We start from the raw sequence: 144,179 nt of genomic DNA on the forward strand, positions 1-144,179 counted from the left end.
TTGTCTGGCCTTGCAGCATGTATGAAGCTGAGGCATATAGACAACTCCATGATATAAGTTGTTATAAAAAACTGACCTATAACCCTCTTTTAGCTTTTAAATGTGAATTACGAAAAATATTGATGAAGACTTTGTCGGATAATACTATCACTAAGGAATTATACGAGGCACTTCTACCCATTGAACCCACTATTCCAACACTTTACCTACTGCCTAAGGTCCATAAAGATCCTAAAACTCCACCGGGCAGACCAATTATATCAGGTAGGGGTAATTTGATGGAAAAAACATGCAAATTCATTGACCACAATTTAAAAGGGTTTGTAGAATGCCTACCATCATATATACGCGACACGGCTGACCTTCTGCAGAGGGTGGATGGACTAAGCATGGAGGATGATATGCTATTGGTGACCTGTGACGTTGAGTCATTATATACCAGCATTCGCCACACCGATGGACTTAAAGCTACTGCTTTTTTCTTAAACACAGGGAACATGGAAATCCCTTTTTCGAACTTTATACTTACCTTACTGGAATTTACCCTTACGCATAATTTCTTTCTTTTCAATGGATCCTTCTACCTGCAGCTCCAGGGAACAGCGATGGGGGCTGCTTGTGCACCCTCATACGCTAATTTGTTCCTGGGGCTGTGGGAGAGGGATCTATTTCAGGGCGGACGGGATGTCTCAGTGGACCAGGTCATATTTTGGGCCAGGTACATTGATGACATCCTGCTCATCTGGAAGGGTTCATCGGCATCACTTGTGACCTTCATGAGTGATCTTAACAAAAACAATCTTAACATCAAACTCACATATCATTTTGATAAATTTCAAGCTGAGTTTCTTGATGTCAAATTGTCCAGGGACCAGGATGGTCTTCTGCAAACCGATGTATTCCGGAAGGTCACCTCGGTGAATTCATTTCTCCATGCCTCCTCCTCCCACCCTATGCAGACAATACGTGCAGTACCAACAGGTCAGTTTCTGAGAATGAGAAGGATTTGTTCCTCGGTTGAGGTCTTTGAAAAGCAGGCCTATGATCTTACAAACCGGTTTCTGGCCCGGGGTTATAGTAGAAGATCCATTAGGAAAGCCTACCATCGTGCTAAATATACTCCAAGAGAGCAGCTTCTTTTTCCTAAACTAAAAGTTAAATCCGAATCACAGGTAAGGTTTACGACCGACTATCATTCACGTTGGTCTCATATGAGGGTAATACTAAAACAATTCTGGCCAATTCTACTAACAGACCCTATAATTGGTAAATACATAACCAAATACCCCAGCATTTCCGCCCGTAGATCACGAAACCTTAAAGACTTCTTGGTCAAAAGCCACTACCAACAAAAAAGTTTAAAATTTTCGTTTGGTACCAAGGGTCCTAAGTGGGGCTGCAAGGCATGCGGACATTGTGTCGCATGCCCTAATATTGAAAGAGCAACCTCTTTCGTGGACTCATCAGGGTTGAAAACCTTTACGATTACACATTCTATCTCATGCTCTACAAAAGCTGTAATTTATTATGCCACCTGCCCTTGTTCCAAAATATACATTGGCCTAACAGCGAGGGAGTTGAAAGTTCGGGTTAGAGAACACATGAGGGATATTTTGGGAGCAGTAGAGGTAGATACATTGGAGAATCTAAAACCCATAGCCAGACATTTTAAAATTCATCATGCATGCGATCCGACTAAGCTAAAGGTGAGAGGCATTGACTGTATCGAACCCAATATTAGAAAGGGGGATATCTCCAAAAAATTGGCGCAACACGAATCTAAATGGATCTGGACTCTGGGGACTATGCGTCCTCTTGGGCTGAACGAAAATTTGAGCTTCGCTCCATTCCTCTGACTATTGACCTCCAGTGGGCCATGTTTTAATAGTACGTGACTAAGTTCATGGATTTTGTTAAATTTGTTTTTTTAACTATTTTTATTTTGGTTGCAGTTACATAGAGATGGTAGTTTTTGCACTACATGGAGACTTTTTTTGGACGATGGAGGAGAGATGACTCTGGACAAATATATGGAACTCTATCTTAGAACAATAACATACAGATTGTTTGGAGTCTATTTAATCAACCCTCAATTTGTATTGTATTTTTTATTGTATTTTATCAATTATCATTTATTATGTATTATTCATTATGTATTATCCTTTACTTTATTATTTCTTTCTCCTTTTTTATTATTCGTTAGATCTATGTTTATGTGTATTTATGCACGCGTGATATATATATATATTTATTATGTGTTGTTGTATATGTGTAGACACATGTTTATGATATGCTTCTTGTGTTTTTATATAGACATGTATTAATTTGTGTATTCTCTACATATTTTATGCACATATATTGAGAGACTTGTTATGTACTATATGTGTTTGTTATTTTTATAGATATCCTCAGATTATATGTATTCTTGTTGCGCACATATATTTTGTCATATGTATATATACAAGTTTTTTATTATTCCTTTCATTATTTATTGTCATTATTTATTTATTGATATCTTGGTGGGTTGCGCCTACATGACTATTTACGCAGTTTGATTTATTTGATTTAATTAATACAGGTCAATTTATCACATTATATATATTGTCAATTGCAAATTTTTTTATTTTCCACACAAGAGCTGGTCTTACAGCATCATACACACACAAATTAATTTATTCTTTATTATTTATGTTTCACTTTTACACATAAACCATGCACACTCTTTATTATCATTATTTTCATTATTTTTTATTTTTTACATATAATTTTTTCATTTGTCTACATTGTTATGAAAGTCACGTCATTCATTTCAGAATACATATGTATTTGCTTCACATTTTCACACACATTCTTTTCATTTATTATATACACTATGAATTGGTTTCATAGCTCATCACACACACATTCATCACTTTAATTTTTTTATTCATTTATGCACTTCATTGTTCACTAATGCATACACATATTTTTCAACATTGGCTTGTTTACTTTCTACTTTGTCTCTAACAAATATATTATATTCATCACACAGAGAATAAATTTACCATTGCATTTTCTATGTTATATCTTGCCATGTTATTATCACTTTCACCTTCACATGTATTTTTATGTCTATTTTCATTTTCATGGTTTTTTATTATTTTTCATTATTATATTTATATATTTTTTTATTATTTTTCATTTATTATTTTATATATTATTTATTTTTTATTTTTATTTATTTTTTATTCCTTATTTATTTTTTATTTATTTATTACTTTTTACTTTATCTTTTCATTTTTTATTTCTTATTTATTATTTTTTATTATTATTTTTTCTTTATTATGTCATCTGCTTATAATTGCAAAGAATGCTTTGGCATTTGTTGTATAAAATTTACACATAGTGGAACATCACTTAGTCCAAAAAGTTCTCCATACTATCTAGTTTGTCGGACATATCTCTATCTTGACGTACCTTATATTCAGGCATGGTGACTGTGCGCTCACGCCGGGGGGAGTGGCTGGATTGTGTTGCGGTTCGGGCGTCTGCATCTCGGTGGGCGTGTGTTGACGATGTCAGACGTCGTTGACTCCCGCCCCCCTCGATGACGCTCGGCCGCAGACACGCCTCCGGCCATATCCACACCTGTCGTGTGACGCTTCCATCAGCACACACATGACCATGGATGGTAACGCCCTCCTAATGTCCGATTGGCTGCTTGTCTCTTTTAATCTTGATTCCCATTGGAGAGACGCCACCCCCGGACGAAGGCATTTCCGCCGAAACGCGCGTCGGGTCTGGCGTCTCTCTCCAGCAGGTTTTCATCACATGGGTATGTAATAACAGGCTTTTTTCCCAGACATAATGTTTCCAGGCACGGCCATTTCATCATTTTTTGTGTTACTAGCTATCGCTGCGGTCTGGGTTTAACTGCAGATACTGCATAGTATATATCATCCACTTTTATCTATCTATATATACCCATGTATCACACAATTTGTGAACACATTGTTCCTGCAATGAGCGACGCCTTGTCTATGCTCTGCATGACTCATCTTTTTAATCTATATTGTTACATTATATCTTGTTGTGAATAAAGTTTATATTTTTCTCTATACTACATTTGTCATGTGTTAATTGAACCCTCAACCCTGTAGGTTTTCCATCTACCCTGGATGACCTCATCCTTCTGGCCAACCGGATTGATATAAGGATCCAAGAACTGCTTGGAGAAGCTCATCGGGAGGGAGGCCTCCCTATTCCGGTCTCTACCTTGCAGCGACCCCTGCTGTCCTGTGATGCCGACCCTCCTAAGGAGTCTGTGAGAATGGATCAGTGTAAGCTTTCCACCCAGGAGAGACAACGCAGACGCACTTCGGGACTCTGTCTATATTCCGGCCTCGGAGGCCATCTTGTGCGTCTGTGTCCCCAAAAGCCCCAAAGCCTAGGGTTGGTAGGAGAGACAACCTTGGGTAAAGAAGGACTTCCGTCTAAATTATCCATCCCCGTGACCATAGTGTCTGGCGAGAAAACGCATCGGGTCTCTACGTATCTGGACTCTGGATCCGCTGCTAATTTCATTCATAGAGACCTGGTGGATTGTCTCCAATTGCCCACTACCCCTCTGGAGAGGCCATTGGTGGTTGCATCTGTGAATTGACTACCTCTGCCAAACCCAGTTATTGCTGAGACCAAGCCACTGAGGCTCCAAGTTGGAGCTCTCCACTCCAAGCTCCTCTCGTTCTTTGTCTTGTCTAAAGCCGTTAACCCCGTGCTGCTGGGCCTGCCTTGGCTCCGACTACATGCCCCAGTCCTGGACTGGAACTTTCTGGAGAGGTTCTCCAGTGGGGCCCCGAGTGTCACAACCATTGCCTGGTACAGATTAGTTCGGCTAGGCCTCCTCTGTCTCAGTCATAGGGTATAACCTCTCTCTTTGCTAGACACTCTGTCCATGTCCGCCTATGTTAAAGAGAACTTGAAGAGGGGCTTCATACGGAAGTCTTCCTCCCCGGCAGGAGCCGGGTTCTTCTCAGTCAAGAAAAAGGATGGTTCGACTTGTATCGACTACCGGGGTCTCAACCAGATCACGGTGAAAAATAAGTATCCGCTGCCATTAATCTCAGAACTGTTTGATCGTATACGTGATGCCAAGATTTCTTCCAAACTAGACCTGCGTGGGTTCTTACAACCTAATCCGGATTCGCGGGGTGACGAATGGAAGACTGCATTTAACACCTATGACGGACACTATGAATATCTAGTAATGCCCTTCGGCCTGTGTAATGCTCCCGCGGTCTTCCAGGAGTTTGTTATTGACATCTTCCGTGACCTCCTCTATGTTTGTGTAGTAGTCTACCTTGATGACATCTTGATTATTTCTCCAGATCCTATGACTCATCGGTTAAGGGAGAATCGTCTGTACGCCGAGTTGGAGAAGTGCGTGCTTGAGAAAGATGCTCTACCCTCCTGAAAAGGTAAAGTCCGTCCTGGAATGGCCACGCCCTCAAGGCTTGAGGGCCATACAGTGCTTTCTGGGATTCGCCAATTTTTACAGATAGATCATTGCAAACTTCTCCTATCTCTAACCTCACCAAGAAGGGCATGAACGCCAAGGCGTGGACTCCTGAGGCAAAGTCCACATTCAGTAGCCTGAAGAGTGCCTTCACGTCAGCCTCTATCCTCCATCATCCAGATGTTTCTCTACAGTTTTCGTTGGAAGTGGATGCCTCCTGTCGGTGCTGGTGCACTCCTCTTCCAGAGAGGTTCCAAAGGCAAGTCAATGGTATGTGGATATTTCTCTAAGCTCTTCTCTTCCGCAGAACGCAACTACTCGATTGGGGATCGGGAGTTACTGGCCATCAAATTGGCTCTGGAGGAGTGCAGACATCTACTAGAGGGCGCAGCTCATCCCATCCTAGTTTTTACGGACCACAAGAATCTCACCTATCTCCAGACGGCCCAACGGCTGAAACCTCGTCAGGCCAGGTGGTCGCTGTTCTTTACCAGGTTTCAGTTTGAGCTCCATTATCGCCCGGCTGACAAGAATGTGAGGGTCAATGCCTTGTCCAAATCTTTCGAAACAGAGGACACCATGGAAATTCTACAGAATATTATTGATCTGTCTTGCATTGTCTCTGTTAACCCCCTGCAAGTTGTGGACATTCCTCCAGGGAGGACCTTTGTGCGCCTGGCTGACAGAAGGAGAATCCTCCACTGGGGACACTGCTCTAGACTGGCAGGTCACGCGGGGACCCGTAAAACCCAAGACCTGATTGCCCATCATTTCTGGTGGCTCACGCTGCCCAAAGACATTATGGACTTTGTTTCTTCCTGCTCAGAGTGTGCAGCTAACAAGGATGCTCACTCCAGACCTGCTGGTCTGCTCCAGCCATTGCCTGTGCCCGATGCTCCCTGGCAGCATATAGCTATGGACTTTGTTACGCACCTGCCTTCCTCTGCGGGATGCAGTACTGTCTGGGTGGTGGTAGACCGATTTTCATTCCGCTGACCGGTCTTCCGTCTGCTCCCCAACTGGCCAAACTTTTCATCTAACACATCTTCCGCCTGCACGGCTTGCCGCCGAATATTGTGTTTGATCGGGGGGTTCAGTTCACCTCGAAGTTCTGGAGAGCCCTCTTTGGACTCTTTGGTGTGAGGTTGGACTTCTCCTCAGCCTACCATCCTCAGTCCAATGGTCAGGTCTAGAGGATCAATCAGATCTTGGAGAACTACCTATGCAACTTCATCTCCAAGCAGCATGATGACTGGGTACAGCTGCTTCCGTGGGCTGAGTTCACATATAATAATCAATGGGAAGAAGGAAAGAGGCTGGCACTACCAAAACCGCACAGTCGGAATAGGAGTTGAAATATGGCTTGCTTACTGTTGGATGATTACAGGTAAATTGCCACGGAGTTGCTCTTCGAAAGAATAGCACAAAAAGCTGAATATATATGTAGAGGAATGATCGAGGCACTCACCGAAGCTGGCAAAAAATTAGTTCTTTATTACAAAAAAGGATCTAGGTCAGGATGTGGAATTGCCTACGGCCGTTTCACGTGCTGGTACACGCTTTCTCAAGGCCCTAGCGTCACTTCCTTCACCTGCCTTTTTATTCACAAATTAGTACACATTGTTACATAACAAAAAATTAAAAAAGACAGGGAAATGCACAGTATACTTTGATGGTTCATACAGCTGGTACATTCTAATCTTAGAATATCAATATTACAATACCAAATTCTCTAAAAACAAATAAGGTTCATGTTAAAAACGAACTCAGATCATTCCGATCATTGAGACCGAGCGGTCCTAGTGCACCTGTCAGAGAAATAATCTCTGCCTCTCTCTGCAGCAGAGATTTGTGTCTGTCTCCTCCTAACACCAATGGCTGAATGTGAACAATACCCACAAATCGCATGCATCGAGCGTTGTTTTCATGTTTCTCCTGCATATGTTGTATCAGCCTAGGGCATCCCTCACATGTATTTAGTGATCTTATATGTTCACGAAATCTTACATACATAGGTCGTATAGTTTTTCCTATATAAAATCTACCACAATCGCAAATTACTGCATATACAACATACTGGGTCCTACAGGTTATTAATCCATTAATTTCAAACGTAATGCCCCCTAAATTCAGGTTCCTTGTACGTATTATGGAATTGCAGTAATTGCATTGACCACATCTGTGGTTACCCTTTGGACTATTAGCTGTCAACCAGTTCTCTTTGCACTTCTCTTTTTGGGAAAAACGTCCCCTGACTAAAATGTCTTTTAAATTTTTACATCTACGAAAGGATACGATTGGTTTCCTAATTGCAACTTCCATAAGTAATGGATCATTCTCAATTAGGTGCCAATTGTTTCGAATACTTGTTCGGATAACATCACTCATTGGGCTATAACCGAAGGATAGAACAAATCTCTGATCTTTTTTGATAGGAGTTTTTCGACTATGTTTTTTATGATGGAATAACGATGTTTGTTTAGTTTCACTAGCTCTATTTAAAGCATCTTTTACCAATTGTACCGGATAACCTCTTGCTTCCAACTTTTGACTCATCTCATCTGCCTGTTCATAAAATGTCAAATCACTACTATTAATTCGTCTTAGACGTAAAAATTGAGCATAAGGTAAAGATTTAGTTATATGTCTAGGGTGATAACTATCATACCGCAACAATGTATTGGTGGCTGTAGGTTTTCGATAACCTTTAGTCTGAATTGCTCCCTCCTCTATTGTTACATATACATCCAAAAACTCAATTTCTTGATTACCAAATTTATGTGTAAAACTCATATTTGATGAATTTGCATTCAGGTATTTTACAAAATCTAGAAACTCCTGCTGGGTACCAGACCACACTACAAAAATGTCGTCTATATAACGTAGGTATAGCTGTAGGTATTTGGCATAGGGATTAGAAAGATTGTATATCATTTGTTCTTCAAAGTCCGCTAAAAATAAATTCGCAAAAGTCGGAGCTACGGGAGTACCCATCGCCGTTCCCGACTTTTGTCGATACCAGATGTCATCAAATTGAAAGGAATTGTGACTCAACACATACTGTAATGCCTCGCATATGAAGTCAATAAACGCATGATCACTTTTAGTATACTGCAATTGACGTCTAACGGCCTGTACACCGGCATCCTGAGGGATACGGGTGTATAGGCTTTCGACGTCAATACTAGCCAATTTGAATCCTTTTTGCCAACCAAAGTCCATAATTATTGACAAGAAATCTTGTGTATCCTGTAAATAGGAAGGAATATTCTTTAATAATGGGCGCATAACCCAGTCCAAATAGCGTGAAAGTGGCTCAGTAACTGATCCAATTCCCGCTATAATGGGGCGGCCCGGGGGGAATTCCATTGATTTATGTACCTTTGGGATGAAATACCAGTATGGTCTGTTGGGAAATGGTATAATTAATTTCTCTCCGAATTTTTCAGAAAAGAAACCACCCTCAACCCCTTTTCTCAATAGTGATCTCAATAACCTTAGGTATAATGAAGTTGGTTCCTGTTTAAGGATTTCATAGACCGAATTGTCATCTAACTGGCGATGGGCCTCCTGAATATAATATTCTTTGGACAGTAACACTATATTCCCTCCTTTATCTGCCGGTTTTAAAATAAAATTATTATTAGAACTTAACCATTTCAATGCCTTTCTTTCCTCTACTGATAGATTGGGAATGGCTGAAGGATAAATGAGGCATTTTACATCACGTAAAACCTCTTTTTGAAATAAATCTAATTGTGAACCGGCAGGTAAAGGAGGGTTAAAGGTGGATGGTCTCCCACCCTGAAACTTCTCAATATTGTACGATTGTGGTTCACAATCCACTTCTTCAATAGGGACATCCATTAAAATATGTAACATTTTTCTATCTTCAGCAGAAAAATTATCATTTAAACTAAAGCCAAGAATACCCACAGTAACTTTCCTTTCTCCAATAGGAGGCACCTTTTCAGAAACATGACCAGAAAAAACCCGATGCAAATTCATCTTACGTATTGATTTATAAAGATCTATTTCAAATTTAGTATAATCAAATTCAGAATTAATACAGTAGTTAAAGCCCTTTGAAAGCAGAGACAGACAATCTGGAGTCAAAATAAGATCGGACAGATTAATCACAGTTGTTACATTGGTAGAAACAGGTACATCTAAATCAGATATAGACACTGCATTATTAGAAGAACAGTCTCTTACTGTCTCCAAGAAACCTGCTTTCGCTTGACTCCTGCATAATTGCCTCTTCTGCCTTTGACGACCCCTTCTGATGCTCCTCCTAAAGGGTTATTATTCCCCTCAATTACAGAACTGGTGGAAATGTCCATCAACGGACCATGCCTGGTCACTTCTTCTCCATAGCTAGAATCTGATCCTGAATCGGTAGTCCAGTAATCAGTTGATTTATGCTGGATCCTTTGACGTCTAAATTTTCGTATCCTCCGATTACCCCAACTGAAGATATGACCGGTATCAAAATCACCTTTATCTCGGATAAATTTATCTTTTTTTCTTTCTTTTATTTCCGACTGGATAGGAATAACCTTCTTATCGACTCTCTTAATAAACATTTGGAATTGTGTTTCGGTTAATCTCGTTTTTAATTCCATTCTGGCTTTACCAAGTTGTTCCTTTATAGATGTATATTCTTTTTCAGTGCGGGTCAGTATTAACTCAGTTAAGTTGAGTGAATGTTGTACATGCAGCTGTTTCCACTGTGCAGCAAATTCCATATCATCATGATATTGCGAAATTTCTTTATATATACGCAAGCCTCTAGGCGATATATTACAGTCCTTGTAAGATTGTAAGGAGTTAACAGTCCAAAACAACTTGACTTCTTTTTCGGACAGAAACATAACCTTATTTTCAAGAGCTTTTGTGCCCATCACCTGCAACTCATCTTGGAGATTGCATTGTGCAAAAAACGCATCCACATCCATACGACCTGCGATCAGCGCTGCTGAATCCAAAGTAGCCAGAGACTCCACATGATCCACTGGATTATTTTCCATGGCTGGTTCTATCGGCGTGCTCTAGCCCAAATACACTGTATACAATCAATGGGAAGAAGGAAAGAGGCTGGCACTACCAAAACCGCACAGTCGGAATAGGAGTTGAAATATGGCTTGCTTACTGTTGGATGATTACAGGTAAATTGCCACGGAGTTGCTCTTCGAAAGAATAGCACAAAAAGCTGAATATATATGTAGAGGAATGATCGAGGCACTCACCGAAGCTGGCAAAAAATTAGTTCTTTATTACAAAAAAGGATCTAGGTCAGGATGTGGAATTGCCTACGGCCGTTTCACGTGCTGGTACACGCTTTCTCAAGGCCCTAGCGTCACTTCCTTCACCTGCCTTTTTATTCACAAATTAGTACACATTGTTACATAACAAAAAATTAAAAAAGACAGGGAAATGCACAGTATACTTTGATGGTTCATACAGCTGGTACATTCTAATCTTAGAATATCAATATTACAATACCAAATTCTCTAAAAACAAATAAGGTTCATGTTAAAAATGAACTCAGATCATTCCGATCATTGAGACTGTGCGGTTTTGGTAGTGCCAGCCTCTTTCCTTCTTCCCATTGATTGTATACAGTGTATTTGGGCTAGAGCACGCCGATAGAACCAGCCATGGAAAATAATCCAGTGGATCATGTGGAGTCTCTGGCTACTTTGGATTCAGCAGGGCTGATCGCAGGTCGTATGGATGTGGATGCGTTTTTTGCACAATGCAATCTCCAAGATGAGTTGCAGGTGATGGGCACAAAAGCTCTTGAAAATAAGGTTATGTTTCTGTCCGAAAAAGAAGTCAAGTTGTTTTGGACTGTTAACTCCTTACAATCTTACAAGGACTGTAATAGATCGCCTAGAGGCTTGCGTATATATAAAGAAATTTCGCAATATCATGATGATATGGAATTTGCTGCACAGTGGAAACAGCTGCATGTACAACATTCACTCAACTTAACTGAGTTAATACTGACCCGCACTGAAAAAGAATATACATCTATAAAGGAACAACTTGGTAAAGCCAGAATGGAATTAAAAACGAGATTAACCGAAACACAATTCCAAATGTTTATTAAGAGAGTCGATAAGAAGGTTATTCCTATCCAGTCGGAAATAAAAGAAAGAAAAAAAGATAAATTTATCCGAGATAAAGGTGATTTTGATACCGGTCATATCTTCAGTTGGGGTAATCGGAGGATACGAAAATTTAGACGTCAAAGGATCCAGCATAAATCAACTGATTACTGGACTACCGATTCAGGATCAGATTCTAGCTATGGAGAAGAAGTGACCAGGCATGGTCCGTTGATGGACATTTCCACCAGTTCTGTAATTGAGGGGAATAATAACCCTTTAGGAGGAGCATCAGAAGGGGTCGTCAAAGGCAGAAGAGGCAATTATGCAGGAGTCAAGCGAAAGCAGGTTTCTTGGAGACAGTAAGAGACTGTTCTTCTAATAATGCAGTGTCTATATCTGATTTAGATGTACCTGTTTCTACCAATGTAACAACTGTGATTAATCTGTCCGATCTTATTTTGACTCCAGATTGTCTGTCTCTGCTTTCAAAGGGCTTTAACTACTGTATTAATTCTGAATTTGATTATACTAAATTTGAAATAGATCTTTATAAATCAATACGTAAGATGAATTTGCATCGGGTTTTTTCTGGTCATGTTTCTGAAAAGGTGCCTCCTATTGGAGAAAGGAAAGTTACTGTGGGTATTCTTGGCTTTAGTTTAAATGATAATTTTTCTGCTGAAGATAGAAAAATGTTACATATTTTAATGGATGTCCCTATTGAAGAAGTGGATTGTGAACCACAATCGTACAATATTGAGAAGTTTCAGGGTGGGAGACCATCCACCTTTAACCCTCCTTTACCTGCCGGTTCACAATTAGATTTATTTCAAAAAGAGGTTTTACGTGATGTAAAATGCCTCATTTATCCTTCAGCCATTCCCAATCTATCAGTAGAGGAAAGAAAGGCATTGAAATGGTTAAGTTCTAATAATAATATTATTTTAAAACCGGCAGATAAAGGAGGGAATATAGTGTTACTGTCCAAAGAATATTATATTCAGGAGGCCCATCGCCAGTTAGATGACAATTCGGTCTATGAAATCCTTAAACAGGAACCAACTTCATTATACCTAAGGTTATTGAGATCACTATTGAGAAAAGGGGTTGAGGGTGGTTTCTTTTCTGAAAAATTCGGAGAGAAATTAATTATACCATTTCCCAACAGACCATACTGGTATTTCATCCCAAAGGTACATAAATCAATGGAATTCCCCCCGGGCCGCCCCATTATAGCGGGAATTGGATCAGTTACTGAGCCACTTTCACGCTATTTGGACTGGGTTATGCGCCCATTATTAAAGAATATTCCTTCCTATTTACAGGATACACAAGATTTCTTGTCAATAATTATGGACTTTGGTTGGCAAAAAGGATTCAAATTGGCTAGTATTGACGTCGAAAGCCTATACACCCGTATCCCTCAGGATGCCGGTGTACAGGCCGTTAGACGTCAATTGCAGTATACTAAAAGTGATCATGCGTTTATTGACTTCATATGCGAGGCATTACAGTATGTGTTGAGTCACAATTCCTTTCAATTTGATGACATCTGGTATCGACAAAAGTCGGGAACGGCGATGGGTACTCCCGTAGCTCCGACTTTTGCGAATTTATTTTTAGCGGACTTTGAAGAACAAATGATATACAATCTTTCTAATCCCTATGCCAAATACCTACAGCTATACCTACGTTATATAGACGACATTTTTGTAGTGTGGTCTGGTACCCAGCAGGAGTTTCTAGATTTTGTAAAATACCTGAATGCAAATTCATCAAATATGAGTTTTACACATAAATTTGGTAATCAAGAAATTGAGTTTTTGGATGTATATGTAACAATAGAGGAGGGAGCAATTCAGACTAAAGGTTATCGAAAACCTACAGCCACCAATACATTGTTGCGGTATGATAGTTATCACCCTAGACATATAACTAAATCTTTACCTTATGCTCAATTTTTACGTCTAAGACGAATTAATAGTAGTGATTTGACATTTTATGAACAGGCAGATGAGATGAGTCAAAAGTTGGAAGCAAGAGGTTATCCGGTACAATTGGTAAAAGATGCTTTAAATAGAGCTAGTGAAACTAAACAAACATCGTTATTCCATCATAAAAAACATAGTCGAAAAACTCCTATCAAAAAAGATCAGAGATTTGTTCTATCCTTCGGTTATAGCCCAATGAGTGATGTTATCCGAACAAGTATTCGAAACAATTGGCACCTAATTGAGAATGATCCATTACTTATGGAAGTCGCAATTAGGAAACCAATCGTATCCTTTCGTAGATGTAAAAATTTAAAAGACATTTTAGTCAGGGGACGTTTTTCCCAAAAAGAGAAGTGCAAAGAGAACTGGTTGACAGCTAATAGTCCAAAGGGTAACCACAGATGTGGTCAATGCAATTACTGCAATTCCATAATACGTACAAGGAACCTGAATTTAGGGGGCATTACGTTTGAAATTAATGGATTAATAACCTGTAGGACCCAATATGTTGTATATGCAGTAATTTGCGATTGTGGTAGATTTTATATAGGAAAAACTATACGACCTATGTATGTAAGATTTCGTGAACATATAAGATCACTAAATACATGTGAGGGATGCCCTAGGCTGATACAACATATGCAGGAGAAACATGAAAACAACGCTCGATGCATGCGATTTGTGGGTATTGTTCACATTCAGCCATTGGTGTTAGGAGGAGACAGACACAAATCTCTGCTGCAGAGAGAGGCAGAGATTATTTCTCTGACAGGTGCACTAGGACCGCTCGGTCTCAATGATCGGAATGATCTGAGTTCGTTTTTAACATGAACCTTATTTGTTTTTAGAGAATTTGGTATTGTAATATTAATATTCTAAGATTAGAATGTACCAGCTGTATGAACCATCAAAGTATACTGTGCATTTCCCTGTCTTTTTTAATTTTTTGTTATGTAACAATGTGTACTAATTTGTGAATAAAAAGGCAGGTGAAGGAAGTGACGCTAGGGCCTTGAGAAAGCGTGTACCAGCACGTGAAACGGCCGTAGGCAATTCCACATCCTGACCTAGATCCTTTTTTGTAATAAAGAACTAATTTTTTGCCAGCTTCGGTGAGTGCCTCGATCATTCCTCTACATATATATTCACATATAATAATCCCACCAGCAAGTCCACAAGGAATACACCGTTCTTCATTGTCTATGGCCAACACCCACGAATTCCTCTCCCGGTGCCCGATACGTCCGAGGTACCAGCGGCTGACTTCCTGCAGATCTGGCAGCAGACTCGATCCTCCATCCTACTGGCAGTCGACCGCATGAAACGGAAGGCTGACACAAGGAGAAGAGAACCTCCTCAATTTCTCCCTGGCACGAAGGTCTGGCTGTCCTCTAGGAATATCCGACTAAGGGTGCCATCATACAAATTTGCTCTCAGGTTCCTCGGACCCTTCGAGATCCTACAGCAGATCAACCCTGTCACCTACAAGCTTCGGCTGCCTCCTACCCTCAAGATCCCCAACTCCTTCCATGTCTCCCTCCTGAAGCCGGTATGTAATGTCGGGGTAGGGAGACAGACAGGTGGCAGACCTACCCTCAAAAGAGACCTGAAAGGGAAGCAAGATTTTATTAGGTTTCATATTTACGGGAAATACCTGTGCGCCCAAGTGACCTCCCCGATGGTCACTTAGGTGCGGAAGTTTTCCGGCTGCTTATTCTTACGCCTAGGACAGTTGTTCACTTGATGCTTGCCATCCCAACAGTAGAAGCAGAGACCATTCTTCCTGCAGAGCTCTCTACGTTGTTGGGGAGACACGGAGGCCCCAAGTTGCATTGGTTCATCCGAGTTTTCCGTGGAAGAACGAAGCAACGGAACCTCGGGAGCCATCATGGGGGAGCCAGAGGAGAAGGCACAAAAACATTCAAGTCGTCGTTCCCTGAGACGTCGGTCAAGACGTACCGCTAAAGCCATAACCTAATCTAGAGAGTCAGAAGAGGGATAGCTAACTAATAGGTCTTTCAGGGCGTTTGACAGACCCAATCTAAACTGACTCCTCAAGGCTGGGTCATTCCACCGAGAAGCTACACACCTCTTCCTAAAGTCAGAACAGTACTCTTCAACGGGTCTCTTACCCTGACGTAAGGTCACCAGCTGACTCTCGGCAAAGGCAGTCTTGTCAGTCTCGTCATAGATGAGCCCGAGAGCAGAAAATAAGGTCAACAGAGGAAAGTTGAGGGGCGTCAGGAGCCAAGGAGAAGGCCCATTCTTGGGGGCCGTCCTGGAGCCGGGACATAATTATACCCACTCGCTGGCTCTCAGAACCTGAGGAGTGAGGCTTTAGACGGAAATAGAGCCTAAAACTCTCCCGAAAGGAGAAAAAAGTCTTCCGGTCCCCTGAGAACCGGTCAGGCAACTTGAGGTGGAGTTCAAGAGGTGAGGTGGAGGGCACTACCTGGTTAGCATCACGCTGGTCGCACCTCTGAGCGAGGGCTTGGACCTGTAGGGAGAGACCCGGCATTTGCTAAACCAGGGTCTCAAAGGGGTCCATAGTGGTGTAGGAACCAGGGTAGAAAAGGTAAATGGGCCTGTGATAATGTAATGTCGGGGTAGGGAGACAGACAGGTGAGCCCTAATCTACCCTGCCTACTTGCACGGCCACGTCCTAGGCGACGGCGTACAACTGGGCGACGGTCCCTACGCTCAATATGTGCACAACAGACAAACAGACAAGGGTACACAGAAGCTAAGGGAAATGGGGCAGTTGCCCACGGCAACACCATGAGCAACAAGAGTAGTGAACGAGCCGAGTCAAACTTGGAGTGTACGAGGTACCAAACGCAGAGCAGGAGAGTAGTCAGTAAAGCCAGGGTCAATAAGAAGCAGAGGTCAATAGTAATCGCAGGAAAAGCAGAGCCAGGAAACAAGATAGAATCACAGGCAAGCAGCAAATGAAGGTATAAATAGACCGAGGGCGGGAGCTAGAACCGTCTGGCTAGGGTGTGATAGGTTCTCCCACTCCTCAGCCTACCAGCCTGAGTGGTAGCAGATCGAGTCACTCTATCAGACCTAAGAGCAGATGTAGACTGATTTTCCACGGGCGTCGACACAGAAGCTGTGTCTGGCAGATCCTTTACACGGTGGTTCTGAACCGCTATACCAAGACCCCTAGCCCTGCGGTTGCCTCCAGCGGTCCTTCAGACACCTTTGAGGTTAAGGAGATCCTGGACACTAAAAAAGTAAGAGGAAGAACCTTTTATTTAGTAGATTGGAAGGGGTTTGGTCCAGAAGAGAGGTCCTGGGAGCCAGAAGAGAATCTCAATGCTCCTACCCTCAATAAGAGGTTTCTCTCTCGTTCTGGTCCCAAGAGGAGGGGCGTAAGAGGGGGGATACTGTAACGTCCATGGTCGCTGACCACAAACTCCTTCCATCCAGTCGACGCCCTTCTCTCCAGAGATGTCTGCACATATGGCCATCCTGTTCCACAGTGACCACCAGGGTGCGCTCACGAGCTTAGTCCAGACTTAAGAAGCCAAAGCGCACGCAGGTTGGAGATTGAGCTGATTGCTCCCAGGGCATCCTGGCCTATAAGAAGGGCTGTGCAATGCCTGAGCGTTGTTTGTCGTATCCAAAATTTGTCTATGCAAATGGTCTCCTAGTGTTTCCCGTACCTGTATCCTGTGCTATCCTGGTCAAGTGCCGTGCTGAGCTGTAGTCGTGCTGTGCTGTATTCCATGCCTGTCCTGCTACTCCATGCCTGACGTCTAGCTGCTGCTTAGTCCCAGCCGAGCCTTCCTTGCTACTGTCCGAGCTGCCACAGGTACACTATATGAACTGTGACCTGCGCCCTGTTGGCCAGCTGCCATACCGTCAAGGTGGTACGGCGCAGTGGGTCCACGAACCCAATGTGACACATCATTTATCATTTATACACATAAGGTAGTACACAAAAAGCTGCATGAGCTGGTCACCAGCCAGTATCTGACAGACATGAAGTGCATTAGGGTGTAAGGATTGTGGGGGATACTGCTGAATGAGGGGGTCAAGTCCTCATGACTAATGTAAAAGGGGGGCCAGGGAAAGCAGTCTGATTAGGGAATGTTATAGGCCTGTCTAAAAAGATGTGTTTTTAGGGCACGTTTAAAACCGTGGATGTTGGAAATTAATCTGATTTTCTGGGGTAACGCATTCCAAAGGACTGGTGCAGCATGAGAAAAATCTTGGAGACGGGAGTGGGAGGCTCGGATTATGGTGGATTTTAATCTAAGGTCATTGCAGAACGTAGAGCGCAGGTAGGGTGGTAGACAGAGATGAGGGAGGGCAACCAGTGCAGTGACTGGCACAGGGTAGAGGCATTGGTATAGCGGTTGGTCAGAAAGATGAGCCCGGCTGCTGCATTAAGAATAGATTGGAAAGGGGAGAGCTTTAAAAATGAAAGACCGATTAGTAATGAGTTACAGTAGTCAAGACGAGAGTGAATCAGAGCGACAATGAGAGTTTTGGCTGTTTCCATAGTAATGCCCCATAAACACGGCCGTGCCTGTAATCACGGCCCGCGACTGCGTGCACTGCCGGCCGCCCGCCCACATTATCGGGCCATGCTCCTATACATAGTATGGGAGCACGGCCTGTATAAAATGCAAAAGAACGGACATGTTCCATAATTTTCGGAACATTTCTACGGCACGGACACCCATCCGTAGCGTTACGGAAAGGTGTCCGCCATCAATAGAACTGAATAGGTCCGTAATTGCGTTATGGTAGTGCCCCACACTGAGATGGAGACATCAGGTTTAGGTGGGTTAGTGTAGCGTCCATGGCCGCGGGCCGTCGGGTTTACTCACCTCCCGACGCCCGCAGCCATGGATCCGTGAGCGCTGATTCCGATCTCCTTCCTAGGGGACGCCAGCGCTCACTTCCGCTCCATTCTGCTGTGTCCCGTAAGGTGGGCGCGCGCACTCGTGCGCGGCCTTAAAGGGCCAGCGCGCGCACAAAGGAAGTCGCCATCATCATCAACGGCCATGATTTCCTGGTCTATAAGAAGGCCCCAGGCCTTCGGATCCTTGCCTGAGCGTTTTTAGTCTATCCCAGTCTGTCTTGCAAATGGTCCCTTAGTGTTTCCCCGTTCCAGTTGTTACCCGTGCCCTGTTAACAGTTTGCCACGTCCAGTGTCGTTTGCCATGTCCAGTGTCTTCTGCCATGTCCAGTGTCTTCTGCCACGTCTAGTGTCTTCTGCCACATCGGATACTGCCCGCCACGTCTGGCGCTACCTGCCTCACCGGCCTCCATCCGTGCTGAAGCCACAGCCACCGTCTGGACTAGTTCAGGTACCCAAGCGTTGCTATCTGCTATTGACTTTCGTGTAGACTGTGACCTGGTCAGCTGCCTCCCCGCTACGGCGGAGCGGCCTAGTGGGTCCACATAACCTGTGACCGTGACAGTTAGAAGATGGTGGGAACACAGGGAGCTCAGTTTTAGAAAGACTCAGTTTCAGATAGAGAGAGAACATGATGTTTAGAGACAGCGGATAGACAATCACTGGTGTTTTGTATAAGGGGGGTGATGTCATGGGAAGAGGCATGTCATGGGAAGAGGCATATAATTGGGTGTCATCAGCCTAGAGATGGTACTGGAAGCCAAATCTGCTGATGGTTTGTCCAATAGGGGCTGTGTAATAAGAAAAGAGTAGCAGACTTAGAACTGATCCCTGAGGAACCCTGATAGCAAGGGGAAGATGAGAAAAGGTAGAACAAGCAAATGACACACTGAACGAGCGGTCAGAGGGATAGGATAAAAACCAAGAGAGAGCAGTGTCCTTAAAGAGGCTCTGTCACCACATTATAAGTGGAATATCTTGTACATAATGTGATCGGCACTGTAATCTAGATTACAGCAGTGTTTTTAATTTAGAAAAACTATCATTTTTGACGGAGTTATGACCTATTTTAGCTTTATGCTAATGACTTTCTTAATGGACAATTGGGCGTGTTTTACTTTTTGACCAAGTGGGCGTTGTGGAGAGAAGTGTATGATGCTAACCAATCAGCGTCATACACTTCTCCCCATTCATTTACAAAGCACATAGTAATCTTACTAGATCACTATGTGCAGCCACATACACCAACATTGACGTTACTGAAGTGTCCTGACAGTGAATAGAGATCACTACCTTAACCTAAAAAAAACTCTATTTGTCTCAGACAAGAAGTAAAGATACAGAGATAGAAAATCTTTTGCAGACCTTTGTATGTCAGTGAGAAGTCCTTTTTCACAGAGGGTCAGCTCTTCAAGTCCCATGTCCAGACCAGAGACTTTTATAAGGATCAATTGAAAAGATCATGCCTAAAGTCAGCTTCAACAAGTACCGATCATAGAAGGAACTCAAGCAGATGTAATGCCCCAAGATGTCAGACTCCTTCAGGCAAGACCTTCAATTTCAAGTAGATGTCATATCAAAGTGATTTATAAACACTTCAGAATTGATAACGTCAGACTGTTGGGTCTTGCGAATCATCAGAAACCTTTATAAAAAATAATTCCTTTGCATGACACAGCCCCTTATTTCTATGCAAACAAATAGACTAATGGCTCTAAGACCTAACTGATTGGTCAGCGTCATACACTTCATCCACTTCTCTCCACAACGCCCACTTGGTCATATAGTAAAACACGCCCAGTTGTCCATTAAGAACATCATTAGCATAAAGCTAAAATAGGTCGTAACTCCGTCAAAAATGATAGTCTTTCTAAATAAAAAACACTGCTGTAATCTACATTACAGCGCCGATCACATCATGTACAATATAGGCCACTTATAATGTGGTGACAGAGCCTCTTTAAAGTGTACCTCCATTTGTGATCTCCCATCTGATATTGGGTGCTGAGAGACGCTGCTGCATGCTGGGCAGTACAAGCTGTCGTGGCAACCATACAACGTCTAGAGACTAGTCTGCAGGACCCTATTAATAAGAATTGGACTCGTGCACCATACTAATTGGACGTCATACAGTTCCCACGACAACTGTACCGCCCAGCTTGCAGGAGCGTCTCTCCATGCCAAATGTCAGGTCAATAGAACACAAGTGGAGGTGCACTTTAAGGCTGGATTCACACGAGCGTTGCGTTTTTGCGCGCGCAAACAACGCGGCGTTTTGCGCGCGCAAAAACCATTTGACAGCTGCGTGTGTCATCCGTGTCTGATGCGCGGCTGCGTGATTTTCGCGCAGCCGGCATCATAGAGATGAGGCTTGTCGACGCCTGTCACTGTCCAAGGTGCTGAAAGAGCTAAATCTTTCAGCACCCTCGACAGTGAATGCCGAACACAACAGCGAAAAACCTGTAAAAAAAAAGATAAAGTTCCTACTTACCGAGAACTTCCCGGCCGTTGCCTTGGTGACGCGCCTCTCTTGACATCGGGCCCCACCTCCCTGGATGACGCGGCAGTCCAAGTGACCGCTGCAGCCTGTGATTGGCTGCAGCCTGTGCTTGGCCTGTGATTGGCTGGAGCTGTCACTTGAACTGAAGTGTCATCCCGGGAGGTCGGACTGCAAGAAGGAGACAGGAGTAATCGGTAAGTTAGAACTTCGTTTTTTTTTACAGGTTCATGTATTTTGGGATCGCAAGTCACTGTCCATGGTGCTGAAACAGTTTAACTCTTTCAGCACCATGCACAGTGAATGTCTCCCGACGTCGCGGACCGGAAATTTTTTTGCCGGGTTCGGCCAAAACGAGTTTGGCCGAAGCCGGTGAAGTTAGCTTCGGTTGTCGGGGTTCGCTAATCGCAAAGACACTCCGTTTGGATGTTCGGAAACAGAAAAGCACGTGGTGCTTTTTTGTTTACATTCATCCTTTTGACAGCTGTTGCGCAAACACGCATGTCGCACGGAAGTGCTTCCGTGCGACATGCGTGGTTTTCACGCACCCATTGACTTCAATGGGTGCGTGATGCGTTGAAAACGCTGAATCAACGGACATGTCGTGAGTTTTTGGCAACGGAGCAACGCTGCGCAAAAAACGCTGCCATGTCTGCACGGCCCCATTGACAAATATAGCTACGGGCAACGCACGTGAAAATCACGCGCGTTGCACGCGCGTATTTTACGTTCGTCTGAATAAAGCCTAAGGCCAACTTCCCACGGGTCGGATATGCTGCGTAAAGAATCACGCAGCGTGTCCGACCTGGAATCCGCAGTACATTCCGTCCTAAAAATGGTACGTTCCCTCGGACGGATTTTAAAAAAAGCTCATACTTACCTAGGCCGTTGTTATGGCGACGAGTCCCTCCTGTGCAGTCCGGTCCAGCCTACCTGGATGACGCTGCAGCCTGTAATTGGCACCAGCGGTCACATGGGATGCAACATCAACCCAGGAGGCCGGACTGGACGAACACAGACTTCTGGGTAAGTATGTTTTTTTCTCTTTTTCCGTAGTTGTGATTTTTGCAGCGTAGTTCTGTTGCGGGATTTGCATCCCCATTACATTCAATGGGGAAAACCGGCAACAGAAAAGCAACTAAAACGCAGCATAAATTAACATGCTGTGGATTTAAATTCCACACCGCAGGTCAATTTATTAACGTTTACGCTGCGGTTTTTTTCCCCGCAGCGTGGCCATGAGACTTTCTAAATCTCCTCCACATTGCTTCTACTGTAAATGCTGCGGAATTTCCGCACAGAATCGCGTTGCGGAAATTCTGCAGCGTTTACACTACGTGGGAAACTAGCCTAATGGGTCATGTGAATAGGGTCTATCATAAGCAAGCAACAGCGTTAATCCTACTCGTGATAATATTCCATATTAATTTTAGGCCTCATGCACACGACCGTAAAAACTCCCGTTATTACGGGTCGTAATTACGACCCGTAATAACGGGCTCATAGACTTCTATTGGCCACGGGTACCTTCCCGTTTTCTTACGGGAAGGTGCCCGTGCCGTTGAAAAAGATAGAACATGTCCTATTTCAGGCCGTAATAACGGCACGGACAGCCCATAGAAGTCTATGGAGCTCCCGTAATGACGGGTGGCTATATGTGTGCACCCGTCATTACGGCAGCGTTGCTAGGCGACATCAGTAAATAGTCACTGTCCAGGGTGCTGAAAGAGTTAAGTGATCGGCAGTAACTCTTTCAGCACCCTGGACAGTGAATACCGATCAGAATATAGAGCAACCTGTAAAAAAAATAAAAAATAAAAAGACGTTCATACTTACCGAGAACTTCCTGCTTCCTCCAGTCCGGTCTCCCGGCCGTTGCCTTGGTGACGCGTCCCTCTCGACATCCGGCCCGACATTCCTGGATGACGTTTCAGCCCATGTGATCGCTGCAGCCAATCACAGGTCAATCACAGGCTGCAGCGGTCACATGGACTGCCGCGTCATCCAGGGATGTCGGGCTGGATGTGACGAGAGGGACGCGTCACCAAGGCAACGGCCGGGTAAGTATGAATTTCTTTTAACTTTTATTACAGAAAGGGCTGCCCCTTCTCTCTATCCTGCACTGATAGAGAGAAGGGGCTGCCGATTAGTGCAGCGCTATTTTGCAGCCAAATACGTGCCCGTAAATACGGGTGGAATACGGGTGACACCGGACCCATATTTACGGGCACGGGTCTGTAAATACTGGTGCAAAACGGGTCGAATACGTGTGACACCGGACCCGTATTTACGCCAGTATTTACGGGTGGGAAAAGATACGGTCGTGTGCATGAGGCCTTAGGCAGTAAGCTAAGGCCTCATGCACACGACCGTATTTTTTCCCACCCGTAAATACTGGCGTAAATACGGGTCCGGTGTCACACGTATTCCACCCGTTTTGCACCAGTATTTACGAACCCGTGCTCGTAAATATGGGTCCGGTGTCACACGTATTCCACCCGTATTTACGAGCACGTTTTTGGCGGCAAAATAGCACTGCACTAATCGGCAGCCCCTTCTCTCTATCAGTGCAGGATAGAGAGAAGGGACAGCCTTTTCTGTAATAAAAGTTAAAGAAATTCATACTTACCCGGCCGTTGTCTTGGTGACGCGTCCCTCTCTTCACATCCAGCCCGACATCCCTGGATGACGCGGCAGTCCATGTGACCGCTGCAGCCTGTGATTGACCTGTGATTGGCTGCAGCCATCACATGGCCTGAAACGTCATCCAGGACGTCGGGCCGGATGTCGAGAGGGACGCGTCACCAAGGCAACGGGCGGGAGACCGGACTGGAGGAAGCAGGAAGTTGCCGGTAAGTATGAACGTCTTTTATTTTTATTTTTTACAGGTTTATACTGATTGGTAGTCACTGTCCAGGGTGCTGAAAGAGTTACTGCCGATCAGTTAACTCTTTCAGCTCCCTGGACAGTGACTATTTACTGACGTCGCTTAGCAACGCTGCCGTAATGACGGGTGCACACATGTAGCCACCCGTCATTACGAGAGCTCCATAGACTTCTATGGACTGTCCGTGCCGTTATTACGGCCAGAAATAGGACATGTTCTATCTTTTTTAACGGAACGGGCACCTTCCCGTGAGAAAACGGGAAGGCACCCGTCGCCAATAGAAGTCTATGAGCCCGTTATTACGGGTCGTGATTACGACCCGTAATAACAGGAGTTTTTACGGTCGTGTGCATGAGGTCTAAGAGGCATCTCCGGTGCACACTTTGCTGTTTTGCCACTAGATGTCAGCACATGCAGTGAAAACGGATTTTGTTGACATGAAAAAAATAAAATACTGGGAAAAAAAAGTATACAAAATAAATTTTTCACTAAAGAAATTATGCATGTATCCCATTCGTGTATAATATAGAACGTGGAATATAGATGGCGTTTCCTAGAAGTGGAAATTTCTGTTGAAAACAGTGAAATGCGCCTGTACTTCAAATGTATTTACAGCAGACTCAATTATGACTAATAAAACCAGCGGGGAACCGACATTTTCCCTTACTAAACATGTCCACCGAAGTGCAAGCCCCACCTATGACGTCATTCCCACTGAGTGCGGCGAGCCAATGGAAGGGCACCCTTGTCGTACGCCACGTGCTTACGCCTCCTGTTGAAGTGAAGGCGCGATTTCTTGAATCTAGGCAGCATCGCTTTACGGGAGAATCGGAAATGGCGGTTCAGTTGACCCGAGAAGGCATCACGCTGAAGGGCAGCGCCAAAATCGTGTCGGAGTTTTTCTGTGAGCACGCTGCTTGTTTTAATTCACTTATCAGTAATGTGCGAGATACGAATGTCGTTAATGTTGCAAAGCACTAGAAGCGTCACTGACCACCAATCAGATGACTATGTGAGCGTAGTGGGCGTGGTCCAAATATCTGGCTATATTGATGTATGGAATATGTGGTTTGTTACCTTCTCGTATAAAACGCACTTGTCTAATTCTGGTTTGTTTTCACACAATGTGTCTTGGTTTTTTTGCGGTTGCGACCGTCTGCGGTTACTTCGCAGGTAAATGAATGGTTGCTTTTTCTTGTATTGGACACAACCACCTATTGATACCTTACTGCCTCTGCTAGTTTTCACCTCCCTGACAGCCTCTTTTTTCAAATCTGACATGTCACTATATGTGGTAATAACTGGAATACTCTTATTCAATCAATTGAGAGTTTCGTCGCCGTTGCGCAAAGTATTGCAGCACTGTAGTGTGAATGGGACCATGCGGCAATACCTTGCACAGCGCTATGAAAACAAATTGTGTACGCACAACAGTGTAATCTATGTAAACAATGAAGAATCTACGGCACCCTGGCCTCTTTAACCCCTTCCCTCTTTGGCCATTTTTGACCTTCCTGACAGCCTCATTTTTCAAATCGGACATGTTTCACTTTATGTGGTAATAACGTCGGAATGCTTTTACCTATCCAAGCGATTCTGAGATTGTTTTCTCATGACACATTGGACTTTATGGTACTGGCAAAATTTGCTCTATACGTTCAGTATTTAATTGTGAAAAACACCAAAATTTAGCGAAAAATTGCAAAAATTTGCATTTTTATCAATTTAAATGTATCTGCTTGTAAGACAGATGGTAATACCATACAAAATAGTCGCTAACTAACATCCCCCATATGTCTACATTATATTTGCATCATTTTTTGAACATCCTTTTATTTTTCTATGACATCACAAGGCTTAGAACTTTAGCAGCAATTTCTCACATTTTCAAGAAAGTTTCAATAGGCTATTTTTACAGGGGCCAATTCAATTGTGAAGTGGCTTTGAGGTCCTTATATATTAGAAACCCCCAAAAAGTCACCCCATTTTAAAAACGTCACCCCTCAAAGTATTCAAAACAGCATTTAGAAAGTTTCTTAACCCTTTAGACGTTTCACTGGAATTAAACCAAAGTGGAGGTGAAATTTACAAATTTCATATATTTTTGCAGAAATTTTTAATACAATTTTTTTTTTATAACACAGAAGGTTTTACCAGAGAAATGCAACTCAATATTTATTGCCCAGATTCTGCAGTTTTTTAAAATATCCCACATGTGGCTGTAGCGTGCTACTGGACTGAAGCACCGACAAAAGGTCAAGTTTGAAGGGCTCTTGCGGTGCCAAAACAGTGGAAATCCCCCCAAAAGTGACCCCATTTGGGAAACTAGACACCTCAAGGAAATTATCTAGGGGTGTAGTGAGCATTTTGACCGCACAGGTTTTTTACAGAAATTATTGGAAGTAGGCAGTGAAAATTAAAATCTACATTATTTTTTTTTTTTCAAAGAAAATGTAGGCTTAGCTAATTTTTTCTCATTTCCACAAGGACTGAAGGAGAAAAAGCACCGCAACATTTGTAAAGCAATTTCTCCCGAGTAAAACAATACCCCACATGTGGTAATAAACAGCTGTTTGAACACACGGCAGGGCTTAGAAGGGAAAGAGCGCCATTTGGCTTTTTGAGATCACATTTAGCAGGAATGGTTTGCGGAGGCCAGGTCACATTTGCAAAGCCCCTGAGGAGACAAAACAATGAAAACGCCCAAAAAGGGACTCCATTTAGGAAACTACACCTCTTGAGGAATTCATCTAGGGGTGTAGTGAGCATTTTGACCCCACAGATGTTTCATAGAATTGGGCAGTGAAAATAAAAACAATTCTTTTTCTTCAATAAGACGTAGATTTAGCGCAACATTTTTAATTTTCTCAACAAATAAAGGAAAAAAAGAACCCAACATTTGTAAAGCAATTTCTCCCGAGTACAGCAATACCCCATATATGGTCATAAACTGCTGTTTGGGCACACGGCAGGGCTCAGAAGGGAAGGAGCGCCATTTGGAGTGCAGATGTTGCTGGGCGCCTGTGGGCCCAAAACAGTGGAAACCACCCAGAAGTGACCCAATTTTGGAAACTACACCCCTCAATGCATTTACCTAGGGGTGTAGTAAGCATTTTAACCCTGCAGATGTTTTGTAGAAATTAGTGTGCACTCGATGTTGCAGAGTGAAAATGGGATTTTTTCCCATAGATCTGCCAATATGTGGTGCCCAGCTTGTGCCACCATAACAAGACAGCTTTCGCATTATTATGCGGTGTTTCCCGGTTTTAGAAACACCCTACATGGGACACTCAACTTTTGCCTGGATATTCGACCAGGCTCAGGAGTGAAAGCGTACCATGTTAAATTGAGGTCTAATCTGGCGATTTACAAAGTATTGGTATATGAACTGCAGAGGCTCAGATGTGAAATAATAAAAAGAAACCCTTGAGAAGTGACCCCATTTGGAAACTACACCCCTCAAGGCATTTATTAAGGGGTGTAGTGAGCATTTTCACCCTACAGGTCTTTTCCACAAATGATTGCTCTGTGGATGGTCAAATTAAAAATTTATATTTTTGCCTAGATATGCCATTTCAGTGGCAAATAAGTCATGCCCAGCTTATGCCACTGGGGACACACCCCAAAAATTGTTAAAAGGGTTCTCCCGGGTATGACTATGCCATATATGTGGAAGGAAACTGCTGTTTGGGGACGCTGTAGGGTTCAGATGGGAGGGAACGCTATTTGGCTTTTGGAGAGCGGATTTTGCTTGGTAGTAGTTTTGTTTGAGTATTGCTGGTGTTTCCATTTATAATGTGGGGGTACATGTAAGCTGGGCAGAATACATCAGGGGCATAGTCAGGTGGCATAATAATGGGGTAAAATAACAATAAAATGATCCATAGATGTGTGTTACGCTGTGAAGCAATCCTTTCTGCACAGGCCGGTGTCTCACTGATAAATGGTGTCCTTTCTTATCCCCCTTTTTGTCCACACTCCGCACCTTTGCAGTTTGGGGAATTTTGCTGGGAAGTGTTGTCCTGTTATATTACGAGCACCGTCGCTTCCAGCGGATATGTTTGGGCCCTCCCCTTCCTGGTTCCCTAATTTTAGGTCCTTGATAAATCGCCTCTTGAAACAGAAGAAATGTTCCCCTCGGGCCGGCACAACTGCATATTTTTTATTTCCTGACTTATTGGAGCCATAACTAATTTTATTTTTTCATAGAGGTATGAGGGCTGTTTTTTTGCGGGACGAGCTGTAGTTATTATTGGTACCATTTTGGGGTACATGCGACTTGTTGTTCACCTTTTATCCTATTTTTTTTTGTGAGGCCAGGTAAACAAAAAAACGCAATTCTGCCATAGTTTTTTTTTAGTTTTTTTTTTTTTTTTTATACAGCGTTCACCATGCGTTACAAACTACATGTTCACGTTATTCTGCGGGTCAGTAAGATTCCAGCGATACCTAATTTATAGAACTTTTTTATGTTTTACAACTTTTTGCACAATAAAATTACTTTTGTAAAGAGAATGTATTTTTTTCTGTCGCCAAGTTGTGAGAACCATAACTTTTAAAAAATTTTTGTCGGCGGAGCTGTATGAGGGCTTGTTTTTTGCGAGACGAGCTATAGTTTTTATTGGTACCATTTTTGGATACGTGTGACTTTTTGATCACTTTTTATTCCAATATTTTTAGGACAAAATTATCAAAAAACAAACTGGTATCGTTTTTTACGTTTTTTTTTACGCTGTTCACCGCGTGCCATAAATAATATAATATTTTGATACCTCAGGTCGTTACGGTCGCGGCGATACCAAATACGTATGGTTTATTTATTTCAATAATAAAGGGCTTGATAAGGGAAAAAGGGCGATTGTGTTTAATTTTATTACTTGAAAGTTTTTTTTTATTGTTTTCAAACTTTTTTTTTTTTTTTTTTTTTTTCCACTTTTTTTCAAGTCCCACTAGGGGACTTGAAGGTCCAACTGTCAGATTATTTTTTTTTTTCTAATACATTGCCCTACCTACGTAGTGCAATGTATTAGATCTGTCAGTTATTCACTGACAGCAAGCCGATTAGGCTTCGCCTCCCGGCGGGGCCTAATCGGCTTCCATAATGGCAGAGCAGGAGGCCATTGTGTCTCCTGTTGCCATAGCAGCAGTCGCCAGTCCTGATTGCCTGTCGCTTTCGATTGCTGCATCGAAGGGGTTAATGGCAGGGATCGGAGCTAGCTCCGATTCCTGCCATTACAGGTGGATGTCAGCTGTAACATACAGCTGACTTCCACCACTGATGACACCGGATCAGCTCCTGAGCCGGCGCCATCTTGCCGGCGGCTACGGAAGCCGATCGGGCTCCGCCGCCGGGCGGTTCTTGACCGGCTTCTGTGCTAGGCAGACCGGGAGGCCAGTATTAGGCCTCCGGTTGCCATTGCGTTTGAACGCTGCATTGAAGGGGTTAATGGCGGGGATCGAAGCTAATTTCGGTCCCCGCTATTACAGCCGGATATCAGCTGTAAGATACAGCTGAGATCCGGCGATGATGGCACCGGCTCAGCTTCTGAGCCGGTGCCAAACATTTGGCGTAAGTATACGACATTTTGCGTGTCTCACTGGCTTTCCAGGTCATATACTTACGACAAATGTCGAGAAGGGGTTGAACAGCTGATCGGTTGGGGTGCCGAAACTTGTACCCCCACTGATCAACTATTGATGGCCTATCCACGGATAGGTCATCAATTTTAAACCGACGGATTAGTGTTTTTGCGGCCGCAAATCTGCAGGTGAATTGCGGACCCATTCATTTCTATGGGTCCATGCACACGTCTGTGCATTGGCCGGAAAATCGTTGCACTATTGATTCCGACTGTCAAAACAACTGAACCCTTTCACAACGGTGACAAACGGAAACCAATGGCAAAGATTCCGTCGTCGTTGAGATCCATGGAGATGCAAACAGAATGCTAAGGTTTCTGTTTGCCTTTCCGTTAAGGAGTTTCCCTGACAGAAACCTCCCCTCAACGGAGGGCAACGCTGATGTGAACAGGCCTTTCGATGTGATCGATAAAAGGTGGCTCCTGCATGTCGTAGACCCTCAGGACCCGCTGTCACTGAGCCCGTCAGTCCTGCTGACTTGACGGATACAGGTTTCAGCTGCTCTGTATACAAGATATAAAGCAGCTGTATCTGAACAAGTACAATTTATTTTTTTTATAATATTACACTTTTATTTTAAAAAAAATATATATCGTTTTCAAAGGTGGATCAAGCAATTTTTTTTTTTTCACTGATTGTTTGATTGCTTTTATTATACTTTACACGCATATGCCATCCTTATGACACGCGGTTTAGAATAAGAAATGAAGGAAAAGTTTTATATTTTCCTTCATTTCTTGATCTACTGTTGCGCGACACACGGAAGTGCTTCCGTGTGCTGCATGTGATTTTCACGCACCCATTGACTACAATGGGTGCGTGATGCGTGAAAAACGGCCAAGTATAGGACATGTCGTGAGTTTTACGAAGCAGACACACACTTCGTGAAAATAATGGAATGTCTGAACGGCCCCAATGACTAACATAGGTCCGTGCGACGCGCGTGATTTTCACGGCCGTTAAACACGTTCGTGTGAATAAGACCTTACATAATGGTAAAAAAAACAAAAAAAAAAAACTTCATTTGATGCCAGAGTCGCAGAGTGCATAGGCTCTGCTCTGGGACTCTGTGGAATCCCCTGACATCACTGCCCGTATATGGACGGTGTTGTCAGGGTCTTCCCCAGAGCCTGAGTTCTGGGCAGAGCGCTAGTATAGGCTCTTCTCTGGGTCCATGTGGAAGCCCCTAGCGCCGGAGTCCTTGTCAGAGCGCTAATAGCAACTGGCTGCCCGACATCTGTTTTCTTCTGATAGTTTCCGGTCCGCTGCTAGGGGGAGAAAACGACATGCAGGTGCTGTGATAGCGCAGGAGTGGGCATGCGTGGTAAACACAGCTAGTGTAGAAACCACGCATGCTCAGACTAGCAGTGTTTACCACGCATGCTCAGAGACTAGCAGTGTTTCTCTCCCCTAGCGGCAGACAGGAAACTATCTGAAGAAAGGGAGTATCCGGTCCACCACTTCTCTTAGTGTATAGCGACATCAGGAATGACGTACCCGTATATTTAGCCCGCCGGAAAACGGAACTCAGATCGTGGACGGGCTAGCGCCGGAAGTAAGGATTTTGCTACTGGAGACACATCACGTGACCAGCGCTGGAATCTGGTGTTAGAAGATTAAATCAAAACATAAGTATATTACAAATTACGTTATTTTTATATGTGCAGTGAAATAGAAATTAGTTAATTGCTTCCAGAAAACCCATTTAAACTACATGGATCGGAGCTAACTCCGATCCTGGCTGTGCGAGCAGGAAACTGACACCCAGTCTAGATGGCACAGGACACCCGTGCCAGGCTTATGATAAAGCGCAGTGAAAAATCGTATGGGCTGTCATTAAGGGGTTAACACGGAAACACAACTCCATTTTATGACCCTGAGGGCTTATTCAGACAAATGTATAATATGTCCGTGCTACGCGCGTGATTTTCACGCGCGTTGCACGGACCTTTGTTAGTCAATGGGGCCGTTAAGACTGTCTGTGATTTTCACGCAGCGTATGTCCGCTGCGTAAAACTCACGACCTTTCCTATATTTGCCCATTTTTCCAGTACATCCCTCATGACAGCACCACAGGAGGTTGCCATATTGACCTCTGTAGGGGCAGGCAGACAGAGAGGTTAAAAGGCCCCTCCCACCACCCACTTGCCAGTGTTCTTCCTGTCCCCACAGGGTCAGGAGCAGAGAGACGTCGCTCCTGTGTTACTGCAGGAAAAAACTCGGGCAGGGGGCAAGATCGGGGGGTCCGTGCACTCCCCTTCTCTTCCCCCTAAAGCCTAGGCTAACACCCCTCAAACGAGAGATCCCTTAGCTCCCACCCTAAGACACCTACCGGAGGAATCCTAGGCAGGGTTCGGGTAGTGTGTGGGGGTTGGGGATTCCCAAGCAGGCTTCGGCCTGGCTGCGTGACCAGGTGGGGACCAGCAGCTCCATAAGTTTGGACGCATCGGCAGGGATCCTCGCTGCGCCGCAAAGCAAGCCTCAGTCGCCGGCTATGGCGGCTGCACTCCAACGAATAGCCGACCGGAAATGACGTCGGGCTACTTCCGGTCCGTGGCCATCTTGGAAGGCGGGAAATTCAAAACTCCCGCATTTAAAGGGACACGCACAGGTATGTAGTTAGAGCTGATAACTCTAACTTGGATTATTTTTGTGGATTGCATATTGCATTGCCTGTTACCTGTCGCGGTATGGAACTTCCTCATCCTGACGGAACTCCAGATATGTCCCAGGGTCACGTGAGTCTCACCCTTGGGGTAAGGGTTATGACTCCTTATGTATGCACACCATACTTTACCTACCTTCTGTTTTCTCTAGGATAAAGATTCCTCTCAGAGACAAACTGATACAAAGAAGGTTAAAAAATGTGCGACTTGTGCAACAAAATTGCCAGAGTCACATAAGAAACAATTGTGTAAGGATTGTATTGCAAAAATACTAAAAGAGGACAAACGTTCATGTCTGAACTTAGGGCTATGATTCGTGAAGAAGTGAGTCAGTCAGTAGCCTCCCTCGCCCCTCCTCAAGAAACTCCCTCTCACTCCCGGGCAAAAAGACCACGGATGGAAGTGGATCAAAAATATTGTCCTCCCTCTCAGGGGTCTGACTCGGAGCAGGAGTGTTATTACCTATCGGAGGGTGAGTTAGAAGAAGGGGAGGAACTCTTGCCTTCAACTTCTTCCACTCAAGAGAAAAAAAAAATCTTCTCTTCCGAGATGTCTGATACCTTAATTCAGGCAATACGGGAAACCATGGATATTCCCGAAGAAGACCAACCACATACCATCCAAGATGAGATGTTTGGAGGTCTAACGGAAAAGAAAACGAAGGTTTTTCCGGTAAACGAAAATCTCAAAAGAATGGTGACAACTGAATCGGAAGATTCAGAAAAAAGGCTCTTCATTTCAAGAGATTTTAAAAACAGACTTCTCTTTGATCCAGAAGACACTAAACCTTGGGATGAGATCCCAAAAGTAGATGTCCCAGTAGCCAGGGTTGCTAAAAAAACAAAACGCAATCCCATTTGAAGGTTCCTCGCAGTTGAAGGATGCCATGGACCGAAAGGCAGACTGGCTACTGAAAAGAGCGTGGAAATCTTCCTCTGCTTTGATCTCGACTAATATAGCGGCCACATCAGTAGCAAGAGCAATGTTTATATGGTTAAACCAGCTGGAGACCCATTTGATGAAGACATCACGACAAGATCTATTAGAATCTCTACCCTTACTAAAGATGGCAACCGGATTCTTGGTAGACGCTTCAGCGGAATCTATTAGATTTGCTGCCAGGAATGGGGCTCTCTCAAATGCTGTTAGAAGCGCATTATGGCTCAAAATATGGTCAGGAGATACGAAGTCCAAGAACAAATTATGTTCTATCCCGTTTACAGGGTCTCTGATGTTCGGCCCTCTCCTGGATAACATTCTGGAGAATGCAGCAGATAGGAAAAAGGGGTTTCCTGAAGAGAAACCAAAAAAACCCCCACAGTTTGGGAGGTTTCGCCAACAGAGGGATTCTACCTTCCAGAACTACAGCGGGAAAGGGAAGTCCGGTCGCTGGAGTTACCCCAAAAGAAGAAGGGGTCGAGGATATCTCCTTAACCCCAATAATTCATTTCAGCCCTCAAAGCAATGACAACAAGAGCGTAGGAGGAAGACTCCTACAATTTTATCCCAAATGGTCGAGAATAACCCAGAACCCCTGGGTTCTAAAGATCATAGAAGAAGGGTACAAAATAGAATTTTCCTCCATTCCTCAAGACCAATTTCTAATAACCCAGTACCAAGCAAAAGACCTTCATCAGATCCTTATCCGGGACGTCCAAAAACTACTCAAATTGAGAGCCATTTCTCCAGTTCCCCACAACGAAAAATGCAAAGACCACTATTCAAAAATCATCTTCGTCAAAAAACCAAACGGTTCCTACAGGACAATAATCGACCTGAAGGTCCTAAACAAGTGGGTGAAATATCGAAAATTCAAGATGGAGTCTATCAGTTCGACTATTCCTCTAATAAGGGAAGAGGCATCAATGTGTACGATCGATTTTAAAGGATGCGTATTATCACGTTCCTATCCACCCTGCTTACCAGAGGTTCCACAGATTCGCAATTCAGGACGGTCCTTCCATTCTCCACTTCCAGTTTGTCTGCCTCCCTTTCGGCATTTCCTCCGCCCCCAGAATTTTTACAAAAATTATGGCAGAGATCATGGCATTCGTAAGAAGTCAGGGCATAGTTATTATCCCATATTTAGACGACTTCTTGTTGACAGCAGATACTCCGTCTATCTTAGACAGTCATCGGTCACAGGTTCTTTCCCTACTACAGGAATTGGGATGGATAATCAACTTTCAGAAGTCGAGCCTTCCTCCCCAAAAACAGAAGGTCTTCTTAGGAGTACTACTAGACTCCTCCCTTCAACATTCCTTCCTCCCAAGAGAGAAACAAATACTCCTACTGGCAGAAGTAAGGACATTTTGGGGGAAAGACGCCTGTTCCATAAGAGAATGTATGCGGATGTTGGGAATGATGACGTCTTGCATCCAATCTATTCCATCGAGTCAATTTCACTCCAGACCCTTACAGAATCTGAGCTTGTCCCAGTGGAATCGAAAACAGAACTCCCTGAATTCAAATTTCCGAGACACTGAAATCATCCCTCCTGTGGTGGCTCTGCACAAACAACATAGACAAGGGAGTCCCTGGAGAATGGTCCCTAAACAGGGAAGTCTTTCTGTCCTTAATCCGAAGATGGGGTTATCCACAAATGAAACTGTTTGCCACAAGGAGAAACTCCCAAGTAGAGACATTCTTCTCCCTAAATCTCAGAGACAACCCAGTGGGAGTAGATGCATTGTCCCAACCCTGGGGCATGGATCTGGCCTATGCCTTTCCTCCGTTTCCTCTAATACCAATGGTATTAAGAAAAATCCAGGAAGATTTGACAAAGATCATCATTATTCTTCCCTATTGGCCAAAAAGAAGTTGGTTTCCAATCGTAAAATACCTAGCGTTGGAAGACCCTATCATGCTCCCAGTCAGGGAGAATCTTCTCTCCCAGGGTCCCTTATTCTTTCAGGGAATAGAAACTCTGAAATTGTCAGCCTGGATCCTGAAAGGCAGATCTTGAGGAACCACGGTCTGTCAGATGAGGTAATTTCAACTATCTTATCAAGTCATAAAGAAGTTACCTCAAAAATCTATCAAAAAATTTGGAAGAAATTCTGTACCTGGTATGGAGACCCAGGACCAGACACCTTTTCTCCCAACATCGCGAAAATCCTAGATTTTTTTACAATCGGGATTCAAAAAAGGGCTTAGCCCTAGTACCTTAAAAGTGCAGATTTCAGCCTTAGGTAATTTTTTTAACACTCCCCTGGCTGAACATCGGTGGATCAGAAGATTCACTCAAGCGGTCTCTAAACTGAAACCTTCCCTAACTAAATCCGTTCCTACCTGGGATTTGAATGTAGTGTTAACGACTCTTTGTGAGCCCTCCTTTGAGCCGCTCGACACAATTGGTATGCATTTTTTTTTAACTCTAAAAGCTGCATTCTTAGTCGCTATTACTTCAGCAAGAAGGATTGGAGAAATCCAATCTCTGTCAGTCATAGAACCGTACCTAAAAGTACAAGAGAATAAGATCATCCTAAAGCTGGACCCTTCCTTTATTCCAAAGGTATCTACTGCTTTCCATAGAGAACAATAAATAATTCTACCTTCCTTTTATCCAGATCCAAAAAACCAACAAGAAGAAAAATTCCATTGCCTGGATGTCAGGCGAACAATTCTTCAGTATCTGGATAGAACCTCCTCCTGGAGACCAGATAAAAATCTATTTGTCCTGTTTGGGGGAAAGAATAGAGGAAAGAAAGCCTCAAAAGGCTCTCTAGCGAGATGGGTAAAAACTACCATACAAGAAGCCTACAAGTCCCAAGGACTATGTGCCCCACAAGGCATCAGAGCCCATTCAACGAGGGCAGTTTCGGCATCCTGGGCAGAAAGAAGAGAAGCCTCTATGGACCAAATCTGCAGAGCTGCCACTTGGTCAAGCCATCATACGTTTTGCAAACATAGACTCGATGTTCTGTCCGATACGGATTTAAGTTTTGGACGGAAAGTCCTTCAATCCATAGTCCCGCCCTGAGCATTATAATTTGGTATTGCTCCTGTAGTGCTGTCATGAGGGATGTACTGGAAAGTAGGAATTAGAGCTACCGGTAATTGTATTTCCAGGAATCCATCATGACCGCACCCTTACATTCCCTCCCTTATTGAATTCTGATTTGTGCAATTAACATGTCAGTTATTATCCCTAGAAATAAAATAGGGTTGCATCCATCCTGGTGTAGTAATTGAAAAACACTGGCAAGTGAGTGGTGGGAGGGGCCTTTTAACCTCTGTCTTCCCGTCCCTATAGAGGTCAATAGGCCAACCTCCTGTGGTGCTGTCATGATGGATTCCTGGAAATACAATTACCGGTAGGTCTAATTCCTATTTTCGCGCGTCACGCACCCATTGAAGTCAATGGGTGCGTGAAAACCGCGCACGGACGCACTACCGTGTGTTGCGCGCTACAGTAGTCAAAACTATGAAAACAGAAAAGCACCACATGCTTTTCTGTTTACAAACATAAAAACAGTGTCATAATGATGGCGGCTGCGCGAAAAATCACGCAGCCACGCATCATATGCTGATGACACACGGAGCTCTTATGGACCTTTTGCGCGTGCAAAATGCACACGCTCGTGTGAATCCGGCCTGATGCTGCAGTTTTCATTAACCCCTTAATGACCAAGGTTTTTTTTTTGTTTTTTTTCCCATAGTCTCATTCAAAGAGCTATAACTTTTTTTATTTTTGCATCGACATAGCTGTATAAGGTCTTGTTTTTTTGCGGGACAAGTTGTATTTTTTAATAGCACCATTTTGGGGTACATAGAATTTATTGATAAACTTATAGAAAAAAACCTGCAATTTTGTCACACTTTTTTGCATCCTAAATTTAAGCGGTTTACCGTGTGGTATAATTAACACTAACTTTATTCAGCGGGTTGTTATGGTTGCAACGATACTAAATTTATATAGTTTGTTTTCGTTTTACTACTTTTGCACAGTAAATACTTTTTTTTATTGTTATTTGTTGTCTCCATATTTGAAAAGCCATAACTTTTATATTTCTGCCGATGCAGCTTTTTTTTTTTTTTCCGGGATGACTTGTCGTTTTTATTGGTACCACATGTGACTTTTTGATCACTTTAACAGTTGGGTTGTTTTTTTTTAAGGCGGGATTCACAGAAAACCGTAATTTTTGCATTGTGTTTTGTTTTTGACGGCATTCGCTGAGCGGGTTAAATAATGTAATAACTTTATAGCTCGGGTCGTTAAAGGCAATGTGTCACTAGAATTTATTTATTTTCAGTTAAACGATTAGTATTTAAGTGATTACACATTGTTAACAAGTCAGGAAATATAAATTAGAATCTAATTTATAACATTTCCATGTGCTGGCCACTAGAGGGAGCAGTTCCCAAAATTTAAGCATTGTCACTGGTAAAGCAACCTCATAGATTTATCTTGCAAATTTGGGGTGGACACACTCTCCTCTAGTGTCACACAATCCCCCTCCCCTCTTCTGGCTAGTGCCAGGAGAAAGAGGGGTTTGAAGCTTCCAACCTCCTACGCTGTGTGCCGCCATTTTCTGAGCGACTGCACAGTGCTAGGAGGATTAGATACAGGGCTCAGCAAACAGTATAACACTAACATAAATTACCTGCTCCCGAACTGGACCCTATAAAAATGGGCTTTTGACATTTTCTTGAAAACATGAGAAATTGCTGCTTAACGGGAAGTTGTCATGACATATATATATAATATATATATAAAAAATTCTCTTGCTTTTTATATAATAACCTGAATTTTACTCATTTTGTGTTCTCATGTTCTACTTTTTACTTTGTTCTTACATTTACTTCTCTATGGGGGCTGCCATTTATTTTTTTCATCTCTGTATGTGTCGATTAACGACTCATACAGAGATGGAATACGGCACATACATCCCCATAGAGAATGTGAACGGGAGCTGTTCCATTCTCTGAAGCGTACGCCGTCTGTGTGGGAACAGCGCATGCGCCGCTCCCACACAGACCAAAACAAAGCTCGTTCGCAGAGCGAAATCCGGCGCCGTTTTCATGTGGACCGGAAGATGATGACTTCCAGCCATATGTTTAAGGAATCGAAGGCGCAAGGAATAGGAGCAGAGGTGACGTCGGCGGCAGGAGAAGGTAATGTATGTGTGTATTATGTTTGTGTTATACTGTCTGCTGAGCACTGTATCTAATCCTCCTACACTGTGCAGTCGCTCAGAAAATGGCGGCACACAGTGTAGGAGGTTTGAAGATTCAAACCTCTCCTTCTCCTGGCACTAGCCAGAATAAGGGAGGGGGGATTGTTTGAGGACACTAGAGAGAGTGTGTGTCTACCCCAAGTTTGCAGCATAAAGCAATGAGGTTGCTTTACCACATTGACCATGCTGCAATTTTGGGAACTGCTCCCTCTAGTGGCCAGCGCATGGAAATGTTATAAATTAGAATCTAATTTATAATGTTTCCTGACTTGTGTGTCTAATCGCTTAAATAATGTTTAACTAAAAAAAAGATTTCTAGTGACTCATTCCCTCTAAGTTCTAAGCCTTGTAACGTCCTAGAAAAATAAAATGATGTTCAAAAAACGATGCCGACATAAAGTAGACATATGGGAAATGTTAACTAGTAACTATTTTGCCTGTTTTTATTACTATCAGTTTTACAAGCCAATACATTTTATATTTAGAAAAATGCTAATTTTTGCAAATATTCTTGAAATTTTGGTGTATTTCACACATAAACACAATGTATTGACCAAATTTTACCCCTGACATAGTACAATGTGTCACGAGAAAACAATCTCGCAATTGCTTGGATAGGTGAAAGCATCCCAAAGTTATTACCACATAAAGTGACATGTCCGTTTTGAAAAATGAGGCTATGTCTAAGTCCAAAAGTAGCTGGAAGGGGTTAAAGGGGAATTCTGGTTGGAAAAAAGTCTTTATTATGAATCTTTAATTTTTATGACAAGCATTCCAAATATTTTTAGTAGCGACTGATTGCGTCCACCAGGGTATGTCTTGTGCTTTTCGGGAGATCTGATGGTGGTCACTCACTAATACAGTAGAAGGGCTGGTGGCACCTATTACTATTTACCACCAAAACTGGTCACAAAGAACATTTCGTTACGCTGCAGTTTTGTTTTGGGTTTTTTTTTGTCACTAATTCGCTCTATTTTAATAGCGAGGTACACATATGATATATGTTGTAAGTTCAGGGAACATACAGCCTCCATTGCTTATGATCTGTGGTGTAATGCATCTTTCTTCATAACAATGTAAAAATGATTATTTTTTTCCAGATTTTGGCATCAATAGTATTTTATATCAGCGTGGGATTTATCCTTCAGAGAGTTTTACTCGTGAACAGAAGTATGGCCTAACCATACTAGTCTCTACAGACCCAGATCTCAAGAACTATTTGAATACAGTGGTGGAACAGCTGAAAGGTATTTTTTTTACATGACTTTTAGATCAGAAACTACACACCAGAGTTGTGTTTAAGAGATTTTTCTAAAATGTGCTCTACTGCCAATCTGTTCATATTGCATTTTAAAGGTTATGGTCACATGTTCTTTCATAGAAGTCAGTGGCTGGCTGAACAACCTAGCTGCTGAAATGTCTATATGAAAAAATATACCCTTTGAATCGGTTGTGCAACCTTTTGTGGTAAGGGGCCATGTCTCAGGTTGAACTACTTTAAGAGGTAGAAATAAAGTTTTAGGCTGTGTTCACATGTCAGTCAATTTTGTGTTTTTTGTTTTATTGCCACGTTTTTCAGAAAATCGTGGAAATCGTTTTATGATTTGCAAGAAATAGCGGCAAAAGAACGCGAACTGACTGCAAGATGTGATCACAGCCACAAGGGGGTTTTCTTGGCTTTACCTTTTTTCTGACATTTGACGTATTTAAGCTGTAAAAAAAAATGGAGGAAGCCCCCTCCGTCATCCCGTCTCCCCCTCCCCCGCAACGCGTTTGTGAGGTGCCGATGGTTGTCACGGCAGCCTGGGGGCCTAATGTGCTCCATTTAAGCCCTGCCACAGGCAGGGCTTAATAGGAGTTGGAAAAAATTACAATACACTGGAAAACATAGGGATCGCAGTGTACAGTACCAGCAATCTAAATATCTAGGGAGGGGGGACTAAATAATATTTTTACGTTTTTTGTACATTAAAAACAAACTTTACAATTTTTAAGTTTAAAAAAAAAACCTTTTCTCCATTTTCCTCCTAGAGTTAATTTTGAATATAACTTTATTTAACCCGCAGGGTGAACGCAGTAAAAATAAATCCACACCAGCATTGCTTTTTTGGTCACCTTAGCTCCACAAGAAATGGTACCAAATAAATCTACAGCTCGCCCCTCCAAAAACAAGCCCTCGTAGATGGAAATATCAAAGTTATGCCCTTCAGAATATGACCGCACAAATGTATTTATTTTTTTTACGTCCTAAAATAAACGATAAATTTGGCACCACCGTAATCCTGTTGACCCGCAGATTAAAGTTATAGGCACCAGTTTATGACTGCCATATATCCTACCTAATCTAATAGACGCTTTAGTGTAGGTAACAGTTGTTTGGTTTGTTTTTTTGACCAAGTTATGAGGTCATTTTTTAGTTTTATGCTAATTTGTCGTTAATGCCCAACTTTTTTTTTTTTTTTTTTTTTAAACTTTTCACCAAGTGGGCGTTGTAAAGAAAAGTGTATGACTCTGACCAATCTCGTGAGATCACGCTGTGACAGGACCTCCTCCCACAGGTTATTCACCGGAGCGACGGAAGAGTCAACAGACATCGACTCCAGCCGTTCCAGGACATTTATCTGAATCTGCAGCGGCTGGAGGCGATGTCTGCCTCGTCGCTGCTGTTCTGTACTGAACAAAATTATTGCGTACGAAACGGCAGTTCCGCGGGGAAGCAAAGACTCCTCGTATAAAGCGATAGCGCCCCGCTGTAGATCGCGCCACCCCTGCTTGCAGATTGCACCACAGTAGCTCCCACTAGGAGCTGAATCCCCGGCCAAAGCGTCAGCAGCTGCTGGCCGGGGATTCAGCTACTAGTGGCAGCTACAGTGGCGATCTCTACAAGGAAGGTGGTGGGGGTTGGGGGTGAGACCTACATGTGGGGTTGCTATCTACAAGGGAGGAGGGTTTCTGCGATCTACATGGCGGTGCTATCTGCAAGGGTATTTGGCACTATATTTGTGGGCACTGTCTCTATGATTATATGGGTGTTGACTATATGTGGGCACTGGCACTGTGACTATATGGGGGCACGATCTACAGGGTCACTGCTGGTTTCAGGGGATTAACCCGTTAGTGACTGCCAATACGCCTTTTCACGGCGGCCACTAATGGGCTTTATTCTGATGCATAAGCCTTTTTATGGCGCTGCATCAGAATAAACAGAGCAGGGAGCTGTCAAATCTGCTGCTCCCAGCTGCCAGAGGTAGCTGAGGGCTGGGGGCATCCCTGCTCGAACAGGTGAGATCGATAGAAGTATCGATCTCACCCGTTTAACCCCTCAGATGTGGTGCTCAATAGCATGCACCGCATCTGAGTGGTTTAGGAGAGAGGGAGGGAGCTCCCTCTCATCCCACCGACACCCGGCAATAAGATCGCCGAGTGTCGGTGTCTCCGATGGCAGCCGGGGGCCTAATAAAGGCCCCCAGGTCTGCCTGTAGTGAATGCCTGCTAGATCATGCCGGAGCGTTTTAAACGGACAGGCAGTAATACACTGCAATACAAAAGTACTTCAGTGTATTACAACAGCGATCGGAGGATCGCATAGTGAAGTCCCCTAGTGGGACTAGTAAAGTAAAAAAAAGAAAAACCCACTTTTTCCCCTTACAAACTGCTTTACTATTAAAAGTAAAGTAAAAAAGTTATGTATATTTGGTATTGCCGCATCCGTAACGACCCCGACTATAAAGCGATTACATTATTTAACCCACACGGTGAACGCCGTAAACTATGGCAAAATTGCTGTTTTCTGTGAATCCTGACTTAAGAAAAGTGTGATGAAAAGTGATCAAAAAGTCGCATCTACTCCAAAATGGTACCAATAAAAACTACAAGTCGTCCCGCAAAAAAAAGCCCTCGTACAACTGCATCGGCGAAAAAGTAAAAGTTATGGCTCTTCAAATATGGAGACACAAAAACAAATAATTTTGAGAAAAAAACTGTTTTTACTGTGTAAAACATACAAAAACGATACAAATTTGGGAGCAAGACCTTATACAGCTATGTCGACGCAAAAATAAAAACGTTATAGTTTTTGGAAAGCGACGACGGAAAAACGTAAAAAAAATACCTTGGTCATTAAGGTTTAAAATAGGCTGGTCATTAAGGGGATAAATAAAAAAAAAACTGACAAATGAAATCCATGTTTGCTTGTTTTTTTTAATGGCTATGAAAAACTGACTGGAAATGGATGAGAATCTGGAGACGCTGATGCAAAATGCACATGAAAAACTGACATTTGATCAGTCTGTAGTGGCCATTTTTTTTTACTGTCGTGTAACTGCAGCCTAAATGGCTGATGCCAGGAGTCCCGTTCACATGTACTGTGATCGGGCCAGGAAATCCGGCTGTGCCATGGACCGTTTTTCACAATCCAATCACGGTCGTGTGAATCCGGCCTTAATGTTCTTTATTAAAACCCCATGGTGGGGCCGGTACCGCACAGGGTCCTGCTCACACTTCAGACACTATATCACCTCGCCCCAGAGTGCCCGCTTGAAAATAGTGGGAAAAAAATAAGACCCTTGAGATTCAAATAGAAAATTGCCCAAACTGTTGGAAAAAATAGCGCAACCCTAGCTGGAAGGCTTGGGAAGAAAAAAATAAAAAATGGCGGCTGCAAGGGGTTTACAAAACCACGAAAAATAAAGCTGGAGCTGTTTTCCTATTGAAACAATGAAAAAGGGCTCAAGAAGCGACATGCACTTTTTTACGGGGCTTTTTTTTTTTTTTTTTTTTTTTTACCCGTCGTTTCTACAAACGCCCAAAGTTTTTCCCATAACAATCAATGGGCGGATGTATGGAGGCGTTCAGCCCCCGTATTCGAAGCCGTTTTTCGCTGAAAATCAGGTATGTTCACACGACTTAAGGCCCCATACACATGACAGTGTTCGGTACGTGATATATGGTCAGTATGTCGGCCGCATTTCCTCGACCAAACACAGTGCAGGGAGCCGGGCTCCTAGCATCAGTTATCTATGATGCTAGGTGTCACCGCCTCGATGTGGACAACTGTCCCGTACTGTAATCATGTTTTCAGTACAGGACAGTAGTTCCGCGGAGAGGTAGTGACACCTAGCGTCATAGATAACCTATGAATCTAGAAGCCCGGCTCCCTGCAGTGTTCGGTCCGTGAAATGCGGTCGACATGCGGCCCGTATATCACGGACCGAATACGGTCGTGTGCATGGGGCCTGATTGTATCAAGTTTGTGTCCAAGGCTAGGCTGTATGTTCTGTTGTTCTGTTCTAGTAATATTCTTGTTTGTCATTTCAGATTGGCTGTACAAATGTCAAGTCCAGAAATTAGTGGTGGTGATTTCAAGTATCGACGACCGTGAAATTCTTGAGCGATGGCAGTTTGATATAGAATGTGATAAAACTGTGAAGGATGATGGGTAACTGCTGTGTGTGATAAAATTCCTGGGCATAGAAACTCATGGGGTAGAGTACAAAATAGCTGGAACCTCCTTGGGCAATGTGAAATGGAGAGGGCGATCATGCGTTCGCTACGTTTAGCCATGCAGTTACAGTGTGACTAGCTCTGTGCTACTGGAGTGTGCCCAGTCTGCGTTTCTGATTTAGATGACGGGTTCCAGGCAAAAAAAATATATCAGTGCCGATGCATCCACGAGTTTAAAGATTGTGCTTTGGGTCCTGTAGTTTAAATGAAGTGCATTTCATTGGCTTGGGGTAAGCTGCACCCCCACTATGTAATGCTTAGGCCATGTTCACACGGCATATTTTTGGGTGAATTTCGTAGCGTAAAGCACTCGTGCTCCGAAATACACATGAAAATGGCTTCCTAGTTATTTAAATGGGATAAACACTGTAGCTTATACAAGGCGCGTTTTTACACTGCTAAATTTGGAAGGAAAAAAAAACTACAGAAAATACTACAAGCAAACAACTTGTTAGATCATGTTCATACAACAGCCTCTAATTTCGAAGTGTTTTTAGAGCTGATTTTTTTTTTTCCCATTGAATTTAAGAAGAAAAAAAAAACTTGAAAAAATCAGCTCTAAAAACACTTCGAAATTAGAGGCTGTTGTATGAACATGATCTAACAAGTTGTTTGCTTGTAGTATTTTCTGGACCCAATAGGCCTATACACATGGCAGGCCAGAGGGCCTTTGCTAGGCCCATGCCAACCTACCATCCCCCTGCAATTTTCCGGATGAGTTGACAGGGAGTTGCAGCCAATAGTAACTGTGGCACATATGGGACTAAACAACCAGGATTGGCGTTCTCCCTTTTCAGCAGGATGTCGGCTGCTCGTTACACCCACAGATTGGATGGTGTAATAATACGGCAGAACGCATGAATGACCCGCTTACCGTGACATACAATGATCATCTATATTTGCTTTTTTCCGCTTGTCGTGCTCACTGGTAAAATATGCTTTTCGTTTCAGTATTGTCAGAGAGAAGTCTCCAAAAGTTATTCAGGAAGAAATCCGATCAGTTATTCGACAAATCACAGCAACCGTAACTTTTCTTCCACTGCTGGAAACCGCATGTAAGTAGTGTAAAAAGATGTCTTACAATAGTACAATTATTTTATTACTATACAGATAACTGAAAATACTGTTGTAGTATTCCTCCTTTTTTCTGTAACGGTATTTAACCCCTTCCCGCTTTTGGGCATGACTGTACGTCCAAATTCAAAGTGCGTTCCCGCACACGGGCGTACAGTCACGCCCTGTAGATAAAGCCGGCACAGAAGCTGTCAGCTATCATACACAGCTGACCTCCCGCTGCGATGGCCGTTACCGCCGATCACAGCCATTTAACCCCCTTCAATGCAGCTGTCAATGGCGTCCACCGCATTGAAGTGGTTGACAGAGGGAGCGAGCTCCCTCCGTACCCCCGCTATGGATCGCGGGTGGCAATGGTTGCTATGGCAACCAGGAAGCCGTTGCTAGGCTTCCTGGTTGCTCAGGTACGGTAACCTATTAGGTCCTGCCCGAGGCATGACGTAATAGGCTAACTGTCAAATGAAGAATGACCGTTCCGATACACTGCACTACGTAAGTAGTGCTGTGTATCGTACCGGGGATCAGAAGACCAGATCTTCAAATCCCCAGGTCAGTGTAATAAAAAAAAGTTAAAAAAAATGTGTGAAATAAATAAATAAAAATTTTAACTAATGAAAACAATAATCGCCCTGTTTCCCTGATCAACTCCTTTTATTATTAGAAATGAAAACATGAAAAAAAAAAAACTATACATAATGGGTATCGCCGTGTTTAGAACGGCCTGATCTATAAAAATATCACGTTATTTTTACCGCACGGTGAACACCGTAAAAACTTTTAATACAGAACGACAGCATTTTATTTTTTGGTCATCTTGTCTCCAAAAAAATGTTTAATAAAAAGTTGCAAGTAATGCAAAATGGTACCAATAGAAACTACAGTTCGTCATGCCTAAAACAAGCCCTCCCGCAGCGATATCCACTAAAAAATAAAAAAGTTCTGGCTGTCAGAAAATGGCGCCATGCACACGACCGTATTTTTGTCCACCCGTAAATACGGGTACTTGGTCACACGTATTCAACCCGTATTGCACCAGTATTTACGGACCCGTGCCTGTAAATACAGGTCCGGTGTCACCCGTATTCCACCCGTATTTACGGGCATGTTTTCTCTGCAAAATTACACTGCACTAATCGGCAGCCCCTTCTCTCTATCAGTGCAGGATAGAGAGAAGGGGCAGCCCTTTCCGAGGTAAAAGTAAAAGAAATTCATACTTACCCGGCCGTTGTCTTGGTGACACGTCCCTCTCTTGACATCCAGTCCGACCTCCCTGGATGACACGCAGTCCATGTAACCGCTGCAGCCAGTGATTGACCTGTGATTGGCTGCAGCGGTCACATGGGCTGTAACCTCATCCCAGGAGGCCGAACTGGAGGAAGAAGCAGGGAGTTCTGGGTAAGTATGAACGTGGTTTTTTTTTTTTTTTAACAGCTTTATCTATATTGTGATCGGCAGTCACTGTCCCTGGTGCTGAAAGTTACTGCCGATCAACTCTTTCAGCACCCTGGACAGTGACTATACACGGACGTCGCCTAGCAACGCTCCCGTAATTACGGGTGCACACACACGTAGTCACCCGTAATTACTGGAGCCCCATAGACTTCTATGGGCCTGCCCGTGCTGTAATTACGGCCTGACATAGGACATGTTCTATATTTTTCAACAGCACAGGCACATTCCCGTAAGCAAACGGGGAGGTACCCGTGGCCAATAGAAGTCTATGGGCCCGTGATTACGGGAGTATTTACGGTCGTGTGCATGGGGCCTAAAACATGATTTTTTTAGAAAAGGGTATTTTTATTGTGGGAACCTAGTGAAACGTAAAAAAAACTATAAATTTGGTGTCGCTGTATTTGTATTGACCCGCAGAATAAAGTTAACATGTTTGTTTATACTGCACGGTGAACGATGTAAAAAATAAAAAACGTTCTAGAATGGCTGTTCTTTGGTTTCCTCGTCTCCCAAAAAATTGAATAAATAATGATAAAAAAAAATCGCATGTACCTCAAAATGGAACCAATAAAAATTACAGCTCGTTCCGCAAAAAACGCGCCCTCACACAGCTCCATCAACGGAAAAATAACACGTTATGACTCTCAAAACGCAATGATGCTAAATGACGGCCCAGACACATTTTTTAGGTCCAGTAGAATTTCACTAAATACCCCACATCATCACTTGCTGGAACCCACAGGTGGATCCTGTAGATGCAGCGGAGATGAGGAAACTTTAGGGCCTTGTGCGGCTTATAGGGCTAGTGAAGAAGTCAAAGATTAGGCAATACTGGAGCGCAGATATATTATATAATACCCAATAACCCGGCCTGTGCATAAAGGATTGGTTCAAAGCGTACCACACCAATCCATTGATTATTCATTCTCCCTATTATGCCCTGATGCACTCCACCCAGCTTACATATACCCTGATGTACTCTGCCTAGCTTACATATACCCTGATGTACTCTGCCTAGCTTACATATACCCTGATGTACTCTGCCTAGCTTACATATACCCTGATGTACTCTGCCTAGCTTACATATACCCTGATGTACTCTGCCTAGCTTACATATACCCTGATGTACTCCGTCCAGCTTACATATACCCTGATGTACTCCGCCCAGCTTACATATACCATGATGTACTCTGCACATATTACATATACCCTGATGTACTCCGCCTAGCTTACATATACCCTGATGTACTCCGCCCAGTTTACATATACCCTGATGTACTCCGCCCAGCTTACATATACCTCCACATTTTAAGCTAAAATACCACTAAAACACCAAGCAAAATCTGTGCTTCAAAAGCCAAATGGTGGTCCAACTGAGCCTGGCAGTGTTCCCAAACGGCAATTTATGACCACATATGGGGTATTACTGTATTCTGGAGAACCCGCTTAACAATTTATGAGGTGTGTCTCCGGTGGTACAAGCTGGGCACAACACATTGGGCACTGAAATGGCATATCTGAAAATTGCCGTTTTTCACAATCTGCAACATCAATGGTTTACTCATTTTTGCAAAACACTTGTGCGGTCAAAATGCTCACTACACCCCTAGATAAATTCTTTGAGGGATCTAGTTTCCAAAATGGGGTAATTTTTCGGGGGTACCACTGTACTTGTACTATAGCTCCATGCAACATGGTGTCGAAAAACGAATCTTATAAAATCTCCACTCCAAATACTAAATGGCGCTCCTTCCCTTTAGAGCCTTGCTGTGTGTCCAAATAGCAACTTATGACCACATGTGGGGTATTTCCCTACTCGATTTCCCTACTCATTTCTAATAAAATCTGACACCTGTGGGGTCAAAATGATCACTACACCCCTAGATGAATTCCTCTAGGGGTGTAGTTTCCCAAATTGAGTCACTTTTGGGGGGTTTCCACTGTACTGGTACCTTAGGAGCTTTACAAATGCGACATGGTGCCGAGAAATCAAACCAGCAAAATCTGTACTCCAAAAGCTAAATAGCGTGCCTTCCCTTCCGAGTCCTGCCGCTTGCCCAAACAGCAGTTTATGACCACATGTTGGGTATTTCCGTACTCTGGAAAAGTTGCTTTACCAATGTTGAGGTGCTTTTCCTCATTTATTTGTTAAAGTTTAAAAATTCTGAGGTATAGCTACATCTTATTGGTAAATGTCATTTTTTCATTTTTACTGCCCAATTCTAATGAAATCTATGAAACACCTGTGGGGTCAAAATGCTCACTACACCGCTAGATGAATTCCTCTATGGGTGTAGTTTCCCAAATGGAGTCACTTTTGGGGGGTTTCCTTTGTTTTTACACCACAAGACCTCTTCTAACCTGACATGGTACCTGAAATATAATTTAAGAAAAGGAAGGCTGAAAAATTCTCTAGGTGCTCCTTTGCTTCTGGGGCTTTTGTTTCAGTCCATTAGCGCACTAGGGCCACATGTGGGATATTTCTAAAAACTGCAGAATCTGGGCAATAAATATTCAGTTGTGTTTCTCTGGTAAAAAAAAAACCTTCAGTATTACAGGAAAAATGGATTAAAATGGAATTTCGAAGAAAAAAAAATGAAATTTGCAAATTTCCCTTCCACTTTGCTTTAATTCCTGTGACACGCATAAAGGGTTAAGAAACTTTCTAAATGCTGTTTTGAATACTTTAAGGGGTGCAGTTTTTAAAATGGGGTGATTTGTGGGGGTTCCTAATATATAAGGCCCTCAAAGCTACTTCAGATCTGAACTGTTCCCTAAAAAAAATAGGCTTTTTTGAAATTTTCTTGAAAATGTGAGAAATTGCTGCTAAACTTATAAGCCTTGTAACGTCCTAGAAAAATAAAAATATGTTCAAAAAACGATGCAAATATAAAGTAGACATATAGGAAATATAAACTAGTAACTATTTTGTGTGGTATAACTATCTGTCTTACAAGCAGATACATTTGAATTTAGAAAAATGCTAATTTTTGCACATTTTCTCAAAATTTTGGTTTTTCACAAAAAAATATTGAATTTAACGGCCACATTTTTTCACTAACCTAAAGTACAAAATGTCATGAGAAAATAATCTCCGAATCGCTTAGATAGGTAAAAGCGTTCCAGAGTTATTACCACAAAGTAACACATGTCAGATTTTAAAAATGAGGCTGTCATTTGGTCCAAAAGTAGCTGCGTCCTTAACCCCTTAAGGACGCAGCCTAGTTTTGGCCTTAAGGCTCAGAGCCCATTTTTCAAATCTGACATATTTCACTTTATGTGGTAATAACGTCGGAATGCTTAAACCTACCCAAGCGATTCTGAGATTGTTTTCTCGTGACACATTGGGCTTCATGTTCGTGGTAAAATTTGGTCGATATATTCAGTGTTTATTGGTGAAAAATTGCAAAATGTAGAGAAAATTTTCAAAAAATTGCATTTTTCAGAATTTAAATGCATCTGCTTGTAAAACAGACGGTTATACCACCCAAAATAGTTACTAGTTCACATTTCCCATATGTCTACTTTAGATTGGCATCGTTTTTTGAACATTCTTTTGTTTTTCTTGGACGTTACAAGGCTTAGAACATAAACAGCAATTTCTCATATTTTTAAGAAAATTTCAAAAGCCTTTTTTTTAAGGTACCTCTTGAGTTCTGAAGTGGCTTTGTGGGGCCTATGTATTAGAAACCCTGATAAAACACCCCATTTTAAAAACTAGACCCCTCAAAGTATTCAAAACAGCAGTTATAAAGTTTTTTAACCCTTCAGGCATTTCACAGGAATTAAAGCAAAGTGGAGGTGAAATTTGCAAATTTAATTTTTCTTGCTGAATTTCAATTTTATTCATTTTTTTTTTCTGTAACACAGAAGGTTTTACCAGAGAAACACTACTAAATATGTATTGTCCAGATTCTGCAGTTTTTAGAAATGTCCCACATGTGTCTCTAGTGCGCTCGTGGACTAAAACACAAGCCCTAGAAGCAAAGAAGCACCTAGTGCATTTTGAGTCCTCTTTTTTATTAGAACATATTTTAGGCAGCATGCCAGGTTTGAAGAGGTGTTGAGGTGCCAAAACAGTAGGAATCTCCCAATAGTGACCCCATTTTGGAAACTACACCCCTCAAGGAATTCATTTAGGGTTGTTGTTACCATTTTGACCGCACAGTTTTTTCACAGCACGTATTTGAATTGGGCTCTGAAATGAAAAAAATGTCATTTTTTCCAATAAAATGTCATTTGTGATCAAAATTTCTTATTTTCACAGGGAACAAAATACCCCATTTTGTTGCCCAATTTGTCCTTAGTGTGGCAATACCCCATTTGTGGTGATAAACTGCAGTTTGGGCCCATGGGAGGGCTCAGAAGGAAAGGAGCGCTATATGTTTGTTGGAGTCCAGATTTTGTTGGATTGGTTTTCGGGTGCCATGTCGCATTTGCAGAGGTATCAAAGCAATGGAAACCCACCACAAATGACCCCATTTTGGAAACTACACCCCTCAAGGAATTCATTTATGGTTGTTGTTAGCATTTTGACCCCACAGTTTATTCACAGCACCTATTTCAATTGGGCTGTGACATTAAAAAAAATGACATTTTTTCCAATAAGATGTAATTTTTTTACCAAAATTTCTTATTTTCACAGGGAACAAAATACTCAATTTTGTTGCCCAATTTCTCCTGAGTGCATCAATACCCCATTTGTGGCAATAAACTGCCGTTTGGGCCCATGGGAGGCCTCAGAAGGGAAGGAGCGCTGTGTGTTCTTTGGAGTACAGATTTTGCTGGTTTGGTTTTCGGGTGCCATGTCGCATTTGCAGAGCCCCAGAGGTATCAAAGCAATGGAAACCCACCACAAATGACCCCATTTTGGAAACTACACCCCTCAAGGAATTCATTTATGGGTGTTGTGACCATTTTGACCCCATAGTTTTTTCACGGAACTTATTTGAATTGGGCTGGGAATGAAAACTAAATTATTTTTTTCAAATAATATGTAGTTTTGGCTGAAAATTTCTTATTTTCACAAGAAACAAAATACCCCATTCTGTTGCGCAATTTGTTCTGAGTGCCGCAATACCCCATTTGTTATGATAAACTGCCGTTTGGGCCCATGGGAGGGCTCAGAAGGAAAGGACCACCATTTGGCCTACTGGGGATTTTCTAGTGCGAAGTCATGTATGCAGAAGCCCCTGAGGTACCAGTACAGTTGAAACCCGCCAGAAGTGACCCCGTTTTAAAAACTACACCCTTAAGGCATTCATCTAGAGGTGTAGTGAGCATTTTGACCGGAGACATACACCCCATAAACTGTAATGTGGGTTCTCCCGGGTATGGCAATACCCTACATGTGGCTGTTATCAGCTGCCTGGACACACAGCAGGGCCCAGAGGGGAAAGACGAGGGGGGATAAGCTGTGTGGAGTGCATCAGGGTAAGTAAAATTGGGGTCAATTATAAACCAAGGGATGTATGATCAATTTTAAAACACTTTCATACAGAGCTCTGGTTATTCGGGACACGTGTCACATTGATATATTGCGTCATGCATTATCGCCCTCTTATAGCAGACTTTGCACCTCTTTTGACTTTTTCCCTTCTTGCCAGTTTGGGGAACTTCCCCTGGAAAGTGTTGCCGCCCTGGTACGATGCGTGTGGCCCCACTTCCAGAAGTACTGGGTGCCCCCCCTTCTTGGTCCCTAAAGATTAGGTTCTTGATAATCACCTCTTGAAATTCCAGGAAAGTTCCCGTCTGGCCTGCACATCGACGTAGCATGTATGCATTGTACAATGCCATCTGTATGATGTGCCCGGCCAGCTTCTTATACCACACCGCATGACGCTGTAGGGCTTCGGGGCTTGATCTTACAAGTCCATCCCTCCCATGTACCTATTGTAGTCCAGGATGCAGTCTGGTTTGGGGGTGGCCTTTCCTTCATATATCCTAAACCTGTAGGTATACCCTGATGCACTGTCACAGCTTATACATCTTCACGCCATACCTTGCCCTCTTACACGGCAGGTACTGGCGGAATTGAACCCTCCCTTTAAAATGTACCAGGGACTCATCAATAGAAATACACTTCTCGGAGTGTATGCTGGGGAAAACCGGGCACTGGAACGGTCTAATAGGGGTCTCCGTTTATACAAACGGTCAAAACTGGGGTCATCTCGGGGTGGGTACTGCTCATTATCAGTATAATGTAAGAAGCGAAGTATTGCCTCATTTATTTATTTTTTTAGGTTCCAGTTCAGTTCTGAAGTTGCTTTGAGGGGCCCATATATTAGAAACCCCTATGAAATACCCCATTTTAGAAACCAGACCCCTCAAAGTATTCACAACAGCATTTAGAAAGTTTATGAACCCTTTAGGTGTTTCACAAAAATTTAGAGCAAAGTAGAGGTGAAATTTACATATTTTTTTTTGTCAGAAAATCCTCTTTATACCATTTTTTTTATAACACAAAAGGATTTATCAGTGAAACGCAACTTAATACGTATTGCCCAGATTCTGCAGTTTTGAGAAATATCCCACATGTGGCCCTCGGGCGGTGATGGACTGAAGCACCGGCCTCCGAAGCAAAGGAGCACCTAGTGGATTTTGAAGCCTCTTTTTTATTAGGCACCATGTCCGGTTTGAAGAGATCTTGTGGTGCCAAAACATTGGGAACCCCCCAAAAGTGACCCCAATTTGTAAACTAGACCCCTTGAGGAATCAATTGTAGTTTTCTTGGGGTGCATGCGGCTTTTTGATCAGTTTTTATTCTATTTTTAGGTGGCGTGGTGACTAAAAAACAGCAATTGTACGATTTGGTTTTTTTTTTTCGTTTTTTTTTTTTACAGCGTTCACCGTGCGCTATAACTGACATATTCACTTTATTCTACGGGGCGATACGATTACGGCGATACCAGATGTTTATAGTTTTTTTTTATGTCTTATGGCGTTTGCACAATAAAATACGTTTTGTAAAAAATTATTCACTTTTTGTGTTACCTTATTCTAAGAGCCAGAACGTTTTTATTTTTCCATCAATAAAGCCGTGCGAGGACTTATTTTTTGCGTAACGAACTGTAGTTTCGATCAGTACCATTATTAGGTACATGCAACTTTTTGATCTCTTTTTATTCCATTTTTTGGGAGGTGAAGTGACCAAACAATTGTGATTGTGGTACGGTTTATTATTATTTTATTTTACGGCGTTCACCGTGCGGGATAAATAATGAAATAATTTTGTAGTTCAGGCCGTTACGGACGCGGCGATACCAATTATGTATAGTTTATTTGTTTGTTTATATATTTTTATTAATAATAAGGGACTGATGAGGGAAAAAGGGGGATTTTTACTTTTAATACTTTTAAATCTTTTATTTTCTTATTTTTACACATCTTTTTTTAACTTTTTTTTTACTTTATTACTTTGTCCCACTAGGGGACTTGAGGGCAGGAGGCCCTGATCGCTATTCTAATACACTGCACTACATGCGTAGTGCAGTGTATTAGAACTGTCAGCTACTCACTAACAGCAAGCATAGTGGGTCCTGACGTTGTCAGGACCCACTAGGCTTCCGTCTATGGCATAGCCGGACGCCATTGTTTGGTGTCCGGTTGCCATAGTCACCATCGCCGGCCGCTATCGCGTAGCAGGCCGGCGATGGCAGCTTAACCCCTAAAAAGCCGCGATCTCTATAGAACGCAGCTTTTAAGGGGTTAATCAGCGGGGACACAGCGATCGGTCCCCGCTGTAGGAGCTGTGACAGCTGCTGAACAAGACAGCAGCGTCACAGCTCCTGTATGTGTCGGGAGGACGGCCGAAACGGCCGTTACTCCCGAGACGTACTATTACGGCATGGAGCGCTAACGACACAGCTGCCATGACGTAATAGTACGTCAAGGAGCGGGAAGGGGTTAAAGGCATTGGATTAAAAACCAAAGACAACCTTCAGAGGCCATCCGTTTTGTTTCCCAGTTCTTGTCTTCTCTCTGCCAATCCACTTGTCTTACAATGTACAGCTGCTACCCAATGAAAAAATGGAGGGTAGTTTACGTGCGCCATATTGGCCGCTGTGGTAATTCTTTCCATGTAAAGTACTTCCTGTTCGTGTGCACTGTTAAAACTCCCTGGCTGACCATGGGGGATTGAAGTGCGGTGACTCAATTAGAGCATCACACCTCCACTGATAATACGGCTTTTTACACTTTAATGTTGCAGCCACATGTAAGGAGAGATAAAGGCTTCTTACATAATACCAATCTACTGAACTATACCCCGGGGGTGGGGATCTGTTTCATGTGCAGAAGTGCACCCCCAAAAGGTACGAACCTTAGGGCAAGTCCACCACATGTTGACATATGTACCTTCTTAACCCCTTGAGTACCCAGCTCATTTTGGCCTTGAGGACCAGACCCATTTTTTCAAATCTGACATGTATCACTTTATGTGGTAATAACTCTGGAATGCTTTTACCTATCCAAGCGATTCTGAGATTGTTTTCTCGTGACATATTGTACTTTAGGTTAGTGCAAAAATTTGGTCAATAAATTCATTGCTTATTTGTGAAAAACACCAAAATTTAGAGAAAATATGAAGAAATTATGATTTTTCCAAATTTAAATGTATCTGCTTGTAAAACAGATAGTAATACCACACAAAATAGTTACTAATTAACATCCCCCATATGTCTACTTTATGTTTGCATCGTTTTTTTTGAACATCCTTTTATTTTTCTAGGACGTTACAAGGTTTAGAACTTTAGCAGCAATTTCTCATATTTTTAAGAATTTCAAAAAGCGATTTTTTTTTTCAGGGACGAGTTCAGTTCTGAAGTGGTTTTGAGTGCCCTATATATTAGAAACCCCCATAAAACACCCCATTTTTAAAACTGCACCCCTCAAAGTATCCAAAACAGCATTCAGAAAGTGTATCAACCCTTTAGGTGTTTTACAGGAATTGAAAGAAAGTAGAGCTGAAATGTTCAAATTTCATTTTTTTTTTTACAAAATTCATTTGTAATACATTTTCTTCTGTACCACAGAAGGTTTTACCTGAGAAACGCAACTCAATATTTATTGCCCAGATTCTGCAGTTTTTAGAAATATCCCACATGTGGCCCTAGTGCGCTAATGGACTGAAACACAGGCCTCAGAAGCAAAGGAGCACCTCTTGGATTTTGGGGCCTCCTTTTTTCAGAATATATTTTAGGCACCATGTCAGGTTTGAAGAGGTCTTGTGGTGCCAAAACAGTGGTGACCCCCATTTTTTAAACTACACCCCTCAGGGAATTTATCTAGGGGTATAGTTAGCATTTTGATCCCACACGTATTTTGCTATATTTTCTGGAGTTAGTCTGTGAAAATGAAAATCTACTTTTTTTTCTGGAAAAACGTAAAAATTTCTAATTTTTGCAAGAAATAAAGGAGAGAAAGCACCCCAACATTTGTAAAGCAATTTCTCGCGATTACGGAAATACCCCATATGTGGTAATAAACTGCTGTTTGGACCCACAGCAGGGCTCAGAAGGGAATAACCCCCGTTTGGATTTTGGAGCTCTGATTTTACTGGAATGGTTTTCGGTGCCGTGTCACGTTTGCAACGCCCTGGAGGGACCTAAACAGTGGAATGCCCCCAAAAGTGACCCCATTTTGGAAACTATACCCCTCAAGGAATTTTTCTAGTGGTATAGTTGGCATTTTGACCCCACAGGTTTTTTGCTGAATTTATTGGAATTAGTCTGTGAAGATGAAGAGAGACTTTTTTTTGGAAAAAACTCAAGCACCTCAACATTTGTAAAGCAATTTCTCCTGATTACGTTAATACCCCATATGTGGTAATAAACTGCTGTTTGGACCCACGGCAGGGCTCAGAAGGGACGGAGCACCTTTTGGATTTTGCAGCTCAGATTTTGCTGAATTGGTTTCTGGGGGCCATGTCGCATTTGCAGAGTCCCTGAAGTACAAGTACAGTAGAAATTCCCCAGATGTAATCCCAATTTGGAGACTATACCCCTGAAAGAATTAAATTAGAGGTGTAGTGAGCATTTTGAGCCCTCAGGTGTTTTATAGATTTTATTAGAATTGGTCCGTGAAAATGAGAAATTTTTTTCCCCAATAACCTGTAGATTTAGCTCAGAATTTTTCATTTCCACAAGGAATACAGGAGCAAAGACACCCCAAAATGTGTTACACAATTTCTCCTGAGTACGGAAATACCCCATATGTGGTTGTAAACGTCTATTTGGACATACGGCAAGGGTCTAAACGGAAAAAGTGCAATTTCGTTTTTGGAGTGGAGATTTGACAAAATTTGTTTTTGACGCCATGTTGCATTGCGCTGAGGTACCAGTACAGTGAAAACTCCCGAGAAGTGACCCCTTTTAGGAAACTACACCCCTCAAGGAATTCCTCTAGAAGTGTAGTGAGCATTTTGACCCCCAAAGGTTTTGCAGAAATTAGTGCACAGTGGATGTTGCAGATTGAAAATTGACATTTTCCACATATATGCTATTTCAGTGCCCAATGTATTTGGCCCAGCTTGTACCACTGGAGACATACGCCCCATAAATTGTTAAGCGGTTCTCCAGAGTACGGTAATACCCCATATGTGGTCATAAACTTCTGTTTGGGCACACTGCCAGGCCCAGAAGGAGCGCCATTTGGCTTGGTAGTAGTTTTGTTTAGTGTTTTACTGGTGTTTCAGTTTATAATGTGGGGGCATATGTAAGCTGGGCGGAGTACATCAGGGTATATGTAAGCTGGGCGGAGTACATCAGGGTATATGTAAGCTGGGCGGAGTACATCAGGGTATATGTAAGCTGGGCGGAGTACATCAGGGTATATGTAAGCTGGGCGGAGTACATCAGGGTATATGTAAGCTGGGCGGAGTGCAACAGGTCATAATAGGATGATGTAGTAATGGGGACAATGAATAATTAAATTAATTATCCCTGGATAGTGACGTACGCTTTGAACCAATCCTTCATGCACAGACTGGATTTTTGGGTGCTGGAGTTGCACTTCTAAAGGATGTCCATGGTATTGTACAAAATATCTGCACTCCAGCATTGCCTAATCTTCATCACTAGCCCCATATGTAGCACAGACCCCAAAATGTCATAGTTTTCGCTGCATTTACAGGGTCTACCAGTGGGGGCTGCAAATGATGACGTGGGGTTTTAGGTGAAGAACTGCACATATAAATTAGTCTGGGCCGTCGTTTTGCATTATTGCGTTCCACGAGTCAGAACTTTTTATTTTTCCGTTGACTAGCTGTGTGAGCGCTTGATTTTCATGGGACGAGCTGTCGTTTTTATTAGTATCATTTTGGGGTACATGCGATAATTTGATCAGTTTTTATTCCATATTTTTGTGAGGTGAGGAGACCAAAAAACAGAAATTCTTTCACTATTTTTTTTATAATTTTTTACCGGGGTTCTCTGTGCAGCATAAACAACATGTTTACTTTATTCTGCGGTTCGATACGATTATGGCAATACCAAATTGATATAGTTTTTATTTGTTTTACTACTTTTACAAAATAAAAACACTTTTTTCTAAATAAAATGTTTTAGTGTCACCATGTCCTGAGAGCCATAACTTTTTTTATTTTTTTGTCGACGGAGCTTTGTGAGGGCTTGTTTTTTGCGTGACACACTGTAGTTTTTATTGGTACCATGTTTGGCTACGCGCGACTTTTTTTGATCACTTTTTATTCCATTTTTTTGGAAACAACGTGACCAAAAAAGGAAATTCTGCCATTGTTTTTTATGGTATTTTTTTTTGCGGTGTTCACCGTGCGGGATAAATAATATGATATTTTGTTAGGTCAGGCCAATGCGAACGCGGCGATACCTATTATGTCTAGTTTTTGTCTTTTTTTTTTTTTCATTTTTTTTCTAATTATAAATGGCTTGATCAGGGAAGCAAGGCTATTTGTTTTTATTACGTAAAACTTTTATTTATTTATCTAAAACTTTTTTTTTACTTTTTTTCACTTTTTATTTTACACATACTAGGGGACTGGAAGATCTGATCTTCTGATCCCCTGTACAATACACTGCACTACTTCTGTATGTACTTATGTAGTGCAGTGTATTGACAGTTGAGCCTATTACGTCCTGCCTTGGGCAGGACCTAATAGGCTCCCGTACCTGGCAACCAGGAAGCCGTTGCTAGGCTTCCTGGTTGCCATTGCAACCATCAGAACCCCACGATTTTTCGCGGGGGAGGCAATGGGGTGCAGAGGGAGCCCCCTCCCTCTGTATCAATCACTTAAATGCCGCTGTTGCTATTGACAGCGGCATTTAAGGGGTTAAACTACAGCGATCGGAGAGGACAGTGATCGCTGTAGTTGCAGTGAGATGTCGGCTGTATATTACAGCCGACATCCGATGAAGATGGAGCGAGCACAGCTCCTGTGCCCGCTTCATCCTCAGGGCGTTACTATACGCCCATTTTCGGGAAGGGGTTAATAAAAATAGTGTTTTTGGTTTTTTTTTTACACCGCTTTCTCTGATCTCCTCACGTATCTCACGGAAATGAGGAGATCAGAGAAAGTGACAGGAACTTTCTCCTGCAGACTACGTCACAGACGGCTGTGATTGGTCAGTCTTCAGAGACTGACCAATCACAGCAATCGCCGGCATTGGGGACTGCTAATTGGTCCCCAGGCCGGTAGCAGAGACGGTTAGCTGTCAATGACAGCTGCCGCCGCTGTTATGTCACTATGTGATTTCACATAGTGACAGTTTATTCCTGCTCCGTAATAGTAAGGCGAAGGCACGCTGCAATAAGCATTACGGCGAAGGTACGCAAGGGGTTAAATCTGACATTTCCAGCAAATATTTTGGTACGAAGTATCCATTTTTTTTGTTTCTTAGATGGGGAAATGTAGACTCTAATATGAGATGGTCTTCTCTGTGAACTTTAGCTGTGAATTTATATTCCAGGCTGAAGCATAAAGTAGAGCATTATAATCAGAAACCGTCATTTTCAGCAATTTCTTATAGAACGTAGGTGCGGTGTTGTAATCTGGATGTTTTTATAAGGGATTTTAGGGCAAGCTTTATCGCATGGTATATGAGAGTTCATATCCACATTTAGGCCTCATGCACACGGCTGTGCTCACGATTACGGTCACAGCTGGCAGGCGCAGACAGCCACCCGCACTTCCGTGCTCCCATACGAAGTTCATTGGTCTTTAATTGCGGGCCGCAATTACGGACAAATTCTACTGTCGTGTGCATGGGGGGGCCTTAGGCCCAAAGCACACGATCGTATTTTTCATCCATCCGTTAATACCGTCTGTAAATAATACTAAATAACTATTTATTATTTACAGACTACTATAACTGGTCAGTCGTCAGCAGATACGATCGATAGTGCATCCGTATTTACGGTCCGTAGTGCATCCGTATTTACGGATCTGCAAAAAGAAAACCACAAATGGTATGCAACATCTGAAAACCTGGTGTTGCCTAGCAACACTTCCGTAATTACGGAGGGCTACGAGTGTAGCCGTCCGTAATTATGGAAGCACCCATCGTCTTCTATGGGGAGTCCATACGGTAATTACGGACAAAGGACGTGTTCTGTCATTTCTACAGCACGGACGCCCATCTGTAAAAGTATGGAATGGTGTCCGTAGCAATTACGGACACCTTCCCGTATATCTATGGGTAGGTGTCAGGGCCGTAGAAATCTTCCGTTAGGCCTCGTGCATCTCGGTACTCTATTTCGGGCACGGGCGGCCGCGGACAGCCAGCCGCATTTTCGGGCCTTTCTCCCATACAATTGGCAGCACGGTCAGTAAAAAGATAGGACACGTCCTATCTTTTGCTGAGGCTTTTTACGGCCCGGACACCGTCCCGCAAATATATGGGAAGGTGTCCGTGGTCAATAGAAGTGAATTGGTCTGTAATTGTGGACGAATTCTACGGCCTTGTGCATGGAGTCTTAAAAATAGGACGTCCTATTTATTTATTTTTTATTTTACGGACCATGCTCTCCTACTTTATAATGGGAGCACGGTCCACCGCGGGAGTCCGTGCCCATAATCACGGACCATGATTAGGAGCATGGTCGTGTGCATTGGGCCTTAGGAGGGGTTTAGCTTCTGATGTGGGAATCACTCCATTAACAGATGACATGGCCTTGAATTTCAACTGACAATCTGGATAGCCCACATTTGGGTTCATGCTAGAAGGCGAAAACCTGTCTCGTGTCTGGATAGCAGGGGATGGGAAGGTGACTTATTTTGAGTGGAGTTAATAAATAATTGAGTGGATTTGGTAAATAATTTTGGCAGACAGGGAGGTGACTCTGACTATTAGTTGGCATAAAGGGATTGATGAGATTTAGTTCCCTAGAGTGAGCCAATATTTTGTTTTGTTTTTTGGTTGGCGTTGCCAGTCTACTGGAAAGCAATACACATTAACAGAGTGGTAGAGCTAGATCAGGCAGACCTATACCTCTCTTCTTATCTGATCTTGTAAATATTCGTGGGCCCGCGATATAAATTTGGAGATCAGCTTCCATAAAGTGACAAAGAAGGACGACTGTTCATGAATAAGAAGTGTTTGGAAGAGCTACATAATTTATTGGTGTTTATCAAGCTTTGGATGTGCTCTTAGGGATATATTTTGTTGCACCCCCACAGCAGAGTCCCTGAATGTTTTGAATTCAGTCAGGTCTTTTGCTTTGTTCCATTGCTGATAGTGGACAGAGAGGAAAAAAACACTTGCACACGACTGTAGAATTCATCTGTAATTACGGTCTGCAATTTTGGACCATTCACTTCTATTAACCATGGACACTTTCCCGTATATTTGCGGGAAGGTGTCTGGGCTGTAGAAAGCCTCAGCAAAAGATAGGACATGTCCTATGTTTTGCTTTTTACGAACCATACTTTGGCACGGTACAAACATGCGGGTGGCTACGGACGGCCACCATGAGTGTGCATGAGGCCTTAGGCCAGGATCACGCACCCAGTTTTTATGCAGCTTTTGTGCCAGTTTTTTTTTTTTTTTTTTTTTTTAGCCAAACACAAAAAAAGAATGTCTGTCTTTCCTTTATACCTTTTTCCTTCCTTTTTGGATTCACTTTTGGCTTTAGTTCAAAAGAGACACAAACTTGCACAAAAACTCTGATCCTGGCCTTAAACGCTATTTTTGCCATGGGAGAGCAATACGTAGCATCTATAGACTTATTGGAAAAATTTATTTGTTGGAGGGCTGACCACATGTAGGGCAAACTAACTGCCAAGAAGAACAGTGGAGGTTGAGGATGTGCCAGCATATTGTATAAATTAGTGGTCTCTGCCAGCTAGAGGCAGAATACTTCAAACACCCCTTTCAAGTATTCTATATGTATTATCTTTCCCCTCCTTGTGGGATGAAACCGACCCGGTCTAAAATACCTTTTTCTGCCGGAAGTGTTCCTTTTGAGAGAACTGCACTTCTGCTGGGTTCATATGCTGTAGTGTGGCTTCCTGTTTCACCACTACTACCACATGTGAACTCCGACTACATTTCTTTGTTTTTGTTTCATGAACATTGTTCACTTCTCAACAATACAGGTGCTTTTGACTTGCTGATCTACACAGATAAAGATTCCGACGTGCCAGAGAAGTGGGAGGAGTCTGGACCTCAGTTTGTTTCCAACTCTGAAGAAGTTCGGCTTCGCTCCTTCACTACTACAATCCATAAAGTCAGCAGCATGGTGGCATATAAAAAAATAGACTGCTAACAGTGACTTATTTTATTGTTCCTGAGAGCTTTTCTACATTTCTCTTTTTCTTCTCGGTTATTAATGACCTGTTTTCTAATGCAGTTTTTAAATAAAGGTGATATGTGTTTTTTTTTTTAAGTTTTTTTTCGTGGCTACACCTTTTTGGTCCCTCCTCACCCTACTGCAATAGAATAAGCTGGGATATATTGGAGGGAGGTTTTTCTCCTTACCTTAACACGTCAGGTTAATCTAAAGTAATTCACTTTTGCTTAGTCATGGGATTTTCCACCACCATCCTAACATTTCTAGTACCTAGGCCCCCCCCCCCCTTTATTCTTAAAATGTTAAGGGTTTGTGATGTGCTAAAAGATTACACTCCTGTGCTTGTGAAGGTATACTGTGATCTAAACATATGCTGCACCCTCTGCTCTCTTCCAATCAGCATTGCTGAAAAGAATGCTGCTGAGAAACAGATTGGTGCCTTCCTCTAGATGGCAGGAACCACTAACCCACCCACCCCCCCCCTTCCAAACTTGTAACAGGGGCACTCTAAAACACCAACAATTATTTCATGAATTAACTGCATCCACGGGATATGCCATAAATGTCTGATAGAGGCGAGTCCCTGCTCTGGGACCTACAGCTATCTCCAGAAGGCAGCTCCCGCATCCAGGCGAAGAATGAATGGAGGGGTGGCCGTGCAGCTCTACATTTATTTCTATGGAAGTTACAGAAACAGACATGTCTGTTGCATGACCCATGATACATGTTGGTTTTGCACCCACACTTATGTGGGTTTTATTGTATGCCACATTCTTATGGGTTTGACAAATGTATTAATGTGTCTCAGGTTATGCCATATTTATCAAAGTGTGTGTTTTTAAGAATATATCTTGCATTGTTCTCATCTACACTGAGTTTGCTGCATTTGTGCTTGGAAGTAAATTCAGTAATCAAAAGTTTTGTATATTAATGTTTTGTACTCTCTGTATTTGCTGTTACAGTATGGTATCTACATTATCGCAACTTGTGGCCGTTGTCTTCTTGACGCACACTTTGAAGCCCCAGCAGATGCGTTCGCCTCCTCCTGTAAAGGCCTCGTTTACACTTTTCAGTTTGCTGCATGTTTATTTTCCTCTGTTTACCTATATAGAATTAACATGTGTGAACAAGGCCTTACAATTTCTTAAACGTATACAGGTTTTTTTTCAAGTGCACGCTCGCCCAGCGTAACAAAGATGTATGGGGTGGCAGATGAAAATTTGTATGCTTCTTACGGTTTTCAAGCACTGCTATGGTTGTTACATTGAGGACTCCCGCCGATCGCGATAACAGGGGTCCTGAAAAGTAGTGAGGTGGATATAGAATGGAGCGTCGATCGAGCATGCGGGCTGCCGCTTTACTCAGTCTATGGGCATGACATAAACAGCTGAGTATATTGAATAGAGCTGCCAGTTCATGCTTGACCGCTGCCTCATTCAAGCCCCTACGGGGGTGGGGGGGTGTGCAGTGAGGAGGAATGGGGGTTTTTGGGACCCTTGTTCTTGAGATTTGGTGAGGGTCCCCAGCAATCAAGCAATAATAGTCGATTCTGGGAAACCCCTTGTTAAGTGTCATGAGCGTTGCTTACGTTGGCCAAGCCCGATCCAGCGGCTGCTTTCCCCGACTGTGCAGGTGTATGGAGAAGTCAGAAGAGATAGCTGTTGGCCTAACAAAAGCAGTCAGCTGACAGCTGTCGAGTGTGTATAGCCACCTTTAAATGTGAAGGCCACCACTCTGAGAAGTCCGAGAGTAAAGCCTGCGCTGCTGGAAAACGTGTAGTGCAGCAATTTAACAGCTTTTATCCATTTTTAAGTATATCTTGCAGATTTTCCAAGGGTCAATAATGTCTGTTTTTAAACTTTTGTATAATTCGAACTAATATTTTATGAGGCTTTAGACTGCAATAAGGACTGTGATTTCTTTGGGATTACCTCTGTGAATGATTCTAACGTGTCCACCAATTATACTTGTGAATATATTATTATTTATATATGCATTATGTTTGCTACCATTGAGTTGGCTCTGCATTTTCACTTGTCCTGTAAATCTGTTTCTGAAATATTTTTATGGAAATAATAAAGTGTGATTACTCCCTCTCTCCTAATTTTATCTTTATTTTACAAGTAACGATAGCTTCCTCAGGTAAATCTAGGTGAGAAATTAAATATGATCTGGCTAAACTCCTTCGTTCTCATGGACTTGCTGGGTTACATTAAAAATTGAGCAACAATTTTAACACTTCACATGCTAATGAACACAACATCTGTAAATATGCCTTATTAGTGCTTTTGGACATCATTTAGCAGGGTCTCTTCCTCCCACCTGCCCCTATGAGCCAGAATGGAAATCTGCTCCTGTTCTGGTGGGTGATACCGGTCCTTGTATAATGTGGACAGCCATCTAAATGGTCGCCATGTAAAACTACATTTTCCTTGCAGCGGCCGCATGGGATATGCTTTGCTGACTTTGGTTCCCCCAGCAAAATAAGCTGTTTAATGTTATTGGAGCCCTGGCAGATCAGCTGATCCCCCATCGTGACCGCATTGTGAAAGGGGTTGGGCCAGGAGTAACATTAATCACCTATCCTTTGGACAGGTGATAAATGTTTGATTGCTGGGGTCCTCACCAATTATTAGAACAGAGGTCCCGAGCCCCCATCCCATAACCACAGTGAAGAGAGCTTTGAATGGAGTGGTAGTCAGGCATGTGCTGCTCCAGTCAATATCTATGGGACTGATGGAGACTCATCGCTGGCTCAGTGAATGCTCGACTGCCACTCTATTCATATTCCTCCTCACTGCGTGCTCTGGACTCCATTCTAGTAATTGGCGGGGCATCTAGCAAATTGACATTTATCAGCTATCCTATGTTGGGGGGCTGTGGTTTATACCATTACCTCACCTGATAATGTCTTTATCAAACATGATCAGGACAGTTTTTTTTAGTCTCCAATTGTAAGCACAAATTTCTATACAATAACCACAAGCAGAAATCTTAAATGCGGAATTGAAACAAAGTATATTCGAAAGTTGTAGAATTTAACACCGTCTAATAAATGTAATTATTGCAAAATGGTAAAGCCACTTATTTAAAAAATAAAATAAAAACAACAAACTTAACTAGATATTGCGTCCGGTGAGTGGATGGACAAATGGTAGTGACATCCCCAGCCTGTGTCTGCTCACTTTAATCACTAGACTTCTGGTGTCTAATATAGTCTGTCTCTGACTACCACATTCCCCATGTTGCCGGTGAGAGGAAGTGGTAGTCTGACGCTACTGCAATCACACTGGTGGCAGTTGGCCTATAAATTAATCCTATAGGAGGTCATTGAACCGTACTATTTGTTTGCCGATTTTTGGCTTAAACCCCTTAATGACAACGCTTGTTTGGACTTTCATGACCATCCGACAATAACTTTGCAGTAGTTCTACAAATCCAAGTCGTTCTGGGAAAAAAAATTTTGTCACATGGTGTACTTTATTTAGGTGGTAAAAGACTGACACGATTTGCGTAAATTAATTAAGTTAAATGTATAGTTTTGTAAATTAAAATTTTCCCTATCTTGAACTTCAATATGTCACATATGTACATACATACTGCACACTTCTTATGAAATAAATATTTCCATCTTTGACTTTCTTTTGGCAGCACTTTTGAAGAAAATAAATACCTTTTTGAACAATTTAGAAGACTTCAAAATGTATACATTCTTAAAATTTGTACGTACATTTTGTTTTCCTGCACCAAGCAAGGTTTTCATAGGTGTCAGAATGATGGAAACATCCCTAAATTGCCCGATTTTTAAAATCGACACCCCTTCTGGTATTAAGTGGTGATTATGCATTTTAATCCCAGTTTTTTCCAGTAAAAATTCATGCAAAACAGGTTTAAAAAAAGATAAATAATTTTTTTTTTTAAAGAATATCTCATTTTAAAGACAGATTTCTTTGTAAAGCAAACATGAGAATGAAGAAACACCCCAAAATCTATTACCCTGTTTCTCCTGTGTTCAAAAATACCCCCACTGTGGCCGCAATCTGCTTGCTAGACGTGTGGCTGGGCCACAAAGAGTGAGCGGCTTTCAGGGCACAATTGAATAAATTCTAGACCCCATATCATGCATTTAGAGGCATTGAACTGCCTGAACAAAACAAAACACCCAGAAATCAGCCCATTTAAAAAACTAAACCCCTAAAGGTATTCATCTAGTGGTGTAGTGAGCATGCTGACAAATTTTTTTTTTTTTTTTAGGATGAAATAGTGGGTAGTATTACAGACTATATGGGTATATGTTTTCTTAAAACTCTTATTACATTTCCACATGAAATAGAGGAAACATTTGTTAAAAGGTTCTATTGTTAGAAATATGCCACACTTCTAAATTTGGGCGGCGTACAAAAGAGAAGTGAAGCTGTGTATTCATAAGGCCTCATGCCCTCTTCAGTTATTTTCTTCAGGGTGCTATCCATTTCTATGGGGCCATGCACACTTCCATTGGTTTTTATGGCTCCGTGCATCCGTTCCGTCAAAAGTAGAACATGTACTACTGCTGTCCGTTTTTCAGTGTCCATCTCGCCCCTTGAAGCCTATGGGTCCTTCAAAACAATGGACAGCACAGGGAAGGAATCGGTGTGCCCTCCGGTTTGCAGGGATCTGGTGCCAAGCACCGACACGGCGTGAAAAGATCCCAGTATTCATAACACAAGATGGTTTTTAACGGACCGTTTAAAACGGAAGACAAAGGAAGCACAATGTCCGTTTAAAACGGAACACCGGAACGGATGCGGAGTGACAACGGAAATCACATGGATGCCACAACGGACACACGGATCAGTTTTAAACAGACGTGAAAGCGGTGAAGGATGAGTGCATGAGGCTTAACGGTGCATGTTGCTATATATGCATTTGCTTGTAGTTCTGACTGTCTTGCTAAAGAAGCAGTTGTCACGCATCTGTGGCATTATGATGGGCAATATCTTCAAAAAAATGGTGGAAAATGTTTCAAACTATGTGGCAAACTGGAGTTTGTTCACTAGACAGAAGAACACCTGTAGGGCTGTCATGGAAAGCTTTATTTTTCTTCTTCCAGTGACTGGTTGTACAACGTCTCTTTAGCTCCATCATACCTCTATGAGGGACGAACATGCCAAGTGACACGGTACACCATAATAGGTTCCTGCCCGGCAAGGTAGGAACCGCTATGTGCTCAAAACAATCAATCGGTTAAAGTATATAAAGGGGCAGTGTCCAAAACCATCTATAAGAACAGTAAAGGATCACTACCCAAAATGTCAGTATTTCCAGAAGAACTGTCGGGTGTAATATGTCCAGTAAAAACACAAACCAAGCCCATGGTGTATTAGTAAGGAACAGCTCGATTTATTAGAGATCCTCCAAAAAAAAAAATCATGCCCATATCACGGTACAGAAGTAGGAATGTAACAGCTGTATGTGGCAGGACATAGTCATAAGAAAAAGGAAATACATCCTCAGTTTATTCTTGTAATAATTACTAAAATTCATGACTTCCGCTAATTCATGGGCTGCACGTGTTGGATTTATCTACTAATAAATGCAATGCCCATGTTAATTTTAATTTCAAGAACAATTGTGGGGTCCATGTCCTGAATGGACAGATGTGGGCTCCTGCACTTTAAACTGTTAATAAAAAAATATATATATTAATTTGTGAGTGATCGAGTCCTGGATTTAATAGTCCAAGAATCGTATAAACAAATCAAAGGAGTAAAATTAGTTTTACAGTCTGAAATAAACACACTTTACTACCTCCCAATGAGAATCCCTCCCTCCCTTGAAAAGCCCAGAAAGTAAACAAAAAATATGAATAAATGAAATTCACTCCCTAAAATTAATCCTCCCATCCCACCCTTTTTGGTGTTCCCTAAATGTTATATAAAATTAATAATTAGAATTGGTGTGATATGTCTCAAAACAGGGGTAGTTGCACAGGCCTGGATTTGAAGGGCACATGGGGCAGTAAAACTGGGTATCCCTCCTCCTTCCATGTTTACTACAAACCCGGTATCACTTTTGGGGGTATTGTTTATTCTCAGTGGCAGGGACGGGGTGAAAGAAGTGGTGCTCAGTGAGCCTTATGAGATCCTCTGACTCGAAGGATTCTCCAGGTCGGGGGAGTCAAACAAGAGGTGCTCAATAATTTTTTCCTGGTGCTGCAGGAAACTGTGCGTTCCTTTTATCTTGTAGAGCACATAGCTTCTAAATGTAGCCATCTGGATGAGGTAGATCGCTACCGTTATATAGCAAGCCCTAGGTTTACGTTTGACTAGGTAAGGTAGGACTTGGTCAGATAAATCTACCCCCCATGAATTTATTATAGTCGACTATACAGACCTGTTTCCTTTAATCAGTGGTAGCACCCCTCACAGCCACTGGTGTCGTCATGCAGGGTGGTCAGCATGTAAACCTCCTTTTTGTCACTCCACTTGACAGCAAGCAACAGGTCACTTGCAAATAAGAGTGACGCACCCCCTGTTATGCGTTTGGACACCAGTTGTTGAGGGAAGCCGACTCTATTTTGACGCACTGTCCCACAGGACCCTGTACTAGCAGCATGGAGGGACTTATACAGGGGTACCCTTTCTGTATGAATGGCGCCATGAGTTCCCAGACGATTTTCCCACTAATGCCAATATCCTCTGGGTGGCCTGGGGGATTAAGTTGGCGGTCCCTGCCCTCATAAATAAAAAAGCCACAGGTGTAGCCCATAGTTCTCTGGCACACCTTATAAAGTTTCATACTGTATCAGGCTCTTTTTGAGGGGATAAATTGCCGAAAGGATAGATGGCCCTTGAATCTCATAAGAGACTCGTCTACCGATAGCTTTTGGCCTGGGGTGTGTAACTTTAAAAATGACTCTCTTAGGAGGGAGATAAGGGGTCTCAATTTGTTGAGGCGATCATAGCCTGAGTCACTTCTTGGGGGGATTTGAAAATTATCAGAGAACTGCATGAAACGCATTATTGTTTCATAGCGCATTCGGGCCACGACAGCTGCAAAAACGGGTGCTGTGGATAGCGCTAGTAGCCCAGTAGGACCGGATGGAAGGCTTTTTTTACTAACCCCATGTTTAGGGTAATTCCCCCAAAAAATTTAATCTCCGAGACGGTTGTGGGGATCCATCCTCTGGCATAGTAAAACCTGGGATTTTCGGTCACAAATTGCCTGCCATATAAATTTGTCTACTGGACCTGATCGCCTATGAACAAATGAAAAAAAGTCATAGGGGGTAAAATTTGCGACATCAGTGTTGATGCCTGGAGTGGCTATAAATGCCGAAATTTGGGGGGGGGGAGAAACTGCAGGATCCCACATTGCAAGAGGGGCTGCATTACTAGACACTGCTTATTACGCTTCAACAGTGACAGCTGCATCCACCAGCATAGGGCTGGGGTGGGGGGGTGGTCCAGTGGCAGAAGCAGAACTTGTGTCGCTTTCTGAACTAAGTTCTGCTTCTGACGCAGCGTCCGTTTCGCTGCCTGAAATGCTGGAACACAGCAAGGTGTACGTCTGCTCTTCAGTGAACATCCTGCGATTCATTTTTCGCTACACTAATTAGCAAATTAACTTTTTTTTGTATTTAATTTTTTTTTCAATATAACACAAAAATGCTAAGAAATTACGGATAACCGCTATTATAACAAAATATTCAATGGAATAGTCTACCGCAGGAGCTGGTCACAGCAGGGACAATAGATGGCTTTAAAAAAGGCTTAGATAATTTCCTAGAACAAAAAAAATATTAGCTTATATGTATAGAAATGTTTCCCTTCCCTTTTCCCGTCCCTTGGTTGAACCTGATGGACGTGTCTTTTTTCAGCCGTACTAACTATGTAACAGCGTAATCAGCAAAAAAAATCATTGGTAATACAGGGGTCATTACGGGTAATCTGCGAACACGAATATGTGGTGTTTTTCACAGTCTGACAGCACAACATTTGTAGCAGTATCTCTCTTTCCTATCACAAATCAACTACAGCGAGAGGAGGCTGGGAAACAGCATAAATCCTGTGCTGTATTTACTAAATATGTGACTATGTTCGCATTGATAGGTATATCACAGTGACCATGTGATCAGGGACCAATTATAACGGTCCTTGATCAGTTTCTATTTACAGGCAGACTCTGCCTTACACTCACAGCGCATGCGTGCTCCGTTTTGTTTTTTTCCCTGCCAGGGTGGCGGCGATCTGTGGCAGTGGGGGCCTAACAATTCTTTTTTTTACCTCCTCTCATCAAACATTCATGGTAAGAGGAGATAAAAAGCTTTTTTTTTTACTTTGCACTTCATTGTAAGGCTGGATTCACACAAGCGTGTGCATTTTGCACACGCAAAAAACGCGGCGTTTTGTGTGCGCAAAATGCACTTAACAGCTCCGTGTGGCCTCAGCATATGATGCGCGGCTGCGTGCTTTTCGCGCAGCCTCCATAATTATAACACTCCGTTTGGATGTTTGTAAACAGAAAAGCACGTGGTGCTTTTCTGTTTTCATTCATCCTCTTCACTGCTGTTGCGCGAATCACGCTGTTCGCACGGAAGTGCTTCCATGTGGCATGCGTGTTTTTCACGCACCCATTGACTTCAATGGGTGCGTGATGCGCGAAAAACGCTCAAAGAACGGACATGTCGTGACTTTTACGCAGCAGACCAACGCTGCGTAAAAATCACGCACATGTTTGCACGGCCCCATAGACTAATATAGGTCCGTGCGACGTACGTGAAAATCACGCGCGTTGCACGGACGTATAGAACGTTCGTCTGAATAAGCCCTAATGGTGATCGCCAGTTTGGGAACCGCAAACAAGGGTCCCCAGTCAGTGCTCCAAGCCCTCAGCTACCTTCAGTAGCTTTGAGCAGGGAGCTATCTTCTCCCGGCGGCGCTATTTTATTCTAATACAATGTCGTAAAAAGACAATTGCATTGGAATAAAGCCTGTTAGTGACCGCCGTGAAAACACATATGAGCGGTCACTAACATATTAAGGTCTGTTTCACACACGTAACTTTGATACAGGTTTAGCACCAAAAATGGAAGTGGATCTGAAAAAAAAGAAAGTCTGATTTATCTCCTTTCTTCTGTTAAAAACTGGCAGTGAAAGTAGGGCAAAAAAATTTGACATGCACATCCAAAATTGTATCAAAACAGTAACACAATTTTTATTGACACCAAAAAGGAGAAGACAAGCAAGTTAAAAACAATGTATACAAAACTTCAAACAGTGATCCATAATAAGATACACAGTAAAGTGCGCACGAGCCCCAAACTAAATCAGACCCGCCGGACACATAAATGGCCCTAATAAGGATCCCACTTCAATACATGTGGTAATTCCTAAAATAGGATAAGATCATGAATAAATGTGACATACAACGCAAAAAGGTACATATCGAAAACATCATAAGCATAAGACAATAGACACAAGCCAGGCAGAGGGGCGCACACTTAAAAAACAAAGACCAGCTCTACGCGTATCGCCAGGAGAAACCTAGCTTCCTCAGGGGTATATCTCCTTTTGTTCTGTGTCTACTCCAGTGTTTGGCTAAAAACAAACTGAGCCCAAAACTGCGTGTGTGATCATGGCCTTAATTAACACATGCAAATTTTGCCACCGCTTGTGACCACGTACTGTCGAGTTGGGGGCAGATAATACAAGAAAATAATATTGATAATAGAGCTCACCCCCTCCCTGTACAATGTTTCCTAATGAGAAGTATTTGAGGTGACAGGGAGCTCTTACCACTTACATGCTGCAGTCGCTATTGCTGTAAAGCAAATCTCTGGAACTGCTGTTCACAGCAAGATGGCTCACCCATAATCATATAAAGAAAGAATCTATTATATAACCGAGAAGGACATGGTGTCTGAAGCCAACATAGAGCTCCACCCACATAGAGCTCCGCCCACAGCCCAACCGCCAGTTAGCTCCGCCCACAGCCAGAAGACTGAGGAAGGAGATGTGAGTGATTAGTGGCGTAGCTATAATGCCCCCTCCCTCCCATACACAGTATAATGCCCCCATCTCCCTCACATACACAGTATAAGGCCCCCATATGTACGGACCTAATAGAAAAATAATAACATACATACTTACCTATCCCCATTCCCCCGCCAGGTGGAGGATCCTTCTCCTCCGGTCTGTGCGATGTGAGTGACTCGGTGCAGACAGGCGCGATGATGTCAGTACATCGCGCCTGCCTTCGCCGAGCCACTCACAGCACACTGAGCACAGTGCAGAGGGGGCAAAGAATCCTCCACCCGTCGTGGCAACGGGGATAGGTAAATATGTATGTTATTATTTTTTTCTATTTGGTCCGTACATATTTGGCCATTAGACTGTGTATGGGAGGGAGGGGGGCATTAGACTGGGGGCAGCTATGGGGAGCATTATGCCATGTGGGGGCAGCTATGGGGGGCATTATACTGTGTGGGGGCAGCTATGGGGGGCATTATACTGTGGGGGAAGCTATGATGGGCATTATACTGTGGGAGGAGCTGATATGGGGGGGCATTATATTTTGTGGGGGCAGCTATGGGGGGCATTATACTGTGTGGGGGCATCTATGGGGGAATTATACTGTGGGAGGAGCTGATATGGGGGGGCATTATACTGTGTGGGGGCATCTATGGGGAGCATTATACTGTGTGGGGGAAGCTATGGGGGGCATTATACGGTGTGGGGGCAGCTATGGGGTGCATTCATGGCCGGCCTTAGGTACGTGCGACCCACTGCACTGCACTGTAAGGGGGCGCCACCGAGTGTGCATGCCCCGCACCATCGCCACTACTCGGAGTGACAACGGGTCAGGTGCCACTCACTTCACCGACCTCAATACTGGCTGCCCCACGCATGGCTACCGCTCATCCGCTCGCCCTGTCCTGCGTCCTGAATGACGAGACAGGCGTGATGACATCATTCAGGACGCAAGACAGGGAGGAGACATAGCGCTTCCTGTGCGTTTTCAGGGCTGGTGTGGACACCGAGGGAACGTTTTCTCCAGGGCGTCTTCAGCTCCACCAGGCAGTGTTTGCCAGAAGCCCAGCAGTTAAGTCACTGAATAAACTTTGTTTGAATGGGGTTCTAAAAAAAGCAATAGTGGCAAATGGACAGAGGATTCAGTGCCACCTTGGTGCCCATTTGCCACTTATTGCCCAATTAGTGTCCTTCTATTCAGTGCCCCCTTGATGCCCATTTGCCATTTTGTTGCCCCTTTATTGTTCTCCTGTGACAAAAGATGCTAAAGGCTACTGGGGCAGTAAATGGCAAATGGGCACCAAGGGGCCACCAAACAGAAGGACGCTAAAGGGGTAATAAGTGGCAAATGTGCACAGAATTCAGTGCCTTCATAGTGCACATTTACCAATTGTTGCCCTTTTAAACGCTATTCAGATTACGTGAAGAGCTATGTACACCTTTGAATCCCTTTTTTTTTTTTTGTATATATATATATAAAAATCTGAGTGTTTGGTGCAACTTTGTAATTACATTTTAGGGTATGTTCACACGGCTTATTTACGGACGTAATTCGGGCATTTTACGCCTCGAATTACGTCCGAAAATGCGCCTCAATAGCGTTGGCAAACATCTGCCCATTGAAAGCAATGGGCTGACGTTTGTCTGTTCACACGAGGCTTATATTTATGCGTCGCTGTCAAAAGACGGCGTGTAAATAGACACCCGCGCCAAAGAAGTGTCATGTCACTTCTTCAGACGTAAATGGAGCCGTTTTCCATGGACTCCATGGAAAACCAGCTCCAGATACGTCCGTAATGGACGCGGCGTTCAAGCGCCTGCACATGCCGTTATGGCTGAAATGACGGGGCTGGTTTCCCCTTAGGCTTCGTTCACATCTGCGTCAGGGCTCCGTTCTGGCATTCCATCTGAGCTTTCCATCAGAACGGAGCCCTGACTAAAACAAACAGAAACCATAGGTTTCCGTTTGCATCACCATTGAATTCAATGGTGACGGATCCGGTGCAAATGGTTTCCGTTTGTCTCCGTTGTGCAAGGGTTCCGTCGTTTTGACAGAATGAAAAGCGCAGTCGACTACAGTATTGATTCAGTCAGGGTTCCGTTCTGACGGAAAGCTCAGCTGGAATGCCTGAACGGAGCTCTGACACACATGTGAATGGAGCCTTATTAAACTATTTTTACTTTTTGAGATACAGCTGCTTTGTATTCTGTATACAGGGCAGCCGTATCTAGCGCTGAGACCTGTGTCCGTCAGTTCAGTGGGACTGACGGGTTCAGTGTCAGCGGGTCCTGTGTGTCGACAGTTCATAACTTAGATGTGATCGATAACAGGTGGATCCTGCGTGTCAGAGACACACGACCTGCTGACCTGACGGATTCAGGTCTCAGCACTAGATACGGCTGCTTTGTATACAGAATACAAAGCAGCTGTATCTCAAAACGTAAAAATAGTTTTTAATAAAAAGTATTTATTTAGAAAGTTGCACAAAACACACTGATTATTTGAAAAAAAAACGATTTCAAAGGTGTGCATAGCCTTTAAAGCGGTTGTCCAGAATACAAATTAAACATTGTTGAAGCAGCAGGAGGAGTTAAAATTAAAAAAAGAACTTATACTTACCTCTCTCCTCCCAGACGTTCCTGCGCTGGGGGCTCCCGTCAGATCTGTTCTCTGTTTGTATATAGCGGTGACATCATGTTGACGTTCTTCCGCTGCAGCCTATTAATAGCCTCAGCGGTGTTCAGCTTAGACCAGTAATTAGCTGCGGCGGTGATGTACTGTCGATGTGATTTCACCACTGCAGTCACTCTGTGTACACACAGAACCGAGATGTCAGAAGCCCCAGGTTTATGTAGGCCCTTGGGCGACACAAGTCTTAGTAGGCCCCTTTGTGGGGGTACTCACGGCAGCAGTAAAATGGCAGAAAATGTCACTTTGTGCCCCCATATAGACGTTAGGCCCTGTTTATGCCCCCATATAGCAGTTAGGCCCCCAATTTGTACCCCCATAAGTTTAGCACCCTCTGTAGATAGTGCCACACAGCCCCCCTCCCAGGTAGTAGCACACAGCCCCCCTCCCAGGTAGTGTCACACAGCCCCCCTCCCTGGTAGTGTCACACAGCCCCCCTCCCTGGTAGTGCCACACAGCCACCCTCCCTGGTAGTGCCACATAGCCACCCTCCCTGTAGGTTGCGCCTTTGGGGTTCCCTCTAAGAGTGGAATCCCCAGCCAGAGCATTGCCGACACTGGGTGGGGATTCCGCTTCAGGAGCAGCCCCTCACGTCTCTGTCCATATATGGACAGTGTTTTCTGAGGCAGAGCCAAAGTCCCAGGAAGAGCACTACTAGCACTCTGCCCCGGGACTCTTGCTCTGCTCCTGACATCACTGTCCATATATGGATAGTGATGTCAGGGGCTTCCCCAGAGACGGCGTCCCGGAGCAGAGCCGATTCTAGCGTTCTGCCTGGGACTCCTCCTCTCCTCCTGACATCACTGTCCATATATGGACAGTGATGCCGTGACGACGGCTGCGTCAGCACCCGGCGGCCGAGTGGTCCCCCCAAGGGTAGTGGGCCCCGGCACTCGCCTGGGTTCACCGGGTGCTGACAACGGCCCTTGTAAGTATGGGCTGCTTTTTTATTTGAAGCCCTCCTTTCCTGCTGCCACATAAAAAGTTTAAATCCGGACAATCCCTTTTACCTCTTAACACTATGCGTGTATGTATGGCGGATGTGCATTCCAACAATATTGCATGTGCCACTGTGTGTTATCTGTGGTGTTACGTAGGACTGCAGGTAACACTAATACATTATCTGTAATCAGAGAGTTATCACTATGTGTGTTATCTGCGGCGTTACGTAGGACTGCAGGTAACACGAATACATTATCTGTAATCAGAGAGTTATCACTGTGTTATCTGTGGTGTTACATAGGACTGCAGGTAACACTAAGGGTATGTTCACACGGCTTATTTTTGGCCATTTTTCGAGCTGTAAACGGACGAAAAATGGCCAACAAAATCGGAAGCAGAAACAATGGGAAAACGGCGTTCTGTTCCGACGGACCGTTTTTTTACGCGGCCGTTTTGAGAGACGGCCACGTAAAAAAACGGCTGGGAAAGAGAACTGCATGTCACATCTTGGGACGTTTTTGGAGATGTTTTTCATTGACTCTATTGAAAAACAGCTCCAAAAACGCAGCGAAAAACGTGATTGGCTTAAAAAACTTCTGAAAATCAAGAGCTGTTTTCCCTTGAAAACAGCTCCGTATTTTCAGACGTTTTTCAGTTTATGTGTGCACATACCCTAATACATTATCTGTAATCAGAGAGTTATCACTATGTGTGTTATCTACGGTGTTATGTAGGACTGCAGGTAACACTAAAACATTATCTGTAATCAAAGAATTATCACTATGTGTGTTATCTGCTGTGTTACGTAGGACTGCAGGTAACACTAATACATTATCTGTAATCAGACAGTTATCACTGTATGTTATCTGTGGTGTTACATAGGACTGCAGGTAACATCTACTACATTATCTGTACTGAGAGTTATCACTGTGTTATCTGTGGTGTTACATAGGACTGCATGTGTCTGTGTATTTGTGGGTCTAAGTGCCTAGATATGTATCTGTATGTATATATTTTTGTGTGTGTATATACTACATTATCTGTACTCAGGGAGTTATCACTGTTATCTGTGGTGTTGCATAGGACTGCAGGTGACATAACTACATTGTCTATACTGAGAGAGCTATCACTGTGTATCTATGGTGTTACATAGGACTGCAGGTAACAACTAACACATTATCTGTACTCAGTTATCACTGTGTTATCTGTGGTGTTACATAGGACTGCAGGTAACTATCTGCTCTGTGTATATATGTGCCTGTGTGGGTATATTTGGGCCTGTATGTCCATATATTTACCTATATGTATTTGTATATGACCGTGTGTGTGTGTGTGTGTGTGTGTGTGTGTGTGTGTGTGTGTGTGTGTGTGTCCGTATATATATGTATGTATATTTGCCTGTACGTCTAAATATGTGCTTCTATGTAGGTATAGTATATATGTTCCAGTATGTGCGTGTCTATATATATATATATATATATATATATATATGTGTGGTTAATTTTTGTGGTTTGTGGAGGGCAGCAATAGAGAATCCCGCACAAGGCGCCATCCAACCTAAGGCCGGCCCTGGGAGCATTTATATGTATTAACAGACCACTGCATTCCTTTTGCTAGCAAACCCGTGTAACGTGTTTTCTATACTAGTAAAATATATATGATTAGAAGAATATATAATTTGTATAAAAAATATATAGGTGTTACATTTCCTTTAACATGTAAGTAAAAAATAAATCCACCAGATGTCACCATTGTCCTTTCGACAATTTACTTTCATCAAAGCCTGCCACACTTTTCAAGTTAAATTTCATAGCTGCTTTACCTTCTCCATCATGGAAAACTATTTATTAGCTATGTTATTTCCAGACCTTGTGGTTTTAGCCATATATTTGTTGCATATTTCGTGTGGATTCGGCACTGGAAGTCTGCAACAAAGTACAGTACGATGCAAAACCCCGTTCACCCACAGCAGAAAAAATCGGTATGGGTTTTAGAGCATGACCTATATGTTGCGGATTTCACCTTGTAAAATGCAAAGGCGGAAATCCCCTGCAAAATTCATTCTAGAGATTATAGTCTTTTCACAGACAGCAAGAAAATATTGCAAATCTCAGATTTTGCCTTTTGAACAACATTTAGCACAATTCATATCTAACAAATCAGATTGAAGAGAATCTACCGAGTATGCAAATTTAGTTTATATATATATACATATATATATTTCTGTTATGCTGCTCTCACTGAAGGCAGCCAGGCTGATTTCAGTGGTTTGACACTTATGTGCTAATATTAAGCCGTTTTGGAGAATTTACATTTTAATCTTTACAGAGTATTCATGAGCTGCCGCTCCCCCTGCCCAGCCGCAGCCGATTGACAGACTTCTCGCTATGCACAGTCATAGGGGGAAATCTGTCAATCAGTGGGTGTGGGGGGGGGGGGGGGTAATCAGCAGCTCATGAATACGCCGGACTCCTCTTTAGCAGCGCAGACTTATCTTCAGCAGTGTGCTGCAAATATTAAACTGTAAGTTCTTCAAAACGGCTTCTCATTAGCACAAAATAAATAAGCACTAAAATAAGCGTGTCCGTCACTACTTTATGTTGCCCTCTGTGAGGTCAACATAACGGAGGTGACAGGTTCCCATTAGGCCTTATTCACATGAGCGTATTTCACGTCCGTGTTCCGCGCGTTAAAAAAATGGACATCACACAGACCTATGAAATTCAATGGGGCCATTCAGACATTCATTGTTTTTCACGCAGCGTGTGTCCACTGCCTGAAGCTCACTGCATGTCCTATACTCGTGCGTTTTTTGCGCATCACGCACCCATTGAAGTCAATGGGTGTGTGAAAATCACAGACAGCACACAGACGCACATCCGTGTGCTGTGTGTGATTCGCGCAACAGTTGCTAAAGAAATTATGAGAAATAGAATAACACCGCCTTCTGTTGTTTTTGCTGATGTAAAAAACGTGTGAGATACGGATGACATACGCGCGTATAAAACGCAGAAGCGCACCGTACACGGATGCCACACGGTACTGCAATGCAGGAAAAATGCTGCGTTTTTTACGCGCGCAAAACGGACACGTTCATGTGAATAAGGCCTTAAGTTGTGATTCGGATGGGAGGTTACCATTAAAGGGTTATTCCCAAGTTGAGTCAAATGTTTTTTTTTTAGATATTCTAAGCTGGAATTAAATAATAAAACATTTGCTGTGAATTTTTTTTAAAAATTAATTCCCTAACTACCTTTTTTTAAAACTTGATAGCTCAGCTAATGCTGGTTATCTTTTCTAAAAAGGGGCGTGAGCGGCTCGATGTCAATCAAGCCGCTCTGCAGTGTGCGTACTCCCGACGTTGCTAGATACTGTAGTTCTAGCAACATCGGGAGAATGTTCGTCTCAACCAGGCATGGTAAGCCTGGTTGAGACTAACAAACCGTGAATTTCAACAACACGCAACCCTTCTATTCAACACTCTATTCACCCCGTTTCGGTAAGCCACTTCTCCCCCTCCAGCTAAGCTGCACCCCCCATGTAATATCTTTAGTCGCCGCACCGGTCCTGCATCGGCACCCGGCGAACAACAGTAAAGATTAAAAAAAACTCACCTAAGACGTTCCTATGGAGAGCTGAACGGTTCCGTCACTTTTCTTCTTACTGCTACTTGGCGCCGCTAGCATTCACAGTAACAATTCTTTATGGCGCAGATGACGTAATCATATCACACTCACGTGATTACGTCATCTGCGCCCACCGCTTTGTCAGGGTATGTTCACACGGCTTATTTACGGACGTAATTCGGGCGTTTTACGCCTTGATATACGTCCGAAAATGCGCCTTGATAGCGTTGGCAAACATCTGCCCATTGAAAGCAATGGGCTGACGTTTGTCTGTTCACACGAGGCGTATATTTACGCGTCGCTGTCAAAAGACGGCGCGTAAATAGACGCCCGCGCCAAAGAAGTGTCATGTCACTTCTTCAGACGTAAATGGAGCCGTTTTCCATGGACTCCATGGAAAACCAGCTCCAGTTACGTCCGTAATGGAAGCGGCGTTCAAGTGCCTGCACATGCCGTTACGGCTGAAATGACGGGGCTGTTTTCTCCTGAAAACAGCCCCGTAATTTCAGCCGTTACGGACGCTGTCGTGTGAACATACCCTCATTGTGAATGGGAGCAGTAAGAAGAAAAGTGACGGGACGGTTCAGATCTTCGTGGGAACGTCTTATGTGAGTTTTTTTTTTCTTTTCATTGAAGCGAAGTCACCAAATCTGGGAGCATGGACAACGGAATAACTACTATATGGGGTCATGTATGTATGTATGTGTATATATATATATATATATATATATATATATATATATATGTGTGTGTTTGTAGGTTTGTATGTATGTATATATATATATGTGTATGTATGTATATATACATATATATGTGTGTGTGTATGTGCATGTGTGTTTGCATATATGTATGTTTGTATGTATGCATGTTTGCATATATGTATGTATGTTTGCATGTATGTTTGAAAGTATGTATGTTTGTATGCATGTTTGCATGCATGCATGTATGTATGTATGTTTGTATATATGTATGTTTGCATGTATGTATGTTTGTATGTATGTTTGTTTGTATATATGTATGTATATATATATGTATGTATGGTCATGTATGATACTGTATGCTGGGGCCCTGTATCTAAGCCAACTTTGTAGTAGGCTTCTATACATGGTATAACAGTCAGTATCACACATGGGCCTGAATCTAAGCCTACGACATGTTTTATTCCCTTTTTTTTTTTTTACAGGTTTGGTCGTTGGACTACATCGGTTTCGAGGACTACTTTGATGACGGCTCTTTTTTTTCTACAATAAAATGGTTAATGAGGGTTGTGTTGGGGGTGCTTTATTTCAATAAAATATTTTATCTATATCTTTGTCTTTTCTTTTAAACTTTTATTACTACAACTTTAGTAATGGCCGCTGTCTAATTGACACCGTCCATTACTAAGGCAGGGCTTAGCGTTAGCCGGTGCAGAGGCTAACACTAACCCCCATTATTACCCCAGTACCCACCACCACCAGGGGTGCCGGGAAGAGCTGTCACAAAGGGTCTGTGGACCCACTGGGCCGTACCGCCTTGACGGTAAGGCAGCTGGCCAACAGGGAGCAGGTGATTGTCTATAGTTCTATAGGTACCTGTGGCAGCTCAGACAGCAGCAGGGCAGGCTCGGCTGGGACTTAGGTAGCAGGCGGACGTCAGGCGAGGTGAAGCAGGTCAGACGTGGATGCAGCACGGCACGACTTTGGCACAGCTCCGTGCTAGACCAGGAAGGTATGGATTCAGGGGCGTAACTAGGAAAGACTGGGCCCCATAGCAAACTTTTGACTGGGGCCCCATCCCCTGGGTGTCACACAACCCACACCCCCCCCCTTGTAGATAGTGCCTTTTTTACAGCCCCCCCTGTAGATAACGCCATACAGCCCCCCTGTAGATAACGCCATACAGCCCCCCTGTAGATAACGCCATACAGCCCCCCTGTAGATAACGCCATACAGCCCCCCTGTAGATAGCGCCATACAGCCCCCTGTAGATAGCGCCATACAGCCCCCCCTATAGATAGCGCCATACAGCCCCCCTGTAGATAGCGCCATACAGCCCCCTCTGTAGATAGCGCCATACAGCCCCCTCTGTAGATAACGCCATACAGCCCCCTTTGTAGATATCTACAGAGGGGGCTGTGTGGCGTTATCTACAGGGGGGGCTGTATGGCTTTATCTACAGGGGGGCAGTATGGCGTGATCTACAGGGGGGACTGTATGGAGTTATCTACAGGGGGGACTTATGGCGTCATCTACAGAGGGAGCTGTATGGCGCTAACGCCATACAGCCCCCACTGTAGAGAACGCCATACAGCCCCCCCCCTGTAGGGAACGCCATACAGCCCCCCCCTGTAGGGAACGCCATACAGCCCCCCCCCTGTAGGGAACGCCATACAGCCCCCCCCCTGTAGGGAACGCCATACAGCCCCCCCCCTGTAGGGAGCGCCATACAGCACAAACCCTGTAGGGAACGCCATACAGCGTCCCCAACCCCCCCCAAAAAATGCGACGTACAGTGTGTCCTACAAAAGGCATGTATCCCCTATCCACAGGATAGGGGATACATGTGTGATCGCTGGCATTGATAGGGAGAACGGGGGACTGAAAGTCCCCTGAAGTTCTCCATGACTAACCTCTGACTTCCGGCGTCTGCGCAGCTCAATAAAAAAGAAAGGAGCGCTGGTCACGCATGCGCACAAGCGCGACCGGCGCTCCATTCATTTCTACGGAGCTGCCGACACAGACCCCGGATGTCCGAGGTTTGTGATGGAGAACTTCAGGGGACTTTCAGTCCCCCGTTCTCCCTATTAATGCGATCACACATGTATCCCCTATCCTGTGTATAGGGGATACATGTCTTTTGTTTAATGGCAGAGCGGGGAGATACCTCCCTGCTCTGCCGTAGTGTTCAGTGGCCTCGCGCTGTAGCAGCATAGCGGCTGCTAGCGGAGCCTCCGGCCATGGTGGGGGCCCGTGCCGGCGGGCGACACGGGCCCCCTCATGCCGCGGGTCCCGTAGCAGCCGTTACACAAGTGTCCTGACAGTGAATAGACATCACTACCAGCCAGGACGTGATGTCTATTCAGAATTCTGACACTTCGGTAACGTTTGTGTGTGATTTACAGCAAGGCAAGCGTAATCTCGTTTTAAATGACAGTTTACAGCGTAATCTCGCGAGATTACGCTTGCCTTGTTTCTGTGTTTTTTCCTCTAGGCCTGCGTCCTGGGATGACGTTTCATCCCATGTGATCGCTGCAGCCAATCACAGGCTGTAGCGGCGGTCACATGGGATGAAACATCCCAGGAGGCAGGCCTGGATGACGTCAGAGGGTCAGCCTCATGGGATGATGTGCTGCAGCCAATCGCAGGCCGGCTGATGCTGCAGTTTTCCGCAGCGGACTTTCCGGGAAAAAACTGCACCACAGTTTTGTGCAGTTTTTCACCCAAAATTCCCTGAAGGGCGCACAGGGTGGATACGTTGCATGCTTTTACGCAGCATATTCGCCCCGTGTGAAACAAAGGGCACATTCAGACGTTTCGGAATAGCTGTGGAATTCCGCTGCGGACAGTCCGCAGTGGAAATCCTTTGCAGACAGTTTGTCCATTGGTTTCCACACCTTTTTAGTTATCTTCCTGCAGACGTTGCGGAAAACTCAGCTGCGGACCATAGGCTGCGGTGCGGAATTTTCAGTTTGCAGCATGAACTGACTGTTGCGGACAAGAAGCAGAATTTCAATGCAACAACTGAAATCTGTGGCAAGTCCCCTGTGTTTTCTGCAACGTCTGAATTACCTGTCAAATATGCAAATGTTGGTGCAGATTCGTTGCATAATTGCCCCAAATCCTCACCAACATTTGCAGCGTAAAATTCCGCTACGTCTGAATGTGCCCTAAGGGCAACGCAAAATACGTCTGAAATTACGGAGCTGTTTTCAGGCGAAAACAGCTCCTGAATTTCAGACGTTTTTACAAGTACACGCATTTTTTGCGGCGTCCATGGAGTCAATAAAAAACGGCTCCAATTATGTTCCAAGAAGTGTCCTGCACTTTGGCGCGGGCGTAATTTTACGAGCGGTCTTTTGACAGCGACTCGTAAAATGACAGCTCGTCTGCACAGAACATCGTAAGACCCATTGCAAGCAATGGGCAGATGTTTGCCGATGTATTGGAGCCTTCTTTTCAGGCGTAAAACGCCTCCATTACGTCTGAAAATAGGTCGTGTGCACATACCCTTATAGTAAATTTTTTCATATTTGATTGTTGTTTTCCTTTAAGTGCAGTCATTGCCATCAGTAATTGAAGACCAAGCTGTTGATCTACGGCTATGGTTAACACAATTTTGGGTTATGTTAAACAGACTCAGTAAAACAGCTTCAAACATAATCACAAATAAGAATTTTATACTTGTCTGGTGTTCAAAAAGCATAATATAGAGCATTGTGGAAAACGTTCAAGAACATTTTCTTCAAGACAAATATAGGCCTGGTTTAGGGAAATGTTTACACAAACTGTGCTGGGCGAGGTGCAGGCATTTTCCTCCTCTATACTTTGTGTTCAGCTCATGCTTATTTTACGGAGCTAAGTCACTCATTTCTTCTGACCAGATGCTAAGTTTATCATAGATCACACATAGTACAAGACAAGGCCCATGGCTGGCCTTGTCTTGTGGTTACAGGCCACTACATCTGGTCACACGTATACAGCCCTAGTAAACAGCATCACCCTTTTTAGCATATGCAATTACAACCTGTGGAAAGGCCGCGTGGAGGGAGAAGGCTGCTCATGTGTCACACATTGTACAGAGCTGGATGCCAACATGTCGGGAAAATACAAACCTCTAGTTTACATGAGGACAGAACCAGTATCTTTACAGAACACTTAACTTTACACTAAACCTGGCCATACAGGGATGTTAGATGTCTGTTATATGAACGACTTGTTTTTCACGGTTGGTCTGTTAGGGTTGTGGGTCTGGATGACAACGCCATAAGTTAAAGTGACAAATCGCTCATCAAACTCTGCTTTGATCTGTGCTCTGTTCTGCGCTTTTATTGATGGGATGCAAATCTGTCATTTGGCATGAACAATTTACAGGACTGCGCCCAAAAATGACCGACATAATTCAACATGGCAGATCAACTTTTCCATATATCTGTCTGTCACGTTTGTTCATGTCATGAAAAGTCTCCGACAGTTGACAGAAAATGGTCAAAATTGGCATTTACGACTGTCCAAAATCTGTAGAGTATGGCCAGCTTAAGAGTCCCTTTGTTAGTCCCAATTGATAGCTCATCAGTCCATACCAAGAGCTCCCCTGTCCTTCTCTTCTCAGGACACCCCTGTCACTCCCTTTTCAGAGCTCTCTTGTCAGTTTACACTCCTACAATTGCAGAGAAACTGCAATGATATAGAAAATTACAAGAATCACAAAATAACACTAGAAGATATGGATGTTAATATGGTGCATGGCACACATGCCAAAGTAATAATAGAACAATTTAGTCTATGAAGATATCAAACTACCAACTAAGGAATGTGAATTGTGTTCTAATGAGAGGTCAGATAGAACTGCCCTGGCTTTTCCAAACTATTTGTCTTTCAGAATTCTTTCTTAATAACTTTCTTTCCTTGCACCAGGTCTTTGCATTGGCATGTTGCTTTGTATTGCATCTGATCAATACTTAAAATCCCTTTAGGTATCCTAGAATATTAGCAACTAGGTGCACGGTATATTATAAATATGCAACCATATATTTCCTAAATAATATAAATTTTTATTAATGGTTTTGAGTAAATCCAGATCTAGAAGCAGACCTCTTTAAAAAGCTGGATCTTTAGTAAGCTCTGACTAATCGCTCCATCGTCAGCCCGTAAAGGAATCTGCTAGTTTAAATGTCTCAGAAGACGGGGCAGGGGTTAATAACTTAATTGAGAAATATATGATTATATATTGCAATGTGTCCTAGGCACCATGGATGGGTTGATTGCAAGGGCATGGAGTCTGGCATCGATTGATCCTGGCCAATACAAACTGTATTCTGTCTATAATTGACTTAATGTGAGAACCGAATTTTTAGTGCCTGTGGTGGGTTTCCACCTTAAATATCCTAAGTATTGATGTTGTTGTCTCAAAATAGTCCAATGTATTTAACCCCTTCCCGCACCTTGACGTAACTGCACGTCGATGTGTGCAGTAACTTCGTGCACCTCGACGTGTAGTTACGTCAGTGCTTTGACAGTTAACCGCCGCGCGGCGCTACACCGCAGCGGCGGTTAACTGTGCAGGGTGTCTGCCCTGCATTCCCCGTTGCCGATCAGCGGCCCATCGCCGCTGATTTTGGCAGTTAACCCCTTAATTGCGCCGTTCGATTTTGATCGCCACATTTAAATTGTTTAGCGCAGTTCGGCAGCCCCCACGTGAAATCACGGGGGGCTGGCGATGGCAACCGAACGTCAGACAATGGCTTTCGGGCTGCCATGTACAGAAGCCTATCAGGACCAGCCGGAGTGTGGTCGTCGTAGGCTTCCTGTCAGTGTGACTGTCATGTCACAATGACAGTTGGAATGCATTACACTACGTGTGTAGTGTAATGTATTCCAGCAGCGATCAGAGCTGCAAGTCTAAGTGTCCCCTAGTGGGACAAGTAAAGAAAGTAAAAAAAAGAATAAAAATGTTTTTAAAAAAGTGTCAAAATAAAAGTTATACGTGACATAAACAAGAACTGCTTTTTTTTCCTATAGTTAGGGCAGATTCACACGAACGTTGCGTTTTTGCGCGCGCAAACAACGCAGCGTTTTGCGAGCGCAAAAACCATTTGACAGCTGCGTGTGTCATGCGTGTCTGATGCGCGGCTGCGTGATTTTCGCGCAGCCGGCATCATAGAGATGAGGCTTGTCGACGCCCGTCACTGTCCAAGGTGCTGAAAGAGCTAAATCTTTCATCACCCTCGACAGTGAATGCCGAACAAAACAGCGAAAAACCTGTAAAAAAAAAAGATAAAGTTCCTACTTACCGAGAACTTCCCGGCCGTTGCCTTGGTGACGCGTCCTTGGTGACGCGCCTCTCTTGACATCGGGCCCCACCTCCCTGGATGACGCGGCAGTCCAAGTGACCGCTGCAGCCTGTGATTGGCTGCAGCCTGTGCTTGGCCTGTGATTGGCTGGAGCTGTCACTTGAACTGAAGTGTCATCCCGGGAGGTCGGACTGCAGGAAGGAGACAGGAGTAATCGGTAAGTTAGAACTTCGGTTTTTTTTACAGGTTCATGTATTTTGGGATCGCAAGTCACTGTCCATGGTGCTGAAACAGTTTAACTCTTTCAGCACCATGCACAGTGAATGTCTCCCGACGTCGCGGACCGGAAATTTTTTTGCCGGGTTCTGCCAAAACGGGTTTGGCCGAACACGGTGAAGTTAGCTTCGGTTGTCGGGGTTCGCTCCTCGCAAAGACACTCCGTTTGGATGCTTGGAAACAGAAAAGCACGTGGTGCTTTTCTGTTTCCATTCATCCTTTTGACAGCTCGTGCGCTGTTTCAGTCTGTTCGCACGGAAGTGCTTCCGTGCGACCTGCCTGGTTTTCACGCACCCATTGACTTCAATGGGTGCGTGATGCGTGAAATACGCAGAGTTATTGAACCTGTCGCGTATTTTCCGCAGCGAACAAACGCTGCGCAAAATACACGGACTGTGTGTACTGCCCCATAGACTTCTATAGGGCATTGCGTGCCGCGCGAAAACCACGCGGCCTACACGCTGCCAAATCACGCTCGTGTGAATCCCCCCTAAGTCTTTTATTATAGGGAAAAAATGAAAAAAAGTACACATATTTGGTATCACCGCGTTCGTAACGAGTCTAACTATAAAACTATAATATTATTTTTCCTGCACGGTGAACACTGCAAAAAAAATAAACTAAAAACAATGCCAGAATCACTATTTTTTTTGTGATCAGAAAGTCGCATGTACGCCAAAATAGTACCAATACAAACTACAACCCGTCCCGCAAAAAATAAGCCCTTACACAGCTTTTTTGACTGAAAAATAAAACAGTTATGGCTCTCCGAATATGGTGACACAAAAAATAATTAATTTTCTAAATAAGTGATTTTATTGCGCAAACGCTGCAAAACATAAAAAAAACTATATACATATGGTATCGCCGTAATCGTATCGACCAGCAAAATAAAATATAATGGTCATTTATAGCCCAGGGTGAACGCTGTAAAAAATAAATAAAAATCATTGTCAGAATTGATGGTTTTTGGTCACCCTGCTTGCCGAAAAATGGAATAAAAAGTGATAAAAAAAAATTGCATGTACCCCAAAATGGTACCAATGAAAATTACAGATTGTTCCGCAACAAATAAGTCCTCACGCAGCTCCGGTGGTGAAAAAATAAAAAAAAGTTCCGGCTCCCAGATTATGGCGATGCAAAATGTGCAGTGTTCCAAAAGCGGATAGGATCGGGCGCCATTTATAAGTGTGACACAGGCCACATATCTGCAGATTATTATTTATTTACCCCATTATTATACCCTCTTATTATGCCCCTGATGTACTCTGCCCAGCCTACATATGCCCCCACATTATAAACTGAAATACCAGCAAAATGCAAGAGTTACTACCAAGCAAAATCTGCGCTCCAAAAGCCAAATGGCGCTCCCTCCCTTCGGAGTCCTACAGCGTGCCCAAACAGCAGTTTACAGACATGGCATCGCCATACCCGGGAGAACCCGGCTAATATTTTATGAGGTATTTGGGGCACAAACTGGGCACAACATATAGTGCACTAAAATGGCACATCAGTGGAAAATTTTAATTTTCACTGCACCAACCGCTGTGCATTAAACCCATCACGCACCACGACTTAATATCATGACGTGGTGTGGGGGGTCATATATGGAGCGTCTCACGCGCTGAGCCCGCGCCATACGCTGCGGGTGTCAGCTGTGTATTACAGCTGACACCCGGGACTAACGGACAGAAAAAGCGATCGCGCTGTTACAGGAGCCTGTAAAAATCACAAAATACTGCAATACATTAGAATTGCAGTGTATTCTACCAGTGATCTAACGATTGCTGGTTCAAGTCCCCTAGGGGGACTAATAAAATATGTAAAAACAAAAGTAAATAGTTATTATTAGTGGAAAAAATTAAATAAATATTTAAAGTCCAAAAATAAACCCTTTTCAAATTTTTTCTCTAAAGTAATGTAAAAAAATACACGAAATTGGTATCACTTCGTCCTATAAAAGTCCAAACTATACAATATACCATTAATGAACTCGCATGGTGAACGCCGTGAAAAATAAAAAAATTTAAACTGCAAAATCGCTGTTTTTTGGTCACCTTGGCTCTACCAAAAAATTTTATAAAAATTGCTCAAAAAGTCTTATGTAGCAAAAAATGGTACCAATAAAAACTACAGCTCGTCCCGCAAAAAATAAGCCATCATAACACTCTATTGACGGAAAAATAAAAAAGTTGTGGCTCTTGGAAAGCGTGGAGGAAAAACGAAAAAGAAAAGAAAAACATGGATCAGTTCGGAAAGGGTTAATTACTTTCTAATGAAAAAACATTTATAACCACATGTGGGGGTATAGCCGTACTCGTGAGAAATTGCTTTACAAATGTTGGGGTGCTTTTTCCTCCTTTATCCTTTGTGAAATTGAAAAAATGCAACATTTTAGTGGAAATAATGTTGATATTCATTTTCACGGCCTAGACGTGTGGGGTCTAAATGCTCACTATACCCCTAGATAGATTTCTTAAGTGGTGTAGTTTCCCAAATGGGGTTACTTTTGGGGGGCTTCCACTGTTTTGGTCCCTCAGGGGCTTTGCAAATTTGACATGACACCCAAAAACTATTCCTACTAAATTTGAGCTCCAAAAGCCAAATAGCGCTCCTTCCCTTCTAAACCCCGGTGTGGGTCCAAACATCACTTTATTACAACATATGGGGTATTTACGTAATCGGGAGAAATTGTTTAATAAATGTTGGGGTACTTTTTCTTCTTTATTCCTTGTAAAAATTAAAAATGTCTACGTTTTTACAGAAAAAAAGTAGATTTTTACCGTTACAGACTAATTCCAATGAATTCAGCAAAACAACTGTGGGGTCAAAATGCTAACTTTACCCCTAGAAAAATTCCTTGAGGGGTGTAGTTTCCAAAATGGGGTCACTTTTGGAGGGTTTCCACTGTTTTCATCCCTCCAGTGCATTGCAAACGCGACACGGCACTGAAAACGATTCCAGCAAAATCAGAAATCCAAAATCCAAATGGCGCTCTGAACCCTGCTGTGGGTCCAAACAGCAGTTTATTACCACATATGGGGTATTGCTATAATTGGAAGAAATTGCTTTACATATGCTGGAGTGTTATTTCTACTTTATTCCTTGTAAAAAATTTACATTTCTACGTTTTTTCACAAAAAAAAGTAGATTTTCATCTTCACATACTAATTCAAATAAATTTAGCAAAAAAACTGTGGGTTCAAAATGCTAACTATACCCATAGATAAATTCCTTGAGGAGTGTAGCTTTCAAAATGGGGTCACTTTTGGGGGGTCTTTACTGTTTTGGTACCACAAGACCTATTCAAACCTGACATGGTGCCTAAAATATATTCTAAAAAAAGGAGGCCCCAAAATCGACTAGGTGCTCCTTTGCTTCTGAGGCCTGTTTTTCAGTCCATTACCGCACTAGGACCACATGTTGGATATTTCTAAAAACTGCAGAATCTGGGCAATAAATATTGGTTTGCATTTCTTGGGTAAAACCTTCTGTGGTACAGAAAAAAAGGTATTACAAATGAATTTTCGCCCCAAAAAAATGAAATTTGAAAATTCTACTTTGTTTTAATTCCTGTGAAACGCCTAAAGGGTTAAACACTTTCTGAATGCTGTTTTGAATACTTTGAGGGGTGCAGTTTTCAAACTGGGGCGATTTATGGGGACTTTCTAATATATAAGGCCCTCAAAGCCACTTCAGACCTGAACTGGTCCCTGAAAAAATAGGCTTTTGACATTTTCTTGAAAATATGAGAAATTGCTGCTAAAGTTCTAAGCCTTGTAACGTCCTAGAAAAATAAAAGAATGTTCAAAAACGATGCAAACATAAAGTAGACATATGGGAAATATAAACTAGTAAGTATTTTGGGTGGTCATTACTATCTATTTTACAAGTAGATACATTTAAATTTAGAAAAATGCTAATTTTTGCTAATTTTCTCTAAAATCTTGGTGTTTTTTACAAATAAATATTGAATTTATCGACCAAATTTTTTCCCTAACATAAAGTACAATATGTCACGAGAAAACAATCTCAGAATCACTTGGATAGGTAAAAGCATTCCGGAGTTATTACCACATAAATTGACACGTCAGATTTGAAAAATCGGCTTCGTCCTGAAGGCCAAAACAGGCTCAGTCCTGAAGTTTTAAAGAGGATCTGTCACTAGTTTAGGAATGCCCTATCTCCTAGCTAATCTAATAGGCGCTGCAACACTGATAATGCTAATGAAAATTGTGTCCTAAAATGTTTATTATTTTAAAAATTATGAGGTTTTTTTTAAACTCAAATGAGTCTATGCTAGACAAGTGGTTGTCAACACCTGCGATTCCTCCTGAGGTGGCGCAACCTCACAGCCTCTGACGCTGTCCTATCAGCATGAAGCTGCTTCACACAGTGTTAGAGACTGAGGCTGGAGGGAAGGGTCATCACTTCAAATAGCCATATCTCTGGCTGTGGACCACCTAGAACTGTGGTTCTGGCATGGGCTTTGGTAGGGTCTTTAAAGCTATGGGGCACAAGACATATGCTTACCCCCCTGAAAAAAAAATATATATATAAGACTGGCCCCTATAGCTACCCCCCCCCCCCTGAAGATAGTGCTACACACGCTCACACACACCCTGTAGATAGTGCTGCACGCTTTCCATTTGTAGATGGTGCCACACAATCCCTCCTTTGTAGATGTTGCCACACGCCGAGACAGAACCCTTACATAGGCCGGCGTGATCCAGTGACGTCATCGCGCCTGCGCAGAGATCCTGTCCTAGCGTCTTATAGGCTGCAGGCAAGGGCTAGATAGCAAATTTTAGCCTGGGTGGGCAAGCAAACTGCACTGGTCCATAAGTAGTGGCCCATCCTTAACCTGTTTACCTCCACCTGTCTTTGGTTGAGGCTTCCACCTCTACATCTACTCCGGTGCTGCCTGTGTTTAGGGATACATATTTTTGTGGTATTGCACCCTCACTTGTCTGTTGATACCAAGGAGAAAATATGTAAAAACGATTATGTGGATATTTGGTCCCTGGTATCGGTGGATTCGGTGACCATCGATAAGGAGCGGCGTTTTGAGAGGGGGGTTCAGTCGAAACCAAAAGTAGCGCGCACCTTTAATAACTGGTTACAGGAGTTTGCAGTGTTAGGGTGCATGGTTTCACAGAAGTTCCCGGAAAAATCGTTCCAGTTGTTTGTTTACTTGGACACAATTTTCAGCGCTTACAAGACGCATGGGGGCGCCGGGTGGTGGCGTTATGATGAGGAATTTAGGCATAGAATGGCGCAGCGTCCCAAGGTAGGTTAGGACACTAAAGCGATGGATGTGTGGTTGCGAATGATGATGTCGCAATGTCCCTTTCAGCCCGCTGCCCTCTTCTCCGGGTCCTTTACCGGTTCCTCTCCCGGGGTTGGGGGCCCAGTGTTGCGCCGGTCCGGATCTTGCTGGCTCTTCAATGAAGGGCATTGCAAGTTCTACGGATCTTGCACATTTAAGCATGAATGCTCCATCTGCGGGGCTAGTCATGCCGCCGTGCGTTGCTCACGTCAAGCCCACCCTCCCGCTAAGCGGCAGAACTTTGGTAGGGTTGAAGACCCCAGTACGCGTCAGCGTGATGTGGCAGTGGCTATATCAGTATCTCAAGATGGGGGAAGCCGCCCTACTTAGAACCGGTTTTATGTTTGTTTTTTTCATACCGTTTGTTTACAGCCCAACTCCAACGTTTTCACGCAATTTGAAGTCAGCTAGCGATTTTCCAGCCATTGTAAATGATAAGGTTGGTAAAGAAGTTAGTTTGTGGCGCATGGCTGGACCTTTTTCTGTTTTGCCTTTTCCTAATCTCTGTGTTTCGCCTCTCGGCGTGGTTCCTAAAAAGGAGGTGTGGAAATTTTGTTTAATTCACCATTTGTCATACCCCAAGGGTAGTTCTGTTGACGATCCACCTGCTATCAATCACATCTAAGTTATGAACTGTCAGAGACACGCACGACCCGCTGACACTGATTATATATACTGTACATACTTTTCAGTAGGCCAACATTTCGGTATTAAAAAATAATTTATGAAATTGCGCTTATATAATATTCTAATTTTCTGAGACACTAAATTTTGGGTTTTCAGAACAAGCGTGGTGAACAGCAGCACACGTCTCCCAAGTTTCAATCAATATGTTCTTTTATTGGTCAAACATCCAGTAAAAAAATGGCAACGTTTCGACCCGTGACAGGTACAGGGTCTTTCTCAAGCCTAAATTTTGGGTTGTCATTAACTGTTAGCCGTAACCTTCAACATTAGAAGAAAAAAAAATGCTGTAAATAGATCACTCTGTGTGTAATGAATCTATATAATATATGACTTATTGAATTGAATTACTGAAATAAATTAACTTTTTGATGATATTCTAATTCATTGAGAAGGACTAGTATATATAATATAGCGGATATAAAAAGTCTACACACACCTGTTAAAATGCCAGGTTTTTGTCATGTCAAAAAATCTGTAAAAGATGAATCATTTAATAACTTTTTCCAACTTTAGGCCGGGTTCAAACGAGCGTGTGCGTTTTGCACGCGCAAAACACGCAGCGTTTTGCACGCGCTAAAGGCACTTGACAACTCCGTGTGTCAGCTGCGTATGATGCGCGGCTGCGTGCTTTTCGGGCAGCCGCCATCATTATGACACTCCGTTTGGATGTTTGTAAACAGAAAAGCAAGTGGTGCTTTTCTGTTTTCATTCATCCTTTTCACAGCTGTTGCGCGAATCACGCTGGTCGCACGGAAGTGCTTCCGTGTGGCATGCGTGGTTTTCACACACCCATTGACTTCAATGGGTGCGTGATGCGCGAAAAACGCCCAAAGAACGGGTATGTCGTGACTTTTTTTCAGCGGACTCACGCTGAGTAAAAATCACGCACATGTCTGCACGGCCTCATAGACTAATATAGGTCCATGCGATGCACGTGAAAATCACGCGCGTTGCACGGACGTATATCCCGTTCGTCTGAATAAGCCCTTAATGTCACCTAGAATCTGTACAATTCCATTGAAAAACAAACTGAAATAAGGGGAAAAATAAAAATAACAAAACTACAATAATGTGGTTGCATAAGTGTGAACACCCTCTTATAATTGGGGCTGTGGTTGTGTTCAGAATTAGCCAATCACAGTTAAACTCATGTTAAATAGTAGTTAGTACACAGCTGCCATTATTTAAAGTGATTCTGAGTAACCCCATATAAAGTTCAGCTGTTCTATTAGGATTTTCCTGACATTTTCTTTGTTGCATGTGACAGCAAAAGCCATGGTCCATAAAGAGCTTGCAACACATGACATTTATAGTCAAGTCCCCCCTCCCCGACAAAAACATTTTACACAGTAGTTATCAGCATAATAGCGCCTATTAGATTAGTTAGGAGATAGGGAATTTATAAACGACGGATCCTCTTTAACTGAGTTCGCTGCAATGTTTTTGCGCCTGACCCCTTCAACTAAAGTGTATGAGCGTTACAGGAAGAGCCGAGCAAGCAGCACTTGGCTCTTGGCACTTGGCTCTTTCCGTTACTCCCATGCCTGGAGCTGATGTGTCTTCTCTCTTCCGACGCCAAGTTTGAAGGACCTGTGGGTGACGTCATCATTCCCAGCCAGCTTCTTTCACTGCAGACAAACAGCGTGACGTCACCCACAGGTCCTTCAACCTTGGCGTCGGAAGAGAGAAGACACATCAGCTCCAGGCGTCAGAGTACAGTTGAATCTGCAGCAGCTTCTCCATGTGCAGGTAAGCATAGAAAACTCCCTAGAGACTAGCATATTAACCTTTTGGACGCCTGGAGCTGATGTATCTTCTTTGTCCGACGACAAGGTTGAAGGACCTGTGGGTGACGTCACGCTGTGTCTGCTGTGAAAGAAGCTGGGTGGGAACGATGAGAAGAGTATGATGCTGATTTGTCAGCGTCATACACTTCCATTCACAATGCCCAGTTGGTAAAAACACAATACACGCCCAGTTGGTAAAAACACAATACATGCCCAGTTGGTAAAACGAGAAAACACGCCCAGTTGTCCATTGAAAATTTCATTTGCATAAATATAAAATTGTTCATAACTTGGGCAAAAATGATCGTTTTAAAAAAAAACAAAAAACTTTGCTGTTATCTACATTGCAGCGCCGATCACATTCAATAGGAAATAGGGATTTGATAATCTGGTGACAGAGCCTCTTTAAGAAAGACCTGTAGAATGTACTACATGAATATACATCTATATCATATTTTCCTAAAAAGCAATAATATACCTCAGCTGCATTTGTTTTTAGCTGAATTAATAGAAGAAATAGAAACATTTTTAGTGGCAGCAAATATATTCCCATGCCCTAAAGGTTATTTGACATATAAAATTAGCCTACAAATTCAATAGTTGTGTCGCCACAGAAAAGTCATTAGAATACTATTAGAGAACATGTAAAAGGCGAGTCACAAATATTGTCAGCATGTAACAGAGATTTTATGGATTGTTTTGCGAGTCAGACGTTATCCCAGACATTTCATGTTAGAGGGCACAGAACACAAAGATCTATTCTGACATCAACAAATGCAATATAAAAGGAATCTATGGGTAAATAATAAAATAGTCTGCTTTGCCCTATGCCTACACATAGTTTCATGGCTCCTGGCTAGGTTCTCTGAAGAGATACTAGATAAATAACGTAGACAACTGCAGTAAATTACAAAGTACAAGAAAAAGCAATGCCAGTGGAAAATTTTGATCTTTAAAAAGCCAGTTATTTCCACATGCCTAATAGGGCAAGTGATAAGTCTGTACATTAATATATTCAAGGTCATTTTTAATATTACATAACTGAGCGATGTCTACGCAAATGACAAGATTGAAATAAGATAACAAGAAAAAGTTTCAGCTTTAAAGAAATACACACTTTCTTTTACATTACATTATTGTAATGACAGGGATAGGGAAACAGACAAGTGAGCCCTAATCTACCCGCCACTCAGTCCCTGCCTACTTGCAACGACCCGCCCTAGGCGATGGGGTATAACTGGGCGACGGTCCCTACACTCAGTAAGTGCACGACAGACAACCAGACAAGGAAACACAGAACAAAGGGAAACGGGGCAGTTGCCCAAGGCAACACCGTGAGCAAAGAGAATAGTAAACGAGCCGAGTAAACCAGGAGAGTACAAGGTGCCAAACGCAGAGCAGGAGAGTAGTGAACAAGCCGAGTCAAACCAGGAGTGTACGAGGTACCAAACGCAGAGCAGAAGAGTAGTCAGTAAGCCTGGGTCAATACGAAGCACGGACAAGTAGTTCAAGAAGCTGCAGCAGGGCCAGGAAACCAACAGAGAAGAATCACAAGCAAGGAGGAACAGGAAAGGCAGGTATAAATAGACAGAGGGCGGGAGCTAGCTCCGTCTGGCCAGGCTGTGATAGGCTCTCCCACTCCTAAGCCTGCCATCCTGAGTGGTGGAAGATGGAGTCAGTCTCACAGACATAGAAGCAGGTGCAGACTGATTACCTATGGGCATGGATACAGAAGCTGTGCCTGGCAGATCCTTAACAATTATGTCACTTATGCTAATGTGTTTCCAGGAATGACTCTACTATGACTCAATACATATTAGGTCACGACTTCTCTATATTTTCTACTGGGGCATGACCTGCCAGAACATGGTGAACCATTAGTCATAGCCCATGCTAAAATTATTTTAAAAAAATCACTTCAATTTATCTTAAAATGTGTCTCCTGAACCCAGGGGAACATTAAAATAAGCATAAAAAGAAGTCCGTTATGTTGCTAAACCAGGGATTTGTGCAGCCAGTGCAAGGCCTTTATTCATTACTTCCGTCAAGCCATACTTCCCCCAGTATGACTTCTTTAGGATTATATACATATGTATATATATATATATATATATATATATATATATAAAAAGAGGGACATATATATATGGCTAGACGATTGGGTCAGAGCATGTCCAAAATGGCAAGTCTTGGGTGTTCCCGATATGCAGTGGTTAGTGCGGAGCGAAGGCTAGCCCGTCTGATCTGATCCCACAGAAGAGCTACTGCAGAGCAAATTGCTTCAAAAGTTAATGCTGGCAATGATACAAAGGTGTCAGTACAGACAGTTCATTGCAGCTTGCTATGTTTGGGGCTGTGTAGCCGCCGACCGGTCAGAGTGCCTGATCTGACCCCTGTCCATCGTCAAAAGTTCCTAAAAGGGGCACATGAGCATCAGAACTGGACCATGGAGTAATAAAAGTGGAGAAGGTGGCCTGCTCTTATGAATCACATTTTCTTCTACATCATGTGGACAGCCAGGGACCTGGGGAGGAGATGGCACCAGGATGCATTTTGGGAAGAAGGCAAGAGAGTAAAGGCAGTGTGATTCTCTGGTCAACGTTCTGCTGAAAATCCTTGGTCCTGGAGTTTATGTGGATGTTACTTTGACACGTACCACCTACCTAAACATTGTTGCAGACCAAGTACACCCCTTCATGCCAACAGTATTTCCTAATGGCAGTGGCATCATTCAGCAGTACAATGCGCCTTGCCACACTGCAAAAATTGTTCAGGATTGGTTTGAGGCGCATGACATAGAGTTCAAGGTGTTGACTTGGCCTCCAAATCCCCCAGAACTTAATCGAATCAAGCATCTGTGTAATGTGCTAGAAAAACAAGTCCAATTCATGGAGGCCGTCCCTCTCATTTTACAGGACTCAAAGGATCTGCTGCTAATATCTTGATACCAGAAACTGTGGGACATCTTCAGAGGTCTAGTGAAGACCATGTCTCGATGGGTTAGGACTGTTTTGGCGAGATGACGGAGTCCTACACAATATTAGTCATGTGGTTTACATTTTATGGCTGAATCGTGTATGATCATAATAGTTTAAATACTTTATTGAACTCATCCCATTCTTGTCATGCTCCTGCCCCCTCCAGTACTCACAAGCAAAGTTTTTTATGGCTTTATTTTATACCTTTATCTTTTTCTTAACAGGAAGACAAATACTTGATTAATGATGTACTGCTTTACAGTGACCAAAACTGTTATGTGCAGAGGTAGAACATTTTGTATCATTTACCAGGCATGCTGTCTAATACAATAACAATCTAATATGATTAGGATGTGGCTCTACAAAGCATAATAGGATAAAAAGAAATCTGAAATCTGAGGCAGCCAAACAATGATGAAGACGAACACTGATTAATATTTGTAATATTTAGTGTTAGGGTCTGTTCACACGCAAAATAAAAAACGGCTTAAGATGACGGAGCTATTTTCAAACAGCCTTTGATTTTCAGCCGTGTTTGTAGCCGAAAACGTTTTTTGGAGCCGTTTTTGGAGATACTTTTCCATTGACACAATGAAAAACATCTCCAAAAATGGCTCAATAAGCGACATGCTCCTTTTAATTGGGGCGTCTTTTTGCGTAACATTTTTTTAACAGCGGCGTAAAAAAAAACGCCCCGTCTGAGCTAAACGCCGTTTTTCCATTGAATTCAATGGGCAGATGCTTGTAGGCGTTTAGCGTTTTTCAAGGCGTATTTCGAGACGTTTACGCCTCAAAATATGCCTGAAAACTCTGCGTGTGAACATACCCTGATGCATAAAAAAAATAAAAATGTATATATACATGTTTTTTTGGTTACTTCATATCCCACAAAAGATGAAATAAAAAGTGATCAAAAAGTCTCATGTAGCCCAAAGCTGTACCAATAGAAACTACAGCTCACCCTGCAAAAAATAATCCCTCATACTGATCAATCAACGGAAAAATAAAAACGTTTTGGCTCTCAGAACGTGGCAACAAAACACACATTTTATTTTTAACAATTAGGGCTTGTCCACATGTAACGGAATTGCTGGGTATTTTCCTTCCGGAATTGCGGACGAAAAATACTCAGCAGAATACAGTAGCAGCAAAGTGCAGGAGATGTAACAAATAAACAGATCTTGTTGGACGCATACAAACCAAACCAAGGAAAATCCAAAATACTAGCTGCTGCCAAAATTAATGTGCCCAAGGGAGGGTATGGTATCTCCATAGAAACAGAGTAAAGTTTCAACCCCTAATAAACTATGTACTAAAACAAAGTATGAAATGCGTAAGTTAATTAAACATCTAATTGCATCTACACTTTAATTTCAAATATATTCAATGCTTTCCAGGCACTTGTAAATATCTGTAGTGATATATATGGCTATAGATATTCATGTAGAAATCCTGCGTAGCAGCAATTCCCACATTTTTGCTAAACAGACAAATGCTAATGGAGGAGGGGAACACTAGCGCATAATGCTTTGTTGTTAAGAAAGAAAGCGCTTAATTTTTTATGATAGTGATATCCCTTTGATCCTGGTAATTGCTGGTTAATGGTGTGATACTTAAAATCGGCACTTAGAAAATGCTACTAGTGTTTTAACAAATATGTATTTACTCTAGAATACAAATGTCTGGCAATTTACGCTGTATATTACACGACATCACTGGCATTGTTATAATGTATCTGCTCGTCTTCAGATCCCCAATGTTCTGCTAGGGAGATCTATTAGATCTATGTGAAAAGAGAATGATCCTGAGACATATTGGGAAATCTCTAAATGCAATAATGCATAGGATTGGAATAGATGGACACTGGATGTATTTTATCATACAGCACAACCCCTTCACATTCATAAAGGGGTTGCCTGCCTTTTACAGTCTCTTAAATTAGGTTTCCCACAAAAATAAGCTGCTCATACGTTGTCACGCTACAAGACCCCCAGCAATCAGGTGTAATCAGTGGGGGAACACTACAGTAAGTTAAATTGCCCTGCAACGCAACTATAGGGAAAATAAATCATTGCATGATACCCAGTGAAATCAATTGGGTTAATAGTGTACTGCCCAGATGTGTGCATTCCGAAACACTCTTTGTAGCCACTCTCTGCTCCAGCTGATGGAGGTGCTGAACTAGGGATCCGCTTCTATTAATTTAGAATAGGGTATTTGAAAATGGGTTTTGTAAACCAGAGAACCCATTCAGGCTGCTTTTAATTGGGTTTTCCAGGACTTTGATATTAATGACCTATTTTTAGGATGGTTCATCAATATCAAATCAGCTGATTGAAAGGGATGTGGCGCTCCGGCAAGTGGTTGTTCGTGGTACTGCACCTCGGTCCTATTCACTTGAATGGGACTGAGCTGCAGTACCAGACACAGCCACTACTGAATTTACAGAGCTATGCCTGGTAATCAATGAAGAGGCCGCAGCCGCTTCACTCAGCTGATCAGTGGGGGTGCCGGTAGTCGGATCTAATATTGATAATCTGTCCTAAGTATAGATCAACAATATCAAAGTCCCGGAAAACCCCTTTAAGCATAGTCAGCAAAAAGTTCTAGTTTCTGACAGTAAAGATGTTTTATCCCCACATTAACAAGTGTGCAGCTCAGCAATATATGCATATTCATTTTATGGCAGTGACATTCAACATCAGCCATTTTCACTGTATTTTACTTGGTAGAGCAGTGGTTTGTGCTCCAGAGCTGCTCCCACTTGGTCAGGGTAAGGAAGTTGCAGCCATTGTTAGATATTTATTACTAATTATACAGCCAGTCTTCCAATCATCCACCAGTATAACAGTATACAAAGATACATCCTTGGGCAACAGTCATATAAACCTCAAAGACATGCTCTGTGGCTTGAAAACAAGTGGTTTGTATATCAAGTGGAGTTCCAAAAACCGGAGTTCAAAAGAGGAGTTAAAGCCCAAGTAAGTGCTCTTCTTTTTCTTTTTACATTAACAACTGTTCGCTGTTTTTTTGTAACTGGGATAATGGATAGCAAGATTGGAGGTTTTCTTCAGTGCACAGTTTGCCATATGTATGCACGACTGGAGCCGGAGTTCCAGGGTGAATACCTCTGTGGCAGATGTGAGCATGTTGTTCACCTGGAAGCTCGTATTAGAGATCTGGAGGAGCAGAATGCAACACTGAGGAGGATAGACAATTTTGAGCGGAGCTTGCTGCTCACAGAGCATGCAGTTAGTGGGTTAGAACTGGAGGGTGAAGACATGGGTGAGCAGGATCAGGTAAGTAGCTGGGTTAATGTAGTTAGGGGCAGTAGAAAGGGGTCAAAGAAAAGGAAGGCCGTTCCGGTTTCTGACATTCCAGGCAAAATTGCCAAGTTGGGTGATGATGCGAGGGTGTCAGTCTCAGAAATGGCAGCCCTAGTGGATACTGATCTCCCTAACAGCCGGGAGAACAGCCCAGCTAGTAGTCGGCGGGATGGTAATGCAGGTAAGCCAAGACAATTGATAGTCGTAGGGGATTCTATAATCAGGAAGACGGATAGAATAATTTGTCGCCAAGACCACTTCAACCGAATGGTTTGCTGTCTCCCTGGTGCCAGGGTTCGGCATGTGGTGGAACGGGTGGACAAATTGCTGGGAGGGGCTGGTGATGATCCAGCTGTCGTGGTCCATGTCGGTACCAACGACAGAATAAATGGTAGGTGGAGGAGCCTTAAGAATAATTTTAAAGAACTAGGCTACAAGCTGAAGGGAAGGACCTCCAAGGTTGTATTCTCAGGAATACTGCCTGTGCCATGCGCATCACAGGAAAGACAGCGGGAGCTCAGGGAGTTAAATGCATGGCTGAAGTCTTGGTGTAGAGGAGAAGGATTTGGGTTCCTAGAGCACTGGGCTGACTTTTCATTGGGGTACAAACTGTATTCTGCAGATGATTTGCACCTAAATGGAAGGGGGTCCGCTGTGCTGGGGGAGAGAATTCTAGCTGGGGTGGCGGAGTATTTAAACTAGGGCTGAGGAGGGAGGTCAATGTAGAAAAAAAAGGGGTAGCCAGGTTAGAGAGGGGTCAGACTATATTGGTGGGGGGAGAAACAGAATGTGGGGAGAGGACTAGACAACAAGATAAGGAGATCCTTTCGTTACAAAACATCAGTGTAAATAAAAAGGCCCGATTTAATGTCAAATCACATTTCTGATAATAAAAGTGAAAAACTGACAGGCAAGTTAAAGTGTATGTTCACAAATGCCAGAAGTCTAGCAAGCAAAATGGGGGAGCTGGAGGCCTTGATACTGGAAGAAAATATAGATATAGTTGGTGTTGCTGAAACCTGGCTGGACTCTTCACATGACTGGGCTGTAAATCTACAGGGTTTTACACTTTTTCGGAAAGACAGGACAAATAGGAAAGGTGGTGGTGTATGTCTGTATGTGAGAAGTGATATGAAGGCGAGTGTGAAAGAGACAATAGTGGGTGAATACTGTCAGGAGGTTGAAACCTTGTGGGTGGAACTAGAAAGGGAGGTAAACACTGAAAAAATTACTTTTGGTGTAATCTATAGACCCCCCAATATAACTGAGGAGATGGAAGGTCAGATATATAAACAGATGGAGCAGGCTGCACAGGCGGGTACTGTAGTGATAATGGGAGATTTTAATTTCCGGGATATTAATTGGTGTCATGGTTCAGCTTCAACTGCAAAGGGGAGACATTTCCTCAACCTGTTGCAGGAAAATTTTATGGGCCAGTTTGTGCAAGACCCGACTAGAGGTGAAGCTCTGTTGGATCTGGTCATTTCTAATAATGCAGATCTTGTTGGGAATGTCAATGTTCGTGAAAACCTCGGTAACAGTGATCACAATATAGTTACATTTTACCTATACTGTAAAAAACAAACGCAGGCTGGGAGGGCAAAAACATTTAATTTTAAGAAAGCCAATTTCCCCAGGATGAGGGCGGCAATTCAGGATATAGACTGGGAAGAACTAATGTCAAATAATGGAACAAATGATAAATGGGAGATTTTCAAATCTACTTTGAGTTATTATAGTGCAAAATGTATTCCTATAGGTAACAAGTATAAACGACTCAAATTAAACCCCACATGGCTTACACCTTCTGTGAAAGGGGCAATACATGACAAAAAAAGGGCATTTAAAAAATACAAATCTGAGGGTACAGCTGTATCCTTTGTAAAATATAAAGAGCTTAATAAAATCTGTAAAAATGTAATAAAATTAGCAAAAATACAAAATGAAAGGCACGTAGCCAAGGATAGTAAAACAAATCCCAAAAAATTCTTCAAGCATATAAATGCAAAAAAGCCCAGGTCTGAACATGTAGGACCCCTAGATAATGGTAATGGGGAGTTGATCACAGGGGATCAAGAGAAGGCAGAGTTACTAAATGGATTCTTTAGCTCTGTATATACAACTGAAGAAGGAGCAGCTGATGTAGCCGGTGCCAGTGCTGTTAATATATCAGTTGATATACTGAATTGGATGAATGTAGAGATGGTCCAAGCTATATTAAATTAAATAAATGTGCACAAGGCCCCGGGACCAGATGGGTTACACCCTAGAATTCTTAAAGAGCTTAGTTCAGTTATTTCTGTCCCCCTTTTCATAATATTCAGAGAATCTCTAGTGACTGGTATAGTGCCAAAGGACTGGCGCAGGGCAAATGTGGTGCCTATTTTCAAAAAGGGCTCTAGGTCTTCCCCAGGTAATTATAGACCAGTAAGCTTAACATCCATCGTGGGGAAAATGTTTGAGGGGCTATTGAGGGACTATATACAGGATTATGTGACAATAAATAGTATTATAAGTGACAGCCAGCACGGTTTTACTAAGGACAGAAGTTGTCAAACTAACCTAATCTGTTTTTATGAAGAGGTGAGCAGAAGTCTAGACAGAGGGGCCGCTGTGGATTTAGTGTTTTTGGACTTTGCAAAGGCATTTGACACTGTCCCCCATAGACGCCTAATGGGTAAATTAAGGACTATAGGTTTAGAAAATATAGTTTGTAATTGGATTGAGAATTGGCTCAAGGACCGTATCCAGAGAGTTGTGGTCAATGATTCCTACTCTGAATGGTCCCCGGTAATAAGTGGTGTACCCCAGGGTTCAGTGTTGGGACCACTATTATTCAACTTATTTATTAACCCCTTCCCTCTTTAGCCACTTTTGACCTTCCTGACCGAGCCTCATTTTTCAAATCTGACATGTGTCACTTTATGTGGTAATAACTCCGGAATGCTTTCACCTATCCAAGCGATTCTGAGATTGTTTTCTCGTGACACATTGGACTTTATGTTACTGGCAAAATTTGCTCGATATGTTCAGTATTTAATTGTGAAAAACACCAAAATTTAGCGAAAAATTGCAAAAATTAGCATTTTTCTCAATTTAAATGTATCTGCTTGTAAGACAGGCAGTTATACCACCCAAAATTGTTGCTAATTAACATCCCCCATATGTCTACTTTAGATTGGCATCGTTTTTTGAACATCCTTTTATTTTTCTATGACCTCACAAGGCTTAGAACTTTAGCAGCAATTTCTCACATTTTCAAGAAAATTTCAAAAGGCCATTTTTACAGGGGCCAGTTCAGTTGTGAAGTGGCTTTGAGGGCCTTATATATTAGAAACCCCCAAAAAGTCACCCCATTTTAAAAACTTCACCCCTCAAAGTATTCAAAACAGCATTTAGAAAATGTCTTAACCCTTTACACATGTCACAGGAATTAAAGCAATGTAGAGGTGAATTTTACAAATTTCATATTTTTTTGCAGAAATAAATTTTTAGTACAATTTTTTTTATAACACAGAAGGTTTTACCAGAGAAATGCAACTCAATATTTGTTGCCCAGTTTCTGCAGTTTTAGGAAATATCCCACATGTGGCCGTAGCGTGCTACTGGACTGAAGCATCGGCCTCAGAAGCAAAGGAGCACCTGGTGGATTTTGGGGCCTTATTTTTGTTAGAATAAATTTTAGGCACCATGTCAGGTTTGAAGGGCTCTTGCGGTGCCAAAACAGTCAAAATCCCCCAAAAGTGACCCCATCTGGGAAACTACACACCTCAAGGAAATTATCTAGGGGTACAGTGAGCATTTTGACCGCACAGCTTTTTTACAGAAATTATTAGAAGTAGGCCGTGAAAATTAAAATCAACATTTCTTCAAAGAAAATGTAGGTTTAGCGATTTTTTTTCTCATTTTCACAAAGACTAAAGGAGAAAAAGCACCGTAAAATTTGTAAAGCAATTTCTCCCGAGTAAAACAATACCCCACATGTGGTAATAACCGGTTGTTTGGAGACACGGCGAGGCTGAGAAGGGAAAGAGCGCTATTTGGCTTTTGGAGCTCAAGTTTAGCAGGAATGGTTTGTGGAGGCCATGTCACATTTACAAAGCCCCTGAGGAGAAAAAACAGTGGAAACCCCCCACAGGTGACCCCATTTTGGAAACTACGCCCATTGAGGAAATTATCTAGGGGTATAGTGAGCGTTTTGACCCAACAGGTTTTTTGCATAAATTATTGGAAATAGGCCCTGAAAATGACAATCTAAATTTTTTCAAAGAAAATGTAGGTTTAGCTAATTTTTTCTCATTTCCACAAGGACTGAAGGAGAAAAAGCACCGTAAAATTTGTAAACCAATCTCTCCCGAGTAAAACAATGCCCCACATGTGGTAATAAACCGTTGTTTGGAGACACGGCAGGGCTGAGAAGGGAAAGAGCGCTATTTGGCTTTTGGAGCTCAAGTTTAGCAGGAATGGTTTGCGGAGGCCAGGTCACATTTACGAAGTCCCTGAGGAGACAAAACAGTGGAAACCCCCCACAAGTGACCCCATTTTGGAGACTACACCCATTGAGGAAATTATCTAGGGGTATAGTGAGCTCTTTGACCCCACAGGTTCTTTGCAGAAATTATTGGAAGTAGGCCCTGAAAATAAAAATCAACATTTTTTCAAAGAAAATGTAGGTTTAGCTAATTTTTTCTCATTTCCACAAGGACTGAAGGAGAAAAAGCACCACAAAATTTGTAAAGCAATTTCTCCCGAGTAAAACAATGCCCCACATGTGGTAATAAACGGCTGTTTGGAGACACGGCTTGGCTTAGAAGGGAAAGAGCGCTATTTGGCTTTTGGAGATCACATTGAGCAGGAATGGTTTGCGGCGGCCATGTCACATTTGCAAAGCCCCTGAGGGGAAAAAACAATGAAAACGCCAAAAAAGTGACACCATTTAGGAAACTACACCTCTTGAGGAATTCATCTAGGGGCGTAGTGAGCATTTTGACCCCACAGATGTTTCATAGAATTTATTAGAATTGGGCAGTGAAAATAAAAACAATCCTTTTTCTTCAATAAGACGTAGCTTTAGCGCAAATTTTTTCATTTTCGCAACAAATAAAGGAAAAAAAGAACCCAACATTTGTAAAGCAATTTCTACCGAGTACGGCAATACCCCATATGTGGTCATAAACTGCTGTTTGGGCACACGGCAGGGCTCAGAAGGGAAGGACCGCCATTTGGAGTGCAGATGTTGCTGGATTGGTTTCTGGGCGCCTGTGGGCCCAAAACAGTGGAAACCCCCCAGAAGTGACCCCATTTTGGAAACTACACCCCTCAATGCATTTACCTACGGGTGTAGTGAGCATGTTAACCCTGCAGGTGTTTTGTAGAAATTAGTGTGAACTCGATGTTGCAGAGTGAAAATGGGATTTTTTCCACAGATATGTGGACAATATGTGGTGCCCAGCTTGTGCCACCATAACGAGACAGCTCTCTAATTATTATGCTGGGTTTCCTGGTTTTAGAAACACCCTACATGTGGCCCTAATCTCTTGCCTGGACAGTCGACCAGGCTCAGGAGTGAAAGCGTACCATGTAAAATTGAGGCCTAATTTGGCGATTTACAAAGTATTGGTTCACAACTGCAGAGGCTCAGATGTGAAATAATAAAAATAAACCCCTGGGAAGTGACCCCCACTATGGAAACTGCACCCCTCAAGGCATTTATTAAGGGGTGTAGTGAGCATTTTCACCCCACAGATCTTTTCCATAAATGAATGCGCTGTGGATGGTGCAAATTAAAAATTTATATTTTTCCCTAGATATGCCATTCAGTGGCAAATATGTTGTGCCCAGCTTATGCCACTGGAGACACACACCCCAAAAATTGCTAAAAGGGTTCTCCCGGGTATGACGATGCCATATATGTGGAAGGAAACTGCTGTTTGGGCACGCTGTAGGGTTCAGATGGGAGGAAATGCCATTTGGCTTTTGGAGCGTGGATTTTGCTTGGTAGTAGTTTTGTTTGGAGTCTTACTGGTGTTTCCGTTTATAATGTGGGGCATATGTAAGCCGGGCGGAGTATATAAGGGGCATAGTCAGGTGGTATAATAACGGGGTAAAAAAAAACAATAAAATAATCCATAGATGTGTGTTACGCTGTGAAGCAATCCTTTCTGCACAGGCCGGTGTCGCACTGATAAATGGTGTCATTTCTTATCCCCCTTTTGGTCCACACTCCGCGCCTTTGTAGTTTGGGGAATTTTGCTGGGAAAGTGTTGTCCTGGTATAATACGGGCACCGGCGCTTCCAGCGGATATGTTTGGGCCCTCCCTTTCCTGGTTCCCTAATTTTAGGTCCTTGAAAAATCGCCTCTTCAAACAGAAGAAATGTTCCCCTCGGGCACAACTGCATATTTTTTTATTTCCTGACTTATTGGAGCCATAACTAATTTTATTTTTCATAGACGTAGCGGTATGAGGGCTGGTTTGTTGCGGGACGAGCTGTAGTTATTATTGGTACCATTTTGGGGTACATGCGACTTTTTGATCACCTTTTATCCTATTTTTTGGGATGCCAGGTAAACAAAAAAACGCAATTCTTGCACAGCTTTTTTCGGTTTTTTTTTATACAGCGTTCACCATGCGTTATAAATTACATGTTAACTTTATTCTGTGGGTCAGTACGATTCCGGCGATACCTAATTTATAGAACTTTTTCATGTTTTACAACTTTTTGCACAAAAAAATTACTTTTGTAAAAAGAATGTATTTTTTCTGTCGCCAAGTTGTGAGAACCATAACTTTTTAATTTTTTTGTCGACGGAGGTGTATGAGGGCTTGTTTTTTGCGGGACGAGCTATAGTTTTTATAGGTACCATTTTTGGATACGTGCGACTTTTTGATCACTTTTTATTCTAATATTTGTAGGGCAAAGTGACCAAAAAACAGAAACTCTGGTAACGTTTTTTACGGTTTTTTTTACGCTGTTCACCGCGTGCAATAAATAATATAATATTTTGATACCTCCGGTCGTTACGGTCGTGGCGATACCAAATACATATGGTTTATTATTATTTTTCAATAATAAAGGACTTGATAAGAGTAAAAGGGGGATTGTGTTTTATTTGATTACTTGAAACTTTTACTGTTTTCAAACTTTTATTTTGTGCACTTTTTTTTACACTTTTTTATACTTTTTTTACACTTTTTCTCAAGTCCCACTAGGGGACTTGAAGTTCCAACGGTCAGATTTTTTTTTTTCTAATACATTGCACTACCTATGTAGTGCAATGTATTAGATCTGTCAGTCATTCACTGACAGCAAGCCGATTAGGCTTCGCCTCCCGGCGGGGCCTAAATCGGCTTCCGTAATGGCAGAGCAGGAGACCATTGTGTCTCCTGTTGCCATAACAGCAGTCGCCAGTCCCGATTGCCTGTCAGGGCTGGCGATCTGCTAGTAACCGCTACGATGCAGCAATCGCTTTCGATTGCTGCATCGAAGGGGTTAATGGCAGGGATCGGAGCTAGCTCCGGTTCCTGCCGTTACAGGTGGATGTCAGCTGTACAGTACAGCTGACTTCCACCGCTGATGACGCCGGATCAGCTCCTGACCCGGCGCCATCTTGCCGGCAGCTACGGAAGCCGATCAGGCTCCGCCGCCGGGCGGATCTTGACCGGCTTCGGTGCTAGGCAGACCGGGAGGCCAGTATTAGGCCTCCGGTTGCCATTGCAGCCACCGGAACCCCGGCAATTTCATTACTGGGGTTCCGATGAGCTGCAAACACCTTAAGTGCAGCGATCGCGTTTGAGCGCTGCACTTAAGGGGTTAATGGCGGGGATCGAAGCTAATTTCGGTCCCCGCCGTTACAGCCGGATGTCAGCTGTAAGATACTTTTGGCGTACATGTACGGCAAGATGCGGGAAGTCAGTACTTTCCATGACGTACATGTACGGCAAATGTCGGGAAGGGGTTAATGATATAGAGGAAGGGATTAATAGCACTATTTCTATTTTTGCAGATGACACCAAGCTATGTAATATAGTTCAGACTATGGAAGATGTTCATGAATTGCAGGCAGATTTAAACAAACTAAGTGTTTGGGCGTCCACTTGGCAGATGAAGTTTAATGTAGATAAATGTAAAGTTATGCATCTGGGTACCAACAACCTGCATGCATCATATGTCCTAGGGGGAGCTACACTGGCGGATTCACTTGTTGAGAAGGATCTGGGTGTACTTGTAAATCATAAACTCAATAACAGCATGCAGTGTCAATCAGCTGCTTCAAAGGCCAGCAGGATATTGTGGTGTATTAAAAGAGGCATGGACTCGCAGGACAGGGATGTAATATTACCACTTTACAAAGCATTAGTGAGGCCTCATCTAGAATATGCAGTTCAGTTCTGGGCTCCAGTTCATAGAAAGGATGCCCTGGAGTTGGAAAAAATACAAAGAAGAGCAACGAAGCTAATTAGGGGCATGGAGAATTTAAGTTATGAGGAAAGATTGAAAGAATTAAACCTATTTAGCCTTGAAAAAAGACGACTAAGGGGGGACATGATTAACTTATATAAATATATTAATGGCACATACAAAAAATATGGTGAAATCCTGTTCCTTGTAAAACCCCCTCAAAAAACAAGGGGGCACTCCCTCCGTCTGGAGAAAAAAAGGTTCAAGCTTCAGGGGCGACAAGGCTTCTTTACAGTGAGAACTGTGAATCTATGGAATAGCCTACCGCAGGAGCTGGTCACAGCAGGGACAGTAGATGGCTTTAAAAAAGGGTTAAATAATTTCCTAGAACAAAAAAATATTAGCTCCTATGTGTAGAAATTTTTCCTTCCCTTTTCCCTTCCCTTGGTTGAACTTGATGGACATGTGTCTTTTTTCAGCCGTACTAACTATGTAACTATTACTATGTAACTATGACATTACAATATTGACATCGGCAGATCTCAATGTCTATAACTGTCTTTACCCAGGTGTTGAATCAGTGTAAAGTGGGGTGTGTATGGCCAGTTTTCCCAATTCTGTAGATTTATTTATGCTACTGCAACTTTTTCTCTTATTTTTGCAAATTGTGCCATAAATATTTTAAAAGATAAAAGAAATGTGAAAAACGTATACAGTCCTTCTCAAAGGAACATCTGGGCAGCGCTTCATGAGGATAGCCCTGTTTTCAGCATCTCCCCTCCAATCTGTGTTGCCAGGCGTTGACTGCTGACTGACAGCTCTTCTGCTGAAACGTCTCCCACACCTCTTTTTCAGAAGAACTGCACAAATGCTGAACAGTACTTCATCTTGGGTGAATGTACAGCAAGTGCTCTAAATATTTATTTTTGTTATTTACAAATGGAATTATCAATTTTATCACTTGTACTGACATATAATAGACAGAAAATAACTAACTTTCAAGTTGCAGTAAATCCAGGTTTCAGTGGCATTAAAATGTTTACAAATTATATTTACTGAGGGTATGTAAAGGAGACATGGGAATTATTATTATTATTTTTTAGTTTATATGATTTACGATATGATTGCATGGCATTACAAGAATCGGGCATGCACTACCGAGAGATTCTAATGGCAACATGTCCCAAACTGATTTCTTTCAGCTGTAGTATAGTGTATTGTCATGAAGACCTTGTGTGGATTTAACCAGCAAATACATGGATGTCCTCACATATACACACAATCCAGGTAAGAAGTAGATATTTAGTGATTTAAAGAGGCTCTGTCACCACATTATAAGTGGCCTATATTGTACATCATGTGATCGGCGCTGTAATGTAGATTACAGCAGTGTTTTTTATTTAGAAAACGATCATTTTTGACGGTTATGACCTATATTAGCTTTATGCTAATGAGTTTCTCAATGGACAACTGGGCGTGTTTTACTATATGACCAAGTGGGCGTTGTACAGCTGTAATGCCGGGGTAGGGAGACAGACAGGTGAGCCCTAATCTACCCGCCACTCAGTCCCTGCCTACTTGCAACGGCCCGTCCTAGGCGACGGCGTACAACTGGGCGACGGTCCCTACGCTCACTATGTGCACGACAGACAGATAGACAAGGGTACAAAGAAGCTAAGAGAAAAGGGGCAGATGCCCACGGCAACACCGTGAGCTACAAGAGTAGTGAACGAGCCGAGTCAAACCAGGAGTGTACGAGGTACCAAATGCAGAGCAAGAGAGTAGTCAGTAAAGCCAGGGTCAATATGAAGCAGAGGACAAATAGTACAAGCAGCAGCAGCAGAGCCAGGAAACAAGCAGAATCACAAGCAAAGGAGAAGCAGGAAATGAAGGTATAAATAGACAGAGGGCGGGAGCTAGCTCCGTCTGGCCAGGCTGTGATAGGCTCTCCCACTCCTCAGCCTCCCAGCCTGAGTGGTAGAAGAAGGAGTCACTCTATCAGACTTAGGAGCAGGTGCAGACTGACTAACCACCGGCATCGACACAGAAGCTGTGTCTGGCAGATCCTTTACAGCAGCCACATAAACACACTATAACGCTACTCATGTGTCATGACAATGAATATACATTACCTCCAGCCAGGACGTGATGTGTATTAATTCTCCTGACCACTTCTGTAGCGTCTCTGTGATTTACAGCACAGCGAGATCTCGCTGTGAATGACCGCTTACAGCATAATCCTGCGAGACTATGCTGTAACTCACAGAGACACTACAGAAGTGGTCAGGAGAATGAATACACATCACGTCCTGGCTGGAGGTAGTCAGGACACTGCAGTAACGGTATAGTGTGTTTATGTGGCTGCACATAGCGATATAGCTATATCGCTATCTGCAGTGTAAATGAATGGAGAGAAGTGTATGACGCTGATTGGTCACTGATTGGTCAGCGTCATACACTCCTCTGTACAACTCCCACTTGGCCATATAGCATAAAGCTAATATAGGTCATAACTCCGTCAAAAATTATCATTTTTCTAAATAAAAATCACTGCTGTAATCTACATTACAGCGCCGATCATATTATGTACAATATAGGCCACTTATAATGTGGTGACAGAGCCTCTTTAAGAGCTGACAATGGGGCTCCATAGCAAAACTTGGAATGGAGTCTCTGTACACCTTCAGCAATGAGTGAGTTCATGAAGGAATTATGATTATTTTTGTCTCTCTTCTGTCACAGTGATGTTTCCTTCTTTCTTTGAAGTCCCAGTGATTTGCATTAAATTTTCCACTGTCCTGTTCCAAATCTACAGTGAACACAGTGCAACCCACCTCTTAGTAGACATGTCTGATGGGTACCATTAGCTGTGCCTAGCCACCCGTGTTTGGATCCACACAAGGTCTTCATGACAACACTGACTTTACATTAGTAACAAAAAGGAAATGTCATCACATTCTCTATTCAGGATTTGGGTCTGTAGCTTTAACCAATCAGGTCTCAGTGTAGAAGTAAGATATTAAGACACTTTATTTTTACATTTTCTTTTAGTAGGTCCCCTTTAAAGACTGGCAATCATCTGACCACCACGGGATCTGGCTTCTGAAAATCCCAAGTGATCAGCTCTTATTGATGTTCAGCCAGCCATACTTTTCCCCTCCAGCGATAGTACAGTATTAGGCTATGTTCAGACACAAACTCAAAAACGTCTCAAAATACGGAGCTGTTTTCAAGGGAAAACAGCTCCTGATTTTCAGATGTTTTTTAAGCCACTCGCGATTTTTACGGCCGTTTTTTTTAGCTGTTTTCAATAGAGTCAATGAAAAACGCCTACAAAAACGTCCCAAGAAGTGTCCTGCACTTCTTTTGACGAGCCGTCATTTTACGCGCCGTATTTTGACAGCGACGCGTAAAATAAAGGCTCTTGGGAACAGAACATCGTAATTCCTGTTGAAAGCAATGGGCAGATGTTTGTAGGCGTATTGGAGACGTTTTTTCAGGCGGAATTCGAGGCATAAAACGCCCGACTTACGTCTGAAAACGTGTGAACATACCCTTACATAGTGGCCATGTGAGTGAATAGTTGTCTATGCAATACATGGGTGGGCCCGGTCTTCTAGAGCCGCTGATTATTAGTGGCTCTTTGCTTTGGCTCATAGAGGGGAGGTTGCAAGCGGGGGATGCCGTCTATTATATCCATATTCCCTTATAGGTAAACAAAAATTGAAACTTTTCTACACCAAAAATTTGGCATACAGAAACAGCCGGACACATCAAGAAGTGATTGGGGGAGGCAGACATGACCAGGGTTGCAGGGGAGAAGGAATGAGGTGAAAAGTTCAAATGGAGGAGGGGGAGGAAGGTGGAGGAGAGGGGGCGAGGTTAACAGAGGGCATATAGGAAGGGTGAGGGACAGGTTCGCGCCATTCACGCCCCAGGAAAACAGTTTAGACCTTGTCATAGAGGACTGACCTGAGGTGTGATGCAGGCCCTGATGGAGCAAGTGCGGCAGGCTGTGGCGGAACGGGGCATGGCCTGGCTTGAGGAGGAGCTCGGGAGGACGGGTCCGGTGGCCTCGGTGCCGGAGTTGGCGGCAGGGCTTGAGGAGGCAGCGGGTACAAGTGCGGTCGGGATGCAGGCAGCGCCAGAGGTGATGACATCCCCCCTCCGGCGATCACGGCGGGTGCGGCCGCCAGAGCACCTTAGCCCGGACGATTTGCCGAGGGCTCGACACAGGCTTGGGAGCCCCTCGAGGGACCCTCCGGGCCGGGTTTCCGCTTCCACCGCTAGGGGGCGGAGGTCACGGTCCGGGAGGAATCCTGGTCGCCGGTCGGGCCCTCCGGAGAGAGGAGGGCAGGGTCCCAGGCCAGAGGGACAGCCTCCCGTCTCCAGGTCAGCACCACGTGAATTTGCGGCGGGCCGATCTGGCGATGCACCAGTCGGGCGGCCCGCCTGTCAGCAGGATGATGTCCCTGGACGGTCACGCAGGCCACAATCGGTGTTGCTGCAGAGGCGGAGGGAGGGGGCAGCGGTGGAGGGAGAGCGGAGGCCGGAACGGCCCCTGACGTCCTGCAATACTTACGAGGTCCAGGACGGTGAATACGGCTGCAGAGCCTGCGGCGCGGCTTCAGGCCCCAGATGTCCGAAAACGGAGGTGTGCCGATGGAATATGGTCGTCGTGGAGGTCCCGTCGCCCCGGCTGGTGGGAACTCAGCGCCCACGCAGTCTGGTGAGTCAATATCACCATTACATACATTTCCAGCGATATTTAGATCCCCAGGGATTGGGGAGGGTTCCCAAGGGGAGGCAGTTAGGAATGTTGAAAATAGTGGGTTGATGTCTACGGTTAGGGGGGGGGAGATGTTCAGGAATTGCTTGGCTGTGTAAAGGCGTTGCTAGCGCGTTGTGAGGTGGGTAGGTTGCCCGCTACATCCCCGGTCGCATCGTGGGTCCCGGCAGAGGGGGGGGCGGGGGCACCCCGGGGGGGCGGGGCACCCCCTGAGGACGGTCCCCGAGGTGGAGGTCGGGGGAGTGACGGTTGCGGTTCAGACTGACAAGGATAAGGATGTGGATAGGGTGAGGTTAGATGATAAAGCAAAAGGCGAAGTGTACGTTTGTTTTGAGGGGTTGTTGGGGTCACATTTGAAGACTGAAGTGAAAGAAAAAATTTGGAAGGATGAGTACGTAGAAATCTTCTCGCTTCTTCCTCTGGAAAAATTTTACTTAGACAAGGGTAAAAGGTGGGAAAGTAAAAAGGAGGAGGAGGAGAAGCGTCGATATCGTTTAATCCCGCAGACGTTTGTGAATTGGTTGCAGGCGTTTGCCATTCTGGCCAGTGTTATAGGGGAGAAGGCGCCGGAACATTGTTCCGCCCTTTTCGGGTACATGGATGCGATAGGTGAGGTGCATCGGTCGTATGATGGTCAGACTTGGTTGCGGTATAACGAACAGTTTCGTCAGAGGAAAGCGGTGCGTCCCAACATTAGATGGGATAATAAAGACATTGGGCTCTGGTTAAAAGTAATGGCCCCGGCTAAGTTCGGGCAGTCCTTTCAAGGGGGGGGGCTGGAGTTGCCGGCCCCTCGGGACAATCGGGGGGAGGGACAGGAGGAAGGGCGGGCTTGTGCTGGCAGTTTAACGACGGCCAATGCAAGTTTGGGGCGGGATGTAAGTTCAAGCACTCTTGCTCCTCTTGCGGCGGGACTTCGCACGGGTCCGCCAAGTGTTTCAAAAAAGGAAAAGGAAAAGGGGGAAGTGGTGGGGGCCATGGGGCTGACTCCGGTGAGGTGGGAAGAGATGGAGCCGTACCTAAATAGGTTCCCGGATAGGGAGAAAGGCGAGTTATTGTTGCGTGGTTTTCAGTTTGGTTTTGTGATCCCTTCCCCGGTTCATGCGGTCCCCCTTTCCCTACGGAATTTAAAGTCGGCAATGGAGTATCCGGAGGTAGTGTCAGACAAGTTGCGTAAAGAGGTGGGGTTAGGGCGCATGGCGGGGCCGTTCCCGTTTCGGCCCGTTCAGGACATGGTTGTGTCACCGTTAGGGGTTGTTCCAAAAAAGGAGCCGAATAAATTCCGGCTTATCCATCATTTGTCGCATCCGCGGGGGTTGTCTGTGAATGATGGCATTGCCCCTGAGCTGTGCTCGGTGGTATATACGTCGTTTGATGCAGCGGTTGAGTGGTACGGGGCGAAGGTACGGGGCGGGGGCCCTTATGGCAAAGACCGATGTGGAATCGGCTTTCCGGCTTCTCCCGGTTCATCCGGACAGCCAGCGACTGTTAGGGTGTTACTGGGAGGGGGCTTATTATATGGATCGGTGTCTCCCGATGGGTTGTTCGGTGTCTTGCGCGTACTTCGAGGCATTCAGTTCGTTCCTAGAGTGGGTAATCCGTGAAGTGGCAGGGTTAGAATCGGTCATACATTATCTAGATGACTTCCTGTGTGTGGGCCCAGCGGGTTTGGAGGTGTGCGCCAATTTGCTGGGGGCAATACAGTGGGTCGCTCAGCGGTTTGGGGTTCCGTTATCCCCAGGGAATACTGTTGGTCCCAGTACTTGTATAGTTTTTCTTGGCATTACCCTGGATTCGGTGGCAATGGAGTGTCGACTTCCTAGGAATAAGCTGGATGCGCTGCGATTGGAAGTAAGCAGGACGGGTCGGCTTCATAAGATTCAGCTGCGGGATTTGCAGTCGTTGTTAGGGAAACTTAATTTCGCTTGTCGGATAATGCCCATGGGCAGAGTTTTTTGCAGGAGGTTGGCGTCAGCAACGGCGGGGGTTAGAGCCCCACACTATTTTGTGCGGTTGACACGGGAGCATCGGGATGACTTGGCAGTATGGAGAGAGTTTTTGAATTTGTATAATGGGAAATCATTACTGATCTCGCCGGTGGTGGATAATGTGCAATGGGAATTGTTTACAGATGCTGCAGGTAGTGTGGGTTTTGGTATTTATTGTAAAGGACAGTGGTGCGTGGGGCAGTGGCCGGAGGAATGAGTATCTTTGGGACTGGTTCGTAATCTTGTACTTCTGGAACTCTTCCCGATTTTGGTGGCGGTTGAAATTTGGGAGGAGCGTTTTCGTAATAGCAAGGTGCGGTTCCACTGTGATAATATGGGGGTGGTGTTGGCAATCAATAATGTAACGGCTTCTTCCCCCCCCCCCCGGTGGTGAGGTTGTTACGGCGTCTGGTGTTGCGTTGTTTGTCACTCAATGCGTGGATTGTTGCGGTTCCGGGGGTACAGAATGACATCGCGGATTCTCTCTCTCGCCTACAGTGAGAGCGGTTTCGTCTGTTGGCACCGGAGGCGGATCTGGAAGGGGTCGCGTTCCCGGGATGGCTTTGGGACTTGGTTTGCGAGCAGCAGGAGGTTTGATCAAGTCCTCTCTAGCGCCTGGTACATGGTTGGCGTACGACGCGGCGTGGAGGGACTGGGTGTCGTGGTTAACAGGTTCGCCCGAAGTCGGGTCGATGGAGGAACAGGTGGTAGCTTTGCTGGGGTTTTTGGGATGGGTATCAGTGGAAGGCTGGTCGGTGTCTAAAGTGAATTGTTTTGTGTCAGCCTTGGCCTTTGGTTTTAAACTAAGGGGGTTCGGGGACGTGACTAAGGATTTCTTGATTGTCCAGGCGTTGAAGGGGTTTCGAAGAAAGGGGGCGGGGCGGCCGGATGGCCATCGCCCGGTTTCTTTCGCGCTTTTAGAGCAGTTAGGTGAAGTATTGGGGAGGGTGTGTTTCTCGGGCTATGAGGTAGCATTGTTTCAGTTGGCCTTTTCATGGGCATTTTTTGGAGCTTTAAGAGTGGGTGAGTTAATTTCCCCTAGCAAGAAGAGAGCGGGGGGTTTGCAATCGGAAGATGTAACAGGAGGTGGGGAGAGAGTGGAATTCGGATCAAAGTGGAAAAGGTAAACGGGTGGTTCTGGGGGCTATGGCGAGGGCGGGGATGTGCCCGGTAAGATGCTACGCGCGATACGCCGCGCTACGAGGGAGTAGTGGGGGGCCGCTGTTATGTCATAAGGATGGTGCCTTCTTGTCAAGATGCCAGTTTACAGTTGTCTTCCGTAGATGTTTGGAGGTGTTGGGTTTGGATAAAGGTATTTATTCACCACACTAATTTCGTATTGGGGCAGCCACGGAAGCTGCGTCATGGGGTTTGGGGCCTGATGTGGTGAAGCGCATAGGTCGTTGGGATTCTGGGAGGTATAAGTCCTACGTGCGTCTCCACTTTATGTGATTTGTTTTCTCGTCTCAGCATGCTGTTTCCGGTTGGTGTCATCGTTGTTATTCTTCTATTTCAGATGGTTCACCTGCACTGGTGTGGATTCTTGGACACTTGGACACTCATATGTGCACTGGGGGGCGTTAAGGGCGTTAAGGGCTGATGTGCGGCCAGATGGGCGGCAACTGGGGTTCCAAAGGTCGTCGGTGGTGATACGGTGGCTGGGCACGCGCGGCATGGTGTGGAGTCGAGTTTTGCCGGATTTCCATCGGTATGCGCAGTTGGATCGGGTTCCTGATTTGTTGGTCCTTCATGTGGGGGGAAACGACTTAGGTACTCGTCCGTTTAGAGAACTGATCCGGGATGTTAAGTATGACCTTCTCCGGCTTTGGTCCTGTTTTCCGAAGGTGAAGGTGATTTGGTCGGAAATTGTGCCGCGGAGTGTATGGCGAAATGTGCGTTCGGTAGAGCGCGTAAACAAGGCCCGGGTGAAAGTTAATCGGGCGGTTTCCAGCTTTGTGGTGAAAAACGGGGGTTTTTTTGTGCGGCACTACGATTTCGAGGATGGCCAAGGGAAGTATTGGCTAGGTGATGGAGTGCATCTGAATGCGGTGGGCATTGACCTTTGGGCTTTGCGGATTCAGGAAGGGATCAAACGCGCAATGATGGATGGTGGGGGCTCGCATACTTAAAGGTGGTCTAAGTATGCTCATGTGGCGGATTGGGGGGTCCTTGGAGTTGGTGGTAATTTGAAGTGGGGGATTCATCAGAGGTATGGTCCCTAACAAATACATAATTGCTCATGGATATGGGCGTATTTTGGACTCCTGCTGGGTGGTGTCCCGGGGAGTGGTTTTACATACTTGGCAAGCCAACTGCGGAGCAGAAAGGTGCCTCTGAGCCTGTAGGGAGACGGCTGGGGGTAAGTAGCTATACAGGGGGCAGTTAGGCGCCAAAGTTTTGGAGCTCCAAGGACTTCCCCTTTCCTAGTAATGTTATTTATAAAGTTATGTTTTATGTTCATGTAAATTTGTTAATAAAATGGCTGCTGTGGCCGAAATTTTCCAACCCACTGTCTCGTGTGTCTCACTGGGGATGGGAGAGTGACATGGGAGGAGGGAAAAAAGGCCTGGAAGCAAGAAAGGGGGTGGACAGTATGAAGGGAAGGTTAAGCAAAAGGGTTCGAAATGGGGCGAGCTCTGTAATCCCATGGTCAAGTGCTTAATAAATTGCTATCATAATGTTGCAGAACCAACAAAATGAACACATCTATGAGCCAGGGATAATCTTTAGAAGCCTTTGTGTAGATTATACTTATACCAAAACTGTTTTAGGAAGCTGTTGTGCTGGTGTCTAATACTAGATTTTCTGCATCTTCTCATAGAGTAAAAATGGAGATATTGTTTTGGAGTTTGTGTTCATTTGTGATACATTTGTGATTTGTCTACAAAGGAAGTATGAAGAATAAAGTTGCATGGCTTTAAAGGGGTTTTCCAGGGACACAACATTTTTGAACTAATATTCTATGTGTCACGATGCGTAGGTATGTGGACCCACTAGGCCGTAGTGGAGTAGCAGCTGGCCAAACAACAGTCTATACAAAGTCCTAGTACAAGAGTACCTCTGATAGTCCAGACAGTAGCAGAGGCTTAGGCACAGATGAACTTGAAGGTAGATGATGCCACATGTGGCGGATGATATCAGGCGTGGCAGATGATAGCAGACGTGGTGTAAGACAGCAGGCGTGACAGGTGGCACAACACGACTCCAACACTCTAAGGCCTTATTCACACGAACGTGTTTTACGTCCGTGCTACGCACGTGATTTTCACGGGCGTCGCACGCACCTATGTTAATGAATGGGGCCGTTCAGACTGTCAGTGAATTTCACGCAGCGTATGTCTGCTGCGTGAAACTCATGACATGTCCTATATTTGCCCGTGTTTCACTCTGCACGCAACCATTTAAGTCAATGGGTGCGTGCAAATCGCGCTCGGCACACGGAAGTATTTCCGGGTGCCGCTCGTGATTCGCCCAACAGTAGTAAAAACAATGAATGAAAACAGAAAAGCACCACATGCTTTTCTGTTTGTAAACGTAAAACCAGAGTGTCATCATGATGCCGGCTGCGCGAAAATCACGCAGCCCCGCACCATATACTGATGACACATGGACCTTTTGCCCGCGCAAAACGCAGCATTTTTTGCGCGCGCAAAACGGACACGTCCGTGTAAATAAGGCCTAAGGCACAGGAACAAATACAGCACGGGATACAGGATACAGGTAGCAGGGTACGGGAACAACGGGAACAGGATAACACTAAGGGACCATTTGCTAAGACTAACATGGGTATACACAACAATCCTCAGGCAAGTTTTGAAAGGGCAGAGCCCCTTTTATAGTCCAGGGTAATCATGGGCTAATAGGTAATGTTTTACATGTGCGCGCACTGGCCCTTTAAGGGGCAGAGCGGAGCGGAAGTGAGTGCTGGCGTCTCCTAGGAAGGAGATGCCGGCCAGCACTCACAAGTCCATGGCCGCGGCCGTCGAGGGGTAAGTCGGAACGACGGTCTGCGGCCGTGCACATTACGCTATGTAACTATCTAATAAAGTTCCTAATATATAGTCTGTATTAAATCTGAACACTTTCCTTCCTATTCTTCCTACCTCGGCCCTGCCGGAAGTTCTGCATTTAAGCTGTGTTTTTTTTTTATCTCGACACAAGCTCATGCATGAGCGTTAGTATACACACAGTCCTGTGTAGATACCTTACTGACCTACGTAACGACACAGGGCTGTTCTTTATTAATTATTCCGCCCCCTCTGTGTTTATTGGCCCTCCACACTAGTTCTCCCTTCCGCTTTAGTTTATCCTGCCCACCTGCTTTATCTGAGGTGCGGTCACAGAATCCTGTGACCGCACCTCAGATATCTAATGTGATCCCCCTCATCACTAAATATATGTACCCCATTATAACTGTAGATATAAAATGGTGCCGCTATTGAAGCAGAAACAAATAATGAATGGAGCGGATATTGAGGAGGCTGTGGACCAAGAGGATGCCTCAAACCCGGGTATACGTCAGAAGTCCCGGTTTTGAGGCATCCTATTGGTCCACAGCCTCCTCAATGTCCGCTCCGTTCACTCTTTGCTTGTACTTCAATAGAAGCACGATTTTCGGGGCGGGCAGCGCACGAGCACTGAGGAATAGCATGCACGCAAACAACAATGGTGCTGCTATTGAAGTAGAAGCAAAGAATGAACAGAGCAGACATTGATGAGGCTGTGGACCAATAGGATGCCTCAAACCCGGGACTTCTGACGTACACCCGGGTTTGAGGCATCCTATTGGTCCACAGTCTCCTCAATGCCCGCCCTGTTGAATTCTTTGATTACGCCTCAATACCCGCCCCATTTGCCTCTCAATAATAAAACGCCTCAGTGCTCGTGCACTGCTGGCATGAAAAAAATAGTGTCCTTGAAAACCACTTTAATGTAGTGAATAATTCACAAATGGAGGTGACATGTTCACATTTGCTGATAAGTGTCTGAATGGAGCATGGCAGAACACCAGCTATGTAGAATGACAAGCAAAATTTAGCTACAGGATTTGCTGATGCCATATTTCTAGCAATATTTTCATGGGAACCAGATCTTTTAGTGAAGATATTATTTGTCACCATTAGAGATTCCAAGAGGTAGCTAAAAATAGCCTTTAATGTTCAAAGCTTAAAAAAAATGCTTTACGAGAAAGCTATTTTAGTCCTTTCCAAGTTTTAACTGATTTTTCACTGTTCATAGTTGAAACTTTGAAGATGTCCGAATGTCATTTTTGATGTTGGTTTTATTATCGGTTAATATTTTATTTGCAAATCTAAAAGTTAAGTAAACCTGATTAAAAAATTAAGTCAAAATCGGGTAAAAAAATGACCTTGGTGCCATTATGTATAAACTAAAGGCATCGTACCCCAATCGCAAAAAAATAAGTAAAATTTTACCATTTTTTTGTTGTAGGAAATGTTCCCATAAGGCTGGATTTACACGAGCGTGTGCACTTAACAGCTCCGTGTGTCATCACCATATGATGCGTGGCTGCGTGATTTTCGTGCAGCCGCCATCATTATGACACTCTGTTTGTATGTTTGTAAACAGAAAAGCACGTGGTTTTGATTCATAATTTTTACTGCTCTTGCGTGAATCACGCGCGTTACACGGAAGTGCTTCCGTGTGCTGCGCGTGATTTTCACGCTCCCATTGACTTCAATGGGTGCCTGATGCTCGAGAAATGCACAAATATAGGACATGTCGTGCGTTTCACGCAGCGGACATACGCTGCGTGAAAATCACGGACTGTCTGCACGGCCCCATAGACTAACATAGGTTCGCGTGAAGCACGTGAAAATCACGCACTTTGCACGGACATATTACACGTTCGTGTAAATAAGCGCTAACAGTTTCTATAAAAAAAACTGCAATAGTGGTACTGCATCTAAAATTCACGACCACGGGTTTTCAGTACAGCAGATTTCCACATTGAAGTAAATAGAGAAAAAATGCAAAATGGCTATTCGTCATGGCATCATGATTCCACTAGGTGATGAAATTTTTCTGCAGGAATATTGACCATGTGGACAGGATAGCTTCTCGCAGTTGCTGGTAAAGTGTCCTTCTGCCATAGGGTAAACAGCTGCCATGAAGGGAACTTGGTCGGCCACAATGCTTAGGTAAGCCCTACTGTTCAAATGTCCATTCACAGGTATCAAAATACCCAGGGTGTGCCAAGAAAACATTCTCTGCACCATTACTCCACCTTCACTAGTCTGAATTGTTGACACCTAACAGGAAGGGTTCATCGATTCATGCTACTTGTGCCAAATTCTGACCCTTCCATCAGCATGGTGCAACATAAATCTGGATTAATCTCACCAGGTGATGTTTTTCCACTGCTCAGTGATCCAATTTTTGCGCTATTTTGCCCACTGGAGTCTTGCCTTTCTGTTACCCTAAGGCTGGATTCACACGAGCACATTACGTCCGTAATGGACGGAACGTATTTCGGCCGCAAGCCCCGGACCGAACACACTGCAGAGAGCCGGGCTCCTAGCATCATAGTTATGTACGATGCTAGGAGTCCCTGCCTCGCTGCAGGACAACTGTCCCGTACTGTAATCATGTTTTCAGTACGGGACAGTAGTTCCATGGAGAGGCAGGGACTCCTAGAGTCGTACATAACTATGATGCTAGGAGCCCGGCTCCCTGCAGTGTGTTCGGTCCGGGACTTGCGGCCGAAATACGTTCCGTCCATTATGGACGTAATGTGCTCGAGTGAATCCAGCCTTAGGGTATGTTCACACGGCAGCGTCCGTAACGGCTGAAATTACGGGGCTGTTTTCAGGAGAAAACAGCCCCGTCATTTCAGCCGTAACGGCATGTGCAGGCCTTGAACGCTGCATCCATTACGGACGTAATTGGCGCTGCTTTTCATTGGAGTCAATGAAAAACGGCTCCAATTACGTCCCAAGAAGTGACAGGACACTTCTTTGGCGCGGGCGTCTATTTACGCGCCGTCTTTTGACAGCGACGCGTAAATATATGCCTCGTGTGAACAGACAAACGTCAGCCCATTGCTTTCAATGCGCAGATGTTTGTCAACTCATTCAAGCCGTAATTTCGGACGTAATTCCAGGCGTAAAACGCCCGAATTACGTCCGTAAATAGGCCGTGTGAACATACCCCTTAGGGCATGTTCACACGGCTTAGCAAAATACGTCTGAAATTACGGAGCTGATTTCAGAGAAAACAGCCTATGATTTTCAGGCATTTTTGAAGCTGAAAATGAAATTTGGAGCTTCTTTTGAGGCTTCTTTTCAGGTGTTTTTTGTGGCGTTTTTCATAGTGTTCAATGGAAAATCAGCTCCAAAAAACGCCTGAAGAAGTGACATGCACGTCTTTTTACGGAGCGTCTTTTTACGCTCCGTTTTTTGAAACAGAGGCATAAAAAGACCCGTATGAACTAAATGCTGTTTTTCCCATTGATTTCAATGGGCAGATGTTTGTAGGCGTATTAGGGGCGTTTTTTTCAGGCATAATTCGAGGCGTAAAACTCCCAAATTACGCCTGAAACCACTGCGTGTGAACTTACCCTTAGACAGCAGTGGCACTTAAACTGGTCGTCTATTATAGCCCATTCGTGTTAAGCAATACCGAGTTTTGTATTCTGCTGTAATTTGCTTGACTGTACACTACTTGTTTGTCAGAACGATTCTTAACATTCTCCTCTGACCCCTTTAGAGAAAAGTTGTTGACGTCCACAGGATCCCCTTTCGCTGGGTGTCACTCCTCAATCACACCATTCTCTGTTTACTCTTGACACCATTGCACGGGAAAACTACACATGGTTGGCGTAAACACTGCGGATTTTCCGTAACGGATTCATTGCAGAAAATATATTACGGTAGCAGGAGTGTGGGTGAGATTTCAACAAATCTCGTCCCCACATTGCGGAAAAATGGCGCCGAAAATAACGCACATAGATTTACCTGCTGTGCGGATTCTTCAACCGCAGCATTTCAATTAATGCTGCGGAATCGCAGCTCTGCTGTTGCGGGTTTTCCCATTGAATTCAATAGGGTGCTTAAAGCAACATAGTGGTGAGTGTTGCAAAAAGTAATAATAACGTTATACTCACCCAGAGTTCCCTGCTTCTTCTCCAGTCCAGCCTCCCTGGATTACATTGCATCCCATGTGACCGCTGCAGCCAATCACAGGCTGCAGCGGTCACATGGCCTGCAACGTCATACAGGGAGGCCGGCGCGGACCTCAGAGGAGGGAGGGAGTAAGTATGTGCGATCATTTACGCAGTGGAATGGTGTGGTGCAGGATTTCAGACATCATTCCCTGCGGTGTTCAGGGCGGATACGCTGCGCAGCTTGATGCAGTGTATCAGCCCTGACTATGCCGTGTGTGTTCCTACCCTTAAAGTGATTCAAGGAAAACTTGCTCACTTGCTGCGCTTCTGGGTCACGTGTCCAATTTACATATAGGAAAGCGCAGGTGTGTCTAATAATGTGGCCATTCAGAGTAGGTTTTATTTAAAAAAGGCAGCAAGCCATGAAAACACCGCTTGACATTTCTGTAGCATTTGCACGCTGCTGTGTTCAAACTGCGCAAAAACATATCTGGAAAACTGTTGAAAAACTGCGCTGTTCCATGCATTATTATCATTCACATCAATAAATAATAAATCTCATACTGCTCTGAATCTGTATCAGATGGGGATTAGAGATAAGTAAATTATCTTTTTTATTACCCAAAAAATGGTCAGTTCAAGAACAACATGTGTTGGAAAACTATTTTGTTTACTTCTCACTTTCTGGCATTTCCCAAGGAGCGTGTCTAAAAATATCTTTGCTCAATGTTTCTTCCTAACAAGTTTTTTAATAGTAAAGAAATATGTGTCAAGAGTATGCTATCTATTTGGACTATTTTACACACCCTTTTGTCTGAAAATATTTGGAATTGCTATTCAAGTCTAAAATACCTCTATTCTCCTCTAAGATCATCTCTCCACGATTATTGTATTCACATACACACTATATGGACAAAAGTATTTGGACACACCTCTTATTCATTGAATCCAGGTGTCTCAATCAGTCCCATTGCCACAGGTGCATAAAATCCAGCACCTAGCCATGCAGTCGCCTTTAGGCATCATTTACACGAGCGTAATATACGCGCGTGCTTTTCACGCGTGTCGTACCCACCTATATTAGGCTATGGGGCAGTGCAAACAGTGCGTGAGTTTTGCGCAGCGCGAGTACGTTGCATAAAACTCACTACATGTCCTTTCTTTGTGCGCTGTTCGCGCATCACACACCCATTGAAGTCAATGGGTGCGTGAAAACCATGCATGCCGCACGGAAGCACTTCCGTGCGAACTGCGTGGTTCGCGCAACAGCTGTCGAACTCTGAATGTAAACAGAAAAGCACCACGTGCTTTTCTGTTTACAAACATTCAAACGGAGTGTCATAATGATGGCGGCTGCGCGAAAGCCACGCAGCCGCGCATCATACACTGATGACACACGCAGCTGTTAAGTGCCTTTTGCGCATGCAAAACGCCGCGTTTTTTGCGTGCGCAAAACGCACGCGCTCGTGTAAATCGGGCCTTACAAACATTTGTGAAAGAATGGGTAATTCTAAAGAGCTCACTGAATTCCAGTGTGTTACTGTAATAGGATGCCACCGTTGTTACAAGTCAGTTTGGGAAATTTCTTCCCTCCTGGAAATTCCACGTTCAACTTTGATTGATATTATTTTTGCAAAGTGGAAGTGTTTAGGAACCACAGCAACTCCATGTAAAGTTACATAGTGGGGTTGCCTAGTGCTGAGGTGCATACCACATAAAGGTCGCCAAATGACTCAATAACGGCAGAGTTCCAAACCTCCTTTGGCATTAACATCAGCACAAAACCTGTGCGCCGGGAGCTTTATGGCATTGGTTTCCATGGCAGAGCAGCTACATCCTACCCTTACATCATCAAGCACAATTCCAAGCGTCGGATAGAGTGGTGTAAAGCACGCCACCACTGGACTCAGGTGGAGAGCAGGGGAAACGTGTTTTGTGGTGTGACGAAATACGATTCATTGTGCCAACTGTAAAGATTTGTGGAGGAGGGATAACGTTATGGGGTTGTTTTTGAGGGGTTGGTTTAGGCCCCTTAGTTCCAGTGAAGGGAAATCTTAATGCTTCAGCATACCAAGACATTTTGGACAGTTGCATGTTCCAACTTTGCAGTAACAGTTTGGGGAAGGCGCTTTTCTGTTTCAGCATGACTGTGCCCCAGTGCACAAATTAAGGTCTATAAAGGCATGGTCAAGTGAGTTTGGTATGAAGAATGGCCCACACAGAGCCCTAACCTCGACCCCATCGACCCCTTTAGGATGAACTACAACGGAGATTGCAAGCCAGGACCTCTCGTCCAACATCAGTGTCTGACTGTTAAAATGCTCTTCTGGATGAATGGACAAAAATGTCCCTAGACACACGCCAAAATCTTGTAGAAAGCCTTCACAGAAGAGTGGAAGCAGTTACTGCTGCAAAGAGGGAACCAACTCCATATTAATGCGTATGGATTTATAATTGGATGTCATAAAAGCTCCTGTAGGTATAATGTGCAGGTGTCCCAATACTTTTGTCTATATTGTGTACCTTGATCAGATGTGAAATGTAGAGCCAGAATATCCAATATCATGCTTGACACCATACTGTTCCATTCCATATTCCCTACCATGTGTTATTTACAGGCTTTTTATTATTACATTTCTGTTTTATGGAATATCAACTGACATAAAAGTCTGAACGGTGGTTATTCAAACCAATCGGCTCCCCATGGATTGCTAGAATGCCCGGGGTGGGGGGTGGGACTGGTGCTTATTCTCAATGGAGAAATGGCTGCACATGAGCAGTCAAATCTAAATCTAAACAGTCTTTCAACATTGACATTAGGCCTGCGTTTAGCAAATCTTGTTGATAGCTCTCATCAGACAGCAGGATCAGAGAACCAAGCAATCTAGTCATGGCTGACTGAGAGAAGAAGAAAGCACCCAGGACCCAACACTAAATTTTGCATTTCTTTGTATTTATGTTAATGATTGTTCAGTTTTAGTGAGGTTTGAGGGACTCACTGTGCATTTTTAACCCCTGTTATTATTTTTCCGGCCACACTCACTATCTCTAAACTGTTTGTGGTGAATTTTCCCCACATATGTTTATAGATCAAAAAGGAAAATCAAACTCATCTTCAGCACAACATCTGCTCCCAGAGGAGAATTTGGTGCCTCATATTGGCACCATATGGCGGCACATGGATTACCTACGAGTCTCAAATACGGACCCTAAGGCTGAGTCTACACACAGTGGAATATTTCCGTTCGGATTTTACCCTATGCATTGCTATGTACATGAGGCCCTATTGTATTTTTTATTTATTTTTTTATGAAAAACTCTCTGAATTAATTCGGTTTACCAGGAAAATTCTTTAGAGCTTCGCAGCTATATGGTTTGCTAAGATGTACATTACTATGTAAAGGTACAATTAGGTCCAGAATTATTTGGACAGTGACACAAGTTTTGGCATTTTAGCGGTTTACCAAAACATATTGAATATACAGTTATATAATCAATATGGGCTTAAATTGCAGACTCTCAGCTTTAATTTGAGGGTATTCACATCCTAATTTGAGGAAGGGTTTAGGAATTACAGCTCTTTAATATGTAGCTGCCTCTTTTTCAAGGGACCAAAAGTAATTGGACAATTATCTCAAAAGTTATTCAATGGGCTGCATGTGCTATTCCCTCGTTAATCAATCCACGGAAGACAACAGTGCTGGATGATCGCCTAATCGTTTCCATGGTGAAGAAAAACCCCATCACAACATCTACCCTCCTGGAAGTAGGTGTATCAGTAGCTAAGTATACCATAAAGAGAAGACTTCATGAGAGCAAATACAGAGGGTTCACCACAAGGTGCAAACCATTAATCAGCCTCAAAAATAGAAAGGCCAGATTAGACTTTGCCAAACAACATCTAAAGAAGCCAGCCCAGTTCTGGAACATTATTCTTTGGACAGATGAAACTAAGATCAACCTGTACCAGAATGATGGGAGGAAGAAAGTATGGACAAGGCTTGAAATGGCTCATGATCCAAAGCACACCACATACTCTGTAAAACATGGTGGATCCAGTGTGATGGCATGGGCATGCATGGCTGCCAAAGACACTATGACAAAACTTAAGGCAGAAAGACCCACAAACAAGCAACAACTGAAGACAGCTGCAGTAAAGGCCGGGCAAAGCATGACAAAGGAGGAAACCCAGCGTTTGGTGATGTCCAAGGGTTCCAGACTTCAGGCAGTCATTGCCTGCAAAGGATTCTCTACAAAGTATTAAAAAAAAACATTTTATTTATGGTAATGTTAATTTGTCCAATTACATATGAGCCCCTAAAATGAGGAGGCTGTGTTGAAAAATGGTTGCAATTCCTAAACGTTTCACAGGATATTTTTGTTCAACCCCTTGAATTAAACCTGAAAGTCTACACTTCAATTGCATCTCAGTTGTTTCATTTCAAATCCAATGTGGTGGCATGCAGAGCCCAAATCACGAAGATTGGGTCACTGTCCAAATAATTCTGGACCTAACTGTATCTGGTCCTTCATTTAAGGGAAATATTACTTTCAGAAAGTTAACAGAATAAGTCCCAGTTCTGCTCGTACTTTGTAATGCGAACACTGCAAAAAATTTGGTCCCTATAAACTGAACTTGGAGACTGAATTTTGATAGCACCCAAATGTAAGTTACCCCGATACCCACAATGGGACACAAACAGTGTTGTCTCTTGCTGCTTCCCCTCTAGTGAAGAAAAAATGGGAAGCTTGAAATATATTCATAGCCTTAATGCAATTCTTCAGTTTTGATGGAGTTTATACTTTTTGAAGTAATAGGCAGTTTCAGTCACTTGGATAACTGCAGAGAAATACAATCTATCTAAATAGTACCCACCTTCAGTATTACCCAATCATGATTGAAGTGGCAGAGAATTGGATTTCCTGATGTCTGTTAAATACCTAAATCATAAATACAATCATTTTTCCAACCTTGCCCTGGGCACTAAAACAGTTTATTCTGCCACTGAATGCCACCATATAGAATGACGGTACTGGCCAATTTTGTTGTGATAAATGGGAACATCTTGCTGCCTTTTTAACTATGTTAATTCATGGATTTATATCATGGTTGTTATCAACAAACCAACAAGATTACATGTTAGCTAAACCCTAGCAGCAGATAAACATTCAACAGGGACTGACTAAAGGTGACCATACACGTTAGATAGCTCTAGGCCAAATGCTCGTTCAGCCGACAGCTATTCCTTCCAACCCCCCATACACACTCTTGGCTTGGTGTGTTACATGAATTCGTTATAAAGCAAAGTTTCATCTTTATTTGAACACTAGCTCAGGGGCGGATGTATCGCCGGTGCAGCCAGTTCTGGAGTGGGTGGGGGCCCGCTCTGCTGCCCTAAACGCTGTGCGCATAGATCGGCACAGGGCCCCTATGCCCGAGGCATAAGGAGGACCGCACCGCCCTGCATATAAAATTTATTGGCCGGGCAGCGCGAGCGCCGGAGGGGGCCCCGGTGCTAGTGCTAGCCACATTCAATTGTATCAGTGTCCTCAGGACGCAGATACAATTGAACACTATAGGCTGCAGGCCACGTTAGGCCTGCAGCCTATAAAGCGCTGGGAAGGCTCCCTGCGCAGGCCAGCGTGATGATGTCACTGCATCACGCTGGACTGCGCAAGCGTCCCACCCGGAGTCTATGTAGCGCTCCGTCCGTCGCGGGAATAGGGCAAGGTAACTAAAAATGTTTTTTTGGGGGGGGGGGGCTGTGTGACAATATACAGGGGGAGGCAGATGTGGGACACTACAGTATATGCAAGGGGACGGGGAGAAGCAGTGTGGCACTACCTGAAACAGGGGGGTATCGCTCTCTGGCACTATGTACAACAGGGGGAGTGAGCTGTGTGACACTATAAGAAGAGGGGGGAGCTGTGTGGCACTATTTTCATGTGGAGGGGAGAGCTCTGTAACACTATATACAAGAGGAGGGGGAACTTTGTGGCACTATATACAAATTAAGGGGGGCTGTGTGGCACTATAAACAAATGGAGTGGGAGCTGTGTGGCACTATATACAAGGGGAGCGGGGCTGTGTGGCACTATATACAAGGGGATGGGGAGCTGTGTAACACTATATACAAGGAGACGGGGGAGCTCAGTGGCACTATATACAAGGGGGCTGTGTGACACTATATACAAGGGGAGGGGAGCTGTATATCACTATATACAAAGGGGGGCTGTGTGGCACTATATACAAGGAGGGGCTGGGTGTCACTATATACAAGAAGGGGGAGCTATATGGCAAAATATACAAGGGGGAGGGCTGTGTGGCGCTATCTACAAGGTATGCTGTGGCGCTATATAAAAGGTGGCACAAAGGGGGTATTATTACTGTGGGGGCACGGTTACTGATGGTGCACTTTTATTGTGTCGAGCACTGAGGGATCATTATTACCATCTGGGGCACTGTGGATTACGAGTTTGTTTAGAGGATGGGTATTGGTGGGGAGCATGCTGGAAAAGTGAGAAACCAACATGTATGTGTGTCAAATTCTGGAGAGATGAGTCATGGCTCTAATAAGGCGTCACAGTGGTCTGGGCGGGATGGAGTAGAAAAGGGAAAGTGAATGACTCTAATCAGAGGAAAGCTCACCTGTGAATCACTAGATATAAATATGCTGTAATCACTTATTGGTCTGCAGAGCTCCTGTGTATAACTGGCATCTACCACTTTATGGTCACTATATGGTGGTAATATTATATGGTCACTATATGCTGTTAATATTGGTCTTTGTATAGTGTTTTTTATTCAGTAACAGTATGGGTGTATTATTCAGTCACTATGTGGAAATGGTGTGGCGGTATTATTCAGTAACAGTATGGGGGGTATTATTCAGTCACTATGTGGTTATGGTGTGGTGGTATTAATCAGTAACAGTATGGCGTATTATTCAGTCACTATGTGGTTATGGTGTAGAGGTTTTTTTCAGTAACAGTATGGGGGTAATATTCAGTCACTATGTGGTTATGGTGTGGCAGTATTATTCAGTAAAAGCACGTGGGTATTATTCAGTCACAATGTGGTTATGGTGTAGCGGTATTATTCAGTAACAGTATGGGGGTATTATTCAGTCACTATGTGGTTAAGGTGTGGCAGTATTATTCAGTAACAGTATGGGGTAATATTCAGTCACTATGTGATTATGGTGTGGTGGTATTTTTCAGTCAATATGTGGTTATGGTGTGGAGGTATTATTCAGTAACAGTATGGGGGTATTATTCAGTCACTATGTGGAAATGGTGTGGCGGTATTATTCAGTAACAGTATGCGGTATTATTCAGTCACTATGTGGAAATGGTGTGGAGGTATTATTCAGTAACAGTATGGGAGTATTTTTCAGTCCCTATGTGGTTATGGTGTTGCAGTATTATTCAGTAACAGTATGGGGGTATTATTCATTCACTATGTGGTTATTGTGTGGTGGTATTATTCAGTAACAGTATGGGGGTATTATACAGTCACTGTGGTTATGGTGAGGCGGTATTATTCAGTAACAGTATGGGGGTATTATTAATTCACTATGTGGTTATGGTGTGGGGTATTAGTCAGTAGCAGTATGGGGGTATTATTCAGTCACTATGTGGTTATGGTGTGGTGGTATTATTCAGTAACTTTATGGGGGTATTATTCAGTCACTATGTGGTTATGGTGTAGCGGTATTATTCAGTAACAGTATGGGGGTATTATTCAGTCACTATGTGTTAATGATGTGGCAGTATTATTCAGTAACAGTATGGGGGTAATATTCAGTCACTATGTGGTTATGGTGTGGTGGTATTATTCAGTCACTATGTGGTTATGGTGTGGAGGTATTATTCAGTAACAGTATGGGGGTATTATTCAGTCACTATTTGGAAATGGTGTGGCGGTATTATTCAGTAACAGTATGGGGGTATTATTCAGTCACTATGTGGTTATGGTGTAGAAGATTTTTTCAGTCACTATGTGGTTATGGTGTTGTAGTATTATTCAGTAACAGTATGGGGGTATTATTCATTCACTATGTGGTTATTGTGTAGTGGTATTATTCAGTAACAGTATGGAGGTATTATCCAGTCACTGTGGTTATGGTGTGGCGGTATTATTCAGTAACAGTATGGGGGTATTATTCAGTCACTATGTGGTTATGGTGTGGTGGTATTATTCAGTAATAATATGGGGTTATTATTCAGTCACTATGTGGTTATGGTGTGGTGGTATTATTCAGTAACAGTATGGGGGTATTATTAATTCACTATGTGGTTATGGTGTGGGGTATTAGTCAGTAGTAGTATGGGGTATTATTCAGTCACTATGTGGTTATGGTGTGGTGGTATTATTCAGTAACAGTATGGGGGTATTATTCAGTCACTATGTGGTTATGGTGTGGTGGTATTATTCAGTAACAGTACGGGGGTATTATTCAGTCACTATGTGGTTATGGTGTGGTGGTATTAGTCAGTAACAGTATGGGGTATTATTCAGTCACTATGTCTTTATGGTGTGACGGAATTATTCAGTAACTTTATGGGGGTATTATTCAGTCACTATGTGGTTATGGTATGGCGGTATTATTCAGTAACTCTATGGTGGTATTATTCAGTAACATTATTTGCATTATTTATTTTTGTTACTTGTGTTTTTTAAACTAGTAATAAAATGTGCAATATATATTTCTATAGTTTTATATGTGCGCGGGCGTGGTTAGGTTATGGGGGGTCCAGGCACATTCTTTGCACAGGGGCCCTCTTCAGTCTGTGCCCGCCTCTGCCCTAGCTTATATACAGTGAAGGAAATAAGTATTTGATCCCTTGCTGATTTTGTAAGTTTGCCCACTGTCAAAGACATGAACAGTCTAGAATTTTTAGGCTAGGTTAATTTTACCAGTGAGAGATAGATTATATAAAAAAAAAAAAGAAAATCACATTGTCAAAATTATATATATTTATTTGCATTGTGCACAGAGAAATAAGTATTTGATCCCTTTGGCAAACAAGACTTAATACTTGGTGGCAAAACCCTTGTTGGATAGCACAGCAGTCAGATATTTTTTGTAGTTGATAATGAGGTTTGCACACATGTTAGATGGAATTTTGGCCCACTCCTCTTTGCAGATCATCTGTAAATCATTAAGATTTCGAGGCTGTCACTTGGCAACTCGGATCTTCAGCTCCCTCCATAAGTTTTCGATGGGATTAAGGTCTGGAGACTGGCTAGGCCACACCATGACATTAATGTGCTTCTTTTTGAGCCACTCCTTTGTTGCTTGGCTGTATGTTCTGGGTCATTGTCGTGCTGGAAGACCCAGCCACGAGCCATTTTTAATGTCCTGGTGGAGGGAAGGAGGTTGTCACTCAGGATTTGACGGTATATGGCTCCATCCATTCTCCCATTGATGCGGTGAAGTAGTCCTGTGCCCTTAGCAGAGAAACACCCCCAAAACATAATGTTTCCACCTCCATGCTTGACAGTGGGGACGGTGTTCTTTGGGTCATAGGCAGCATTTCTCTTCCTCCAACCATGGCGAGTTGAGTTAATGCCAAAGAGCTCAATTTTAGTCTCATCTGACCACAGCACCTTCTCCCAATCACTCTCAGAATCATCCAGATGTTCATTTGCAAACTTCAGACGGGCCTGTACATGTGCCTTCTTGAGCAGGGGGACCTTGCGGGCACTGCAGGATTTTAATCCATTACGGCGTAATGTGTTACCAATGGTTTTCTTGGTGACTGTGGTCCCAGCTGCCATGAGATCATTAACAAGTTCCCCCCTGTGTAGTTTTCGGCTGAGCTCTCACCTTCCTCAGGATCAAGGATACCCCACGAGGTGAGATTTTGCATGGAGCCCCAGAGCGATGTCGATTGACAGTCATTTTGTATGTCTTCCATTTTCTTACTATTGCACCAACAGTTGTCTCCTTCTCACCCAGCGTCTTACTTATGGTTTTGTAGCCCATTCCAGCCTTGTGCAGGTCTATGATCTTGTCCCTGACATCCTTAGAAAGCTCTTTGGTCTTGCCCATGTTGTAGAAGTTAGAGTCAGACTGATTAATTGAGTCTGTGGACAGGAGTCTTTTATACAGGTGACCATGTAAGGGCATGCCCACACGTGGCGGATTTCCTCCGCAACTGTCCGCATCAATGCCGCACAGAATCTGCGTTGCAGATTCTGCGGCGGATCTGCCCAAAATGTGCAGTAAATTGATGCGGACTAGCTGCTGCGGACTGCGGTAAAAGTGCTTCCCTTCTCTCTATCAGTGCAGGATAGAGAGAAGGGACAGCACTTTCCCTAGTGAAAGTAAACGAATTTCATACTTACCGGCCGTTGTCTTGGTGACGCGTCCCACTTTCGGCATCCAGCCCGACATCCCTGGATGACGCGGTAGTCCATGTGACCGCTGCAGCCTGTGATTGGCTGCAGCCGTCACTTAGACTGAAACGTCATCCTGGGAAGCCGGACTGGAGACAGAAGCAGGGAGCTCTCGGTAAGTATGAACTTCTATTTTTTTTACAGGTTGATGTATATTGGGATCGGTAGTCACTGTCCAGGGTGCAGAAACAGTTACTGCCGATCGTTTAACTCTTTCAGCACCCTGGACAGTGACTATTTACTGACGTCTCCTAGCAACGCTCCCGTAATTACGGGAGCCCCATTGACATCCTCAGTCTGGCTGTAGACCTAGAAATACATAGGTCCAGCCAGAATGAAGAAATGTCATGTCAAAAAAGCAAGACGCATCCGCAGCACACATAACATGTGCATGACAGCTGCGGACTTCATTGCGGAAATTAGAATCTCCATTGTAGTCAATGGAGAAATTCCGCCATGAGTCCGCAACCAGTCCGCCACAACTTCGCAACATCCATTGCATGCTGCGGACACCAAATTCCGCACCGCAGCCTATGCTCCGTAGCGGAATTTTCCGCTTCGTCTAAACGAACCCTACTAAATAGAAGTGGAAGTCAATGGAGAAACGGCTCCGCTGCGGATTAACGCTGCGGAGTGTCCGCAGCGGAATTCAAGAGCAATTCCGCCACGTGTGGCTTTGCCCTAAGACAGCTGTCTTTAATGCAGGCACCAAGTTGATTTGGAGCGTGTAACTGGTCTGGAGGTGGCTGAACTCTTAATGGTTGGTAGGGGATCAAATACTTATTTCTCTGTGCACAATGCAAATAAATATATATAATTTTGACTATGTGATTTTCAGGTTTTTTTTCATATAATCTATCTCTCACTGGTAAAATTAACCTAGCCTAAAAATTCTAGACTGTTCATGTCTTTGACAGTGGGCAAACGTACAAAATCAGCAAGGGATCAAATACTTATTTCCTTCACTGTACATTTCATTTAGAGCATCTCTAATTTCTTTTTATCCCTAGAATCTATTACCTGAATCACAATTTAGTACAGTTCTGATAACTGGGAAAGGCAGGTGGAGGCAGACTGAATCCCCCACGACTGCTCTTCTTGGTCCCATAAACGCTCTTGTATTCTGTTTATGGTACAGGGGAAAACAATGGCAGAGAATTGGATTTCCCCATGTCTGGTTGTCATGGGGTTCGTTAGGTTAATACACGCTCAACAGAGCCAGTGACGACGGGGCAACTCCAACAGGGTTTATTTCTTCCAATGCTTACAGAACAAGCAGCCTTCACTGCAGGAACAGCGCACAGTCCACAAAATAAGGTAATCAAAGGAAACTCCTCAGAGCGCTGGCCTCAGCTTTAGCTCTCATTAAAGTCTACATCCAGGAGATCTCCATCCTCCCCAGGTCAAGCCCTTATATACCCCTCAGGGGGAGGAATATCTTGGCAGTTTCTAGTCACCATCATTTGTTATAATGACTTTAGTTTGTAGTTCTACTGTCTGCATGTGAGTTGTGTTTTTCGTACTATTATGTGTATTGCCCAACTATTGTCTGCCACAGCCAGGATGAGGACACAGTAGGGGAGAAAATTGGATCTGCTTGGTTTGCTGGTCTGCACTCTAGCTGACTGATGGTGGTGCCTTCTGATGACCCCCTGTGGAGTCTGGACAATGAGGACACTTTATGTCTTGTGGACTGCACCTCTGACTCCTCTGATTGTCCATATGCTGGAGACACGACATGTGGTACCTGATTACAGAATCATTCCTCTCTGCTGAGGGCTCACAATAAACCACACATAATACACCATCACAACCTCTCCCCTCATATAATAAGTGAGCTGGCCATGTGGCCTACACTGGCCGCTTGCCACCTCACTCATAAGCCACTTATTACAGTTCAATAGGAACAGTCCACAGGCTGTAAAGAAAGTCCAGTGCACATGTATATCCGGGGCAAAGAGCAATGCATAGAAAAAATGTGGCATTTTGTGCCAAAAACGTTTGTCAGCATGGCACACTAATGGGGTGTACTGGCACATGGGAATATATATCCTTCATCCAATAAAGTATCATAGTTTGTAAGGCTGAAAAAAGACATGTCCATCCAGTTCAGTCTATTATACTGCAATGTTGATCCAGAGGAAGGCCAAACCCCCATAAGGCAAAAGCCAATTTTCCTCATCCTAGGGAAAATTCCTTCCCGGCTCCAATATGGCAATACGAATAAATCCCTGGATCAACTACCCATCTCCAGTAATCCAGTAACCATAACTTGTAATTTTATTAGAGAGCATACCTATAGAATTGTATGTAAACATATCCGTATCAATATCAAAGAAGGAACTAATAGTGCATAGTTTGTACCATACAAAAGTTGAATGCTTTATTATAAATGACATAAAAGCAAATTGGCTTGAGAAAGGCTCCAGTGGAAGGAGCTGAAACGTTGCTGTCTATGGGACAATAAAGTACCCTCTTTTTTCACCTTGATTTGAATGGAGTGCTGCCTATTTTTGTATCGTATATAATTGGGATCTTGGTCTGCTCTCGTTGGCTTGCACCCACACTACACTGGTGCTGCTGGATCTTTTTGTTCATATATATATATATATATATATATATATATATATATATATATATATATATATATATATATATATATATGAGGACCCAAATAAGAATCTAAAGCAGATCCCATCCAGTGTGCTGCATGCTGTCCCCCTACACACACAAGACCACCACACTGAGAGGCCCTACACGCGTTTCGCTGTAATCTTTTTGAAGGGGTCACGTTAATAAATACAGCGCAGACTGCATTGAAAATTAAGACTGGTACAGTATTAGCAATTGTTCTCTAATATGTACAGGGGAAACTTTTCCTTAAAGGGGTAGTCCATTATTAGAGAAACAACTGTTTTCTTCCAAAAACAACACCACACCTGTTCATGGGTTATGTCTGGTATTGCAGCCCTGCTGCATTGAAGTGAATGAGGCTAAGCTGCAATACTACACATAACTTATGGACAGGTGTGTCAGTGTTTTTTTTACGAAACAGCCACGTTTTTCTAATCCTTCTAGATGTAAAAATTCTATTTTTTTTAATGTATTTTTTTTAAATGACCTTTAAACATTTTATTGACTTTGATTGATTTTTCCGGGTCACTTGAGCACCATAGACGTAACAGTTGTCAAATGGTTCAACAATTAACAAAATTGTCCCATCGATATGCAGTTTAATTTAGCCGCAATCCTAAAATATTAAATTTTCTTTCTTATTATATACAGTGCCTATTAAAGGTGAAAGGCGATAGATCACTCTTACTAGATGTTATAGTGGACAAAATTAAAACTGTGTTTTATAGTATAGAAAAAAACACGCTAAGAAGATTATAATAGCATCAAAACATAATTAAACTATTGGTCGTTTACCATTTCCATAAATAAATTATAATCATTATAATACGTTGGGATGTCAGAGACAAATTTATGGTCTGAAGTAAAAGTAAAATGCGTAATTTATCAAAGGAACAATAAGCATAAATAGTTAAGGAGGTTGTCTAGAGACAAAGAAACCATCAAAAGAACAAAGCTATTGGACATTCAGCCACCTGGTTGGATGCACTATAACTCAGTGGCATATTGGCTGACCTCCAGAATTACAGGGGACATGGAAACGTTTCATAAAATGCAGCGCTAGCATTAACACTCACGTCGTATTAAATAAGGAAAGAAATTTTATGAAAGCCTGGTTAACTGCACTCCAAAAGAGCAATTGGATTTTATTAAGCATGTATATATATATACTGTAAGTGAAAGCCAAGGGCATAGCTTTAATTCCATGTGGCTACTCCGCTCTGGTTGGATCCATCTCCATGGTGGTGGGTGGGAATCTGTTCAGAATAAGCACATTAGCAAAAAAGTAACAAGTCTGAGGATCACATTATCCTTCTCTCCGACAATAAGGCGGTAGAGTCAACCAGTGCAGGGCTCTCCTCTCCTGTAGAAGACGGGGGGGGGGGGGGGTGTTGACCAGCAACCAGATTCCAGTTTTCATTTTTAAAAAACAGGTTTAGCAATGAAATAAGTCCTCTGATTGGTTGCTATAAGTAACACTGTCCTTTTGTCTGCACATGATTTTATGCATGAAGTCCAATATGTTTACGTAAGTTAGTTGTTTTGACGACCCCTGTCTATATGATCTATTAGGGTACATGGACATCATCGTGGTGGTACCCCCACTACGAACCTCTTTCTATTAGCCTGCTAGGAGCAGCTCTTATTCTGGCAGACGTGGCATGACCATATATTACTTGGTTGCCATTTATTAGAATAAGTGCAATGTAATATTACATTTATCCTGCAGTGTTGCTACAGAAGCTGCTTGTAGCTTCCCCAGTGATAGCAGCTGATATCAGGAGTCAAACACTCAGCAATCAGCGGCATTCATATGAAGAGTTGTCTATTGCATTAATTTCAGACATTGTGTACTGATACTTCAATTAACCCCTTGCCAGCAAGGGGAAGTATTGAGCAGGCTCACGGGCTGAGCCCACCCCATACTTAGCAGGAGTCTGCTGTATGAAACAGCCGACACTTGACGGCAACGAGTGGAATCCCACTCGTTCAACCCCTTAGATGTCACGGTCAATGCGACTCCGGCTTCTAAGTGGATAGAAAGAGGATGGCCCCATTGGACCTCCCACCAAAGCGATTGCAGGATGCCGATGGCTGTTAAGGCAGCCTGGGGGCCTAATGAAGGCCCCCAGGTCTGCCATCTTCGTGCTCTTATTAAGCTCTGCCAGAGGCAAGGCTTAATAGGAGCCTGTCAAAATCACGAAGTATTGCAGTATATCGTGCAAGTGATTCAACAATCGCTGGTTCAAGTTCCCTAGGGGGAATTAATCAAAAAAGTAAGAAGCAGTTAAAGGTTTTTTTTATGTAAAAAAAAAGGAAATAAAAATAAAGTTTAAAAAAAGACCATTTCTTCCATTTTCCCCTAAAGCATTGTAAAAAACAAACAAAAAAGGAAACATGATTGGTATCGCCATGTCCGTAAAAGTACAAACTGTTACAATATATTTTTTTAACCCACACATTGAATGCAGTAAAAATAAATAAAAATAAAACGCCCGGATCGCTGTTTTTTGGTCACCTTATCTCCCACAAGAAATGGAATAAAAAGTGATCAAAAAGTTATTAGTACATAGCAATGGTACCAATAAAAACTACAGCTTGCCCCACAAAAATAAACCCTCATACCGCTTGATCGAAAAATAAAAAAGATATGGCTCTCAGAATATGGCAACACATAAATTTTATTTTTAACAATTGGCTTCTTCCTTGTAAAATCATAAAACATAAAAAAAACTATATAAATTTGGTATCGCCGTAATTATATTGACCCACAGAATAGAGTTAACATGTCGTTTTTATTCCACAGTAAGCACCGTAAAAACAAAACCTGAAGAACAATGGAGAAATCGCTGTTGTTTCCCCAATCCAACTCACAAAGAATTTCTTTCTAGTTTCCCAGTACATTATATGGTACAATAAATGGTACCATGAAAAACTACAACTCGTCCCGCAAAAATCAAGCCCTCATATGGCTTTTCGACGGAAAAATAAAAAACGTATGGCTTTTGGAAGATGGGGAGAAAAAAGCGAAAATGAAAATACAATAATGGATGTGACAGCAAGGGGTTAATGCTTAGTATTTAGTATGTACAGTTAGGTCCAGAATTATTTGGACAGTGACACAAGTTTTGGCATTTTAGCTGTTTACCAAAACATATTGAATATACAGTTATATAACCAATATGGGCTTAAAGTGCAGACTCCGAGCTTTAATTTGAGGGTATTCACATCCTAATTTGAGGAAGGGTTTAGGAATTACAGCTCTTTAATATGTAGCTGCCTCTTTTTCAAGGGACCAAAGGTAATTGGAGAACTATCTCAAAAGCTATTTAATAGGCTGTATGGGCTATTCCCTCATTATTCCATCATCAATTAAGCAGGTAAAAGGTCTGGAGTTGATTCCAGGTGTGGCATTTGCATTTGGAAGCTGTTGCTGTGAACCCACAACATGAGGTCAAAGGAGCTCTCAATGCAAGTGAAACAGACCATCGTTAGGCTGAAAAAAATTAAGAAATCCATCAGAGAGAGAGAGAGAGCACAAATGTTAGGCGTGGCCAAATCAACAGTTTCGTACATTCTTGGAAAAAGAGAGCGCACTGGTGATCTCGTGAACTCCAAAAGGCCTGGATGTCCATGGAAGAAAACAGTGGTGGATGATCGCAGAATCCTTTCCATGGTGAGGAAAAACCCCTTCACAACATCTACCCAAGTGAAGAACACTCTCCTAGAGGTAGGTGTATAAGTATCTAAGTCTACCATAAAGAGAAGACTTCATGAGAGCAAATACCAAGGGTTCACCACAAGGTGCAAACCATTAAACAGCCTCAAAAATAGAAAGGCCAGATTAGACTTTGCCAAACAACACGTAAAGAAGTCAGCCCAGTTCTGGAACAGCATTCTTTGGACAGATTAAACTAAGATCAACCTGCACCAGAATGATAGGAGGAAGAAAGTATGGAGAAGGCTTGGAACGGCTCATGATCCAAAGCACACCACATCCTCTGTAAAACATGGTGGAGGCAGTGTGATGGTATGGGCATGCATGGCTGCCAAAGGCTCTGGGTCACTAGTGTTTTATTGATGATGTGACTGAAGACAGAAGAAGCCGGATGAATTCTGAAGTGTTCAGGGATATATTTTCTGCTCAGATTCAAACACATGCAGCAAGGTTGATTGGACGTCGCTTCACAGTACAGATGGACAATGATCAAAAATATACTGCGAAAGCAACCCAGGAGTTTATTAAGGCAAAGAAGTGGAATATTCTGCAATGGCCAAGTCAATCATCAGATCTCAACCCGATCGAACATGCATTTCACTTGCTTAAAGAGGCTCTGTCACCAGATTTTGCAACCCCTATCTGCTATTGCAGCAGATAGGCGCTGCAATGTAGATTACACTAACGTTTTTATTTTTAAAAAACGAGCATTTTTGGCCAAGTTATGACCATTTTTGTATTTATGCAAATGAGGCTTGCAAAAGTACAACTGGGCGTGTTTATAGTAAAAGTACAACTGGGCGTGTATTATGTGTGTACATCGGGGCGTTTTTACTTCTTTTACTAGCTGGGCGTTAGGAATGGGAGTGTATGATGCTGACGAATCAGCATCATCCACTTCTGTTCGTTAACACCCAGCTTCTGGCAGTGCAGACACACAGCGTGTTCTCGAGAGATCACACTGTGACGTCACTCACTTCCTGCCCCAGGTCCTGCATCGTGTCGGCCACATCGGCACCAGAGGCTACAGTTGATTCTGCAGCAGCATCAGCGTTTGCAGGTAAGTAGCTACATCGACTTACCTGCAAACGCCGATGCTGCTGCAGAATCAACTGTAGCCTCTGGTGCCGATGTGTCCTCGCTCGTCCGACACGATGCAGGACCTGGGGCAGGAAGTGAGTGACGACACAGCGTGATCTCTCAAGAACACGCTGTGTCTTTGCACTGCCAGAAGCTGGGCGTTCTGAAGAGAAGTGGATGATACTTCTCGTCAGAACGCCCAGCTAGTAAAAGAAGTAAACACGCCCAGATGTAACACACATAATACACGCCCAGTTGGACTTTTACTTTTCAACACGCCCAGTTGTACTTTTGCAAGCCTCATTTACATAAATACAAAAATGGTCATAACTTGGCCAAAAATGCTCGTTTTTTAAAAATAAAAACGTTACTCTTATCTACATTGCAGCGCCGATCTGCTGCAATAGCAGATAGGGGTTGCAAAATCTGGTGACAGAGCCTCTTTAAGACAAAACTTTAGGCAGAAAGACCTACAAATAAGCAACAACTGAAGACAGCTGCAGTACAGGCCTGGCAAAGCATCACAAAGGAGAAAACCCAGCGTTTGGCGATGTCCATGGGTTCCAGACTTCAGGCAGTCATTGCCTGCAAAGGATTCTCTACAAAGTATTAAAAAACAAACATTTTATTTATAGTAATGTTAATTTGTCCAATTACTTTTGAGCCCCTGAAATGAGGAGGCTGTGTAGAAAAATGGTCGCAATTCCTAAACATTTCACAGGATATTTTTGTGCAGCCCCTTGAATTAAACCTGAAAGTCTACACTCCAATTGCATCTCAGTTGTTTCATTTCAAATCCAATGAGGTGGCATGCGGAGCCCAAATCATGAAGATTATGTCACTGTCCAAATAATTCTGGACCTAACTGTATACTTGAAGACTTATCAGACTACTATAAGGCCAGTTTTATACACAGCGCTTTTTTTTTGTAAGGGGGGCCATAAACGCTGCAGTCAAATGTTAATGGAAAGTTTATGATAAAATATATTATCTACATACATAGCATTTCGGTTTGTTTTTATAGGGTTTTTGGAGTCAGTGGCACGTTTTCTGCCATAAAAAAACACTTCAGTCAACTGCCATTTTTTTACGTGATGTATCAAAACTAATGTAAATGAAAAGTGGAGTAGTTGTCCATGGCAACCAATCAGGTTGCTGCTTACATTTTCCAAAAGGGCCTCTAAAAAATGAGAGGTGGAATCTGGTTGCCATGGGCAACTAATCAGCTTTTCCTTTGCACCAATTTTGATACATCTCCTCCATTGTGTATAGCCGTAAACCTCATTCTGTTTCTTATTGCAATCATTCAATAAATTTTTTTTGCTCATGCTGTTTGCTCAGTGGTGAGCAGCCGTGTGGCCCCCTAAAGACATCTTTTGTACCATACTCACTCTCTCATAGAACACTGCTGGTAGACTGTATTCTATGTGCTAAAGGCTCATGGACCCCGATTCAAAAGATCTTCTTGGTCCCCCCAACTTCTCTTCATGGCTGATGGCCGCAGCCCATCTATAACTTTCAGCTGCATTGCTGAGTCTCTTAAAGCGTTCCTAAAACAAACTTTTTAGGTGACTTTCCAGAATAAGCTGTCATATATGCATACATGAGGAATAACACTATTTCTGGCCATTTTATGACTTGTTATTCTGCATCAATTAGCAGTTCCACCGCGCTGCAGGCTCTCTCTCTCTCTCTCTCTCTCTCTCTCTCTCTAATTCTTAGTTATCTCAAAGCTAGTGGGTAGAGCCTAATGGCTATTATGTCTTCTATAGACTGCATGCATAGAATAGGGGAATCCTGCTCTCCTATCTCTATCACATATATAGAAGCTGCAGCAGCAGCATGGAGGAGATTATACTGCAGTACAAACCAGTGTAGCTGAGAATCCAGCACTGGAGGGACATAGAAACCTATATCTTTCTCACTCTGCTCCTGCTTCATTCTCCTGCTCCCCTCTCCATAGACTTGTATGGAGAGTGTGTGTGTAACGTCCGTGGTCGCTGACCACGAACTCCTTCCATCCAGTTGACGCCCTTCTCTCCAGAGATGTCTGCACATGCGGCCGTCCTGTTCCACAGTGACCACCATGGTGCACTCGCGAGCTCAGTCCAGACTTGAGAAGCCAAAGTGCACGCATGTGGGAAATTGAGCTGATTGCTCCCAGAGCACCCTGGACTGTAAGAAGGTCCCAGCCCCATGCTTCCATGCCTGAGCGTTGTTTGTCGTATCCTAGTTTGTCTTGCAAATGGTCTCCTAGTTT

At 43.3% G+C, this 144,179-nt stretch overlaps 1 protein-coding gene across 1 annotated transcript; it reads left to right on the plus strand.

The window, feature by feature from the left end:
- The first annotated feature begins 24,616 nt into the window (after positions 1–24,616).
- MAD2L1 (mitotic arrest deficient 2 like 1) lies at positions 24,617–64,232 on the plus strand. The gene is made up of 5 exons (XM_075849723.1): positions 24,617–24,765; positions 39,447–39,593; positions 43,663–43,783; positions 44,800–44,903; positions 61,943–64,232. Exons 1-5 carry the CDS (start codon positions 24,696–24,698, stop codon positions 62,110–62,112), a joined length of 612 nt encoding a protein of 203 aa, XP_075705838.1. The 5' UTR covers positions 24,617–24,695; the 3' UTR covers positions 62,113–64,232.
- Positions 64,233–144,179: the final 79,947 nt, after the last annotated feature.

This window comes from Rhinoderma darwinii, chromosome 1 (assembly GCF_050947455.1).
Source record: "Rhinoderma darwinii isolate aRhiDar2 chromosome 1, aRhiDar2.hap1, whole genome shotgun sequence".
NCBI classification, from domain to species: Eukaryota; Metazoa; Chordata; class Amphibia; order Anura; family Rhinodermatidae; genus Rhinoderma; species Rhinoderma darwinii.

What these genes read in the sequence shown, in the direction of transcription:
- MAD2L1 (XM_075849723.1), top strand. Translation starts at nt 24,696, where the DNA reads ATGGCGGTTCAGTTGACCCGAGAAGGCATCACGCTGAAGGGCAGCGCC. An exon ending in AGTGGTGGAACAGCTGAAAG is followed by an intron (nt 39,594 to 43,662) that starts GTATTTTTTTTA and finishes TTGTCATTTCAG; the next exon opens with ATTGGCTGTACAAATGTCAA. An exon ending in TCCACTGCTGGAAACCGCAT is followed by an intron (nt 44,904 to 61,942) that starts GTAAGTAGTGTA and finishes TCAACAATACAG; the next exon opens with GTGCTTTTGACTTGCTGATC.